Source organism: Palaemon carinicauda, chromosome 4, assembly GCF_036898095.1.
Source record: "Palaemon carinicauda isolate YSFRI2023 chromosome 4, ASM3689809v2, whole genome shotgun sequence".
NCBI classification, from domain to species: Eukaryota; Metazoa; Arthropoda; class Malacostraca; order Decapoda; family Palaemonidae; genus Palaemon; species Palaemon carinicauda.
In genome coordinates, this window is record NC_090728.1 from 168,917,697 (window position 1) to 169,061,875 (window position 144,179).

The following is a 144,179-nucleotide window of genomic DNA, read 5'->3' on the forward strand; positions in this document are numbered from 1 at the left end:
CACTGAGACTACCAAACAATATTAGCACTGCACTGTAATTGGTCAGTGGCCACTTTCCTCTTTATAAGGCTTGAAGAGACTCTATAGCTATGGTCAGCAGCTCTATTAGGAGAGGGACACTCCAAAATCAAATCATTGTTCTATAGTCTTGGCTAGTGCCATAGCCTCTGTACTATGGTCTTCCACTGTCTTTCGTGAGGGTACACTCCGGCACGCTGTTCTATCTCGTTTCTCCTCCATTTGTTTCGTTAAAGTTATTATATTTTATATAGGAAATGTTTATTTGAATGTTACTCTTCTTAAAAATCTATTTTTTTCCCTGTTTCCTTTCCTCACTGGGCTATTTTCCCTGTTGGAGCCACTGGGCTTATATCATCCTCTTTTCCAAAAGGGGTGTAGCTTACCAATAATAATAATAATAATAATAATAATAATAAAAATAATAATAATTATAATAATAATATATACTAACCCGCTCAGTGGCATTTTCAAATGTATAACTACACGGTCTCTACCTGTCCCTCAGTTAGGGAAGGAGTAGTCATACCCTGCTACCCTTGAAAGTGGAGTTGTAATTAAGGAAGGGGACGAGGGGGGGAAGGGTTGAATCTGTGTGCCTGCATATCTATCTATATATTCAGCCATCATTTTGATGGGTTGCGTACACTTGTAATATTATTACAAAAGATAAAGCAGGGCGGAAGTTCTCCAAACCTGGTAATCTTATGTTTAATGAATTTCAACTGGCCTCAATTAGCCCTTTCTGTTTCACACACTTTAGTTTCTTTGCCATTAAATTGAATAAAAAAGCAATAATTCCCGCATTTGCACATTCATCAACTTCTCAAACACTAGAGATCATAACGCCAAGATAATCTACAGCAATATTAACAGCAAAGTTACCATGTGGGAGAATATCGATTGTGTCTGGCCCTGTTAGTTCTGCCTCGCCAAGGTTACGAACACAGAAATGTTCTTACGAGAGAGAGAGAGAGAGAGAGAGAGAGAGAGAGAGAGAGAGAGAGAGAGAGAGAGAGAGAGAAATTCATGGAAGGGCTGATGCAACATTTAGACGATTTTACAAGTGACCAAAGTTGCAAGTTTATTTATCTCGATGAACTTCTCTCTCTCGGAATTTTCCTTCAAACGTAAGGCAGAAATTCTAGTTTTATCATACGTTGTCGTGAGAGATAATCTTGATACGTATCGCGCACCTGCGTCTTATTACACATGAATAAATGTCTGCTACAATAAAGACTGAGGCTGATATTAGAGGGCAATTAAAGAAGAAAATATTTTTATTATAAGAATAAAGAGAAAGTTTCTTACACAGAGGGAACCACAATTCATTTAGGGTAATATAATGTAATATCGTAATGAAAAGTAATGAAATTTTAAATTGAACATTCACATAACGACTGATGATACACACTATATTTCTCGGCTTTCATACAGTAGTTAGAGAACGATTTTGTTTATGAAAATATGATGTTAGCATTTAAAAGATACTATCAGCTGTGACAATGTCAAATATTTCAAAAACATAACCTCAATGTTGAAGTGAAACTGCTTTTACTGTAGCACTATATTTGATTTTACACTTTTTGAAAATAGGATGACGTTCATATTCTAACACTGAGTCAAGTCAGTGATAAAGACCTGGAGATCATAAAGTTGTTTTTCAGTACATTTGAGACTGGTAGAAGTATTCTGATAAACATGGAAACTGTTTCTCTACTTTTACATCTACTTATTATATTGATATACACAATTAACAGTCAGAATGTGGAGGTACGTTGCTCTAGATTATACTATTCTTTTTCTTTCTTAACAGGATATCAATTGACTAGCGGGATCAGTTATAGAACTAACATAGAGCTATACTTGCGTATATACACACCGTTCATGTTGTAATCTTAAAAACTCCTGCACAGGATAAGCGTCAAAGATTTTCAGCGAATATAAAAGTTTTCTTATGAAGAACAAAAAAAAATATTGATATCATAAACTGGTTTTATTTATTGTAAACGTATTATTAACTTATGATCTACTAGCAATAATTTTTAGGGAATGCACACAAAAAGAGTTTCTTTTTACATCTACATACTACTTTAAAAACCATGATCAGCTATCGAAATATAGAGGTTCGTTGCTGCCGTTTGATCCAATCGATCTTTTTAACCTAGCTTAACATGGGAATAAGTTTGTTCAGGAACAGAATCAACGTATCTCGCTAGGTAAAAAAAAAAAAAAAAAAAAAAATGTTAATTTGGATATTACTGAAGACTGATTCATTGAAAGTTTTCATGCGACAACCTGAAATGAAGGCGATGGAATTTTCCAAGAATAAGAAGGGAATTCGAGGTGGGTGTTGGTACGTTCCTGGAAGAGTGGGCTGATGTGCGAACGTAACGTTATGTGCGAACGACTGTTTGATTGCTTCATAGTTTGGGAATTGGTCCACTCATCCGTTGTACTCTACAGTAAGGTCTTTAAGGCTGGACAGCAAGACGGATGAACGCAAGTGGAAACAGAGGTAAAGTACTCCACTAAATAGTGGGTGGACCTACGGTTGGAAAAGTGTACATATACGACTGAATGCTAAAAAAAAAACCATCAACATCAACGAAAATACTAAATGCATATAAGAACCCAGCAAACTTCTAGTTTCTCTCTTCCTAGTAAAAGAGCTGCATCAAATCGATTATCAATGTCAAATAACCTGACAATTTTGAGAAATGGCAAAGCCTGAAATTTCCTGTTTGTGTCTCAGGGAAAAATTTTCAAGTGTTCGGAGTCTGATTGTCCCATGACTTCATTTCATGAAAAAAAATTATCAATTATATAAAATATTGTTTCGTATTCATACTCCTTTTACTTGCCAAGGTAAATTTTCCATTGCATGTTTATTGGTATCGGCTGCATTGAAATAAAAAAAATGTCTAGTACGTATTTCTGCGTACCAGATGTTTTCTTTGTAAGTGGAGGGTGAACACAGAGATAGAGTTTTTCTAATAGGAATTTCATACGTCAAAGACAGGTTCTGCGAGGTAATAAGTTTTTAATGGTTCATTTTTACGTACCAAATATGTTTTCTTATAAGTAAAGGTTGCGCACAGAGATTAGTTTTCTAGATTCAGGAACGAATTTCTTATATATTAACTTGCACTTAAATTAACAATTAGTAATTCGTGAGTGACTTACTCGGACTGCTGATTCATTCAAACCTTGATGGAATTTACTGACGTCATCAATAGGATGTTTCTCATAAGCAATATATTCTCAATAGATCAAATCATAATTCTGACAAGGAAAATTATTAGTAAAATGTTCCCTACAATATAAATTGTACAACTAATCTACTCTTTCAATTGCAAAATTTTCCCTCATCAACAAAACATGAAAACTTTCATTGAAGCTTCAATGAGGATTTTGTACCGATAAACAGCATCATATTGCGTTGATAATGAACTTAGCATATGTGAAAATCTATCTCATCATTAAACAATTGGCGTTTTACAAGCAGAAAAATTTGCAATAAGTAACAAAGCTGAAAACGATAGTTTGATTAAAATACAATGGTTACATCGGATGATCTGATGAATAATCATATTGTAATGATGTTCTCAAGCCAAAAGAAAGTATTGTAACACACGGTCGAAAAAGACTAACATCAGACACGTGCTCTTGCAATCTTGCAGCCCGTAGTAGTATCGTACACCTGGCAGCTTCCATTATATCTACGTAGTGTCACTAAACGTTTCTCTCAATGTGCGTACTATCCAGTATATAAAGGGTCGCGGCCCTGGCGGTGGCGGGCCACGTTTGCTCACTCACTTCTTACTTGACGGCTGCGCTCGTAACAAGATGAAGCTCTCCACAACCTCCGAGAAACTTTCTCATATCAGAGAAATGTTTGTTGAGGATATTTTTGTGCGCAATCCAGAAAACGTGACCTCAAACAGGCTGATAACTTATATCATAATAATTTCTGTTGTTTATTCTTTCATTGTTGGCGGCTTGATTGGATATAACATCCAATCAGTTTGTGAAAACTCCCACAACGACACACGTCATCTAAAGAGTCCGGTGACAACAGTTCCTGGCGATGTCATCACCACTGAAGAAAATGACCACTGGAAGAACTATAGTTATGCTGAAGTACTCAGACGGCAACACTATGACCTGGGAAGAGTTGGCTGCCGCCCAAAGGAACACGTGGAGAATATGGCGGACTTACTGTCTCCGAGAGACGCCCTTCAAGACAAACAGTTCTTTCCGAAGAACGTCGTCCTCAATCGATGTTCGCCATCAGAGAGCTATTGTTCCAGAGGGAAGTGTTCTCCCGTCGAAAAAACGCTCAAGGAAATAATCATTTCGTACAACAACGGAACTAAACAAGAGTTTGTAAAAAGAAATATCTATGAAGACTCTCGGTGTATGTGCTTGCGACCATGAAAAAGTGAATGGTGTTGGTAGGATGTTACTATGGTTCTACTGACGATACTTATTAGTTCAAAATGATAATGTTCAAGTTAGCAGCTGTGACACATGAATGTTTCATGAAAAAAATAAAACTGTAACACTATGTAAGCCATCCTGTAAAGGAAACAATATAACTTTACTGTGCAAGTCCAGTATTATCTGCAACGTAAATTTGATTAACAAGTGAGAATAGTTCTTCTAACTTATATAATCAACAAAATTCTCCTCATCTATTTAGGAATTTTATGATGTGATCATATCTAAAGTTCTGTGTATTTTGCAATTTCTCAAAATTTAATATTTCATGCCTTTTTGGACGTCTGACCGATGTGGCGTTCGAATCCCGCACGAACACGTTGGTTCCTTTGGTTGCTGCATCCACACCATCTTTGTGAGCTAAGATGGGTCTTTTGGAGAGTATATTTCTATCTGCTGAGTCATCAGCAGCCATTGCCTTCCCCCTATCTGGTCCTAGCTTGGGTGGAGAGGGGGCTTGGGCAGTCTCTAGGGCATTGTCCTGCTTGATACAGCAATGTCCCTTGCCTCTGCCATTCATGAGCGCCCTTTAGATTTTTATGCAGAGCTTTATATACATTAGTTTTGAATAGATTTTCAATTCAGTCAATTTATATCCAATGATATTACGATATAAGACCAAAGAAATACCTAATGCCCATTTCGGAAAGATAAAAATGATTCTGGCTTCATTCAGCATGTTCATTTGGTATTACATTCGTTTTTTATATTTACTTAATGTTAAGTGTGTATTTACTTGTATAATAAATATATAAATGCATAATCTAAGATCTGACTTTTATTTACCTAGTATAGTGTAAGTCTTGAGGATTTGATAATCTAATTTCACTTAATATTTTTAAAAATATTTTTGTCATGTAAATGTATGTTGCTATTGCTCTTATAATTTTGTCATAGAATATTTTCACAAACTTACGAATTTTTACTTTGAACATCTGACATTTAAAAGGAAAAAGTTTAAAACTGTCGCCATAATAAAACTGCAAAAGGAGAATAAAGTTTTCAAATAGAGAATAGATTTACACACGAAAGAAAATTGAATTTGCCGATTCCATCCTTGCAGTTGGTCGTTGATTAATCTCACTGGCACAAGTGTCTGACATTTGCCCTAATTTTATCAAACCAATCAAATCCATCCTTTCAGCTACACCTTCCTGAATTGGACATTTTCATTGGGAAGAAAAACAAAGATTTTCATAAGTTAATAAATGTTACGATGTTAAAGTCATTAATTAATGAATAGTGAATGATTTAAAAGCTGTCTGCCGTATGGGTGTAACAGGTGCAGAGCTAGAGATGTCAACTTTATAGTTACGTCTACATAGAACGAAAGATGATGGAAAATTCCAAGAATACAATACAACTGGTCGAGAGGTTGTAGTTGTTTGTTGCCTTTGTCAAAATTAAAGATTCTGTGAAGGGTTTGTATTCACCGCTGTCGTCTGTTTCTTAGTTTATTTATTTGTTTGTGAGCAACTTTACACACAAACTAATATACCGATATTGACCAAACTTGGTACTGAAGTTGGGTATGACCCAAGGATGAAACTGTAACATTTTGGATAAGTATATCAAAGTGCTATTACGCAGAAGTACTTTGAAAATAATCGCATTGTTAAGTAAATGGCAAATGTTTTGTCAAGTTTACTTTTAATTTGTGAACATTACACAAACACTATTTAACAAATTTCAAAGAACCCTGATGGATATGTGGGTTATTCCTCTAAGGACAAATCCAATAGATTTTGAAGTACATCGAATTACAAATACGCATTAGAGTCGAGAGCAAAATATGACTGCTTGGTGTCATCATCATCATCATCCCTTATACACCTATTGACGCAAAGGGCCTCGGTTAGATTTCGCCAGTCGTCTCTATCTTGGGCCTTTAATTCAATACTTCTCCATTCATCATCATCTACTTTGCGCTTCATAGGCCTCAGCCATGTAGGCCTGGGTCTTCCGACTCATCTAGTCACTTGTGGAGCCCAGCTGAACGTTTGGTGAACTAATCTCTCTTGGAGAGTGCGAAGAGCATGCTCAAACATCTCCATCTACCCCTCATCATAATCTCATCCACATATGGCACTCGAGTAATCTCTCTCATAGTTTCATTTCTAATCCTGTCCTGCCATTCAACTCCCAATATCCTTCTGAGGGCTTTGTTCTCAAATCTACTAAATCTATTGGAGATTGTTTCATTGTCATACCATGGCTCCTGTTCATAGAGTAACACCGATCTCACTAAACTGATAGTCTGATTTTATATGTAATTTCAGGCGGTTTGATTTCCATATTTTACTTAAACTAGTCATTATCTGATTAGCTTTTTTCAATCTTTCACTGAACTCCAATTCTAAACACCCTTCATTGGAGATCATAGTTCCTAAATACTTAAATGATTCTACCTAATTAATCCTTTCTATTTCCAATTATATTTCATCTTCCATTGCATCTTCCGTATTCATCATCTCTGTCTTTTTTCTATTTATCTTTACCTCAACATCGTGCTTGGTGTAGCGAAGGCATACAACTACTTTATATAATTTTGGTCTCGAAAACCAGATCACCGAAGGGAAAAAAATCAGTATTTGAAAAAAGATATACAATACTGATCTTATTATTACTTTATAGCTAGTCTCTATGAATGACATATTAGAAGACCTTGATTAAATAGGTAGATATGACATAAATTCTGTTGATCTAATTCAGTAAAATTTTCACAGAGAACCATCACAACACGCTAATACTAAAACAATAATTTACTTAAGTTTTGTAAATAAAGAAGACCCTCATATTATTTAGGTAATGTTTATGTCACAGTATTATCAATCTCTCTCTCTCTCTCTCTCTCTCTCTCTCTCTCTCTCTCTCTCTCTCTCTCTCTCTCTCTCTCTCTCTCAAACGTTTGAACTCTTTAAACCAAACTGTCCCCTCTAGCGAATGTTTGAGGTCTTTACTTAGTATCTGAAGAGTTTTTCAGTGTGTAGACCTATAAATAGCCAAACCCACGATCCTTAACTCACAAGGACAGAAAAGTTATGTCCACTATTAATGATTAATTATCGAGCCGTGAGAGGGTGTCAAACTAGGGACCCAAAATAAACGGGTCTTCAACCTTGATAAGGCTAACATAATCATGTACCATTTCTATCTACATAACAACACCTTATGCCATCCTGTAACAGTATTTCGTAAAACATTTCAATTTTATACATCATCTTGTACATCTTACCCATTTTTAAATTATACATTAACGCAAAGGAACTTCAAGTCTTGACTCTCACTATGCGCTGAGAACGACACCTGGGTTTGTAACCCAGAGACAAATGTTGCATAGAGGCTGTAAGAGGTATAAGCTTCATAAGGGAACTATTAAAAGAAAGCTAATAAGAGTCGTCAAACAATGAAATGTTTACACCGCACATAGGGAAAAAAATTATTATTATTATTATTATTATTATTATTATTATTATTATTATTATTACTATTACTACTTAACCTACAACCCTAGTTGGAAATGCAAGATGCTATAAACCCAAAGGCTCCAACAGAGAAAATTAGCCCAGTGAGGAAAGGAAATACGGAAATGAATAAACGAAATAAGAAGTAATGAACAATTAAAATAAAATATTTCAAAAACATTAACAACATTAAAACAGATATTTCATATATAGAATATAAAAAGACTTATGTCAGCCTGTTCAACATGAAAACAAGATTTTTGTTTACAAATGTATGTTGCTATTGCCACAACATGCCCAGCTGTGTTTAATACTTAAATGAAGAAAAGATATCGTAGATTTTTAATTTGGATTGCAAAGGAAATTCTATATCAAAATAAAGGCCCCTGAATGTAGGAATGCCAAGATGAACTTGAGTCAGGTTAAAATTTAGAGAAAATATGAAAGACCCGGAAATTTCTTATTTGTTTTTATGCAGAACTTCATGTGCATTAGTTTATAGTTGAGTCAATTTATATGTATTGCATAATCTATATTAAGATATGTTACGGTATCGGACAAAAGAAGCACTGGATAAAAATGAATATGGCTCTTTCAGTAATTCAATTGTGTATAACATTAGTTTTAGAAATGTAATTATTGTTAAGTATTTTTATATCAAATAAAAATGGATAATCCCAGATATGACATTTATTTACCCATTATATCGTGTCTTGTGGTTCTGATTCTCCAATGTTACTATATACTTTTTCGCAATGTTTTGGTGTGTAAATGTATGTTGTTATTGCTCTTATGATTTTATTTTTCTTTGGTATTTTCATTGAGTGACATTTCATGATTATCTGACTTATTTAAGCAAAATTTAAAACTGATACTACAATAAAACCATTAAAGGGGAATAGAACATTGAAATGGAAAAGATTTCCACTAAAGGAAAATTGAATCTGAAGCTTCCATCATTGCAATAAGTCGAGTAATGTGATAGGAGGGCAAAGGATGGTCAGGGTTTTAAAACAAATCTTAAGCAACAAGTATAAACAACTGACCGAACAATTGCCAGAGACTAATAATTATATTAGAAATTAAAAATCAATAGACCGAAAACTTTTGTTGAACAAATTAAGATGAAATTCAGTAGCTGAAGAAGACAGGAGAACAATACTCGAAAGAATGTAAGCGCTTCTTCCAATTAGATTGACAACCGAAAATCTTGAAATACTTTCTCAATATGCAAATATTTTGTGATATTGAAGAACTAAGAGACCAAATGTGTTTCTCAAAGGTAAATTTACGACCAAATATCACACCTAAAAATTTCAAATGTCATATAGGATAAAGAAACGCAGTCAATAGTGAGATCCGGATGTTGAGCCACTGACTTCCACCTAATTACAATCATACTTCCCAATAACACTTGTGTACTTTAGTGGGATAAAAATTACTTTTCAGTGTAAAGTATTTGTTAATAATATGATAAGTATACGGTTTATCCACTATTTTTATTTAGTTTACAAACACACGATTACAACGTTTATACTGTATATATATATATATATATATATATATATATATATATATATATATATATATATATATATATATATATATACACATACACAAAAAAACCCTTTTCCATTGATAAAAGGCATCAGAATGTATTGAAAGTAGACTTTGCCATCTTCGGTATAGTGTATGTAAAAATATATCTTCTAAATATATCATATGAGGAGTTTTTTTAAAGCAAGAAAAAAAATTGCAATGATTCACACCTGAAAAAAGACATCTCGATTAAAATAGCGATCTTAACTCGGATGATGTTCCGAAGACAAGAGAATTATGGCCTGTTACGCAACCCATGCTTGAAAAAGGATAACATCGTGCATCTGGCAACTTCCATTAACCATACGTTCGGTACCCTACTTACACTACGCGATCGTGCTCTCTATGTAGGTACCAATCTTGCGCCCCTTTTGTACGTACACTCAAGTATAAAAAAGGGCCAGGGGTCAGGTTGACTCCTACGGGCCAACCAAGGGAAAGGCCCGTGCCAACAACAAGTGTTGGTTTTAATACCCCAACAACAACAGGTTGACTCTCACTTCCTACCTACCACTCGGAACAAGATGACACGCTCCCCAACCTCCAGGATACTTTCTCAAGGGAGAGAAATGTTTGTGGAGAATAGTTCTGTGCGTGTTCCAGAAAACATTGCCTCAAAAAAGGTGATAATTTGGATCATCATTACTGCTGTGATTTCCTTCATTGCTGGCGGCTTAATTGGATATACCATCCAATCATTCAGTAAAAATTCCTGCAACGACACGAGTGATGAAAAGAGCCAGGAGGCCACAGTTCCTGGCGACGTCATTCCCACCATTGAAGAAAATGACAACTGGAAGAACTACAGTGATGCTGATCTATTCAGACGGCAACAATATGACCTGGGAAGAGTTGGCTGCCGCCCTAAGGAACACGTGGTAAATGTTGTAGACATGCTGTCTCCCGAAGACGCCCTTCATGACAAACGGTTCTTTCCGAAGAAGGTCGTACTCAATCAATGTTCGCCATCAGAGAGCTATTGTGCCGGAAGGAAGCGCTGCTCTCCTGACAAAGTTACAACCAAGGAAATAATCATTTCATACAAAGATGGCAATGAACAAAAGTTCGTAAAAAGAAATTTCGAAGAACATTCTCGGTGTATGTGCTTGCCACCCTGAAAGAGGGTGAATGATGTTGGTGAAGCTACTACGTTTCCATTGAGGATCATTATTAGTACAAATACGTAATTTTCATGTTTGCAGCCGTGACAGACGTGGCCACGGGATTTGTGTTATAACTGTAACACTATGCAATCAATCAGGTAAAGGAAACGATATAATTTTCATGTCAAGAACGATATCAGTGATGTGAATATGTTTAACGAGTGAGAATAGCTTTTCAATTTTTATTTATTTAATAATTTCATCCTCAACTATCACGTACAAAATGCTGTGAACATATCTAAAGTTGTGTACTATATTTTTAAAATTTCACCAAGATGTGCCATCAACTGTGATATGAATATGATTAACGAGAGAGAATACCTTTTCTATTTTTATTTATTCAACAATTCTATCCTCATCTATTTTGAAACACAATGATATGAACATAACTAAAGTTGTGTACTATTTTTAAAATTTCACCAAGATGTGCCATCAACTGTGATGTGAATATGATTAACGAGTGAGAACAGCTTTTCAATTTTTATTTATTCAACAATTCTATCCTCATCTATTTTGAAACACAATGATATGAACATAACTAAAGTTGTGTACTATTTTTAAAATTTCACCAAGATGTGCCATCAACTGTGATGTGAATATGATTAACGAGTGAGAACAGCTTTTCAATTTTTATTTATTCAACAATTCTATCCTCATCTATTTTGAAACACAATGATATGAACATATCTAAAGTTGTGTGTATTTTGAAATTTCTCCCAGATGTAATATTTCATGCCTTTTTATAAAATGTCTATGTAAATAGCTTACCAGTATTAATGCAGATATTCATATATATTACTTTTTAGCTGAGTTTTAATTCAGTCAATTTATATCTATCGCATAACTTATATCCAGAGATATTACAATATCAGACCAAAGAAATACTTAACGTGCCATTAGGAAGATAAAAATAAATATGGCTTCTTCCAATATTTTAATTGTGTTTAACATTAGTGTTCGAAATGTAATTATTGTTACGTGTGTATTTATTCTCTATATTGTATATAAATGAATATTCTAAGGCTTTACTTTTATTTAGGATTGTTGTGGCCTGATTGGAAACGTCTCTGTCTGGTGTTTGCCAGACGGGGGTTAGAGTCCCACTCAGACTCGTTAGTGCCATTGGTGTCTGCAACCTTACCATCCTTGTGAGCAAAGGTTGGGGGCTTGGGGGAGCCTATGGGGCTATCTGCTGAGTCATCAGCAGTCCCTGATCCTAGCTTGGGTGGAGAAGAGGCTTGGGCGCTGATCATATAATATATGGTCAGTCTCTAGGGCATTGTCCTGATTGATAGGGCAATATCACTGTCCCTTGCCTCTGCCATTCATGAGCGACCTTTAAACCTTTGAACTTTTAACGGCGTAGGTCTTGGGGATATGATTCTCCAATTTGAATTCATATTTATGTGAAATGATTTCTGTGTACAAATGTATGTTGCCATTCCACAACATGCCCAGCTCAGTTTAAAAAAAGAAAAAAAAAGAAAGAGAATCGTATATTTTTCATTCGGATTGCAAAGCAAATTCTGTGATCATAATAAAGGGCCCTGAATGGAGGGATGTCAAGATGAACTTGAGTCAGGTTAAAATTTAGAGAAAGTATGAGAGCCGGAAATTACCTTTGTTTTTATGGAGATCTGAATGTGGATTAGTTTATAGTTGAGTCAATTTATATGCATTGCATAATCTATATTAAGATATTTTACGGTATCGGACAAAAGAAGCACTGGATAAAAATGAATATGGCTCTTTCAGTAATTCAATTGTGTATAACATTAGTGTTAGAAATATTATTATTGTTAAGTATTTAATTTTTATAACAAATAAAAATGGATAATCCAACATATGACATTTATTTACCCATTATATCGTGTCTTGTGGTTCTGATTCTCCAATTTTACTATATACTTTTTCGCAATGTTTTGGTGTTAAATGTATGTTGTTATTGATCTTATGATTTTATTTTTTCTTTGATATTTTCACTGAGTGACGAATTATTACTTCGAATATCTGACATTTCATGACTCTGACTTATTTGGGCAAATATATTTAAAACTGATAATACAATAAAACTATTAAAGGGGAATACAAAATTGAAATGGAAAAAAATTTCCACAAAAGGAAAATTGAATCTGAAGCTTCCATCATTGCAATAGGTCGATTAATGTGATAGGAAGGCAAAGGATGATCAGAGTTATAAAAAAAAATCTTATACAACATGTTTAAACAACTGACCGAACGAGAGAGCCAGAGACTAATAAATTTATTAGAGATTAAAAATCAATAGACCGGAAGCTCTTGTTGAACAAATTCAGCAGCTGAAGAAGACAGGAGAACAATACTCGAAAGAATGAAAACGCTTCTTCCAAATAGATTGACAACCGAAAATCTTGAAATACTTTCTTAATATATATATATTTATATATATATATATATATATATATATATATATATATATATATATATATATATATATATACATATATATATATATATATATATATATATATATATGTTATATTATTTATACTTATATATATTTATATATATCCATGTATACATATATATACACATATATATACACACACACACACACATATATATATATATATATATATATATATATATATATATATATATATATATATATATATATATATATATATATGCACACATATATAATAGTATTTTCCATGTATGAAAGACAACAGTGTGTCAAAATTAACTTGGCTAAACAAGTTTCTAAATAAATCACATGAGGCGTTTTTTAAAGCAGAAAAAATGGCAATAATTATCAAAGTTGAAAAGGATATCTCGATTAAAAGACCGTTCTTAAATCGGATGAGCAGATGAATGAGTATTTTATAATGATGTTCCGAAGCCAAGGGAATCGGGTGCTGTTACGTAACACATGCTTAAAAAAGGATAACATCGTACATATGGCAGCGTACATTAGGTGTACGTACCATAGGTAGGATATCTATGGTACGTACTCTCAGTGAACTAGAACGTATTCTCAATGTACGTACCAAGCTTGCGCCATCTTTGTACATACCCTCAAGTATATAAAGGGGTCGGGAGTCACGTTAACCCACACTTCCTACCTGCCACTCGTAACAAGATGACACGCTTCACAGCCTCCAAGATACTTACTCATAAGAAAGAAATGTTTTTGGATAATACTTCTATGCGTAATTCAGAAAACATGTCTTTAAAGATGCTAATTATTTATATCATCATCATCATTATCTCTTCTGTGTTTTGCACCATCGTCGGCGGATTGATTGGATAAAACATCAAATCATTTTCTGAAAAGTCCCACAACGAAACAAGTAACGAAAAGAGTCAGGAGGCGACAGTTCCTGGCCGGGAGAACTATAGTGATTTTGAACTCTTCAGACGGCAAAACTATGACCTGGGAAGAGTTGGCTGCCGCCCTAAGGAACACGTGTTGAATGTTGTAGACATGCTGTCTCCCGAAGACGCCCTTCGAGATAAACAGTTGTTTCTGAGGAAGGTCGTACTCAATCGATGTTCGCCATCAGAGAGCTATTGTGCCGGAGGGAAGCACTGCTCTCCTGACAAAGTTACAACCAAGGAAATAATCCTTTCATACAAAGATGACAATGAACAAAAGTTTGCGAAAAGAAATTTCAAAGAACATTCTCGGTGTAAGTGCTTGCCACGCTGAAAGAGGGTGAATGATGTTGGTGAAGCTACTACGCTTCCATTGAGGGTCATTATTAGTACAAATACGTAATTTTCATGTTTGCAGCCGTGACACACGTGTTTCACGAGATTTGTGTTATAACTGTAACACTATGCAATCAATCAGGTAAAGGAAACGATATAATTTTCATGTCAAGACCGATATCAGTGTGATGTGAATATGATTAATCAGTGAGAATAGCTTTTCTATTTTTATTTATTGAACAATTCTATCCTTATCTATTTTGAAACACAATGATATGAACATATCTAAAGTTGTGTGTATTTTGAAATTTCTCCCAGATGTAATATTTCATGCCTTTTTATAAAATGTCTAGGTGAATAGCTTACCAGTATTAATGCAGATTCAGATACATTACTTTTTAGCTGAGTTTTAATTCATATTTATATTTATTGCGTAATTTATATCCAGAGATATTACGATATCAGACCAAAGAAATACTTAATGTGCCATTGGGAAGATAAAAATGAATATGGCTTCTTCCAATATTTTAATTGTATGTAACATTAGTTTTCGAAATGTAATTATTGTTACGTGTGTATTTATTCTCTATATTGTATATAAGTGAATATTCTAAGGCTTTACTTTTATTTAGGATTGTTGTGGCCTGATTGGTAACGTCTCTGTCTGGTGTTGGCCAGACGGGGGTTAAGAGTCCCGTTCAGACTCGTTAGTGCCATTGGTGTCTGCAACCTTACCATCCTTGTGAGCTAAGGTTGGGGGTTTGGGGGAGCCTATGGGGCTATCTGCCGAGTCATCAGCAGTCCCTGGTCCTAGCTTGGGTGGAGAAGAGGCTTGGGCACTGATCATATAATATTTGGTCAGTCTCTAGGGCATTGTCCTGATTGCTAGGGCAATATCACTGTCCCTTGCCTCTGCCATTCATGAGCGACCTTTAAACCTTTGAACTTTTAACGGCGTAGGTCTTGGGGATATGATTCTCCAATTTGAATTCATATTTATGTGAAATGATTTCTGTGTACAAATGTATGTTGCCATTCCACAACATGCCCAGCTCAGTTTAAAAAAAAAAAAAAAAAAAAAAAAAAAAAAAAAAAAAAAAAGAGAGAGAATCGTATATTTTTCATTCGGATTGCAAAGCAAATTCTGTGATCATAATAAAGGCCCCTGAATGGAGGGATAGCAAGATGAACTTGAGTCAGGTTAAAATTCAGAGAAAATGTGAAAGAGCCGGAAATTTCTTATTTGTTTTTATGCAGTTCTTAATGTGGATTAGTTTTTAATTGAGTCAATTTATATGTATTGCATAATCTATATTAAGATATTTTACGGTATCGGACAAAAGAAGCACTGGATAAAAATGAATATGGCTGTCTCAGTAATTCAATTGTGTATAACATCAGTTTTAGAAATGTAATTATTGTTAAGTATTTTTATATAAAATAAAAATGGATAATCCCATATATGACATTTATTTACCCATTATATCGTGTCTTGTGGTTCTGATTCTCCAATTTTACTATATACTTTTTCGCAATGTTTTGGTGTGTAAATGTATGTTGTTATTGATCTTATAATTTAAATTTTCTTTGATATTTCCATTGAGAGATAAATTTTTACTTTGAATATCTGACATTTCATGATTATCTGGCTTATTTAAGCAAATATATTTAAAACTGATAATACAATAAAACAATTAAAGGGGAATAGTAAATTGAAATGAAAAAAAGATTTCAACACTAAAGGAAAACTTAATCTGAAGCTTCCATCATTGCAATAGGTCGAGTAATGTGATAAGAAGGCAAAGGATGGTCAGGGTTTTAAAACAAATCTTAAGCAACAAGTATAAATAACTGACCGAACGAGAGTGCCAGAGGCTAATAAATATATTAGAAATTAAAAATCTATAGACCGGAAGCTCTTGTCGAACAAATTAAGAGGAAATTCAGCAGCTGAAGAAGACAGGAGAACAATACTCGAAAGAATGTAAGCGCTTCTTCCAAATAGATTGACAACCGAAAATCTTGAAATACTTTCTCAATATGCAAATATTTTGTGATATTGAAGAAGAAACAGACTAAATGTGTTTCTCAAAGGTATATTTGCTACCAAATATCACACCTAAATATTTCAAAAGTCAGAGTTAAAGAAACGCAGTCAATAGTGAGATTACAATCATACTTCCCAATAACACTTGTGTACTTTAGCGGGATAAATATTACTATTCAGTGTAAAGTATTTGTTGATAATATGAAAATTATACGGTCTATCCAGTATCTTTTTTTAGTTTACAAAAACACAATTACGTTTATATATATATATATATATATATATATATATATATATATATATATATATATATATATATATATATATATATACATATATATATATATATATATATATATATATATATATATATATATATATATATGTATATATATATATATATATATATATATATATATATATATATATGTATATATATATATATATATATATATATATATATATATATATATACAAAACGATTTTCCATTGATAAAAGGCATCACAATGTGTTGAAAATAGACTTTGCCATCTTCAGTATACTATATGTAAAAATATATCTTCTAAATAAATCATATGGGGCATTTTTTTAAAGCAAAAAAAAAATTGCAATGAGACAGCTGAAAAAGATATCGTGATTTAAATAGCGTTCTTAAATCGGATGAACAGATGAATGAGTATTTCATAATGATGTTCCGAAGATTAGATAATTATGGCTGTTACACAACACTTGCTTGAAAAAGGATAACATCGTGCATCTGGCAACTTCCATTATTCGTACGTACGGTCGTAGGTACCAATTATGTGCCCCCTTTGTACGTACACTCAAGTATAAAAAAGGGCCAGGGGTCAGGTTGACTCTTAGTTCCTACCTGCCACTCGTAACAAGATGACACGCTCCCCAACCTCCAGGATACTTTCTCAGGGGAGAGAAATGTTTGTGGAGAATAGTTCTGTGCGTGTTCCAGAAAACATGTCCTCAAAAAAGCTGATTATTTGGATCACCACTACTGCTGTGATTTCCTCCATTGTTGGTGGCTTAATTGGATATACCATCCAATCATTCAGGGAAAAGTCCTGCAACGACACAAGTGATGACAAGAGCCAGGAGGCCACAGTTTCTGGCGACGTCATCCCCACCATTGAAGAAAATGACAACTGGAAGAACTACAGTGATGCTGATCTATTCAGACAGCAACTCTATGACCTGGGAAGAGTTGGCTGCCGCCCTAAGGAACACGTGGTAAATGTTGTAGACATGCTGTCTCCCGAAGACGCCCTTCGAGACAAACAGTTCTTTACGAAGAAGGTCGTACTCAATCAATGTTCGCCATCAGAGAGCTATTGTGCCGGAGGGAAGCACTGCTCTCCTGACAAAGTTACAACCAAGGAAATAATCATTTCATACAAAGATGGCAATGAACAAAAGTTTGTAAAAAGAAATATCAAAGAACATTCTCGGTGTAAGTGCTTGCGACCTTGAAAGAGGGTGAATGATGTAGGTGATGCTACTACGTTTCCATTGAGGATCATTATTAGTACAAATACGTAATTTTCATGTTTGCAGCCGTGACACACGTGGTCAGTGGATTTGTGTTATAACTGTAACACTATGTAATCAATCAGGTAAAAGAAAAGATATAATTTTCATGTCAAGAACGATATCATTGTGATGTGAGTATGATTAAAGAGTGAAAATAGCATTTCAATTTTTATTTATTTAATAATTTTATCCACATCTATTACGTACACAAAGCTGTGAACATATCTAAAGTTGTGTACTATTTTTAAAATTTCACCAAGATGTGCTATCAACTGTGATATGAATATGATTAACGAGTGAGAATACCTTTTCTATTTTTATTTATTCAACAAATCTATCCTCATCTATTTTGAAACACAACGATATGAACATATCTAAAGTTGTGTATTATTTTTAAAATTTCACCAAGATGTGCTATCAACTGTGATATGAATATGATTAACGAGTGAGAATACCTTTTCTATTTTTATTTATTCAACAAATCTATCCTCATCTATTTTGAAACACAAAGATATGAACATATCTTAAGTTGTGTATTATTTTTAAAATTTCATCAAGATGTGCTATCAACTGTGATATGAATATGATTAACGAGTGAGAATAGCTTTTCTATTTTTATTTATTCAACAAATCTATCCTCATCTATTTTGAAACACAATGATATGAACATATCTAAAGTTGTGTGTATTTTGAAATTTCTCCCAGATGTAATATTTCATGCCTTTTTATAAAATGTCTAGGTGAATAGCTTACCAGTATTAATGCAGAGATTCATATATATTACTTTTTAGCTGAGTTTTAATTCATATTTATATTTATTGCGTAATTTATATCCAGAGATATTACGATATCAGACCAAAGAAATACTTGACGTGCCATTAGGAAGATAAAAAAGAATAGGGCTTCTTCCAATATTTTAATTGTATGTAACATTAATTTTCGAAATGTAATTATTGTTACGTGTGTATTTATTTTCTATATTGTATATAAATGGATATTCTAAGGCTTGACCTTTTTTTTACTTAGTTTAGCGTAGGCCTTAGGGATATGATTCTTCAATTTGAATTCATATTTTTGTGAAATGATTTTTGTTTACAAATGTATGTTGCTATTGCCACAACATGCCCAGCTGTGTTTAATATTTCAATGAAGAAAAGATATCGTAGATTTTTAATTTGGATTGCAAAGGAAATTCTATATCAAAATAAAGGCCCCTGAATGGAGGAATGCCAAGATGAACTTGAGTCAGGTTAAAATTTAGAGAAAATATGAAAGACCCGGAAATTTCTTATTTGTTTTTATGCAGAACTTCATGTGCATTAGTTTATAGTTGAGTCAATTTATATGTATTGCATAATCTATATTAAGATATGTTACGGTATCGGACAAAAGAAGCACTGGATAAAAATTAATATGGCTCTTTCAGTAATTCAATTGTGTATAACATTAGTTTTAGAAATATTATTATTGTTAAGTATTTAATTTTTATATCAAATAAAAATGGATAATCCAACATATGACATTTATTTACCCATTATATCGTGTCTTGTGGTTCTGATTCTCCAATTTTACTATATACTTTTTCGCAATGTTTTGGTGTGTAAGTGTATGTTGTTATTGCTCTTATGATTTTATTTTTCTTTGGTATTTTCATTGAGTGACGAATTTTTACTTTGAATATCTGACATTTCATGATTATCTGACTTATTTAAGCAAAATTTAAAAGCGATACTACAATAAAACCATTAAAGGGGAATAGAAAATTGAAATGGAAAAATAGACTTCCACTAAAGGAAAATTGAATATGAAGCTTCCATCATTGCAATAGGTCGAGTAATGTGATAGGAAGGCAAAGGATGGTCAGGGTTTTAAAACAAATCTTAAGCAACAAGTATAAATAACTGACCGAACGAGAGTGCCAGAGACTAATAAATATATTAGAAATAAAAAATCAATTGAGCGGAAACTTTTGTTGAACAAATTAAGATGAAATTCAGCAGCTGAAGAAGACATGAGAACAATACTCGAAAGAATGAAAGCGCTTCTTCCAAATAGATTGACAACCGAAAATCTTGAAATACTTTCTCAATATGCAAATATTTTGTGATATTGAAGAAGAAACAGACCAAATGTGTTTCTCAAAGGTAAATTTACGACCAAATATCACACCTAAAAATTTCTAAAGTCATATAGAGGTAAAGGAACGCAGTCAATAGTGAGATACGGATGTTGAGCCACTGACTTCACCTAATTACAATCATACTTCCCAATAACACTTGTGTACTTTAGCGGGATAAAAATCAATATTCAGTGTATGGTGTAAAGTATTTGTTGATAATAATGATAATTATACAGTCTATTCAGTATTTTTCTTTAGTTTACAAACACAATTACAACGTTTATATATATATATATATATATATATATATATATATATATATATATATATATATATATATATATATATACACACACAATATATTCACAAATATTTTCCATTGATAAAAGGTATCGCAATGTATTGAAAGTAGACTTTGCCATCTTCAGTTTAGTGTAAGTAAAAATATAACTTCTAAATAAATCATATGAGACATTTTTTGAAAGCAAAAAAATTTGCAATGAGTCAAAGCTAAAAAAGACATCGTGATATAAATAGCGTTCTTAAATCGGATGAAGAGATGAATGAGTATTTTATAATGATGTTCCAAAGACAATATAATTATGGGCTGTTACATAACAACTGCTTGAAAAAGGATAACATCGTGCATCTGGCAACTTCCATTATTCGTACGTACGGTCGTAGGTACCAATTATGTGCCCCCTTTGTACGTACAGTCGAGTATAAAAAAGGGCCAGGGGTCAGGTTGACTCTTAGTTCCTACCGGTCACTCGTAACAAGATGACACGCTCCCCAACCTCCACGAAACTTTTTCAAGGGAGAGAAATGTTTGTGGAAAATAGTTCTGTGCGTGTTCCAGAAAACATGTCCTCAAAAAAGCTGATTATTTGGATCATCATGACTGCTGTGATTTCCTCCATTGTTGGTGGCTTAATTGGATATACCATCCGATCATTCAGTGAAAATTCCGGCAACGACACAAGTGATGAAAAGAGCCAGGAGGCCACAGTTTCTGGCGACGTCATCCCCACCATTGAAGAAAATGACAACTGGAAGAACTACAGTGATGCTGATCTATTCAGACGGCAACACTATGACCTGGGAAGAGTTGGCTGCCAACTTAAGGAACACGTGGAGAATGTGGCAGACTTGCTGTCTCCTGAAGACGCCCTTCGAGACAAACAGTTCTTTCCGAAGAAGGTCGTCCTCAATCGATGTTCCCCATCAGAGAGCTATTGTTTCAGAGGGAAGTGTTCTCCTGTCGAAAAAACGCTCAAGGAAATAATCTTCTTGTACAACAATGGAACTAAACAAGAGTTTGTAAAAAGAAATATCTATGAAGACTCGCGGTGTATGTGCTTGCGACCATGAAAAAGAAAATGGAGTTCGTAAGATGTTACTAAATTTCTATTGATACTTATTAGTTCAAAAGGTAATGTTCAAGTTACCAGCTGTGACACATAACCGTTTCATGAAAAAAATTATAACTAACACTATGTGATCAATCCTGTAAAGGAAACGATATAACTTTAATGTGAGAGTCCAATATCAACTGTAATGTGAAAATGATTAAGAAATGTGAATAGTTTTTAAATTTTATTTAATAAACAAATTTATCCTCGTCTATTTTGGAATATAATATGAACATATATAAAGTTCAGCGTATTTTGAATTTTTCTGAGATTTAATATTTCATGCGTTTTTAGATATCTGGCCGATGTCGTGACGCACCTGATTGGTGATCGCCAGACTGGGTTTCGAGTCCCACTCAAATTCGTTAGTTCCTTTCGTCGCTGCATCCTCCCCATCCTTGTGAGCTAAGAATGGGGGGTTTGGGGAAGCCTATAGGTCTCATGCAAATATTATTGCAGAGCTTTATATGCATTAGTTTTGAGTCGAGTTTTAATTCAGTCAATTTATAGTAAGAGATAATACTATATCACACCAAAGAAATATTGGATGTGCCTTTGGGAAGATAAAAATGAATCTGGCTTCTTTCAGCATGCTCATTGTGTATGACATTAGTTTTCGATATTTACTTATTGTTAAGTGTGTATTTATTTGTATAATAAATATATAAATGCATAATCTAAGATTTTACTTTTATTTACCTATTATAGTATAAGTCTTGAGGATTTGATTATCTAATATCACTTCATATTTTGTGAAAATGTCTTTGGTATGTAAATGTATGTTGCTATTCAATCCATCCTTTCAGCTACACTTTCCTGAACTGGACATTTAGACTGGCAACAGGAACAACTGTTATGATGTTAGTTAAAGTCATTAATCAATGAAGATTGAAAGGTTTAAAAGTTGTCTGCTGTATGGGTGAAACAAGTGCAGATCTAGAGAGGTCTCCTTTAAAGTTATGTTTACTTAGAACGAATGATGATGGAAAATTCCAAGAATACAATACAAATGGTCCCAAGTTGTAGTTGTTTGTTGCCTTTGCCAAAATCAAAGATTCTGTGAAGGATACGTATTTACCGCTGTCTTTTGTTTCTTAGTTTATTTATTTGTTTGTGAGCAACTTTACACACAAACTAATATACCGATTTTGATCGAACTTGGTAGTCAAGTTGGGTATGACCTAAGATTGAAACTGTAACATTTTGGATAAGTACAATAAATGAAAGTACGCAGCAGCACTTTGAAAATAATCGCAATATTAAGTAAATGGAAAATATTTTGCCCAGTTTACTTTTTATTTGTGAACAACATTACACAAACACTACAAAACCAATTTCAAAGAAACTTGGTGGATATGTGAGGTATTCCCCAAGGACGAATCCACTAGATTTTGAAGAAAATACATGGAAGTACAAGTATGCAGTGGAATCAAGCGCAAAATAAGATTGCTTGGTGTAGCGAAGGCTTGCTACTAGTTTGTATCATGTTGGTCTCGAACTCCAGATCACAAAGAGAAAATGAAAACTTTCTTACTATTAGAATCAGACTAAAATAGCTGTCCCTCTTGGTGTGGTTTACAGTGTCGGTCAATATTGAATAAGTGCAAGGATTCGAAGTAAGAGCCGGCAATCAGAAACGAGAACAAATAGGAAGTTACGTGAAAAGTGTGAGTAAATCAAAACAAAATACCGAATAAGTATGATAATTCAAGGCCATCAAAATTACAGTATATTTGAAAGCGTAAAGAAAATCACGAATGAATTATCGACAAAACTATTGTAAAATAAAATTCCATAATGGGAGAAACTTGTCTGTTTCGATTACCCTAGGCAGAGAGGCCTAAATTCAACAGCAATCTGAAAATCAGATTTGAAATAAACTTGTTGGCTGAATGAATAATTTGCAGTCAATTCTCTGAAATTGAAACAAAATATTGGGTCAATCATGGCCCGAATAAATAGAAGAGATAAAATAAATTGCTTACAAAACGTAAAGTATTCGCAAGGAATAGTAAGTTGATCAACAGGTATTTGTTACTTAATATACTAATTGTGAAAAATTTAAGAGTAAATTAGGGTAGAAAATCCCAATAAATCACAATAATTTAATTACAAGACCCAAAAAAGCCTTGTACAAAGCACACTGGAAAAGTGCTCCATGAATGCATATCTTACAAACCAGTATCATCTTCGGAATGTAGGAAATTACGCAATAGCGAGTGGGACGTTCGTTCGTTCTTTCATTTTAGAACGCCTTGCCTAAAGCAAGACACGGGCTCTTGCACTAAAGCAGTCCGTAATAGAAGGTGGGAGGATGTGGTGTAACTAAAAGAGGACGAATGCGTTGTTATGTTAAAAGGATTAATTTGCGCTATTTATTTATGGTTATCCTGTCATAACTTCTTAACATTAAATTTCGCATTTTGAGATCATAACGTCATATAGTTCATAGGTTTATCCGTTCCCATACCATATAAACCGGCAGAGTATATAAACACACGAATTTGTTTAGAAATTACAAGATTTTTAGAGATCAATAAATTTTCTTTTATATTTTTTACATATGTATCATTATATCTGTAATATCAATTTTGATTTTCTTTGGAGGAACTATCAGGTGTACGAAGTGTGGCCTGTATTTGGAAGTTTTCCAAGGGTTAAGAAAGAAGGGAGAATTTCATTCCATCAATTTTCAAAACAACAATAAACAACAAAAAGGTGGACTCTACTCTGAGAGCAATGATATCCTGACGACGGAAATCCCCTGATATGCAGTTAGCAGCTTTTCGGAGAAATTTCACATTGAAAGGAATCCAATATATTGACTCCATACTCGATCAAACAGTTACTGTAGAAAATACTGTCATTCAAAGGAGGCCTTAAAATCATTAAGTCACAAACTGTCATCCAAAGAACCATGCAAGTTATATTTGTTCATAACATCGCTAAAATGATAAATATCAGATACAGCTCAGTACAAATAAAATTTTAAAAGAAAAGAAATGTATAGACATCTGTATATGTGTACATATATCGGTAAATATTATAAAAACATAAATTCGTAAACACTTTTTATATATTTACCATTATTAATGTAATTATGATATTAAACAATGTAGAGAACATCCTCGGCGAGCAATCCGAAAGGGTATTGCGTTGGCTAGCAATCTTTCACAAATTTAATGCCTTTGTGAATGTTAAAAGGATAAAGGAGATAATTGGAGAAGCCTTATATCGTGCTAAATGGAAAAGAAAATAAACACAATTTATTTGATCGATAAAAGAAATGAATAACAAACTACGGATTATAAGAATGTGAATATATCAAATCACAAGAGACTGAAAAAAATTCTATCTCCATTTAAATCACACTGCTTCTTTTCTAGCAGATAAAAAATTATAGAATTTCAGTTTGCAAAGAAATGAAAGCCTTCTTTTCTATCAACTTCTTAAAAAAGGACATTTTCCCCCAATATACGACAAAAAAGCTCACGTGAATTTGAAAAAAACATATCGTCGGGTATCAAACCATAATGACATGTGTTAACGGCAGCAGGAAGACGACGACCAAACCCCGTTAAATGTATATTGGATAGTAAGAATTGTGTGTGTGAGAGAGAGAGAGAGAGAGAGAGAGAGACAGAGAGAGAGAGAGAGAGAGAGAGAGAGAGAGAGAGAGAGAGAGAGAGAGAGAGAGAGAGAGAGAGAGAAAGAATACTAAACCAGATCATGGTTCAACTTATCATGGGTATCCCTTCAATGGTAAACAATGAAGTACAAACTATGAGCTGAACAATTTTCCTCAAGTTCTAACAAAAAACATTTACAAAGAAAGCACAATAATTAAAGCATCAGAAAGGAAATAAAACATTTATTCAAAGGTTAAAAAGTAATAAAAAGTAGAAATTATTTATTACAAAAGCCACGTTTAAAAGAGTTAAATATTTAGATGAACCATTTATAACATCCTTCAGCCGTCAAAGAAAAATAAACACCAGAGATTACAGTCAATTTATACTCCCAAATATGTTCCTGTGTGACCCAGTTCCAGGATGAGGTATTCTAATAATTAGTTTTCAATATCTACTCACCCAAAAATTTCATTAGATGTATTAGACAATTTGGTTCCTCAGTATCTAAAGGTTTAAAGACTTCACAAGAATGGGAGACAAATGCAAGTCATTGTCTTGACACACGAAGAACAAACCAAGGAACATATCTGATAAACATATGATCACCGTCCAAGCATCCATCTTTTCCACCAAAGCTGGGAGCAGAGAAGACTTGGCAAAAGCCACTGACGGTTCAGTGAGTAGACCTGTAAATAGCATTAACTCACAAGGACGGTAATGTTATGTCCACTAATAAAGATTATCAAACCGTGAGAGGGTGTCAACCTTGATAAGGCTACCATAATCCTGTACCATTTCTATCTACATAACAACACCTTAAGCCACCCTCTGACACTATTTCGCAAAACATTTAAATCTTATAAAAAGAATAATCATCTTGTCAATCTTACCCATTTATAAATAGTATAAGCTTCATAAAGGAACTATTAAGACACAGCTAAGAGTCGTCAAACAATGAAATGTCTACACCTTCTCACATAAGAAACAAAGAAAGACAATAAATAGTTTATGCTGTATCCTGTATGATATATTGCAATGCTTGAATTTAATATATCTAAAAAAGAAACTTTTTAGCTGATTTTATCATTTAGTTTGGATACAAACATCACCAAGCTAAACTTCACTATTCATTAGAAGTAATCCTTGATGAGATGATAACAATACGATCTTCCCAGTATGTATGTATGTATGTCTGTATGTATATATAGTTTTATATATACATATATCTATATCTATATATATATATATATATATATATATATATATATATATATATATACATATATATATATATATATATATATATATATATATATATATATATATATACATATATATATAATAAGATTTTCCATGTATGAAAGACACCATAGTGTCAAAATTAACTTTGTCATCTTCAGCATAAGTGAAAATAAGTTTCTAAATAAATCATATGAGGCGTTTTTTAAAGCAGAAAAAAAATTGCAATAATCATCAAAGCTGAAAAAGATGTCTCGATTAAATCAGCGTTCTTAAATCGGCCGATGAATGAGTTATTTATAATGATGTTCCGAAGCCAAGAGAATCGGGTACTGTTACGTAACACATGCTTAAAAAAGAATAACATCGTACATCTGGCAGCTTACATTTGACGTACGTACCATAGGTAGGATATCTATGGTGCGTACACTCAGTGAACTATAACGTATTCTCAATGTACGTACCAATCTTGCGCCATCTTTGTACATCCCTGAAGTATATAAAGGGGTCGGGAATCACGTTGACTCTCATTTCCTAGTTGCCACTCACGTGATAAGATGGCACGCTCCACAATCTACAGGATACTTTCCCATGAGAGAGAAATGTTTGTGGGGTATATTTTTGTGCGTAATCCAGAAAACGGGTCATCAAACAGGCTGATTATTTATATCAGCATCCTCGCCATTTTTTGTGTGTTTTCCTCCATTATTGGCGGCTTGATTGGATATAACATAAAACCAATTTGTGAAAAGGCCCACAACGACACAAGTAAGGAAAAGACTCAGGAGCCCACAGTTCCTGGCGACGTCATCTCCACCACTGAAGATAATGACAACTGGAAGAACTACAGTGATGCTGAACTATTCAGACGGCAACACTATGACCTGGGAAGAGTTGGCTGCCACCCTAAGGAACAAGCGGTGAATATTGTAGACTTGCTGTCTCCCGAAGACGCCCTTCAAGACAAACAGTTCTTTCCAAAGAAGGTTGTACTTAATCGATGTTCGCCATCAGAGAGCTATTGTGCCGGAGGAAAGCACTGCTCTCCTGACAAAGTTACAACCAAGGAAATAATCATTTCATACAAAGATGGCAATGAACAAAAGTTCGTAAAAAGATATTTCGAAGAACATTTTCGGTGTATGTGCTTGGACCCTGAAAGAGGGTGAATGATGTAGGTGATGCTACTACGTTTCCATTGAGGATCATTATTAGTACAAATATGTAATTTTCATGTATGCAGCCGTGACACACGTGGTCACAGGATTTGTGTTATAACTGTAACTATGCAATCAATCAGGTAAAGGAAACGATATAATTTTCGTGTCAAAAACGACATCAGTGTGATGTGAATATGATTAATGAGTGATAATAGCTTTCCAATTTTTATTTATTTATTTAATTTCATCCTCAGCTATCACGTACACAATGCTGTGAACATATCTAAACTTGTGTACTATATTTTTAAAATTTCACCAAGATGTGCTATCAACTGTGATATGAATATGATTAACGAGTGAGAATACCTTTTCTATTTTTATTTATTCAACAATTCTATCCTCATCTATTTTGAAACACAATGATATGAACATATCTAAAGTTGTGTGTATTTTGAAATTTCTCCCAGATGTAATATTTCATGCCTTTTTATAAAATGTCTACGTGAATAGCTTACCAGTATTAATGCAGAGATTTATATACATTACTTTTTAGCAGAGTTTTAATTCACATTTATATTTATTGCGTAATTTATATCCAGAGATATTACGATATCAGACCAAAGAAATACTTAACGTGCCATTGGGAAGATAAAAATGAATATGGCTTCTTCCAATATTTTAATTGTATGTAACATTAGTTTTCAAAATGTAATTATTGTTACTAGTGTATTTATTTTCTATATTGTATATAAATGAATATTCTAAGGCTTAACTTTTACTTAGGATTGTTGTGGCCTGATTGATAACGTCTCTGTCTGATGTTTGCCAGACGGGGGTTAGAGTCCCGCTCAGACTCGTTAGTGCCATTGGTGTCTGCAACCTTACCATCCTTGTGAGCTAAGGTTAGGGGGTTTGGGGGAGTCTATGGGTCTATCTGCTGAGTCATCAGCAGTCCCTGGTCCTGCCTTGGGTGGAGAAGAGGCTTGGGCGCTGATCATATAATATATGGTCAGTCTCTAGGGCATTGTCCTGATTGCTAGGGCAATATCACTGTCCCTTGCCTCTGCCATTCATGAGCGACCTTTAAACCTTTAAACTTTTAACGGCGTAGGTCTTGGGGATATGATTCTCCAATTTTTATTCATATTTATGTGAAATGATTTCTGTGTACAAATGTATGTTGCCATTCCACAACATGCCAAGCTCAGTTAAAAAAAAGAAAAAAAAAAACGTATATTTTTCATTCGGATTGCAAAGCAAATTCTGTGATCATGATAAAGGGCCCTGAATGGAGGGATGTCAAGATGAACCTGAGTCAGGTTAAAATTTAGAGAAAATGTGAAAGAGCCGGAAATTACCTTTGTTTTTAATCAGAGCTTCATGTGCATTAGTTTTTAGTTGAGTCAATTTATATGTATTGCATTATCTATATTAAGATATGTTACGGTATCGGACAAAAGAAGCACTGGATGAAAAAGAATATGGCTCTTTCAGTAATTCTATTGTGTATAACATTAGTGTTAGAAATATTATTATTGTTATTTAATTTTTATATCAAATAAAAATGGATAATCCGAGATATGACATTTATTTACCCATTATATCGTGTCTTGTGGTTCTGATTCTCCAATTTTACTATATACTTTTTCGCAATGTTTTATTGTGTAAATGTATGTTGTTATTGCTCTCATGATTTTATTTTTCTTTGGTATTTTCATGGAGTGGCGAATTTTTACTTTGAATATCTGACATTTCATGATTATCTGACTTATTTGGGCAAATTTATTTAAAACTGATACTATAATAAAACCATTAAAGGGGAATAGAAAATTGAAATGGAAAAAAGATACAAACTAAAGGAAAATTGAATCTGAAGCTTCCATCATTGCAATAGGTCGATTAATGTGATAGGAAGGCAAAGGATGGTCAGAGTTATAAAAAAAAACCTTATGCAACATGTTTAAACAACTGACCGAACAATTGCCAGAGACTAATAAATATATTAGAAATAAAAAATCAATTGACCGGAAGCTTTTGTTGAACAAATTAAGATGAAATTCAGCAGCTGAAGAAGACAGGAGAACAATACTCGAAAGAATGAAAGCGCTTCTTCCAAATAGATTGACAACCGGAAATCTTGAAATACTTTCTTAATATGCAAATATTTTGTGATATTGAAGAAGAAACTGACCAAATGTGTTTCTCAAAGGTAAATTTACGACCAAATATCACACCTAAAAATTTCTAAAGTCATATAGAGGTAAAGAAACGCAGTCAGTAGTGAGATCCGGATGTTGAGCCACTGACTTCCACCTAATTACAATCATACTTCCCAATAACACTTATGTATTAGCGAGACACAAATTACTATTCAGTATAAAGTATTTTATGATATGATAATTATACGGTCTATACAGTATTTTTATCTTTATTTTACTGACACACAATCACAACGTTTATATGTATATATATATATATATATATATATATATATATATATATATATATATATATATATATATATATATATATATATACACATATATACATATATATATACACACACAAAACGAATTTCCATTGATAAAAGGCATCACAATGAGTTGAAAATAGACTTTGCCATCTTCAGTATAGTTCATGTAAATATATATCTTCTAAATAAATCAAATGGGGCGTTTTTTCTAAAGCTAAAAAATTTGCAATGAGTCAAAGATGAAAAACATATCGCGATATAAATAGCGTTCTTAAATCGGATGAGCAGATGAATGAGTATTTTATAATGATGTTCCAAAGACAAAGAATTATGGGTTGTTACGCAACACATGCTTGAAAAAGGATAACATCGTGCATCTGGCAACTTCCATTAACCGTACGTATGGTACCATACGTCCACTCCGCGACCGTTTTCTCAATGTAGGTACTATCATGAATAAAAGTTCGCTCCTTTAGACCTCCAGAGAGTGAACACGAATCGCCTGATTATGAATCACCGAAGCTTTTGAACAAATAAGTCATGGAAAACCCAATAGATGGCGCACCGCAAGGACGTTGGGCACAGAGAGGAATAGGAAGTATTTATTTTTCTAAAGCATTGAGTGAAGTCTTCATAATCTGATATCATTGGAAAGTGATAGATCATTTTGTTGTTTTTGACGTTACTAAGTTTGCGTGTTAAATGTGCAGTTAACGAAATATGCTAGATAAATATGAGAATAAAATTATGCTTACGATATTTACATTCTTGAATTGGTATTCTCATATATTATCGTATCTATCAACAGACATGACCAACCAAGGGTCATTACAAAACATTTTAGCTTAAATGTGTACGGAGGTGTTTTATACTGCAAAACATTAAACCTTTGTAGAAGCAAGTCGGCAATTTGTTTTTTTTATTTAACTTGCGTTATTAATGTAGTAACCGCAAACTGCATTTACATATGCAGATATTCATAGATCTGTCATATTGCATAACTGGGCCAACATTCTTGGCCGGAATCTAAGAAAAGAAAAAAAAATTGACCTAAGATGTCAAGAATTTGCAAAGAAGAGGGAATTCAGCATCAAGAGGGATTTGTTGATTAATATACAAATCGTAATAAAGTCAAGAGTAAATTAGCGAGAAAAGTCATTCCCACAAATCGTCACATTTCAATTACTAGACTCGTGAAAGGCACAAAGCACCACGTTCAATAACTACATCTCTTACTGGCCAGGAACTCCCGAACGTAGAAAATGACGCAATAGTGGGTGGGGCGATGTGACGTGACTATAAAATATACGTAGGAAGAGAGAGACTATGCGGAGAATGAATATGTTACTCTAGTGACAGAATTCGTATATCATATATATATATACTGTATATATATATATATATATATATATATATATATATATATATATATATATATATATATATATATATATATACATACATACATATATATATATATATATATATATATATATATATATATATATATATATATATATATACACACATATATATATATATATATATATACACAGTATATATATATATATATATATATATATATATATATATATATATATATATATATATATATATATATATCCTAGCTTGGGATGAAGGAAAAATGCAGAATATTACAATAAAAAATATATGAAAATGGCAGTGACTTCCAACTTTCTATTACCTGACACCATCCCAAATGAGGGTAAACGTTTTAACGTATAAAAACACTCCCTTTACGGGAGAACTAAATAATAATATAACTACTCCCTTGAGGAAGAACATTTTATTGTTATTTGAAAACACTTGTTATGGGAGGATTGTTTCAAGTAGAGCAAAAGAAAAGAGAGAACTTTAGATACAAACGACTGATAATTAAAAACAAATTACATTTCAGATCTATTTAATAACTACACAAGCCAAAAGTGTATACAATAAACTAACATAAACAATGAATGGGACAGCGTTACTCAAAATACCACATTGAAGGTTACTTATGAGTAGCCCAGGCAAGGGACAGACCAATGCCCTAGAAACCAACCACAGACATGTCATCAGTGCCCAAGCCACCTCTACACTCAAAGTAGGACCTGGATGGGCCAGGCTATTGATGATGAGATGAGGACTTGGTTGCTAGAACTATAAGCTTCCCAAACCTTGTTCATGAGGACAGCGAGGTTGCAAGAAACTACCAGAAACCATCGTTATTGAGCGGGGGTCAAACTCCCATCCAACAGATTGCGAAACGAGGACATTACCAATAAGATGCCACCATAATTATTCATGTTTTGGGGTATCAAGGTGAAGCGACGGGTTGTGGTAGTCTAATGGAAACGTCCCTGCTTGGCATTCTACCAGACTCCGGTTCGAGACCCGCTCAAGCTCGATATTTTCGTTAGTGTCTTTAACCTAACCATCCTTATGGGCATAGGATGAGGGGTTTGGAGAGCCTATAGGTCTACCTGCGGAGTCATCACCAGCCATTACCTGGCCTTCCCTGCTTCTAGCTTGGATGGAGAAGGGATTTGGGGGCTGATCATATGTATATTTGGCCAGTCTCTGTGGCGTTGTCCTGCTAACATGGGCAACGTCATTACCCCTTGCCCCTGCCATTCATGAGCGGCCTTTAAAACTTTAAAGTGTCCTCCTCACCACAACCATATTCAAACTCATAAGTTCACGAGACTCGCCCACATTGAAATGCCAGATTTCGTTATTAATTTCTTAAAGAAATTAAATAATCGCCATAATTTCTGCTCCCTTTTATTAGCATTTAATCGTGTTGTGTAATAAAGCTGTTTAAAGTCATCACCAATGAGTCGTGTTCCGGGTGGAAGAATGGTAATCTCCCATATACAATAGGAAACAGCAAGTGTCCGGATATATATATATATATATATATATATATATATATATATATATATATATATATATATATATATATATATACATACATATATACATATACATTGAGATGCTACCGCTACAGAATTATGGGGTCTTTTGACTGGCTAGACAGTACTATATTGGATCCTTCTCTCTGGTTACGGTTCATTTTCCCTTTGCTTACACACACACACACACACACACACCGAATAGTCTGGCATATTTTTTACTTATTCTCCTCTGTCCTCATACACCTGAAAACACTGAGACTACCAAACAATATTAGCACTGCACTGTAATTGGTCAGTGCCCACTTTCCTCTTTATAAGGCTTGAAGAGACTCTTTAGCTATGGTCAGCAGCTCTTCTAGGAGAGGGACACTCCAAAATCAAATCATTGTTCTATAGTCTTGGCTTGTGCCATAGCCTCTGTACTCTGGTCTTCCACTGTCTTGGGTGAGGGTACACTCCGACAGCTGTTCTGTCTCGTTTCTCTTCCTTTTGTTTTGTTAAAGTCATTATATTTTATATAGGAAATATTTATTTTAATGCTACTCTTAATAAAAATCAATTTTTTTCCCTGTTTCCTTTCCTCACTGGGCTATTTTCCCTGTTGGAGCCACTGGGCTTATATCATCCTACTTTTCCACCAAGGGTTGTAGCTTACCAATAATAATAATAATAATAATAATAATAATAATAATAATAATAATAATATACACTGACACGCTCAGTGGAATTTTCAAATGTATAACTACACGGTCTCTACCTGTCCCTCAGTTAGGGAAGGAGTAGTCATACCCTGGTACCCTTGTAAGTGGAGTTGTAATTAAGGAAGGGTTGAATCTCTGTGCTTGTATATCTATCTATATATTCAGCCATCATTTTGATGGGTTGCGTACACTGGTAATGTTATTACAAAAGATAAAGCAGATCAGAGGTTCTCCAAACCTGGTAATCTTACGTTTAATGAGTTTCAACTGGCCTCAATTAGCCCTTTCTGTTTCACACACTTTAGTTTCTTTGCAATTAAATTGAATAAAAAAATGCACTAATTCCCGCATTTGCACATTCATCAAGTTCTGAAACACTAGAGAGCACAACGCCAAGATAATCTACAGCAATATTAACAGCAAAGTTAACATGTGGGAGAATATCGATTGTGTCTGGCCCTGTTAGTTCTGCCTCGCCAAGGTTACAAACACAGAAATGGTCTTACGAGAGAGAGAGAGAGAGAGAGAGAGAGAGAGAGAGAGAGAGAGAGAGAGAGAGAATTCACGGAAAGGCTGATGCAACATTTATACGATTTTACAAGTGACCAAAGTTTCAAGAGTTTATTTATTTCAATGAAATTCTCTCTCTCGGAATTTTCCTTCAAACGTAAGGCAGAAATTCTAGTTTTATCATACGTTGTCGTGAGAGATAATCTTGATACGTATCGCGCACCTGCGTCTTATTACACATGAATAAATGTCTGTTAAAATAAAGACTGAGGCTGATATTAGAGGGCAATTAAAGAAGGAAATATTTTCAATATGAGAATAAAGAGAAAGTTTCTTACACAGAGGGAACCACAATTCATTTAGGGTAATATAATCTAAAACCGTAATGAAAAGTAATGAAATTTTAAATTGAACATTCACATAACGACTGATGATATACACTATATTTCTCGGCTTTCATACAGCAGTTAGAGAACGATTTTGTTTATGAAAATATGATGTTTGCATTTAAAACATACTAAAAGCTGTGGCAATATTAAGTATTTCAAAAACATAAACTCAATGTTGAAGTGAAACTTCTTTTACTGTAGCACTATATTTGATTTTACACTTTTTGAAAATAGGATGACGTTCATATTCTAACACTGAGTCAAGTCAGTGATAAAGACCTGGAGATCATAAAGTGGTTTTTCAGTACTTTTGAGACTGGTAGAAGTATTCTGATAAACATGGAAAGTGTTTCTCTACTTTTTGTATCTACTTATTATATTGCTATACACAATTAACTGCGTCAGAATGTGGAGGTACGTTGCCCTAGATTATACTATTCTTTTTCTTTCTTAACAGGATAACAATGGCATAATAATCCCTCAAAAACAAAACTAACATAGGGCTATACTTGCGTTATATACATACCGTTCATGCTGTATTCTTAAAAACTCCGGCACAGGATAAACGTCAAAGATTTTCAGCGAATATAAAAGTTTTCTTTATGAAGAGCAAAAAAATTATTGATGATATCATACACTGGTTTTATGTATTGTACAAGTATTATTAACTTGTGATCTACTTGCAATAATATTCAGATAATGCACACAAAAAGAGTTTCTTTTTACAACTACATACTACTTTAAAAACCATGATCAGCTATCGAAATAAAGAGGTTCGTTGCTGTGGTTTGATCCAATCGATCTTTTTAACCTCGCCTAATAAAAGAATAAAGTTTGTTCAGGAACAGAATCAACGTATCTCACTAGGTAAAAAAAGAACGAAAATTATGTTAATTTGGTCATTACTGAAGACTGATTCATTGAAAGTTTTCATGCTACAAGTGTCAACCCGAAAGGAGGTGGGTGTTGGTACGTTCCAGGACGAGTGGGCTGATGTGCGAACGTAACGTTATGTGCGAAAGACTGTTTGATTTCTTCATATAGTTTAGAAATGCACCGCCCTCCCCCCCCCACCCTGGTTGTACTCTAAAGTAAAGTCTTTAAGGCTGGACAGCAAGACGGAAGAACGCAAGTGGAAACAGGTAAAGTACTCCACTAAATAGTGGGTGGACCTACGGTGGGAAAGTGTATATGTACGACTGAATGTTAAAAAAACATATCAACTTCAATGAAAATACTACACTCATATAGGAAACCAGCAAACTTTTATTGACACTCCTCCTAATAAAAGAGCGGCATCAAATCGATTATCAATGTCAAATAACCTGACAATTTTGAGAAATGGCTAAGCCTGAAATTTCCTGTTTGTGTCTCAGGGAAAAATTTTTAATATGTTCGGAGTCTGATTGTCCCATGGCTTAGTTTCATAAAAAAAACATAAAATATCAATTATATAAACTATTGTTTAGTATTCATACTCCTTCTTATCATTACCAATGTAAATTTTCCATTTCATGTTTGTTTGTTAGTATTGGTTGTATAGGAATAAAAGTTTTCTAGCAAGTATTTCTACGTACCAGAAGTTTTCTTAGTAAGTGGAGGGTGAACACAGAGATAGAGTTTTTCTAATAGGAATTTCATACGTCAAAGACAGGTTCTGCGAGGTAATAAGTTTTTAATGGTTCATTTTTACTTACCAAATATGTTTTCTTATAAGTAAAGGTTGTGCGCAGAGATAAGTTTTTGTAGATTTTGGAACTAATTCCTTATATATTAACTTGCACTTAAATTAACAATTAGTAATTAGTGAGTGACTTACTCGGACTGCTGCTTCATTCAAACCTTGATGGAATTTACAGACGTCATCAATAGGATGTTTTTCATGGGCAATATATTCTCAATAGATCAAATCATAATTTTGGCAAGAAAAATTATTAGTAAAATGTTCCCTACAATATAAATTGTACAACTAATCTATTCTTTCAATTGCAAAATCTTCCCTCATTAACAACACACGAAAACTCTCATTGAAGCTTCAATGATGATTTTGCACAGATAAACAGCATTATATTGCGTTGATAATGAACTTAGTATATGTGGAAATATATTTCATCATTAAAAACGTGGCGTTTTATAAGCAGTAAAATTTGCAATAAGTAACAAAAGTGAAAACGATAGTTTGTTTTAAATACGATTGTTACATCGGATGATACTGATGAATAATTATATTGTAATGATGTTCCCAGGCAAAAAAAAAAAAAAAAAAAAAAAAAAAAAAAAAAAAAAAATAATGTAACACATGATCGAAAAAAAGGTAACATCGTACACCTGGCAGCTTCCATTATATGTACGTACTGTCGATAAACGTTTCTCTCAACGTACGTACTATCGAGTATATAAAGAGTCGCGGCATCGGCGGGCCACGTTCCCCCACTCACTTCTTACTTGACGGCTGCGCTCGTAATAAGATGAAGCTCTCCACAACCTCCGGAAAACTTTCTCATATCAGAGAAATGTTTGTCGAGGATAATTTTGTGCGCAATCCAGAAAACATGACCTCAAATAGGCTGATAACTTATATCATAATAATTTCTGTTGTTTATTCTTTCATTGTTGGCGGCTTGATTGGATATAACATCCAATCATTTTGTGAAAACTCCCACAACGACACACGTCATCTAAAGAGTCCGGTGACAACAGTTCCTGGCGATGTCATCTCCACCACTGAAGAAATTGATCACTGGAAGAACTACAGTGATGCTGAAGTACTCAGACGGCAACACTATGACCTGGGAAGAGTTGGCTGCCGCCCTAAGGAACACGTGGAGAATATGGCGGACTTGCTGTCTCCCGAAGACGCCCTTCGAGACAAACAGTTCTTTCCGAAGAAGGTCGTACTCAATCGATGCTCCCCATCAGAGAGCTATTGTTTCAGAGGGAAGTGTTCTCCTGTCGAAAAAACGCTCAAGGAAATAATCATTTCGTTCAACAATGGAACTAAACAAGAGTTTGTAAAAAGAAATATCTATGAAGACTCTCGGTGTATGTGCTTGCGACCATGAAAAAGAGAATGGAGTTCGTAAGATGTTACTAAATTTCTATTGAGGATACTTATTAGTTCAAAAGGTAATGTTCAAGTTACCAGCTGTGACACATAACCGTTTCATGAAAAAAATTATAACTAACACTACGTAAAGGAAACGATATAACTTTAATGTGAGAGTCCAATATAACAAATTTATCCTCGTCTATTTTGGGATATAATATGAACATATATAAGGTTCAGCGTATTTTGAATTTTTCTGAGATTTAATATTTCATGCGTTTTTAGATGTCTGGTCGATGTGGTGACGCACCTGACTGGTGATCGCCAGACTGGGTTTCGAGTCCCACTCAAATTCGTTAGTTCCTTTCGTCGCTGCATCCTCACCATCCTTGTGAGCTAAGAATGTGGGGTTTGGGGAAGCCTATAGGTCTCATGCAAATATTATTGCAGAGCTTTATATGCATTAGTTTTGAGTCGAGTTTTAATTCAGTCAATTTATAGTAAGAGATAATACGATATCACACCAAAGAATCATTGGATGTGCCTTTGGGAAGATAAAAATGAATCTGGCTTCTTTCAGCATGATCATTGTGTATGACATTAGTTTTTGATATTTACTTATTGTTAAGTGTGTATTTATTTGTATAATAAATATAGAAATGCATAATCTAAGATTTGACTTTTATTTACCTAGTATAGTGTAAGTCTTGAGGATTTGATTATTTAATATCACTTCATATTTTGTGAAAATGTCTTTGGTATGTAAATGTATGTTGCTATTCAATCCATCGTTTCAGCTACACCTTCCTGAAATGGACATTTCGACTGACAACAGAAACATATTTTCATAAGGAAAGTTAACAACAAATGTTATGATGTTAGTTAAAGTCATTAATCAATGAATAGTGAATGATTTAAAAGTTGTCTGCTGTATGGGTGAAACAAGTGAAGATCTCGAGATGTCAACTTTAAAGTTATGTCTACATAGAACGAGAGATGATGGAAAATTCCAAGAATAGAATACAACTGGTCCCAAGTTGTAGTTGTTTGTTGCCTTTGTCAAAATCAAAGATTCTGTGAAGGATACGTATTCACCGCTGTCTTCTGTTTCTTAGTTTATTTGTTTGTGAGCAACTTTACACACAAACTAATATACCGATTTTGATCGAACTTGGTAGTCAAGTTGGGTATGACCTAAGATTGAAACTAACATTTTGGATATGTGCAATAAAGTACAAGTACGCAGCAGTACTTTGAAAATAACGCAATGTTAAGTAAATGGCAAATATTTTGCCAAGTTTACTTTTTATTTGTGAACAACATTACACAAACACTACAAAACCAATTTCAAAGAAACTTGGTGGATATGTGAGGCATTCCCCAAGGACGAATCCACTAGATTTTGAAGAAAATACATCGAAGTACAAGTATGCAGTGGAATCAAGCGCAAAATAAGATTGCTTGGTGTAGCGAAGGCTTGCTACTAGTTTGTGTCATGTTGGTCTCGAACTCCAGATCACAAAGAGAAAATGAAAACTTTCTTACTATTAGAATCAGACTAAAATAGCTGTCCCTCTTGGTGCGGTTTACAATGTCGGTCAATATTGAATAAGTGCCCGGATTCGAAGTAAGAGCAAGCAATCAGAAATGAAAACAAATAAAAGGTTACGTGAAAAGTGTGAGTAAATCAAACAAGTATGATAATTCAAGGCCATCAAAATTACAGTATATTTGAAAGCGTAAAGAAAATCACGAATGAATTATCGACAAAACTATTGTAAAATAAAATTCCACCATGGGAGAAACTAGACTGTTTCGATTACCCTAGGCAGAGAGGCATAAATTCAACAGAAATCTGAAAATCAGATTTGAAATAAACTTGTTGGCTGAATGAATAAGTTGCAGTCAATTCTCTGAAATTGAAACAAAATATTGGGTCAATTATGGCCCGAATAAATGGAAGAGATAAAATAAATTGCTTATAAAACGTAAAGTATTAGCAACGAATAGTAAGTTCAATATCAACAGGTATTTGTTACTTAATATACTAATTGTGAAAAATTTAGGAGTAAATTAGAGTAGAAAATCCCAATAAATCGCAATAATTTAATTACAAGACCCAAAAAAGCCTTGTACAAAGCACACTGGAAAAGTGCTCAATGAATGCATATCTTACAAACCAGTATCATCTTCGGAATATAGGAAATTACGCAATAGCAAGTTCGTTCGTTCGTTCTTTCATTTTAGAATGCCTTGCCGAGAGCAAGACACGGGCTCTTGCACTGAGGCAGCCGTAATAGAAGGTGGGAGGATGTGGTGTGACTATAACATACTACACAGAAGAGAGAAAGACTCACTAAAAGAGGATGAATACGTTGTAATGTTAAAAGGATTAATTTTCGCTATTTATTTACGGTTATCCTTCCATAACTTCTTAACATTCAATTTCGCATTTTGAGATCATAACGTCATTTAGTTCATAGGTTTATCCGTTCTCATATCATATGAACCAGAAGAGTATATAAACACATGAATTTGTTTAAAAATTACAAGAATTTTAAAGATCAATAAATTTTTCTTATATTTCTTACATATCTATCACTATATTTTTAATGTCAATTTTGATTTTCTTGGGAGGAACTATATAGTGTACGGAGTGTGGGCTGTATTTGGAAGTTTTCCAAGTGTTAAGAAAGAAGGAAGAATTTTAGTCCATCAAATTTCAAAACAACAATAAACAATAAAAAGATGGACTCGGCTCAGAGAGCAATACTATCCTGATGACGGAAATCCCCTGACATGCAGTTTGCAGCTTTTGGAAGAAATTGCACATCGAAAGAAATCCACTATATTGACTCCATACTCGATCAAACAGTTACTGTAGAAAATACTGTAATTCAGAGGAGGCTTTAAAATCATTAAGTCACAAACTGTCATCCAAAGAACCATGCAAGTTATACTTGTCCTCCTTGGGTCATACACAACATGATTTCCAAGTTTGGTAAAAATTTGTACAGTAGTTTTTGTGTACAGTTGCACACAAACAAACAAACGCATAAGTAAACTAACAAACAAACGCAACAGAAAGGGGCGAGTACATACCATTCGCAAAATTGGATATAGTAGATATTAAAAACGAACATTTTGCGTGACTAGAATGATAAGAAACCACATTGATAGAAAGGAAATTCTTCGATCATAATAAAGGCCACTGAATGGAAGGATTTCAAGATAAACTACAGTCGTAAAAAATATTGAAAAATATGACAAAGCCTGAAATTTCTTATTTCGTTTTAAGAAAACTTCTTCATCTTCTGGCCGGAATGTGTGCCCATGCAAGTTCCAATTGTCCAATTGCCTTATTTCGAACATAAAATATTAACCTCAAGATCAAAATATTGTTTCGCATCCGTACGCATTTTTTCTTTTATTTACCAAGATCAGTTTTCCTTTTCAATACTGTTTATAAGTAACTGTTGATATGGGAAAGTTTCCCTAGCACGTATTTCTGGCGTACCATATGTTTTCTTAGTAAGTATAGGGTGCACACAGACAAGGTTTTATAGTACGTATTTCATACGTACCAGTCAAGCTCCGATTTTAAGAAGGCTGTAGGTAGTGCGCAGATATAAGTTCTACTAGCAAAAATCTTTTTACGTATCAGAATAGTCACGCTTACAAGTATAGGTTACGTAGAGATCAAACAGTTAGAAAATACTGTAATTCAGAGGAGGTCTTAAAATGGTGAAATCACAGTGGCACCTAAAGAGAATTGCAAGTTATAATTGTTAAAAAAACTCACCGTTTTTACAAATAAAGTATAAAAGAAAAAAATATAGAAGACACCTATATATGTGTGTACATATATCGGTATATATTATAAAAGCATAAATTCATAAACCCTTTATATATATTTACCATTATCAATATAATCATGATATTACACAATGTTGAGAACATCCTCGGCGAGCAATCCAAAAGGATATTGCGTTGGCTAGCAATCTTTCACAAACGTAATGACCTTGTGAAATGTTAAGGGAGATAGAAGATAATTGGAGCAGCATTATATCGTGCTAGACGGAAAAGAAAATAAACATCATTTACTTGGTCGGTAAAAGAAATGAATAACAAACTACAGATTACGAGTATATGTATATATCAAATCACAAGACTGAAAAAATCAATGTTCATGTAAAACGTATGGCTTCTTTTCTAGCAGATTACGAAATATAATTTTATTTCAGTTTGCAAGGAAATGAAACCATTTTTTCTATCTAATTGTTAAAAAAAAAGACATTTTCTCCAATATACTACAGAAAAGCTCACGAGAATTTGAAAAACATATCTTCGGGTATCGAACCATAATGACATGTGTAAACAATATCACGACAACATTAAGACAACGAGTAAACCTCATTAAATGAATCTTGGATAGTGTAAGAATTGAGAGAGAGAGAGAGAGAGAGAGAGAGAGAGAGAGAGAGAGAGAGAGAGAGAGAGAGAGAGAGAGAGAGAGAGAGAATACTAAACGAGATCAAGGTTCAATTCATTATGGGTATCCCTTCAGTGGCAAACAATGAGGTACAAACTATGAGCTGAACCATTTTCTTCAAGTTCTAACAAACAACATTTACAAAGAAAGCACACATGATAACAGCATCAGAAAGGAAATAAAACATTTAATCAAAAGTTAAAAAGTAATAAAAAGTAGAAATTATTTATTACAAAAGCCGTTTAAAAGAGTTGAATATCTAGATGAAGCATTTATACCATCGTTCACCCCTCAAAGAAAAATAAACACGAGAGATGATAGTCAAATTATACTCCCAAATATCATTTTCCTCTGTGACCCAGTTCCACGATGCGTTAGTCTTCAAAAATAGTTTTTAATATATACTCACACAAAAATTTCATTAGATGTATTAGACAATTTGGTTCCTCAGTATCTAAAGATTTAAAGACTTCACAAGAGTAGGAGACAAATGCAAGTCATTGTCTCGACACACACAAGGAACAAACCAATGACCATATCTGCTAAACATATGATCACCGTCCAAGCATCTTCCCCACCCAAGCTGGGAGCAGAGAAGACTTGCCAATAGCCACTGACGGTTCAGTGAGTAGACCTATAAATAGCCAAATCGATGATCTTTAACTCACAAGGACGGTAATGTTATGTCCTCTAATAAGGATTATGGAGGGTGTCAACCTTGATAAGGCTACCATAATCATGTACCATTTCTATCTACATATCTATCTACATTTCTATCTACCTTATGCCACCCTCTGACACTATTTCGCAAAACATTTATATCTTATACAAAGGATAATCATCTTGTCAATCTTACCCATTTATAAATAGTATAAGCTTCATAAAGGAACTATTAAGACACAGCTAAGAGTCGTCAAACAATGAAATGTCTACACCTTCTCACACACGGAACAAAGAAAGATAATAAATAGTTTATGCTGTATCCTGTATGTTATATTGCAATACTTGAATTCAATATATCTGTAAAGAAACTTTTTAGCTGATTTTATCATTTAGTTTGGACACAAACATCACCAAGCTAAACTTCACTATTCAATAAGAAGTAATCCTTGATGAGATGATAACAATACGGTCTTCCCAGTATGTATGTACAGTATGTATGTATGTATGTCTGTATGTATATATAGTTTTATATATATATATATATACATATATATATATATATATATATATATATATATATATATATATATATATATATATATATATATGTATGTCTGTATGTATATATAGTTTTATATATATACATATATTTATATATATATATATATATATATATATATATAGTTTTATATATACATATATATATATATATATATATATATATATATATATATATATATATATAATAAGATTTTCCATATATGAAAGACACCATAGTGTCTAAATTAACTTTGCCATCTTTAGCATATGTGAAAATAAGTTTCTAAATAAATCATATGAGGCGTTTTTTAAAGCAGAAAAAAAATTGCAATAATCACCAAAGCTGAAAAAGATATCTCGTTTAAAAGACCGTTCTTAAATCGGATGAGCAGATGAATGAGTATTTCTTAATGATGTTCCGAAGCCAAGAGAATCGGGTACTGTTACGTAACACATGCTTAAAAAAGGATAACATCGTACATCTGGAAGCTTACATTTGACGTACGTACCATAGGTAGGATATCTATGGTGCGTACCCTCAGTGAACTAGAACGTATTCTCAATGTACGTACCAATCTTGCACCATCTTTGTACATCCCTAAAGTATATAAAGGGGTCGGGAATCACGTTGACTCTCACTTCCTACCTGCCACTCTCGTGATAAGATGGCACGCTCCACAATCTACAGGATACTTTCCCATGAGAGAGAAATGTTTGAAGGGTATATTACTGTGCGTAATCCAGAAAACGGGTCATCAAACAGGCTGATTATTTATATCAGCATCCTCGCCATCTTGTGTGTGTTTTTTTCCATTGTTGGCAGCTTGATTGGATATAACATAAAATCAATTTGTGAAAAGTCCCAAAACGACACACGTCATCTAAAGAGTCAGGAGCCCACAGTTCCTGGCGACGTCATCCCCGCCACTGAACAAAATGACAACAGGAAGGACTACAGTGATGCTGAACTATTCACCCGGCAACACTATGACCTGGGAAGAGTTGGCTGCCGCCCTAAGGAACACGTGGAGAATGTGGCGGACTTGCTGTCTCCGGAAGACGCCCTTCGAGACAAACAGTTCTTTCCGAAGAAGGTCGTACTCAATCAATGTTCGCCATCAGAGAGCTATTGTGCCGGAAGGAAGCACTGCTCTCCTGACATAGTTACAACCAAGGAAATAATAATTTCATACAAAGATGGCAATGAACAAAAGTTCGTAAAAAGATATTTCGAAGAACATTTTCGGTGTATGTGCTTGGACCCTGAAAGAGGGTGAATGATGTAGGTGATGCTACTACGTTTCCATTGAGGATCATTATTAGTACAAATACGTAATTTTCATGTTTGCAGCCGTGACACACGTGGTCACGGGATTTGTGTTATAACTGTAACACTGTGCAATCAATCAGGTAAAGGAAACGATATGATTTTCCTGTCAAAAACGATATCAGTGTGATGTGAGTATGATTAAAGAGTGAAAATAGTTTTTCAATTTTTATTTATTCAATAATTTTATCCACATCTATTACGTACACAATGCTGTGAACATATCTAAAGTTGTGTACTATTTTTAAAATTTCACCAAGATGTGCTATCAACTGTGATGTGAATATGATTAACGAGTGAGAATAGCTTTTCTATTTTTATTTGTTCAACAAATCTATCCTCATCTATTTTGAAACACAATGATATGAACATATCTAACGTTGTGTGTATTATGAAATTTCTCCCAGATGTAATATTTCATGCCTTTTTATAAAATGTCTAGGTGAATAGCTTACCAGTATTAATGCAGATTCAGATACATTACTTTTTAGCTGAGTTTTAATTCATATTTATATTTATTGCGTAATTTATATCCAGAGATATTACGATATCAGACCAAAGAAATACTCAACGTGCCATTAGGAAGATAAAAATAAATATGGCTTCTTCCAATATTTTAATTGTATGTAACATTAGTTTTCGAAATGTAATTATTGTTACGTGTGTATTTATTTTCTATATTGTATATAAATGGATATTCTAAGGCTTGACCTTTTTTTACTTAGTTTAGCGTAGGCCTTAGGGATATGATTCTTCAATTTGAATTCATATTTTTGTGAAATGATTTTTGTTTACAAATGTATGTTGCTTTTGCCACAACATGCCCAGCTGTGTTTAATACTTCAATGAAGAAAAGATATCGTAGATTTTTAATTTGGATTGCAAAGGAAATTCTATATCAAAATAAAGGCCCCTAAATGGAGGGATAGCAAGATGAACTTGAGTCAGGTTAAAATTTAGAGAAAATATGAAAGAGCCGGAAATTTCTTATTTGTTTTTATGCAGAACTTCATGTGCATTAGTTTATAGTTGAGTCAATTTATATGTATTGCATAATCTATATTAAGATATGTTAAGGTATTGGACAAAAGCACTGGATAAAAATGAATATGGCTCTTTCAGTAATTCAATTGTGTATAACATTAGTTTTAGAAATATTATTATTGTTAAGTATTTAATTTTTATATCAAATAAAAATGGATAATCCCAGATATGACATTTATTTACCCATTATATCGTGTCTTATGGTTCTGATTCTCCAATTTTACTATATACTTTTTCGCAATGTTTTGGTGTATAAATGTATGTTGTTATTGCTCTTATGATTTTATTTTTCTTTGGTATTTTCATTGAGTGACGAATTTTTACTTTGAATATCTGACAGTTCATGATTAGGCTATCTGACTTATTCAAGAAAAATTTAAAACTGAGACTACAATAAAACCATTAAAGGTCAATAAAAAATTGAAATGGAAAAATAGATTTCCACTAAAGGAAAATTGAATCTGAAGCTTCCATCATTGCAATAGGTCGAGTAATGTGATAGAAAGGCAAAGGATGGTCAGGGTTTTAAAACAAATCTTAACAAACAAGTATAAATAACTGACCGAACGAGAGTGCCAGAGACTAATAATTATATTAGAAATAAAAAATCAATAAATCGGAAGCTCTTGTCGAACAAATGAAGATGAAATTCAGCAGCTGAAGAAGACAGGAAAACAATACTCGAAAGAATGTAAGCGCTTCTTCCAAATAGATTGACAACCGAAAATCTTGAAATACTTTCGTAATATGCAAATATTTTGTGATATTGAAGAACAAAAAGACCAAATGTGTTTCTCAAAGGTAAATTTACGACCAAATATCATACCTAAAAATTTCAAATGTCATATAGGATAAAGAAACGCAGTCAGTAGTGAGATCCGGATGTTGAGCCACTGACTTCCACCTAATTACAATCATACTTCCAAATAACACTTGTGTACTTTAGCGGGATAAAAATTATTATTCAGTGTAAAGTGTAAAGTATTTGTTGATAATATGATAATTATACGGTCTATCCAGTATTTTTCTTTAGTTTACAAACACACAATTACAATGTTTATATATATATATATATATATATATATATATATATATATATATATATATATATATATATATATATATATATAAATACACATACACAATATATACAAAACTATTTTCCATTGATAAAAGGCATCGCAATGTATTGAAAGTAGACTTTGCCATCTTCAGTATAGTGTAAGTAAAAATATCTCTTCTAAATAAATCATATGAGGCGTTTTTTGAAAGCACAAAAATTTGCAATGAGTCAAAGCTGAAAAAGACATCGTGGTTTAAATAGCGTTCTTCAATCGGATGAACAGATGAATGAGTATTTCATAATGATGTTCCGAAGACAATATAATTATGGCTGTTACACAATACCTGCTTGAAAAAGGATAACATCGTGCATCTGGCAACTTCCATTATTCGTACGTACGGTCGTAGGTACCAATTATGTGCCCCCTTTGTACGTACACTCAAGTATAAAAAAGGGCCAGGGGTCAGGTTGACTCTTAGTTCCTACCGGCCACTCGTAACAAGATGACACGCTCCCCAACCTCCAGGATACTTTCTCAGGGGAGAGAAATGTTTGTGGAGAATAGTTCTGTGCGTGTTCTAGAAAACATGTCCTCAAAAAAGCTGATTATTTGGATCACCACAACTGCTGTGATTTCCTCCATTGTTGGTGGCTTAATTGGATATACCATCCAATCATTCAGTGAAAATTCCTGCAACGACACAAGTGATAAAAAGAGCCAGGAGGCCACAGTTCCTGGCGACGTCATCCCCACCATTGAAGAAAAGGACAACTGGAAGAACTACAGTGATGCTGATCTATTCAGACGGCAACACTATGACCTGGAAAGACTTGGCTGCCACCCTAAGGAACACGCAGTGAATGTTGTAGACATGCTGTCTCCCGAAGACGCCCTTCGAGACAAACAGTTCTTTCCGAAGAAGGTCGTACTCAATCAATGTTCGCCATCAGAGAGCTATTGTGCCGGAGGGAAGCGCTGCTCTCCTGACAAAGTTACAACCAAGGAAATAATCCTTTCATACATAGATGGCAATGAACAAAAGTTTGTAAAAAGAAATATCAAAGAACATTCTCGGTGTAAGTGCTTGCGACCTTGAAAGAGGGTGAATGATGTTGGTGAAGCTACTACGTTTCCATTGAGGATCATTATTAGTACAAATACGTAATTTTCATGTTTGCAGCCGTGACACACGTGGTCACGGGATTTGTGTTATAACTGTAACACTATGCAATCAATCAGGTAAAGGAAACGATATATTTTTCATGTCAAGAACGATGTCATTGTGATGTGAGTATGATTAAAGAGTGAAAATAGCATTTCAATTTTTATTTATTTAATAATTTTATCCACATCTATTACGTACACAAAGCTGTGAACATATCTAAAGTTGTGTATTATTTTTAAAATTTCACCAAGATGTGCTATCAACTGTGATGTGAATATGATTAACGAGTGAGAATACCTTTTCTATTTCTATTTATTCAACAATTCTATCCTCATCTATTTTGAAACACAACGATATGAACATATCTAAAGTTGTGTATTATTTTTTAAATTTCACCAAGATGTGCTATCAACTGTGATGTGAAAATGATTAACGAGTGAGAATAGCTTTTCTATTTTTATTTATTCAACAAATCTATCCTCATCTATTTTGAAACACAACGATATGAACATATCTAAAGTTGTGTATTATTTTTAAAATTTCACCAAGATGTGCTATCAACTGTGATATGAATATGATTAACGAGAGAGAATACCTTTTCTATTTTTATTTATTCAACAAATATATCCTCATCTACTTTGAAACACAATGATATAAACATATCTAAAGTTGTGTATATTTTGAAATTTCTCCCAGATGTAATATTTCATGCTTTTTTATAAAATGTCTACGTGAATAGCTTACCAGTATTAATGCAGATTCAGATACATTACTTTTTAGCTGAGTTTTAATTCAGTCAATATATATCTATCGCATAACTTATATCCAGAGATATTACGATATCAGACCAAAGAAATACTTAACGTGCCATTGGGAAGATAAAAATGAATATGGCTTCTTCCAATATTTTAATTGTATGTAACATTAGTTTTCGAAATGTAATTATTGTTACGTGTGTATTTATTTTCTATATTGTATATAAATGGATATTCTAAGGCTTGACCTTTTTTACTTAGTTTAGCGTAGGCCTTAGGGATATGATTCTTCAATTTGAATTCATATTTTTGTGAAATGATTTTTGTTTACAAATGTATGTTGCTATTGCCACAACATGCCCAGCTGTGTTTAATACTTCAATGAAGAAAAGATATCGTAGATTTTTAATTTGGATTGCAAAGGAAATTCTATATTAAAATAAAGGCCCCTGAATGGAGGGATGCCAAGATGAACTTGAGTCAGGTTAAAATTTAGAGAAAATATGAAAGAGCCGGAAATTTCTTATTTGTTTTTAGGCAGAACTTCATGTGCATTAGTTTATAGTTGAGTCAATTTATATGTATTGCATAATCTATATTAAGATATTTTACGGTATCGGACAAAAGAAGCACTGGATAAAAATGAATATGGCTCTTTCAGTAATTCAATTGTGTATAACATTAGTTTTAGAAATGTAAAGTATTGTTAAGTATTTTTATATCAAATAAAAATGGATAATCCAACATATGACATTTATTTACCCATTGTATCGTGTCTTGTGGTTCTGATTGTCCAATTTTACTGCATACTTTTTCGCAATGTTTTGGTGTGTAAGTGTATATTGTTATTGCTCTTATGATTTTATTTTTCTTTGGTATTTTCACTGAGTGACGAATTTTTATTTCGAATATCTGACAGTTCATGATTAGGCTATCTGACTTATTCAAGCAAATATATTTAAAACTGATACTACAATAAAGCCATTAAATGGGAATAGAAAATTGAAATGGAAAAGATTTCCACTAAAGGAAAATTGAATCTGAAGCTTCCATTATTGCAATAGGTCGATTAATGTGATAGGAAGGCAAAGGATGGTCAGGGTTTTAAAACAAATCTTAAGCAACAAGTATAAACAACTGACCGAAAAATTGCCAGAGACTAATAATTATATTAGAAATAAAAAATCAATTGACCGGAAGCTTTTGTCGAACAAATTAAGATGAAATTCAGCAGCTGAAGAAGACAGGAGAACAAGACTCGAAAGAATGTAAGCGCTTCTTCAAAATAGATTGACAATATGCAAATATTTTGTGATATTGAAGAACAAAAAGACCAAATGTGTTTCTCAAAGGTTAATTTGCTACCAAATATCTCACCTAAAAATTTCTAAAGTCTTATAGAGTTAAAGAAACGCAGTCAGTAGTGAGATCCGGATGTTGAGCCACTGACTTCCACCTAATTACAATCATACTTTCCAATAACACTTGTGTACTTTAGCGGAATAAAAATTATTATTCAGTGTAAAGTGTAAAGTATTTGTTGATAATAAGATAATTATACGGTCTATCCAGTATTTTTCTTTAGTTTACAAAAACACAATTACAAAGTTTATATATATATATACATATATATATATATATATATATATATATATATATATATATATATATATATATATATATATATATATATACATATATATATATACACACAATATATTCAAAACTATTTTCCATTGATATAAGATATCGCAATGTATTGAAAGTAGACTTTGCCATCAGCAGTATAGTGTAAGTAAAAATATAACTTCTAAATAAATCATATGAGGCATTTTATGAAAGCAAAAAAATTTGCAATGAGTCAAAGCTGAAAAAGACATAGTGATTTAAATGGCGTTCTTAAATCGGATGAACAGATGAATGAGTATTTTATAATGATGTTCCGAAGACAAGATAATTATGGCTGTTACATAACACCTGCTTGAAAAAGGATAACATCGTGCATCTGGCAACTTCCATTATTCGTACGTACGGTCGTAGGTACCAATTATGTGCCCCCTTTGTACGTACACTCAAGTATAAAAAAGGGCCAGGGGTCAGGTTGACTCTTAGTTCCTACCTGCCACTCGTGACAAGATGACACGCTCCCCAACCTCCAGGATACTTTCTCAGGGGAGAGAAATGTTTGTGGAGAATATTTCTGTGTGTGTTCCAGAAAACATGTCCTCAAAAAAGTTGATTATTTGGATCATCATTGCTGCTGTGATTTCCTCCATTGCTGGCGGCTTAATTGGATATACCATCCAATCATTCAGTGAAAATTCCTGCAACGACACGAGTGATGAAAAGAGCCAGGAGGCCACAGTTTCTGGCGACGTCATCCCCACCATTGAAGAAAATGACAACTGGAAGAACTACAGTGATGCTGATCTATTCAGACGGCAACACTATGACCTGGGAAGAGTTGGCTGCCGCCCTAAGGAACACGTGTTGAATGTTGTAGACATGCTGTCTCCCGAAGACGCCCTTCGAGACAAACAGTTCTTTCCGAAGAAGGTCGTACTCAATCGATGTTCGCCATCAGAGAGCTATTGTGCCGGAAGGAAGCACTGCTCTCCTGACAAAGTTACAACCAAGGAAATAATCATTTCATACAAAGATGGCAATGAACAAAAGTTCGTAAAAAGAAATTTCGAAGAACATTCTCGGTGTAAGTGCTTGCCACCCTGAAAGAGGGTGAATGATGTTGGTGAAGCTACTACGTTTCCATTGAGGATCATTATTAGTACAAATACGTAATTTTCATGTTTGCAGCCGTGACACACGTGTTCACGGGATTTGTGTTATAACTGTAACACTATGCAATCAATCAGGTAAAGGAAACGATATAATTTTCCTGTCAAGACCGATATCAGTGATGTGAATATGTTTAACGAGTGAGAATAGCTTTTCAATTTTTATTTATTTAATAATTTCATCCTCAGCTATCACGTACAAAATGCTGTGAACATATCTAAAGTTGTGTACTATATTTTTAAAATGTCACCAAGATGTGCCATCAACTGTGATATGAATATGATTAACGAGAGAGAATACCTTTTCTATTTTTATTTATTCAACAAATCTATCCTCATCTACTTTGAAACACAATGATATGAACATATCTAAAGTTGTGTATATTTTGAAATTTCTCCCAGATGTAATATTTCATGCTTTTTTATAAAATGTCTACGTGAATAGCTTACCAGTATTAATGCAGATTCAGATACATTACTTTTTAGCTGAGTTTTAATTCAGTCAATATATATCTATCGCATAACTTATATCCAGAGATATTACGATATCAGATCAAAGAAATACTTAATGTGACATTGGGAAGATAAAAATGAATATGGCTTCTTCCAATATTTTAATTGTATGTAACATTAGTTTTCGAAATGTAATTATTGTTACGTGTGTATTTATTTTCTATATTGTATATAAATGGATATTCTAAGGCTTGACCTTTTTTTACTTAGTTTAGCGTAGGCCTTAGGGATATGATTCTTCAATTTGAATTCATATTTTTGTGAAATGATTTTTGTTTACAAATGTATGTTGCTATTGCCACAACATGCCCAGCTGTGTTTAATACTTCAATGAAGAAAAGATATCGTAGATTTTTAATTTGGATTGTAAAGGAAATTCTATATCAAAATAAAGGCCCCTGAATGGAGGGATGCCAAGATGAACTTGAGTCAGGTTAAAATTTAGAGAAAATATGAAAGAGCCGGAAATTTCTTATTTGTTTTTATGCAGAACTTCATGTGCATTAGTTTATAGTTGAGTCAATTTATATGTATTGCATAATCTATATTAAGATATTTTACTGTATAGGACAAAAGAAGCACTGGATAAAAATGAATATGGCTGTCTCAGTAATTCAATCGTGTATAACATCAGTTTTAGAAATGTAATTATTGTTAATTATTTAATTCTTATATCAAATATAAATGGATAATCCGAGATATGACATTCATTTACCCATTATATCATGTCTTGTGGTTCTGATTCTACAATTTTACTATATACTTTTTCGCAATGTTTTGGTGTGTAAATGTATGTTGTTATTGATCTTATGATTTAAATTTTCTTTGATATTTCCATTGAGAGATAAATTTTTACTTTGAATATCTGACATTTCATGATTATCTGGCTTATTTAAGCAAATATATTTAAAACTGATTATACAATAAAACAATTAAAGGGGAATAGTAAATTGAAATGAAAAATAGATTTCAACACTAAAGGAAAACTGAATCTAAAGCTTCCATCATTGCAATAGGTCAATTGATGTGATAGGACTGCAAAGGATGGTTAGAGTTATAAAAAAAATCTTATGCAACAAGTATATACAACTGACCGAACGAGAGTGCCAGAGACTAATAAATATATTAGAAATTAAAAATCAATAGACCGGAAGCTCTTGCCGAACAATTCAGCAGCTGAAGAAGTCAGGAGAACAATACTCGAAAGAATAAAAGCGCTTCTTTCAATTAGATTGGCAAAAGAAAATCTTGAAATACTTTCTTAATACATATATATATATATATATGTTATATTATTTATATATATACACATATATATGTTATATTATTTATATATATCCATGTATATATACATATAAATACATATATATATACAAACACACACACACACTATATATATATATATATATATATATATATATATATATATATATATATATATATATATATATATATATATATAAATATATGCACACATATATAACAGTATTTTCCATGTATGAAAGACAACATAATGTGTCAAAATTAACTTGGCTAAACAAGTTTCTAAATAAAACATATGATGCGTTTTTTAAATCAGAAAAAAATTGCAATAATCATCAAAGCTGAAAAAGATATCTCGGTTGAAATAGCGTTCTTAAATCGGATGAGCAGATGAATGAGTATTTTATAATGATGTTCCGAAGCCAAGAGAATCGGGTGCTGTTACGTAACACATGCTTAAAAAAGGATAACATCGTACATATGGCAGCGTATATTAGGCGTACGTACCATAGGTAGGATATCTATGGTACGTACTCTGAGTGAACTAGAACGTATTCTCAATGTACGTACCATGATTGCGCCATCTTTGTACATACCCTCAAGTATATAAAGGGTTCGGGAGTCACGTTTACCCACACTTCCTAACTGCCACTCGTAACAAGATGACACGCACCACAGCCTCCAAGATACTTTCTCATAAGAAAGAAAGGTTTTTGGATAATACTTCTATGCATAATCCAGAAAACATGTCTTCAAAGATGCTAATTATTTACATCATCATCATTTCTTCAGTATTTTGCTCCATTGTTAGAGGCTTGATTGGATACAACATCAAATCATTTTGTGAAAAGTCCCACAACGACACAAGTGAGGAAAAGAGTCAGGAGGCCACAGTTCCTCGTCGGAAGAACTATAGTGATTTTGAACCCTTCAGACGGCAAAACTATGACCTGGGAAGAGTTGGCTGCCGCCCAAAGGAACACGCGGTGAATGTTGTAGATTTGCTGTCTCCAGAAGACGCCCTTCAAGACAAACAGCTGTTTCTGAAGAAGGTCGTACTCAATCGATGTTCGCCATCAGAGAGCTATTGTGCCGGAGGGAAGCGCTGCTCTCCTGACAAAGTTACAACCAAGGAAATAATCATTTCATACAAAGATGGCAATGAACAAAAGTTTGCGAAAAGATATTTCAAAGAACATTCTCGGTGTAAGTGCTTGCGACCTTGAAAGAGGGCGAATGATGTTGATGATGCTACTACGTTTCCATTGAGGATCATTATTAGTACAAATACGTAATTTTCATGTTTGCAGCCGTGACACACGTGGTCACGGGATTTGTGTTATAACTGTAACACTATGCAATCAATCAGGTAAAGGAAACGATATAATTTTCATGTCAAAAACGATATCAGTGTGATGTGAGTATGATTAAAGAGTGAAAATAGCTTTTCAATTTTTATTTATTTAATAATTTTATCCACATCTATTACGTACACAAAGCTGTGAACATATCTAAAGTTGTGTACTATATTTTTAAAATTTCACCAAGATGTGCTATCAACTGTGATATGAATATGATTAACGAGTGAGAATACCTTTTCTATTTTTATTTATTCAACAAATCTATCCTCATCTACTTTGAAACACAACGTTATGAACATATCTTAAGTTGTGTATTATTTTTAAAATTTCACCAAGATGTGCTATCAACTGTGATGTGAATATGATTAACGAGTGAGAATAGCTTTTCTATTTTTATTTATTCAACAAATCTATCCTCATCTACTTTGAAACATAATGATATGAACATATCTAAAGTTGTGTATATTTTGAAATTTCTCCCAGATGTAATATTTCATGCCTTTTTATAAAATGTCTAGGTGAATAGCTTACCAGTATTAATGCAGATTCAGATACATTACTTTTTAGCTGAGTTTTAATTCATATTTATATTTATTGCGTAATTTATATCCAGAGATATTACGATATCAGACCAAAGAAATACTTAACGTGCCATTAGGAAGATAAAAATGAATATGGCTTCTTCCAATATTTTAATTGTATGTAACATTAGTTTTCGAAATGTAATTATTGTTACGTGTATATTTATTTTCTATATTGTATATAAATGGATATTCTAAAGCTTGACCTTTTTTACTTAGTTTAGCATAGGCCTTAGGGATATGATTCTTCAATTTGAATTCATATTTTTGTGAAATGATTTTTGTTTACAAATGTATGTTGCTATTGCCACAACATGCCCAGCTGTGTTTGATACTTCAATGAAGAAAAGATATCGTAGATTTTTAATTTAATTTGGATTGCAAAGGAAATTCTATATCAAAATAAAGGGCCCTGAATGGAGAGATGCCAAGATGAACTTGAGTCAGGTTAAAATTTAAAGAAAATATGAAAAAGCCGGAAATTTCTTATTTGTTTTTATGCAGAACTTCATGTGCCTTAGTTTATAGTTGAGTCAATTTATATGTATTGCATAATCTATATTATGATACGTTACGGTATCGGACAAAAGAAGCACTGGATAAAAATAAATATGGCTCTTTCAGTAATTCAATTGTGTATAACATTAGTTTTAGAAATATTATTGTTAAGTATTTAATTTCTATATCAAATATAAATGGATAATCCAAGATATGACATTTATTTACCCATTATATCGTGTCTTGTGGTTCTGATTCTCCAATTTTACTATATACCTTTTCGCAATGTTTTGTTGTGTAAGTGTATGTTGTTATTGATCTTATGATTTGATTTTTCTTTGGTATTTTTACTGAGTGACGAATTTTTACTTTAAATATCTGACATTTCATGATTATCTGACTTATTTAAGCAAAATTTAAAACTGATACTACAATAAAACAATTAAAGGGGAATAGAAAATTGAAATGGAAAAATAGATTTCCACTGAAGGAAAATTGAATATGAAGCTTCCAGCATTGCAAAGGATGGTCAGGGTTTTAAAACAAATCTTATGGAACAAGTATAAATAACTGACCGAACGAGAGTGCCAGAGACTAATAATTATATTAGAAATTAAAAATCAATAAACTGGAAGCTCTTGTCGAACAAATTAAGATGAAATTCAGCAGCTGAAGAAGACAGGAGAACAATACTCGAAAGAATGAAAGCGCTTCTTCCAAATAGATTGACAACTGAAAATCTTGAAACACTTTCTCAATATGCAAATATTTTGTGATATTGAAGAACAAAAAGACCAAATGTGTTTCTCAAAGGTAAATTTACGACCAAATATCATACCTAAAAATTTCAAATGTCATATTGGATAAAGAAACGCAGTCAATAGTAAAATCCGGATGTTGAGCCACTGACTTCCACCTAATTACAATCATACTTCCCAATAACACTTGTGTACTTTAGCGGGATAAAAATTAATATTCAGTGTAAAGTGTAAAGTATTTGTTAATAATATGATAATTATACGGTCTATCCAGTATTTTTCTTTTGTTTACAAACACACAACTACAATTTATATATATATATATATATATATATATATATATATATATATATATATATATATATATATATATATATATATATACACAAACAATATATTCAAAACTATTTTCCATTGATAAAAGGCATCAGAATGTATTGAAAGTAGACTTTGCCATCTTCAGTATAGTGTAAGTAAAATATATATCTTCTAAATAAATCATATGAGGCATTTTTTGAAAGCACAAAAATTTGCAATGAGTCAAAGCTGAAAAAGACATCGTGATTTAAATAGCATTCTTAAATCGGATGAACAGATGAATGAGTATTTTATAATGATGTTCCGAAGACAAGATAATTATGTGCTGTTACAATAACACCTGCTTGAAAAAGGATAACATCGTGCATCTGGCAACTTCCATTATTCGTACGTACGGTCGTAAGTACCAATTATGTGCCCCCTTTGTACGTACACTCAAGTATAAAAAAGGGCCAGGGGTCAGGTTGACTCTTAGTTCCTACCTGCCACTCGTAACAAGATGACACACTCCCCAACCTCCACGATACTTTCTCAGGGGAGAGAAATGTTTGTGGAGAATATTTCTGTGCGTGTTCCAGAAAACATGTCCTAAAAAAGTTGATTATTTGGATCATCATTGCTGCTGTGATTTCCTCCATTGCTGGCGGCTTAATTGGATATACCATCCAATCATTCAGTGAAAATTCCTGCAACGACACGAGTGATGAAAAGAGCCAGGAGGCCACAGTTTCTGGCGACGTCATCCCCACCATTGAAGAAAATGACAACTGGAAGAACTACAGTGATGCTGATCTATTCAGACGGCAACACTATGACCTGGGAAGAGTTGGCTGCCGCCCTAAGGAACACGTGTTCAATGTTGTAGACATGCTGTCTCCCGAAGACGCCCTTCGAGACAAACAGTTCTTTCCGAAGAAGGTCGTGTTCAATTGATGTTCGCCATCAGAGAGCTATTGTGCCGGAAGGAAGCACTGCTCTCCTGACAAAGTTACAACCAAGGAAATAATCATTTCATACAAAGATGGCAATGAACAAAAGTTCGTAAAAAGAAATTTCGAAGAACATTCTCGGTGTAAGTGCTTGCCACCCTGAAAGAGGGTGAATGATGTTGGTGAAGCTACTACGTTTCCATTGAGGATCATTATTAGTACAAATACGTAATTTTCATGTTTGCAGCCGTGAGAGACGTGTTCACGGGATTTGTGTTATAACTGTAACACTATGCAATCAATCAGGTAAAGGAAACGATATAATTTTCCTGTCAAGACCGATATCAGTGATGTGAATATGTTTAACGAGTGAGAATAGCTTTTCTATTTTTATTTATTTAATAATTTCATCCTCAGCTATCACGTACAAAATGCTGTGAACATATCTAAAGTTGTGTACTATATTTTTTAAATTTCACCAAGATGTGCCATCAACTGTGATATGAATATGATTAACGAGAGAGAATACCTTTTCTATTTTTATTTATTCAACAAATCTATCCTCATCTACTTTGAAACACAATGATATGAACATATCTAAAGTTGTGTATATTTTGAAATTTCTCCCAGATGTAATATTTCATGCTTTTTTATAAAATGTCTACGTGAATAGCTTACCAGTATTAATGCAGATTCAGATACATTACTTTTTAGCTGAGTTTTAATTCAGTCAATATATATCTATCGCATAACTTATATCCAGAGATATTACGATATCAGACCAAAGAAATACTTAATGTGCCATTGGGAAGATAAAAATGAATATGGCTTCTTCCAATATCTTAATTGTATGTAACATTAGTTTTCGAAATGTGATTATTGTTACGTGTGTATTTATTTTCTATATTGTATATAAATGGATATTCTAAGGCTTGACCTTTTTTTACTTAGTTTAGCGTAGGCCTTAGGGATATGATTCTTCAATTTGAATTCATATTTTTGTGAAATGATTTTTGTTTACAAATGTATGTTGCTATTGCCACAACATGCCCAGCTGTGTTTAATACTTCAATGAAGAAAAGATATCGTAGATTTTTAATTTGGATTGTAAAGGAAATTCTATATTAAAATAAAGGCCCCTGAATGGAGGGATGCCAAGATGAACTTGAGTCAGGTTAAAATTCAGAGAAAATATGAAAGAGCCGGAAATTTCTTATTTGTTTTTAGGCAGAACTTCATGTGCATTAGTTTATAGTTGAGTCAATTTATATGTATTGCATAATCTATATTAAGATATTTTACGGTATCGGACAAAAGAAGCACTGGATAAAAATGAATAAGGCTCTTTCAGTAATTCAATTGTGTATAACATTAGTTTTAGAAATGTAAGTATTGTTAAGTATTTTTATATCAAATAAAAATGGATAATCCAACATATGACATTTATTTACCCATTATATCGTGTCTTGTGGTTCTGATTGTCCAATTTTACTGTATACTTTTTCGCAATGTTTTGGTGTGTAAGTGTATATTGTTATTGCTCTTATGATTTTATTTTTCTTTGGTATTTTCACTGAGTGACGAATTTTTATTTCGAATATCTGACAGTTCATGATTAGGCTATCTGACTTATTCAAGCAAATATATTTAAAACTGATTATACAATAAAACCATTAAATGGGAATAGGAAATTGAAATGGAAAAGATTTCCACTAAAGGAAAATTGAATCTGAAGCTTCCATCATTGCAATAAGTCGATTAATGTGATAGGAAGGCAAAGGATGGTCAGGGTTTTAAAACAAATCTTAAGCAACAAGTATAAACAACTGACCGAACAATTGCCAGAGACTAATAATTATATTAGAAATAAAAAATCAATTGACCGGAAGCTTTTGTCGAACAAATTAAGATGAAATTCTGCAGCTGAAGAAGACAGGAGAACAATACTCGAAAGAATGTAAGCGCTTCTTCCAAATAGATTGACAACCGAAAATCTTGAAATACTTTCTCAATATGCAAATATTTTGTGATATTGAAGAACAAAAAGACCAAATGTGTTTCTCAAAGGTAAATTTGCTACCAAATATCTCACCTAAAAATTTCTAAAGTCTTATAGAGTTAAAGAAACGCAGTCAGTAGTGAGATCCGGATGTTGAGCCACTGACTTCCACCTAATTACAATCATACTTTCCATTACCACTTGTGTACTTTAGCGGAATAAAAATTATCATTCAGTGTAAAGTGTAAAGTATTTGTTGATAATAAGATAATTATACGGTCTATCCAGTATTTTTCTTTAGTTTACAAACACACAATTACAAAGTTTATATATATATATATACATATATATATATATATATATATATATATATATATATATATATATATATATGTATATATATATATATACATATATATATATATACACACACAATATATTCAAAACTATTTTCCATTGATAAAAGGTATCGCAATGTATTGAAAGTAGACTTTGCCATCTTCAGTATAGTGTAAGTAAAAATATAACTTCTAAATAAATCATATGAGGCATTTTTTGAAAGCAAAAAAATTTGCAATGAGTCAAAGCTGAAAAAGACATCGTGATTTAAATGGCGTTCTTAAATCGGATGAACAGATGAATGAGTATTTTATAATGATGTTCCGAAGACAAGATAATTATGGCTGTTACACAACACCTGCTTGAAAAAGGATAACATCGTGCATCTGGCAACTTCCATTATTCGTACGTACGGTCGTAGGTACCAATTATGTGCCCCCTTTGTACGTACACTCAAGTATAAAAAAGGACCAGGGGTCAGGTTGACTCTTAGTTCCTACCTGCCACTCGTAACAAGATGACACGCTCCCCAACCTCCAGGATACTTTCTCAGGGGAGAAAAATGTTTGTGGAGAATATTTCTGTGCGTGTTCCAGAAAACATGTCCTCAAAAAAGTTGATTATTTGGATCATCATTGCTGCTGTGATTTCCTCCATTGCTGGCGGCTTAATTGGATATACCATCCAATCATTCAGTGAAAATTCCTGCAACGACACGAGTGATGAAAAGAGCCAGGAGGCCACAGTTTCTGGCGACGTCATCCCCACCATTGAAGAAAATGACAACTGGAAGAACTACAGTGATGCTGATCTATTCAGACAGCAACACTATGACCTGGGGAGAGTTGGCTGCCGCCCTAAGGAACACGTGTTCAATGTTGTAGACATGCTGTCTCCCGAAGACGCCCTTCGAGACAAACAGTTCTTTCCGAAGAAGGTCGTGTTCAATTGATGTTCGCCATCAGAGAGCTATTGTGCCGGAAGGAAGCACTGCTCTCCTGACAAAGTTACAACCAAGGAAATAATCATTTCATACAAAGATGGCAATGAACAAAAGTTCGTAAAAAGAAATTTCGAAGAACATTCTCGGTGTAAGTGCTTGCCACCCTGAAAGAGGGTGAATGATGTTGGTGAAGCTACTACGTTTCCATTGAGGATCATTATTAGTACAAATACGTAATTTTCATGTTTGCATCCGTGAGAGACGTGTTCACGGGATTTGTGTTATAACTGTAACACTATGCAATCAATCAGGTAAAGGAAACGATATAATTTTCCTCTCAAGACCGATATCAGTGATGTGAATATGTTTAACGAGTGAGAATAGCTTTTCAATTTTTATTTATTTAATAATTTCATCCTCAGCTATCACGTACAAAATGCTGTGAACATATCTAAAGTTGTGTACTATATTTTTAAAATTTCACCAAGATGTGCCATCAACTGTGATATGAATATGATTAACGAGAGAGAATACCTTTTCTATTTTTATTTGTTAAACAATTCTATCCTCATCTATTTTGAAACACTTTGATATGAACATATCTAAAGTTATGTATTTTGAAATTTCTCCCAAATGTAATATTTCATGCCTTTTTATAAAATGTCTACGTGAATATTCTACCATTATTAATGCAGAGATTCATATGCATTACTTTTGCGCTGAGTTTTTATTCAGTCAACTTATATTTATTGTGTAATTTATATCCAGAGATATTACGATATCAGACCAAAGAAATTCTTAACGTGCCATTGGGAAGATAAAAATGAATATGACTTCTTCCAATATTTTAATTGTATGTAACATTAGTTTTCAAAATGTAATTATTGTTACTTGTGTATTTATTTTTTATATTGTATATAAATGGATATTCTAAGGCTTTACTTTTATTTAGGATTGTTGTGGCCTGATTGATAACGTCTCTGTCTGGCGTTTGCTAGACAGGGGCTAGAGTCCCGCTCAGACTCGTTAGTGCTATTGGTATCTGCAACCTTACCATCCTTGTGAGCTAAGGTTGGCGGGTTTGGGGGAGCCTATGAGTCTGTCTGCTGAGTCATCAGCAGTCCGTGGTCCTAGCTTGGGTGGAGAAGAGGCTTTGGCGCTGATCATATAATATATGGTCAGTCTCTAGGGCATTGTCCTGATTGCTAGGGCAATATCACTGTCCCTTGCCTCTGCCATTCATGAGCGACCTTTAAACCTTTGAACTTTTAACGGCGTAGGTCTTGGGGATATGATTCTCCAATTTGAATTCATATTTATGTGAAATGATTTCTGTGTACAAATGTATGTTGCCATTCCACAACATGCCCAGCTCAGTTTAAAATAAAAAAGAAAAAGAAAGAAAATCGTATATTTTTCATTCGGATTGCAAAGCAAATTCTGTGATCATAATAAAGGGCCCTGAATGGAGGGATGCCAAGATGAACTTGAGTCAGGTTAAAATTCAGAGAAAATGTGAAAGAGCCGGAAATTACCTTTGCTTTTATGCAGAGCTTCATGTGCATTAGTTTATAGTTGAGTCAATTTATATGTATTGCATAATCTATATTAAGATATGTTACGGTATCGGACAAAAAAAGCACTGGATGAAAAAGAATAGGGCTGTTTCAGTAATTCAATTGTGTATAACATTAGTTTTAGAAATGTAATTATTGTTAAGTATTTTCATATCAAATAAAAATGGATAATCCCAGATATGACATTTATTTACCCAGTTCTGATTCTCCATTTTTACTATATACTTTTTCGCAATGTTTTGGTGTGTAAATGTATGTTGTTATTGCTCTTATGATTAATTTTTCTTTGGTATTTTTACTGAGTGACGAATTTTTACTTTACATATCTGACATTTCATGATTATCTGACTTATTTCAGCAAAAATTCATCATGATTATCTGACTTATTTCAGCAAAAATTCATCATGATTATCTGCCTTATTTCAGCAAAAATTCATCATGATTATCTGCCTTATTTCAGCAAAAATTCATCATGATTATCTGCCTTATTTCAGCAAAAATTCATCATGATTATCTGCCTTATTTCAGCAAAAATTCATCATGCTTATCTGCCTTATTTCAGCAAAAATTCATCATGATTATCTGACTTATTTCAGCAAAAATTCAAACTGATACTATAATAAAACCATTAAAGGAGAATAGAAAATTGAAATGGATAAAAGATACAAACTAAAGGAAAATTGAATATGAAGCTTCCATCATTGCAATAGGTCGATTAATGTGATAGGAAGGCAAAGGATGGTCAGAGTTATAAACAAATCTTATGCAACATGTTCAAACAACTGTTCGAACGAGAGTGCCAGAGACTAATAAATATATAAGAAATTAAAAATCAATTGACCGGAAACTCTTGTCGAACAGGAGAACAATACTCGAAAGAATGAAAGCGCTTCTTCCAATTAGATTGACAACCGAAAATCTTGAAATACTTTCTTAATATGTAAATATTTTGTGATATTGAAGAAGAAACAGACCAAATGTGTTTCTCAAAGGTAAATTTGCTACCAAATATCACACCTAAATATTTCTAAAGTCATATAGAGGTAAAGGAAAGCAGTCAATAGTGAGATCCGGATGTTGAGCCACTGACTTCCACCTAATTACAATCATACTTCCCAATAACACTTGTGTATTAGCGAAACACAAATTACTATTCAGTATAAAGTATTTTATATGATAATTATACGGTCTATACAGTATTTTTATCTTTATTTTACAGACACAATCACAACGTTTATATATATACATATATATATATATATATATATATATATATATATATATATATATATATATATATATATACACACACACACAAAACGAATTTCCATTGATAAAAGGCATCACAATGAGTTGAAAATAGACTTTGCCATCTCCAGTATAGTGTATGTAAATATATATCTTCTAAATAAATCATATGGGGCGTTTTTTTTTTTAAAGCTAAAAAATTTACAATGAGTCAAAGCTGAAAAAGATATCACGATATAAATAGTGTTCTTAAATCCGATGAGCAGATGAATGAGTATTTTATAATGATGTTCCAAAGACAAGAGAATTATGGGTTGTTACGCAACACATGCTTGAAAAAGGATAACATCGTGCACCTGGCAACTTTCATTAACCGTACGTACGGTACCGTGCGTCCACTCCGCGACCGTTTTCTCAATGTAGGTACTATCATGAATAAAAGTTCGCTCCCTTAGACCTCCAGAGAGTGAACACGAATCGCCTGATTATGAATCACCGAAACTTTTGAACAAATAAGTCATGGAAAACCCAATAGATGGCGCACCGCAAGGACGTTGGGCACAGAGAGGAAGAGGAAGTATTTATTTTTCTAAAGCATTGAGTGAAGTCTTCATAATCTGATATCATATCTTATCTTATCAACAGACATGACCAACCAAGGGTCATTACAAAACATTTTAGCTTAAATGTGTACGGAGGTGTTTTATACTGCAAAACCATACACATTTGTAGAAGCAATTCGGCAATTTTTTTTTCTATTTCACTTGCGTCATTAATGTAGTAACCACAAACTGCAGTTACATATGCAAATATTCATAGATCTGTCATATTGCGTAACTGGGCCAACATTCTTGGCCGGAATCTAAATAAAGAAAAAATATAATGTTTTGGGGTATCAATGTGAAGCGACGGGTTGTGGTAGTCTAATGGAAACGTCCATGCATGGCATTCCGCCGGACTCGGGTTCGAGACCCGCTCAAGCTCGATATTTTCGTTAGTGTCTGCAACCTAACCATCCTTGTGAGTATAGGATGAGGTGTTTGCAGAGCCTATAGTTCTACCTGCAGAGTCATCACCAGCCATTACCTGGCCCTCCCTGCTTCTAGCTTGAATGGAGAGGGGGTTTGGGGGCTGATCATATGTATATTTGGCCAGTCTCTGTGGCGTTGTCCTGCTAACATGGGCAATGTCATTACCCCTTGCCCCTGCCATTCATGAGCGGCCTTTAAAACTTTAAAGTGTCTTCCTCACCACTACCATATTCATACTCATAAGGTCACGGGACTCGCCCACATTGAAATGCCAGATTTCATATTTAATTTCTTAATTAAATTTGCATTTGATCGAGTTTTGTAATAAAGCTGTTTAAAGACTTTACCATGGTAATCTCCCCTATACAATAAAAAACAGGAAGTGTCCGAACACACACACACATTATATATATATATATATATATATATATATATATATATATATATATATATATATATATATATATATATATATTGTAAGTAGTAGGTTGGCCAGGGCACCAACCACCCGTTGAGATGCTACCGCTACAGAATCTTTTGACTGTCTAGACAGTACTAAATTTGATCCTTTTTCTCTGGTTACGGTTCATTTTCCCTTTGCTTAAACACACACACCGAATAGCCTGGCATATTTTTCACTTATTCTACTCCCTCCTCATACACCTGACAACACTGAGATTACCAAAGAATATTAGCACGGCACTGAAATTGGTCAGTGGCCACTTTCCTCTTTATATGGGTTGAAGAGACTTTTTACCAATGGTCAGCAGCTCTTCTAGGAGAAAGACACTCCAAAATCAAACCATTGTTCTCTAGTCTTGGCTAGTGCCATAGCCTCTGTACTATGGTCTTCCACTGTCTTTCGTGAGGGTACACTCAAGAACGCTGTTCTGTCTCGTTTCTCTTCCTTTTCTTTTGTTAAAGTTATTATAGTTTATATAATATGGAAATGTTTATTTTAATGTTATTTCATAAAAATCTAATTTTTCCGTGTTTCCTTTCCTCACAGGGCTATTTTCCCTGTTGGAGCCACTGGGCTTATATCATCCTGCTTTTCCAAAAGGGGTGTGGCTTACCAATAATAATAATAATAATAATAATAATAATAATAACAATAATAATAATAATATATACTGACACGCTCAGTGGCATTTTCAAATGTATAACTACACGGTCTCTACCTGTCCCTCAGTTAGGGAAGGAGTAGTCATACCCTGCTACCCTTGTAAGTGGAGTTGTAATTAAGGGAGGGGAAGAGGCTGGGAAGGGTTGAATCTGTGTGCGTGCATATCTATCTATATATTCAGCCATCATTTTGATGGGTTGCGTACACTGGAAATACTATTACAGAAGATAAAGCAGGTTGAAAGTTCTCCAAACCTGGTAATCCTACGTTTAATGAGTTTCAACTGGCCTCAATTAGCCCTTTCTGTTTCACACACTTTAGTTTCTTTGCAATTAAATTGAATAAAAAAAAAAAAAACAATAATTCCCGCATGTGAACATTCATCAAGTTCTGAAACACGAGAGAGGATAACACCAAAATAATCTACTTCAATATTAACAGCAAAGTTACCATGTGGGAGAATATCGATTGTGTCTGGTCCCGTTAGTTCTGCCTCGCCAAGGTTACGAACACAGAAATGTTCTTACGAGAGAGAGAGAGAGAGAGAGAGAGAGAGAGAGAGAGAGAGAGAGAGAGAGAGAGAGAGAGAGAGAGAGAGAGAGAGAGAGAATTTATGAAAAAATTGAGGCAACGTTTAGACGATTTTACAAGTGACCAAAGTTGCAAATATGTTTATCTCAATGAAATTCTCTCTCTCGGAATTTTCCTTCAAACGTAAGGCAGAAATTCTAGTTTTATCATACGTTGTCGTGAGAGATAATCTTGATACGTATCGCGCACCTGAGTCTTATTACACATGAATAAATGTCTGCTACAATAAAGACTGAGGCTGAGATTAGTGAGCAACTAAATAAGGGAATATTCTTATTATAAGATTAAACAAAAAGTTTCTTACACTATATCTAAGGAGGGAATCACAATTTATATAGGGTAATATAATCTAAAACCGTAATGACTGATGATACACGCTACATTTCTCAGATTTCATACAGCATTTAGAGGACGATTTTGTTTATGAAAATATGATGTTTGCATTTAAAAGATATTACTAGCTATGACAATATTAAATATTTCAAAATCATAAACTCAATGTTCAAGTGAAACTGCTTTTACTGTAGCACTATATTTGATTTTACAGTTTTTGAAAATAGGAGAACGTTCATATTCTAACACTGAGTCAAGTTAGCGATAAAGAACTGAAGATTATAAAGTTGTTTTTCAGTACTTTTGAGACTGGTAGAAGTATTCTGATAAACATGGAAAGTGTTTCTCTACTTTTACATCTACTTATTATATTGATATACACAATTAACAGAGCCAGAATGTGGAGGTACGTTGCCCTAGATTATACTATTCTTTTTCTTTCTTAACAGGATAACAATGGCATAATAATGCGAACGACTGTTTGATTGCTTCATAGAGTTTGAGAATTGGTCCACTCCTCCGTTGTACTCTACAATAAAGTCTTTAAGGCTGGAAAGCAAGACGGAAGAACGAGAGTGGAAACGGAGGTAAAGTACTCCACTAAATACTGGGTGGACCTACGGTTGGAAAAGTGTAATGAACGACTGAATGCTAAATAAAAACTTATCAACTTCAACGAAAATACTAAATGCATATAAGAACCCAGAAAACTTCTATTTTCTCTCTCCCTAGTATAAGAGCTGCATCAAATCGATTATCAATGTCAAATAACCAGACAGTTTTGAGAAATGGCAAAGCCTGAAATTTCCTGTTTGTGTCTCAGGGAAAACTTTTAATGTGTTCGGAGTGGTGTCAATGTAGGCCACTGATTGTCTCATGGATTTATTTCATACAAAAACATAAAATATCAATTATGTAAAATATTGTTTAGTATTCATACTACTCCTTATCCTTACCAATGTAAATTTTCCATTTCATGTTTGTTTGTTAGTATCGGTTGGATAGGAATAAAAGTTTTTCTATTAGAAGCACGTATTTCTGCGTACCATATGTTTTCTTAGTAAGTGGAGGGTGAATACAGAGATAGAGTTTTTCTAATAGGAATTTCATACGTCAAAGACAGGTTCTGCGAGGTAATAAGTTTTCTTATTAGTAAAGGTTGCGCACAGATATTAGTTTTTGTAGATTCTAGAACGAATTTCTTATATATCAACTTGTATTTAAATTAATAATTGGTAATTAGTGAGTGAATTACTCGGACTGCTGATTCATTCAAACCTTGATGGAATTTACTGACGTCATCAATAGGATGTTTCTCATAAGCAATATATTCTCAATAGATCAAATCATAATTCTGACAAGGAAAATTATTAGTAAAATGTTCCCTGCAATATAAATTGTACAACTAATCTACTCTTTCAATTGCATAAATTTCCCTCATTAACAAAACATGAAAACTTTCATTGAAGCTTCAATGAGGATTTTGCACCGATTAACAGCATCATATTGCGTTGATAATGAACTTAGCATATATGAAAATATATTTCATCATTAAACAAGTGGCGTTTTGTAAGCAAAAAATATTGCAATAAGTAACAAAGCTGAAAATGATAGTTTGATTTAAATACACTTGTTACATCGGATGATCTGAAGAATAATTATATTGTAATGATATTCCCAAGGAAAAAGAAAGTAGTGTTGTCGAATATTGCCTGGCCCTATGGCCAGACACGGGATCTTGCAATCTTGCAGCCCGTAGTAGTATCGTACACCTGGCAGCTTCCATTATATCTACGTAGTGTCACTAAACGTTTCTCTCAATGTACGTACTATCGAGTATATAAAGAGTCACGGCACTGCCGGGCCACGTTCGCTCACTCACTTCTTACTTGACGGCTGCGCTCGTAACAAGATGAAGCTCTCCACAACCTCCGAGAAACTTTCTCATATCAGAGAAATGTTTGTTGAGGATAATTTTGTGCGCAATCCAGAAAACGTGACCTCAAACAGGCTGATAACTTATATCATAATAATTTCTGTTGTTTATTCTTTCATTGTTGGCGGCTTGATTGGATATAACATCCAATCATTTTGTGAAAACTCCCACAATGACACACGTCATCTAAAGAGTCCGGTGACAACAGTTCCTGGCGATGTCATCTCCACCACTGAAGAAATTGACCACTGGAAGAACTACAGTGATGCTGAAGTACTCAGACGGCAGAACTATGACCTGGGAAGAGTTGGCTGCCGCCCTAAGGAACACGTGGAGAATGTGGCGGACTTACTGTCTCCGAGAGACGCCCTTCAAGACAAACAGTTCTTTCCGAAGAACGTCGTCCTCAATCGATGTTCGCCATCAGAGAGCTATTGTTTCAGAGGGAAGTGTTCTCCCGTCGAAAAAACGCTCAAGGAAATAATCATTTCGTACAACAACGGAACTAAACAAGAGTTTGTAAAAAGAAATATCTATGAAGACTCTCGGTGTATGTGCTTGCGACCATGAAAAAGTGAATGGTGTTGGTAGGATGTTACTATGGTTCTACTGACGATACTTATTAGTTCAAAATGATAATGTTCAAGTTAGCAGCTGTGACACATGAATGTTTCATGAAAAAAATAACACTGTAACACTATGTAAGCAATCCTGTAAAGGAAACGATGTAACTTTACTGTGCAAGTCCAATGTTATCTGTAACGTAAATTTGATTAACAAGTGAGAATAGTTCTTCTAACTTATATAATCAACAAATTTCTCCTCATCTATTTTGGAATTTTATGATGTGATCATATCCAAAGTTCTGTGTATTTTGCAATTTCTCAGAGATTTAATATTTCATGCCTTTTTGGACGTCTGGCCGATGTGGTAACGTCCCTGACTGGTAATCACCAGACTGGGGTTCGAGTCCCGCGCAAACAGGTAACTTCCTTTGGTTGCTGCATCCACACCATCTTTGTAAGCTAAGATGGGGGTTTTGGAGAGTCTATAGGTCTATCTGCTGAGTCATCAGCAGCCATTGCCTTCCCCCTCTCTGGTCCTAGCTTGGGTGGAGAGGGGGCTTGGGCAGTCTCTAGGGCATTGTCCTGCTTGATACAACAACGTCACTGTCCCTTGCCTCTGCCATTCATGAGTGCCCTTTAAATTTTTATGCAGAGCTTTATATGCATTAGTTTTGAGTAGAGTTTTAATTCAGTCAATTTATATCCAGTGATATTACCATATCAGACCAAAGAAATACCTAATGCGCATTTGGGAAGATAAAAATGAATCTGGCTTCTTTCAGCATGTTCATTTGCTATTACATTAGTTTTTTATATTTACTTATTGTTAAGTGTGTATTTATTTGTATAATAAATATATAAATGCATAATCTAAGATCTGACTTTTATTTACCTAGTATAGGATTTGATTATTAATTTCACTTAATATTTTGTTAAATATCTTTGATTTTATGATTCCACCATGGATAACGACAAATTGATCAGCCTTGTGTACGAGAACAGGTGTTTGTGTGATATGCGAGAATAATTGGTTGACATGTCTCTCTCTCTCTCTCTCTCTCTCTCTCTCTCTCTCTCTCTCTCTCTCTCTCTCTCTCTCTCTCTCTCTCTCTCCACGGTTTCTTAGAAATTTCTGACCACGTAATCGTAATAAATGACACGTTTTGTATTGAATCAAAATTGACAGGTAAATCATTAATTATATACGTATAAGGTGAAACCCAGAGTGGTAACGGGGAGTCAGAAATTAACCCCACCCCCTTTTCCGGCCTTGACGGTAAGGGATAAGTAAGCCAGGATTTATTGATTATTAATCTTGAAGTAAGCGGGCGGCCCAACCCATAGGTAAAGTTGTGCGTGTCAGGTAGGTTTTATCATAATAATTTTCCTCCCAAACAAGTCACCGTTTCATATAACATACAAGAACTATATTTTTCCAACTTGTTTTGACTTCCATTGTTATTATTATTATTATTATTATTATTATTATTATTATTATTATTATTATTATTATTATTATTAGCGAAACCTCATTTGCGCTTCTTCCGTAGTGATTATATCTCCGTGAAACTGGGACATTGTGTAGAGGCTCAATGTCCATCTCAGGAATATCAGGGAAGTAAGAATACCAGAAAACGCGTACTGTGTAACCACCTTGTTCTGAAGAGGATTTCCAACGCATTCGTCAGAAGACATTTTCGTCAGAATTCGCATCCATAGTATCCCTAACGTTAGTCATCAGCAGCCGTTGCCTGGCCCTCCCTGGTCTTAGCTTGGATGGAGAGGGATCATGGGCACTGATACTATATACGGTCAGTCTCGAGGGGCCTGCTTGTTGAGGCAATATCACTATTCCTTTCTGCTATTCATGAGCGGCATTTAAACCTGTAAGCCTATAACGTGGAAGGTCATGATTAACAGGATGATGCAGATCATATTTTGTGACACAGAACCTCAGAGAGGGTCTGAATTGGATTCAACAAACACCTTTATCTGAGAAGACTTTCTAAGAAGCCACCGGGCTATCCATATACTTCAGCCAAGTGTTCGTCGTCAGTAGCAAATCAATACGAGTGCAGAAACGTTCGCGCTCGCCGGTACGAGTGAAGATACGTTTTGATCGTATTTCTGAAGTTCCTTGAGACACGTCAGTATACCTTTCCGTCAACAATACGTTAGTTTATAATTATCTAAGGCGAAAAAGTCCCTTTACCAAGTCTATAAAATTGTGTGGGAAATTTCTACGACGTAATCTCTACTCACTGTGGTGATTGGTATATTAACTTACTTCTGAAGGTTCACATCGTGCATCAGGCACCATTCATTAAAGACGTATGAAATGTTTCCTCTCTATACGTTCTCTATACGTAAGTTCTGGTATATAAAGGATCGCGAGCTTCGGTGGTTCAGACTTCCTACCTGCCACTCTCGTGATAAGATGGCACGCTCCACAATCTACAGGATACTTTCCCATGAGAGAGAAATGTTTGTGGAGTATATTTCTGTGCGTAATCCAGAAAACGGGTCATCAAACAGGCTGATTATTTATATCAGCATCCTCGCCATTTTGTGTGTGTTTTCCTCCATTGTTGGCGGCTTGATTGGATATAACATAAAACCAATTTGTGAAAAGGCCCACAATGACACAAGTAAGGAAAAGACTCAGGAGCCCACAGTTCCTGGCGACGTCATCTCCACCACTGAAGAAAATGACAACTGGAAGAACTACAGTGATGCTGAACTATTCAGACGGCATTACTATGACCTGGGAAGAGTTGGCTGCCGCCCTAAGGAACACGCAGTGAATGTTGTAGACTTGCTGTCTCCCGAAGACGCCCTTCAAGACAAACAGTTCATTCCGAAGAAGGTCGTACTCACTCAATGTTCGCCATCAGAGAGCTATTGTGCCGGAAGGAAGCACTGCTCTCCTGACAAAGTTACAACCAAGGAAATAATCATTTCATACAAAGATGGCAATGAACAAAAGTTCGTAAAAAGAAATTTCGAAGAACATTCTCGGTGTAAGTGCTTGCCACCCTGAAAGAGGGTGAATGATGTTGGTGAAGCTACTACGATTCCATTGAGGATCATTATTAGTACAAATACCTAATTTTCATGTTTGCAGCCGTGACACATGTCGTCACGGGATTTGTGTTATAACTGTAACACTATGTAATCAATCAGGTAAAAGAAACGATATAATTTTCCTGTCAAAAACGATATCAGTGTGATGTATGATTAAAGAGTGAAAATAGCTTTTCAATTTTTATTTATTTAATAATTTTATCCACATCTATTACGTACACAATGCTGTGAATAATCAAAAGTTGTGTACCATTTTTAAAATTTCACCAAGATGTGCTATCAACTGTGATGTGAATATGATTAACGAGTGAGAATACCTTTTCTATTTTTATTTATTCAACAATTCTATCCTCATCTATTTTGAAACACAATGATATGAACATATCTAAAGTTGTGTGTATTTTGAAATTTCTCCTAGATGTAATATTTCATGCCTTTTTATAAAATGTCTACGTGAATAGCTTACCATTAATGCAGAGATTCATAAACATTACTTTTTAGCTGAGTTTTAATTCATATCTATATTTATTGCGTAATTTATATCCAGAGATATTACGATATCAGACCAAAGAAATACTTAACGTGCCATTGGGAAGATAAAAATGAATAGGGCTTCTTCCAATATTTCAATTGTGTTTAACATTAGTTCTCGAAATGTAATTATTGTTACGTGTATATTTATTTTCTATATTGTATATAAATGGATTGACCATTTTTTAATTAGTTTAGCGTAGGCCTTAGGGATATGATTCTTTAATTTGAATTCATATTTTTGTGAAATTATTTTTGTTTACAAATGTATGTTGTTATTGCCACAACATGCCCAGCTGTGTTTAATACTTCAATGAAGAAAAGATATCGTAGATTTTTAATTTGGATTGCAAAGGAAATTCTATATCAAAATAAAGGCCCCTAAATGGAGGGATAGCAAGATGAACTTGAGTCAGGTTAAAATTTAGAGAAAATATGAAAGAGCCGGAAATTTCTTATTTGTTTTTATGCAGAACATCATGTGCATTAGTTTTTAGTGGAGTCAATTTATATGTATTGCATAATCTATATTAAGATATTTTACGGTATCGGACAAAAGAAGCACTGGATAAAAATGAATATGGCTCTTTCAGTAATTCAATGGTGTATAATATTAGTTTTAGAAATATTATTATTGTTAAGTATTTAATTTTTATATCAAATAAAAATGGATAATCCCAGATATGACTTTTATTTACCCATTATATCGTGTCTTGTGGTTCTGATTCTCCAATTTTACTGTATACTTTTTAGCAATGTTTTGGTGTGTAAGTGTATGTTGTTATTGCTCTTATGATTTTATTTTTCTTTGGTATTTTCACTGAGTGACGAATTTTTATTTCGAATATCTGACAGTTCATGATTAGGCTATCTGACTTATTCAAGCAAATATATTTAAAACTGATACTACAATAAAACCATTAAATGGGAATAGAATTTGAAATGGAAAAGATTTCCACTAAAGGAAAACTGAATATGAAGCTTCCAACATTGCAATAGGTCGATTAATGTGATAAGAAGGCAAAGGATGGTCAGGGTTTTAAAACAAATCTTAAGCAACAAGTATAAACAACTGACGGAACAATTGCCAGAGACTAATAATTATATTAGAAATAAAAAATCAATTGACCGGAAGCTCTTGTCGAACAAATTAAGATGAAATTCAGCAGCTGAAGAAGACAGGAGAACAATACTCGAAAGAATGAAAGCGCTTCTTCCAAATAGATTGACAACCGAAAATCTTGAAATACTTTCTCAATATGCAAATATTTTGTGATATTGAAGAAGAAACAGACCAATTGTGTTTCTCAAAGGTAAATTTGCTACCAAATATCACACCTAAAAATTTCTAAAGTCTTATAAAGTTAAAGAAACGCAGTCAGTATTGAGATCCAGATGTTGAACCACTGACTTCCACCTAATTACAATCATACTTCCCAATAACACTTGTGTACTTTAGCGGGATAAAAATTATTATTCAGTGTAAAGTGTAAAGTATTTGTTGATAATATGATAATTATACGGTCTATCCAGTATTTTTCTTTAGTTTACAAACACACAATTATAACGTTTATATATATATATATATATATATATATATATATATATATATATATATATATATATATATATATATATATATATACACACACAAAATATTCAAAACTATTTTCCATTGATAAAAGGCATCAGAATGTATTGAAAGTAGACTTTGCCATCTTCAGTATAGTGTAAGTAAAAATATAACTTCTAAATAAATCATATGAGGCATTTTTTGAAAGCAAAAAAATTTGCAATGAGTCAAAGCTGAAAAAGACATCGTGATTTAAATGGCGTTCTTAAATCGGATGAACAGATGAATGAGTATTTTATAATGATGTTCCGAAGACAAGATAATTATGGCTGTTACACAACACCTGCTTGAAAAAGGATAACATCGTGCATCTGGCAACTTCCATTATTCGTACGTACGGTCGTAGGTACCAATTATGTGCCCCCTTTGTACGTACACTCAAGTATAAAAAAGGGCCAGGGGTCAGATTGACTCTCAGTTCCTACCGGTCACTTGTAACAAGATGACACGCTCCCCAACCTCCAGGATACTTTCTCAGGGGAGAGAAATTTTTGTGGAGAATATTTCTGTGCGTGTTCCAGAAAACATGTCCTCAAAAAAGTTGATTATTTGGATCATCATTGCTGCTGTGATTTCCTCCATTGCTGGCGGCTTAATTGGATATACCATCCAATCATTCAGTGAAAATTCCTGCAACGACACGAGTGATGAAAAGAGCCAGGAGGCCACAGTTTCTGGCGACGTCATCCCCACCATTGAAGAAAATGACAACTGGAAGAACTACAGTGATGCTGATCTATTCAGACGGCAACACTATGACCTGGGAAGAGTTGGCTGCCGCCCTAAGGAACACGTGTTGAATGTTGTAGACATGCTGTCTCCCGAAGACGCCCTTCGAGACAAACAGTTCTTTCCGAAGAAGGTCGTACTCAATCGATGTTCGCCATCAGAGAGCTATTGTGCCGGAAGGAAGCACTGCTCTCCTGACAAAGTTACAACCAAGGAAATAATCCTTTCATACAAAGATGGCAATGAACAAAAGTTCGTAAAAAGAAATTTCGAAGAACATTCTCGGTGTAAGTGCTTGCCACCCTGAAAGAGGGTGAATGATGTTGGTGAAGCTACTACGTTTCCATTGAGGATCATTATTAGTACAAATACGTAATTTTCATGTTTGCAGCCGTGAGAGACGTGTTCACGGGATTTGTGTTATAACTGTAACACTATGCAATCAATCAGGTAAAGGAAACGATATAATTTTCCTGTCAATACCGATATCAGTGATGTGAATATGTTTAACGAGTGAGAATAGCTTTTCAATTTTTATTTATTTAATAATTTCATCCTCAGCTATCACGTACAAAATGCTGTGAACATATCTAAAGTTGTGTACTATATTTCTAAAATTTCACCAAGATGTGCCATCAACTGTGATATGAATATGATTAACGAGAGAGAATACCTTTTCTATTTTTATTTATTCAACAAATCTATCCTCATCTACTTTGAAACACAATGATATGAACATATCTAAAGTTGTGTATATTTTGAAATTTCTCCCAGATGTAATATTTCATGATTTTTTATAAAATGTCTACGTGAATAGCTTACCAGTATTAATGCAGATTCAGATACATTACTTTTTAGCTGAGTTTTAATTCAGTCAATATATATCTATCGCATAACTTATATCCAGAGATATTACGATATCAGACCAAAGAAATACTTAATGTGCCATTGGGAAGATAAAAATGAATATGGCTTCTTCCAATATTTTCATTGTATGTAACATTAGTTTTCGAAATGTAATTATTGTTACGTGTGTATTTATTTTCTATATTGTATATAAATGGATATTCTAAGGCTTGACCTTTTTTTACTTAGTTTAGCGTAGGCCTTAGGGATATGATTCTTCAATTTGAATTCATATTTTTGTGAAATGATTTTTGTTTACAAATGTATGTTGCTATTGCCACAACATGCCCAGCTGTGTTTAATGCTTCAATGAAGAAAAGATATCGTAGATTTTTAATTTGGATTGTAAAGGAAATTCTATATTAAAATAAAGGCCCCTGAATGGAGGGATGCCAAGATGAACTTGAGTCAGGTTAAAATTTAGAGAAAATATGAAAGAGCCGGAAATTTCTTATTTGCTTTTAGGCAGAACTTCATGTGCATTAGTTTATAGTTGAGTCAATTTATATGTATTGCATAATCTATATTAAGATATTTTACGGTATCGGACAAAAGAAGCACTGGATAAAAATGAATATGGCTCTTTCAGTAATTCAATTGTGTATAACATTAGTTTTAGAAATGTAAGTATTGTTAAGTATTTTTATATCAAATAAAAATGGATAATCCAACATATGACATTTATTTACCCATTATATCGTGTCTTGTGGTTCTGATTGTCCAATTTTACTGTATACTTTTTCGCAATGTTTTGGTGTGTAAGTGTATATTGTTATTGCTCTTATGATTTTATTTTTCTTTGGTATTTTCACTGAGTGACGAATTTTTATTTCGAATATCTGACAGTTCATGATTAGGCTATCTGACTTATTCAAGCAAATATATTTAAAACTGATACTACAATAAAACCATTAAATGGGAATAGAAAATTGAAATGGAAAAGATTTCCACTAAAGGAAAATTGAATCTGAAGCTTCCATCATTGCAATAGGTCGATTAATGTGATAGGAAGGCCAAGGATGGTCAGGGTTTTAAAACAAATCTTAAGCAACAAGTATAAACAACTGACCGAACAATTGCCAGAGACTAATAATTATATTAGAAATAAAAAATCAATTGACCGGAAGCTTTTGTCGAACAAATAAGATGAAATTCAGCAGCTGAAGAAGACAGGAGAACAATACTCGAAAGAATGTAAGCGCTTCTTCCAAATAGATTGACAACAGAAAATCTTGAAATACTTTCTCAATATGCAAATATTTTGTGATATTGAAGAACAAAAAGACCAAATGTGTTTCTCAAAGGTAAATTTGCTACCAAATATCTCACCTAAAAATTTCTAAAATCTTATAGAGTTAAAGAAACGCAGTCAGTAGTGAGATCCGGATGTTGAGCCACTGACTTCCACCTAATTACAATCATACTTTCCAATACCACTTGTGTACTTTAGCGGAATAAAAATTATTATTCAGTGTAAAGTGTAAAGTATTTGTTGATAATAAGATAATTATACGGTCTATCCAGTATTTTTCTTTAGTTTACAAACACACAATTACAAAGTTATATATATATATATATATATATATATATATATATATATATATATATATATATATATATATATATATATATATATATATATATATATATATATATATATATATATATATATATATATATATATATATATATATATATATATATATATATATATATATATATATATATATATATATATATATATATATATATACATATATATATATACACACAATATATTCAAAACTATTTTCCATTGATAAAAGGTATCGCAATGTATTGAAAGTAGACTTTGCCATCTTCAGTATAGTGTAAGTAAAAATATAACTTCTAAATAAATCATATGAGGCATTTTTTGAAAGCAAAAAAATTTGCAATGAGTCAAAGCTGAAAAAGACATCGTGATTTAAATGGCGTTCTTAAATCGGATGAACAGATGAATGAGTATTTTATAATGATGTTCCGAAGACAAGATAATTATGGCTGTTACACAACACCTGCTTGAAAAAGGATAACATCGTGCATCTGGCAACTTCCATTATTCGTACGTACGGTCGTAGGTACCAATTATGTGCCCCCTTTGTACGTACACTCAAGTATAAAAAAGGGCCAGGGGTCAGGTTGACTCCTAGTTCCTACCTGCCACTCGTAACAAGATGACACGCTCCCCAACCTCCAGGATACTTTCTCAGGGGAGAGAAATGTTTGTGGAGAATATTTCTGTGCGTGTTCCAGAAAACATGTCCTCAAAAAAGTTGATTATTTGGATCATCATTGCTGCTGTGATTTCCTCCATTGCTGGCGGCTTAATTGGATATACCATCCAATCATTCAGTGAAAATTCCTGCAACGACACGAGTGATGAAAAGAGCCAGGAGGCCACAGTTTCTGGCGACGTCATCCCCACCATTGAAGAAAATGACAACTGGAAGAACTACAGTGATGCTGATCTATTCAGACGGCAACACTATGACCTGGGAAGAGTTGGCTGCCGCCCTAAGGAACACGTGTTGAATGTTGTAGACATGCTGTCTCCCGAAGACGCCCTTCGAGACAAACAGTTCTTTCCGAAGAAGGTCGTACTCAATCGATGTTCGCCATCAGAGAGCTATTGTGCCGGAAGGAAGCACTGCTCTCCTGACAAAGTTACAACCAAGGAAATAATCATTTCATACAAAGATGGCAATGAACAAAAGTTCGTAAAAAGAAATTTCGAAGAACATTCTCGGTGTAAGTGCTTGCCACCCTGAAAGAGGGTGAATGATGTTGGTGAAGCTACTACGTTTCCATTGAGGATCATTATTAGTACAAATACGTAATTTTCATGTTTGCAGCCGTGAGAGACGTGTTCACGGGAATTGTGTTATAACTGTAACACTATGCAATCAATCAGGTAAAGGAAACGATATAATTTTCCTGTCAAGACCGATATCAGTGATGTGAATATGTTTAACAAGTGAGAATAGCTTTTCAATTTTTATTTATTTAATAATTTCATCCTCAGCTATCACGTACAAAATGCTGTGAACATATCTAAAGTTGTGTACTATATTTTTAAAATTTCACCAAGATGTGCCATCAACTGTGATATGAATATGATTAACGAGAGAGAATACCTTTTCTATTTTTATTTATTCAACAAATCTATCCTCATCTACTTTGAAACACAATGATATGAACATATCTAAAGTTGTGTATATTTTGAAATTTCTCCCAGATGTAATATTTCATGCTTTTTTATAAAATGTCTACGTGAATAGCTTACCAGTATTAATGCAGATTCAGATACATTACTTTTTAGCTGAGTTTTAATTCAGTCAATATATATCTATCGCATAACTTATATCCAGAGATATTACGATATCAGACCAAAGAAATACTTAATGTGCCATTGGGAAGATAAAAATGAATATGGCTTCTTCCAATATTTTAATTGTATGTAACATTAGTTTTCGAAATGTAATTATTGTTACGTGTGTATTTATTTTCTATATTGTATATAAATGGATATTCTAAGGCTTGACCTTTTTTTACTTAGTTTAGCGTAGGCCTTAGGGATATGATTCTTCAATTTGAATTCATATTTTTGTGAAATGATTTTTGTTTACAAATGTATGTTGCTATTGCCACAACATGCTCAGCTGTGTCTAATACTTCAATGAAGAAAAGATATCGTAGATTTTTAATTTGGATTGTAAAGGAAATTCTATATCAAAATAAAGGCCCCTGAATGGAGGGATGCCAAGATGAACTTGAGTCAGGTTAAAATTTAGAGAAAATATGAAAGAGCCGGAAATTTCTTATTTGCTTTTAGGCAGAACTCCATGTGCATTAGTTTATAGTTGAGTCAATTTATATGTATTGCATAATCTATATTAAGATATTTTACGGTATCGGACAAAAGAAGCACTGGATAAAAATGAATATGGCTCTTTCAGTAATTCAATTGTGTATAACATTAGTTTTAGAAATGTAAGTATTGTTAAGTATTTTTATATCAAATAAAAATGGATAATCCAACATATGACATTTATTTACCCATTATATCGTGTCTTGTGGTTCTGATTGTCCAATTTTACTGTATACTTTTTCGCAATGTTTTGGTGTGTAAGTGTATATTGTTATTGCTCTTATGATTTTATTTTTCTTTGGTATTTTCACTAAGTGACGAATTTTTATTTCGAATATCTGACAGTTCATGATTAGGCTATCTGACTTATTCAAGCAAATATATTTAAAACTGATACTACAATAAAACCATTAAATGGGAATAGAAAATTGAAATGGCAAAGATTTCCACTAAAGGAAAATTGAATCTGAAGCTTCCATCATTGCAATAGGTCGATTAATGTGATAGGAAGGCCAAGGATGGTCAAGGTTTTAAAACAAATCTTAAGCAACAAGTATAAACAACTGACCGAACAATTGCCAGAGACTAATAATTATATTAGAAATAAAAAATCAATTGACCGGAAGCTTTTGTCGAACAAATAAGATGAAATTCAGCAGCTGAAGAAGACAGGAGAACAATACTCGAAAGAATGTAAGCGCTTCTTCCAAATAGATTGACAACAGAAAATATTGAAATACTTTCTCAATATGCAAATATTTTGTGATATTGAAGAACAAAAAGACCAAATGTGTTTCTCAAAGGTAAATTTGCTACCAAATATCTCACCTAAAAATTTCTAAAATCTTATAGAGTTAAAGAAACGCAGTCAGTAGTGAGATCCGGATGTTGAGCCACTGACTTCCACCTAATTACAATCATACTTTCCAATACCACTTGTGTACTTTAGCGGAATAAAAATTATTATTCAGTGTAAAGTGTAAAGTATTTGTTGATAATAAGATAATTATACGGTCTATCCAGTATTTTTCTTTAGTTTACAAACACACAATTAAAAAGTTTATATATATATATATATATATATATATATATATATATATATATATACATATATATATATATATATATATATATATATATATATATATATATATATATATACATACATACATATATATATATATATATATATATATATATATATATATATATATATATATATATATATATATATATATATATATATATATATATACATATACATATATATATATATATATATATATACACACAATATATTCAAAACTATTTTCCATTGATAAAAGGTATCGCAATGTATTGAAAGTAGACTTTGCCATCTTCAGTATAGTGTAAGTAAAAATATAACTTCTAAATAAATCATATGAGGCATTTTTTGAAAGCAAAAAAATTTGCAATGAGTCAAAGCTGAAAAAGACATCGTGATTTAAATGGCGTTCTTAAATCAGATGAACAGATGAATGAGTATTTTATAATGATGTTCCGAACACAAGATAATTATGGCTGTTACACAACACCTGCTTGAAAAAGGATAACATCGTGCATCTGGCAACTTCCATTATTCGTACGTACGGTCGTAGGTACCAATTATGTGCCCCTTTGTACGTACACTCAAGTATAAAAAAGGGCCAGGGGTCAGGTTGACTCTTAGTTCCTACCTGCCACTCGTAACAAGATGACACGCTCCCCAACCTCCAGGATACTTTCTCAGGGGAGAGAAATGTTTGTGGAGAATATTTCTGTGCGTGTTCCAGAAAACATGTCCTCAAAAAAGTTGATTATTTGGATCATCATTGCTGCTGTGATTTCCTCCATTGCTGGCGGCTTAATTGGATATACCATCCAATCATTCAGTGAAAATTCCTGCAACGACACGAGTGATGAAAAGAGCCAGGAGGCCACAGTTTCTGGCGACGTCATCCCCACCATTGAAGAAAATGACAACTGGAAGAACTACAGTGATGCTGATCTATTCAGACGGCAACACTATGACCTCGGAAGAGTTGGCTGCCGCCCTAAGGAACACGTGTTGAATGTTGTAGACATGCTGTCTCCCGAAGATGCCCTTCGAGACAAACAGTTCTTTCCGAAGAAGGTCGTACTCAATCGATGTTCGACATCAGAGAGCTATTGTGCCGGAAGGAAGCACTGCTCTCCTGACAAAGTTACAACCAAGGAAATAATCATTTCATACAAAGATGGCAATGAACAAAAGTTCGTAAAAAGAAATTTCGAAGAACATTCTCGGTGTAAGTGCTTGCCACCCTGAAAGAGGGTGAAAGATGTTGGTGAAGCTACTACGTTTCCATTGAGGATCATTATTAGTACAAATACGTAATTTTCATGTTTGCAGCCGTGAGAGACGTGTTCACGGGAATTGTGTTATAACTGTAACACTATGCAATCAATCAGGTAAAGGAAACGATATAATTTTCCTGTCAAGACCGATATCAGTGATGTGAATATGTTTAACAAGTGAGAATAACTTTTCAATTTTTATTTATTTAATAATTTCATCCTCAGCTATCACGTACAAAATGCTGTGAACATATCTAAAGTTGTGTACTATATTTTTAAAATTTCACCAAGATGTGCCATCAACTGTGATATGAATATGATTAACGAGAGAGAATACCTTTTCTATTTTTATTTATTCAACAAATCTATCCTCATCTACTTTGAAACACAATGATATGAACATATCTAAAGTTGTGTATATTTTGAAATTTCTCCCAGATGTAATATTTCATGCTTTTTTATAAAATGTCTACGTGAATAGCTTACCAGTATTAATGCAGATTCAGATACATTACTTTTTAGCTGAGTTTTAATTCAGTCAATATATATCTATCGCATAACTTATATCCAGAGATATTACGATATCAGACCAAAGAAATACTTAATGTGCCATTGGGAAGATAAAAATGAATATGGCTTCTTCCAATATTTTAATTGTATGTAACATTAGTTTTCGAAATGTAATTATTGTTACGTGTGTATTTATTTTCTATATTGTATATAAATGGATATTCTAAGGCTTGACCTTTTTTTACTTAGTTTAGCGTAGGCCTTAGGGATATGATTCTTCAATTTGAATTCATATTTTTGTGAAATGATTTTTGTTTACAAATGTATGTTGCTATTGCCACAACATGCCCAGCTGTGTTTAATACTTCAATGAAGAAAAGATATCGTAGATTTTTAATTTGGATTGCAAAGGAAATTCTATATCAAAATAAAGGCCCCTGAATGGAGGGATGCCAAGATGAACTTGAGTCAGGTTAAAATTTAGAGAAAATATGAAAGAGCCGGAAATTTCTTATTTGCTTTTAGGCAGAACTTCATGTGCATTAGTTTATAGTTGAGTCAATTTATATGTATTGCATAATCTATATTAAGATATTTTACGGTATCGGACAAAAGAAGCACTGGATAAAAATGAATATGGCTCTTTCAGTAATTCAATTGTGTATAACATTAGTTTTAGAAATGTAAGTATTGTTAAGTATTTTTATATCAAATAAAAATGGATAATCCAACATATGACATTTATTTACCCATTATATCGTGTCTTGTGGTTCTGATTGTCCAATTTTACTGTATACTTTTTCGCAATGTTTTGGTGTGTAAGTGTATATTGTTATTGCTCTTATGATTTTATTTTTCTTTGGTATTTTCACTAAGTGACGAATTTTTATTTCGAATATCTGACAGTTCATGATTAGGCTATCTGACTTATTCAAGCAAATATATTTAAAACTGATACTACAATAAAACCATTAAATGGGAATAGAAAATTGAAATGGCATAGATTTCCACTAAAGGAAAATTGAATCTGAAGCTTCCATCATTGCAATAGGTCGATTATTTGATAGGAAGGCCAAGGATGGTCAGGGTTTTAAAACAAATCTTAAGCAACAAGTATAAACAACTGACCGAACAATTGCCAGACTAATAATTATATTAGAAATAAAAAATCAATTGACCGGAAGCTTTTGTCGAACAAATAAGATGAAATTCAGCAGCTGAAGAAGACAGGAGAACAATACTCGAAAGAATGTAAGCGCTTCTTCCAAATAGATTGACAACAGAAAATCTTGAAACACTTTCTCAATATGCAAATATTTTGTGATATTGAAGAACAAAAAGACCAAATGTGTTTCTCAAAGGTAAATTTGCTACCAAATATCTCACCTAAAAATTTCTAAAATCTTATAGAGTTAAAGAAACGCAGTCAGTAGTGAGATCCGGATGTTGAGCCACTGACTTCCACCTAATTACAATCATACTTTCCAATACCACTTGTGTACTTTAGCGGAATAAAAATTATTATTCAGTGTAAAGTGTAAAGTATTTGTTGATAATAAGATAATTATACGGTCTATCCAGTATTTTTCTTTAGTTTACAAACACACAATTAAAAAGTATATATATATATATATATATATATATATATATATATATATATATATATATATATATATATATATATATATATATATATATATATATATATATATATATATATATATATATATATATATATATATATATATATACATATATATATATACACACATTATATTCAAAACTATTTTCCATTGATAAAAGGTATCGCAATGTATTGAAAGTAGACTTTGCCATCTTCAGTATAGTGTAAGTAAAAATATAACTTCTAAATAAATCATATGAGGCATTTTTTGAAAGCAAAAAAATTTGCAATGAGTCAAAGCTGAAAAAGACATCGTGATTTAAATGGCGTTCTTAAATCAGATGAACAGATAAATGAGTATTTTATAATGATGTTCCGAACACAAGATAATTATGGCTGTTACACAACACCTGCTTGAAAAAGGATAACATCGTGCATCTGGCAACTTCCATTATTCGTACGTACGGTCGTAGGTACCAATTATGAGCCCCCTTTGTACGTACACTCAAGTATAAAAAAGGGCCAGGGGTCAGGTTGACTCTTAGTTCCTACCTGCCACTCGTAACAAGATGACACGCTCCCCAACCTCCAGGATACTTTCTCAGGGGAGAGAAATGTTTGTGGAGAATATTTCTGTGCGTGTTCCAGAAAACATGTCCTCAAAAAAGTTGATTATTTGGATCATCATTGCTGCTGTGATTTCCTCCACTGCTGGCGGCTTAATTGGATATACCATCCAATCATTCAGTGAAAATTCCTGCAACGACACGAGTGATGAAAAGAGCCAGGAGGCCACAGTTTCTGGCGACGTCATCCCCACCATTGAAGAAAATGACAACTGGAAGAACTACAGTGATGCTGATCTATTCAGACGGCAACACTATGACCTCGGAAGAGTTGGCTGCCGCCCTAAGGAACACGTGTTGAATGTTGTAGACATGCTGTCTCCCGAAGATGCCCTTCGAGACAAACAGTTCTTTCCGAAGAAGGTCGTACTCAATCGATGTTCGACATCAGAGAGCTATTGTGCCGGAAGGAAGCACTGCTCTCCTGACAAAGTTACAACCAAGGAAATAATCATTTCATACAAAGATGGCAATGAACAAAAGTTCGTAAAAAGAAATTTCGAAGAACATTCTCGGTGTAAGTGCTTGCCACCCTGAAAGAGGGTGAATGATGTTGGTGAAGCTACTACGTTTCCATTGAGGATCATTATTAGTACAAATACGTAATTTTCATGTTTGCAGCCGTGAGAGACGTGTTCACGGGATTTGTGTTATAACTGTAACACTATGCAATCAATCAGGTAAAGGAAACGATATAATTTTCATGTCAAGACCGATATCAGTGATGTGAATATGTTTAACGAGTGAGAATAGCTTTTCAATTTTTATTTATTTAATAATTTCATCCTCAGCTATCACGTACAAAATGCTGTGAACATATCTAAAGTTGTGTACTATATTTTTAAAATTTCACCAAGATGTGCTATCAACTGTGATATGAATATGATTAACGAGAGAGAATACCTTTTCTATTTTTATTTATTCAACAAATCTATCCTCATCTACTTTGAAACACAATGATATGAACATATCTAAAGTTGTGTATATTTTGAAATTTCTCCCAGATGTAATATTTCATGCTTTTTTATAAAATGTCTACGTGAATAGCTTACCAGTATTAATGCAGATTCAGATACATTACTTTTTAGCTGAGTTTTAATTCAGTCAATATATATCTATCGCATAACTTATATCCAGAGATATTACGATATCAGACCAAAGAAATACTTAATGTGCCATTGGGAAGATAAAAATGAATATGGCTTCTTCCAATATTTTAATTGTATGTAACATTAGTTTTCGAAATGTAATTATTGTTACGTGTGTATTTATTTTCTATATTGTATATAAATGGATATTCTAAGGCTTGACCTTTTTTTACTTAGTTTAGCGTAGGCCTTAGGAATATGATTCTTCAATTTGAATTCATATTTTTGTGAAATGATTTTTGTTTACAAATGTATGTTGCTATTGCCACAACATGCCCAGCTGTGTCTAATACTTCAATGAAGAAAAGATATCGTAGATTTTTAATTTGGATTGCAAAGGAAATTCTATATCAAAATAAAGGCCCCTGAATGGAGGGATGCCAAGATGAACTTGAGTCAGGTTAAAATTTAGAGAAAATATGAAAGAGCCGGAAATTTCTTATTTGCTTTTAGGCAGAACTTCATGTGCATTAGTTTATAGTTGAGTCAATTTATATGTATTGCATAATCTATATTAAGATATTTTACGGTATCGGACAAAAGAAGCACTGGATAAAAATGAATATGGCTCTTTCAGTAATTCAATTGTGTATAACATTAGTTTTAGAAATGTAAGTATTGTTAAGTATTTTTATATCAAATAAAAATGGATAATCCAACATATGACATTTATTTACCCATTATATCGTGTCTTGTGGTTCTGATTGTCCAATTTTACTGTATACTTTTTCGCAATGTTTTGGTGTGTAAGTGTATATTGTTATTGCTCTTATGATTTTCTTTTTCTTTGGTATTTTCACTGAGTGACGAATTTTTATTTCGAATATCTGACAGTTCATGATTAGGCTATCTGATTTATTCAAGCAAATATATTTAAAACTGATACTACAATAAAACCATTAAATGGGAATAGAAAATTGAAATGGAAAAATAGATTTCCACTTAAGGAAAATTGAATCTGAAGCTTCCATCATTGCAATAGGTCGAGTAATGTGATAGGAAGGCAAAGAATGGTCAAAGTTTTAAAACAAATCTTAAGCAACAAGTATAAATAACTGACCGAACTAGAATGCCAGAGACTAATAATTATATTAGAAATAAAAAATCAATTGACCGGAAACTCTTGTCGAACAAATTAAGATGAAATTCAGCAGCTGAAGAAGACAGGAGAACAATACTCGAAAGAATGAAAACGCTTCTTCAAAATAGATTGACAACCGAAAATCTTGAAACACTTTCTCAATATGCAAATATTTTGTGATATTGAAGAACAAAAAGACCAAATGTGTTTCTCAAAGGTAAATTTACGACCAAATATCATACTTAAAAATTTCAAATGTCATATAGGATAAAGAAACGCAGTCAATAGTGAAATCCGGATGTTGAGCCACTGACTTCCACCTAATTACAATCATACTTCCCAATAACACTTGTGTACGTTAGCGGAATAAAAATTAATATTCAGTGTAAAGTATTTGTTGATAATAAGATAATTATACAGTCTATCCAGTATTTTTCTTTAGTTTAAAAACACACAATTACAATGTTTATATATATATATATATATATATATATATATATATATATATATATATATATATATTTACATATATATATATATACATATATATATATATATATATATATATATATATATATATATATATATATACACACAATATATTCAAAACTATTTTCCATTGATAATAGGCATCGCAATGTATTGAAAGTAGACTTTGCCATCTTCAGTATAGTGTAAGTAAAAATATATCTTCTAAATAAATCATATGAGGCATTTTTTGAAAGCAAAAAAATTTGCAATGAGTCAAAGCTGAAAAAGACATCGTGATTTAAATAGCATTCTTAAATCGGATGAACAGATGAATGAGTATTTTAAAATGATGTTCCGAAGACAAGATAATTATGGCTGTTACACAACACCTGCTTGAAAAAGGATAACATCGTGCATCTGGCAACTTCCATTATTCGTACGTACGGTCGTAGGTACCAATTATGTGCCCCTTTTGTACGTACACTCAAGTAAAAAAAAGGGCCAGGGGTCAGGTTGACTCTTAGTTCCTACCTGCCACTCGTAACAAGATGACACGCTCCCCAACCTCCAGGATACTTTCTCAGGGGAGAGAAATGTTTGTGGAGAATATTTCTGTGCGTGTTCTAGAAAACATGTCCTCAAAAAAGGTGATTATTTGGATCACCACTACTGCTATGATTTCCTCCATTGTTGGTGGCTTAATTGGATATACCATCCAATCATTCAGTGAAAATTCCTGCAACGACACGAGTGATGAAAAGAGCCAGGAGGCCACAGTTTCTGGCGACGTCATCCCCACCATTGAAGAAAATGACAACTGGAAGAAGTACAGTGATGCTGATCTATTCAGACGGCAACACTATATCCTGGGAAGAGTTGGCTGCCGCCCTAAGGAACACGTGGTGAATGTTGTAGACTTGCTGTCTCCGGAAGACGCCCTTCAAGACAAACAGTTCTTTCCGAAGAAGGTCGTACTCAATCGATGTTCGCCATCAGAGAGCTATTGTGCCGGAAGGAAGCGCTGCTCTCCTGACAAAGTTACAACCAAGGAAATAATCATTTCATACAAAGATGACAATGAACAAAAGTTTGCAAAAAGAAATATCAAAGAACATTCTCGGTGTAAGTGCTTTCGACCTTGAAAGAGGGTGAATGATGTTGGTGAAGCTACTATGCTTCCATTGAGGATCATTATTAGTACAAAAAGGTAATTTTCATGTTTGCAGCTGTGACAGACGTGTTCACGGGATTTGTGTTATAACTACAACACTATGTAATCAATCAGGTAGAGGAAACGATATAATTTTCATGTCAAAAACACTATCAGTGTGATGTGAATATGATTGAGTGAAAATAGCTTTTCAATTTTTATTTATTTAATAATTTCATCCTCACCTATCACGTACACAATGCTGTGAACATATCTAAAGTTGTGTACTATAATTTTAAAATTTCACCAAGATGTGCTATCAACTGTGATATGAATATGATTAACGAGTGAGAATAGCTTTTCTATTTTTATTTATTCAACAAATCTATCCTCATCTATTTTGAAACACAATGACATGATCATATCTAAAGTTGTGTGTATTTTGAAATTTCTTCCAGATGTAATATTTCATGCCTTTTTATAAAATGTCTACGTGAATATCCTACCATTATTAATGAAGAGATTCATATGCATTACTTCTGCGCTGAGTTTTAATTCAGTTAATTTATATTTATTGCGTAATTTATATCCAAAGATATTAAGATATCAGACCAAAGAAATACTTAACGTGCCATTAGGAAGATAAAAATAAATATGGCTTCTTCCAATATTTTAATTGTATGTAACATTAGTTTTCAAAATGTAATTATTGTTACTTGTGTATTTATTTTCTATATTGTGTATAAATGGATATTCTAAGGCTTAACTTTTATTTAGGATTGTTGTGACCTGATTGATAACTCTGTCAGACTCGTTAGTGCCATTGGTGTCTGCAACCTTACCATCCTTGTGAGCTAAGGTTAGGGGGTTTGGGGAAGCCTATGGGTCTATCTGCTAAGTCATCAGCAGTCCCTGGTCCTGGCTTGGGTGGAGAAGATGCTTGGGCGCTGATCATATAATATATGGTCAGTCTCTTGGGCATTGTCCTGATTGCTAGAGCAATATCTCTGTCCCTTGCCTCTGGCATTCATGCGCGACCTTTAAACCCTTGAACTTTTAACGGCGTAGGTCTTGGGGATATGATTCTCCAATTTGAATTCATATTTATGTGAAATAATTTCTGTGTACAAATATATGTTGCCATTCCACAACATGCCAAGCTCAGTTAAAAAAAAAAGAAGAAAAAAAAAAAAACGTATATTTTTCATTCGGATTGCAGAGCAAATTCTGTGAACATAATAAAGGGCCCTGAATAGAGGGATGTCAAGATGAACTTGAGTCAGGTTAAAATTTAGGGAAAATGTGAAAGAGCCGGAAATTACCTTTGTTTTTATGCAGAACTTCATGTGCATTAGTTTATAGTTGAGTCAATTTATATGTATTGCATAATCTATATTAAGATATTTTACGGTATCGGACAAAAGAAGCACTGGATAAAAATGAATATGGCTCTTTCAGTAATTCAATTGTGTATAACATTAGTTTTAGAAATGTCATTATTGTTAAGTATTTAATTTTTATATCATATATAAATGGATAGTCCGAGATATGACATTTATTTAACCATTACATCGTGTCTTGTGGTCCTGATTCTCCAATTTTACTATATACTTTTACGCAATATTTTAGTGTGTAAATGTATGTTGTTATTGATCTTATGATATTATTTTTCTCTGGTATTTTCATTGAGTGACGAATTTTTACTTTGAATATCTGACATTTCATGATCATCTGACTTACTTGGCCAAATGTATTTAAAACTGATAATACAATAAAACCATTAAAGGGTAATACAAAATTGAAATGGAAAAGATTTCCACTAAAGGAAAATTGAATCTGAAGCTACCATCATTGCAATAGCCCGATTAATGTGATAGGAAGGCGAAGGATGGTCAGAGTTATAAAAAAAATCTTATACAACATGTTTAAACAACTGACCGAACAAAAGAGCCAGACACTAATAAATTTATTAGAAATTAAAAATCAATAGACCGGAAGCTCTTGTTGAACAAATTCAGCAGCTGAAGAAGACAGGAGAACAATACTCGAAAGAATGTAAGCGCTTCTTCCAAATAGATTGACAACCGAAAATCTTGAAATACTTTCTTAATATGCAAATATTTTGTGATATTGAAGAACAAAAAGACCAAAAGTGTTTCTCAAAGGTAAATTTGCGACCAAATATCACACCTAAAAATTTCTAAAGTCTTATAGAGTTAAAGAAACGCAGTCAGTAGTGAGATCCGGATGTTGAGCTACTGACTTCCACCTAATTACAATCATACTTCCCAATAACACTTGTGTACTTTAGCGGGATAAAAATTATTATTCAGTGTAAGGTGTAAAGCATTTGTTGACAATAAGATAATTATACGGTCTATCCAGTATCTTTCTTTAGTTTACAAACACACAATTACAACGTTATATATATATATATATATATATATATATATATATATATATATATATATATATATATATATATATATATATTTATATATATTCAAAACTATTTTTCATTGATAAAAGGCATCAGAATGTATTGAAAGTAGACTTTGCCATCTTCAGTATAGTGTAAGTAAAAATATATCTTCTAAATAAATCATATGAGGCATTTTTTTAAAGCAAAAAAATTTGCAATGAGTCAAAGCTGAAAAAGACATCGTGATTTAAATGGCATTCTTAAATCGGATGAACAGATGAATGAGTATTTTATAATGATGTTCCGAAGACAAGGTAATTATGGGCTGTTACATAACACCTGCTTGAAAAAGGATAACATCGTGCATCTGGCAACTTCCATTATTCGTACGTACGGTCGTAGGTACCAATTATGTGCCCCCTTTGTACGTACACTCAAGTATAAAAAAGGGCTAGGGGTCAGGTTGACTCTCACTTCCTACCGGCCACTCGTAACAAGATGACACGCTCCCCAACCTCCAGGATGCTTTCTCAGGGGAGAGAAATGTTTGTGGAGAATAGTTCTGTGCGTGTTCCAGAAAACATATCCTCAAAAAAGGTGATAATTTGTATCATCATTACTGCTTTGATTTCCTCTATTGTTGGCGGCTTAATTGTATATACCATCCAATCATTCAGGGAAAAGTCCTGCAACGACACAAGTGATGAAAAGAGTCAGGTCACAGTTCCTGGAGACGTCATCACAACCATTGAAGAAAATGACAACTGGGAGAACTACAGTGATACTGAGCTATTTAGACGGCAACTTGATGACTTAAAAAGAGTTGGCTGCCGTCTTAAGGAACACGCGGTGAATGTTGAAGACTTGCTGTCTCCCGAAGACGCCCTTCGAGACAAACAGTTCTTTCCGAAGAAGGTCGTACTCAATCAATGTTCGCCATCAGAGAGCTATTGTGCCGGAAGGAAGCGCTGCTCTCCTGACAAAGTTACAACCAAGGAAATAATCCTTTCCTACAAAGATGACAATGAACAAAAGTTTGCAAAAAGAAATATCAAAGAACATTCTCGGTTTAAGTGCTTGCCACCCTGAAAGAGGGTGAATGATGTTGGTGAAGCTACTATGCTTCCATTGAGGATCATTATTAGTACAAATAAGTAATTTTCATGTTTGCAGCCGTGACAGACGTGTTCACGGGATTTGTGTTATAACTGTAACACTATGCAATCAATCAGGTAAAGGAAACGATATAATTTTCCTGTCAAAAACAATATCAGTGTGATGTGAGTATGATTAAAGAGTGAAAATAGCTTTTCAATTTTTATTTATTTAATAATTTTATTCACATCTATTACGTACACAAAGCTGTGAACATATCTAAAGTTGTGTACTATCTTTAAAATTTCACCAAGATGTGCTATCAACTGTGATGTGAATATGATTAACGAGTGAGAATAGCTTTTCTATTTTTATTTATTCAACAAATCTATCCTCATCTATTTTGAAACACAAAGATATGAACATATCTTAAGTTGTGTATTATTTAAAAATTTCACCAAGATGTGCTATCAACTGTGATGTGAATATGATTAACGAGAGAGAATAGCTTTTCTATTTTTATTTATTCAACAAATCTATCCTCATCTATTTTGAAACACAATGATATGAACATATCTAAAGTTGTGTGTATTTTGAAATTTCTCCCAGATGTAATATTTCATGCCTTTTTATAAAATGTCTAGGTGAATAGCTTACCAGTATTAATGCAGAGATTCATATACATTACTTTTTAGCTGAGTTTTAATTCATATTTATATTTATTGCGTAGTTTATATCCAGAGATATTACGATATCAGACCAAAGAAATACTTAACGTGCCATTAGGAAGATAAATTTCAATTGTGTTTAACATTAGTTTTCGAAATATAATTATTGTTACATGTATATTTATTTTCTATATTGTATGTAAATGGATTGACCTTTTTTTACTTAGTTTAGCGTAGGCCTTAGGGATATGATTCTTCAATTTGAATTCATATTTTTGTGAAATGATTTTTGTTTACAAATGTATGTTGCTATTGCCACAACATGCCCAGCTGTGTTTAATACTTCAATGAAGAAAAGATATCGTAGATTTTTAATTTGGATTGCAAAGGAAATTCTATATTAAAATAAAGGCCCCTAAATGGAGGGATGCCAAGATGAACTTGAGTCAGGTTAAAATTCAGAGAAAATATGAAAGAGCCAGAAATTTCTTATTTGTTTTTGTGCAGAACTTCATGTGCATTAGTTTATAGTTGAGTCAATTTATATGTATTGCATAATCTATATTAAGAAATTTTACGGTATCGGACAAAAGCACTGGATAAAAATGAAAATGGCTGTTTCAGTAATTCAATTGTGTATAACATTAGTTTTAGAAATGTAATTATTGTTAAGTATTTTTATATCAAATAAAAATGGATAATCCCAGATATGACATTTATTTACCCATTATATCGTGTCTTGTGGTTCTGATTCTCCAATTTTACTATATACTTTTTCGCAATGTTTTGGTGTGTAAGTGTATGTTGTTATTGATCTTATGATTTTATTTTTTCTTTGATATTTTCACTGAGTGACGAATTTTTACTCTGAATATCTGATATTTCATGATTATCTGCCTTATTTCAGCAAAAATTCAAACTGATACTATAATAAAACCATTAAAGAGGAATAGAAAATTGAAATGGAAAAAAGATACAAACTAAAGGAAAATTGAATCTGAAGCTTCCATAATTGCAATAGGTCGATTAATGTGATAGGAAGGCAAAGAAGGGTCAGAGTTATAAACAAATCTTATGCAACATGTTTAAACAACTGACGGAACAATTGCCAGAGACTAATAAATATATTAGAAATAAAAAATCAATTGACCGGAAACTCTTGTCAAACAAATTAAGATGAAATTCAGCAGCTGAAGAAGACAGGAGAACAATACTCGAAAGAATGAAAGCGCTTCTTCCAAATAGATTGACAACCGAAAATCTTGAAATACTTTTTCAATATGCAAATATTCTGTGATATTGAAGAAGAAACAGACTAAATGTGTTTCTCAAAGGTAAATTTACGACCAAACATCACACCTAAAAATTTCTAAAGTCATATAGAGGTAAAGGAACGCAGTCAATAGTGAGATCCGGATGTTGAGCCACTGACTCCCACCTAATTACATTCATACTTCCCAATAACACTTATGTATTAGCGAGACACAAATTACTATTCAGTATAAAGTATTTTATGATATGATAATTATACGGTCTATACAGTTTTTTTATCTTTATCTTACAGACACACAATCACAACGTTTATATATATATATATATATATATATATATATATATATATATATATATATATATATATATATATATATATATCAATCACAAGCACCCGTGATTTCAATCAATGTAAATATCACCCACGAATGGCATTTAATACCGAATTCTATCTTGGGAATATACATCCACTTGGAATTCATTTTATGGTAACAGCCTCTGGCCGGGTGGAGATTCGAACCCCCACCTGTTCAGCTGGAAACCATGCCTGCAGGGACCATACCGACTGAGCTATCAAGAGAGATAAAAGTTTATGACAAATCTCCGTACATATTCCTGTCGAATTCAGGAATCTGTTCATACACTTGAAATAAACCCATCTCCACCATGATAGCTGAATCGTAAGTTTGCAACATGTGGTTATTATAAATGAATATATATCACAAATACACGTGATTTCAATCAATGTAAATATCACCCACGAATGGCATTTAATATCGAATTCTATCTTGGGAATATACATCCACTTGGAATTCCAAGTGGATGTATTTTCAAATGAATAAATACTTGGTTTCTCTCTGTCCCTCAGTTAGGGAAGGAGTAGTCATACCCTGGTAGGCTACCCTTGTAAGTAGAGTTGTAATTAAGGAAGGGGACGAGGGTGGGAAGGGTTGAATCTGTGAGCGTGCATATCTATCTATATATTCAGCCATCATTTTGATGGGTTGCGTACACTGGTAATATTAATACAAAAGATAAAGCAGGTCGAAAGTTCTCCAAACCTACCGGTAATCTTACGTTTAATGAGTTACAACTGGCCTCAATTAGCCCTTTCTGTTTCACACACTTTAGTTTCTTTGCAATTAAATAGAATAGTAAATGCAATAATTCACTTATTTGCACATTAATCAAGTTCTGAAACACTAGAGAGCATAACGCCAAGATAATCTACAGCAATATTAACAGCAAAGTTACCATGCGGGAGAATATCGATTGTGTCTGGTCCTGTTAGTTCTGCCTCGCCAAGGTTACGAACACAGACACGTACTTGAGAGAGAGAGAGAGAGAGAGAGAGAGAGAGAGAGAGAGAGAGAGAGAGAGAGAGAGAGAGAGAGATAAATTCATGGAAGGGCTGATGCAACATTTAGAAGATTTTACGCAAGTTTATTTATCTCGATGAACTTCTCTCTCTCGGAATTTTCTTTCAAGCGTAAGGCAGAAATTCTGGTTGTAACATACGTGTTGTGAGAGATAATCTTGATACGTATCGCGCACCTGCGTCTTATTATATATGAATAAATGTCTGCTACAATAAAGACTGAGACTGATATTAGAGGGCAATTAAAGAAGGAAATATTTTTATTATAAGAATAAAGAGAAACTTTCTTACACAGAGGGAACCACAATTCATTTAGGGTAATATAATCTAAAATCGTAATGAAAAGTAATGAAATTTTAAATTGAACATTCACATAATGACTGATGATACACACTATATTTCTCGGCTCTCATACAGCATTTAGGGGACGATTTTGTTTATAAAAACCTGATGTTTGCATTTAAAAGATACTAGCAGCTGTAACAATATTAAATATTTCAAAAACATAAACTCAATGTTGAAGTGAAACTGCTTTTACTGTAGCACTATATTTGATTTTACACTTTTTGAAAATAGGATGACGTTCATATTCTAACACTGAGTCAAGTCAGTCATAAAGAACTGAAGATTATAAAGTTGTTTTTCAGTACTTTTGAGACTGTTAGAAGTACTCTGATAAACATGGAAAGTGTTTCTCTACTTTTTGTATCTACTTATTATATTGATATACACAATTAACAGAGCCAGAATGTGGAGGTACGTTGCTCTAGATTATACTATGCTTTTTCTTTCTGAACAGGATAACAATTGACTAGCAGGATCAGTTATAAACGGCTTAATAATTACTCAAAAACAAAACTATCATAGGACTGTAATTACGTATATACATACCGTTCATGCTATAATCTTAAAAACTCCTGCACAGAATAAACGTCAAAGATTTTCAGCGAATATAAAAGTTTTCTTTATGAAGAGCAAAAAAATTATTGATGATATCATACACTGGTTTTATGTATTGTACAAGTATTATTAACTTGTGATCTACTTGCAATAATATTTAGATAATGCACACAAAAAGAGTTTCTTTTTACATCTACATACTACTTTAAAAACCCTGATCAGCTATCGAAATATAGAAGTTCGTTGCTGTGGTTTGATCCAATCGATCTTTTTAACCTCGCCTAACATGGGAATAAAGTTTGTTCAGAAACAGAATCAACGTATCTCACTAGGTAAAAAAAGAACGAAAATTATGTTAATTTGGTAGTTACTGAGGACTGATTCATTGAAAGTTTTCATGCTACAAGTGTCAACCTGAAAGGAAGGCGTTGGAATTTTCCAAGAATAAGAAGGGAATTCGAGGTGGGTGTTGGTACGTTCCTGGACGAGTGGGCTGATGTGCGAACGTAACGTTATGTGCGTACGTCTGTTTGATTGCTTCATAGAGTTAAGGAATGCACCCCCCCCCCCCCTTGTACTCTACAGTAAAGTCTTTAAGGCTGGACAGCAAGACGGAAGAACGCAAGTGGAAACAGGTAAAGTACTCCACTAAATAGTGGTTGGACCTACGGTTGGAAAAGTGTATAAGTACGACTGAATGATAAAAAACCGTATCAACTTCAATGAAAATACTACACTCATATAGGAACCCAGCAATTTTTTATTTTCACTCTTCCTAGTAAAAGAGCTGCATCAAATCGATTATCAATGTCAAATAACCTGACAATTTTGAGAAATGGCTAAGTCTGAAATTTCCTGTTTGTGTCTCAGAGAAAAATTTTAATGTGTTCTGAGTCTTATTGTCACATGGCTTAATTTCATAAAAAAAAAACACACATAAAATATTAAATATATAAACTATTGTTTAGTATTCATACTCCTTATCCTTACCAATGTAAATTTTCCTTTTCATGTTTGTTTGTTAGTGTAGGTTGTATAGGAATAAAAGTTTTCTAGCACGTATTTCTGCCTACCAGATGTTTTCTTAGTAAGTGGAGGGTGAACACGGAGATAGAGTTTTTCTAATAGGAATTTCATACGTCAAAGACAGGTTCAGCGAGGTAATAAGTTTTTAATAGTTAATTTTTTACTTACCAAATAAGCTTTATTATAAGTAAAGGTTGTGCGCAGAGATTAGTTTTCTAGATTCTAGAACGAATTTCTTATATATCAACTTGTATTTAAATTAACAATTAGTAATTAGTGAGTGACTTACTCGGACTGCTGCTTCATTCAAACCTTGATGGAATTTACAGACGTCATCAATAGAATGTTTTTCATAAGCAATATAATTTTCAATAGATCAAATCATAATTTTGGCAAGAAAAATTATTAGTAAAATGTTCCCTACAATATAAATTGTACAACTAATCTATTCTTTCAATTGCAAAATCTTCCCTCATTAACAACACACGAAAACTCTCATTGAAGCTTCAATGATGATTTTGCACCGATAAACAGCATTATATTGCGTTGATAACGAACTTGGCATATGTGGAAATATATTTCATCATTAAAAACGTGGCGTTTTATAAGCAGAAAAAATTTGCAATAAGTAACAAAAGTGAAAACGATAGATTGTTTTAAATACAATTGTTACATCGGATGATACTGATGAATAATTATATTGTGATGATGTTCCCAGGCCAAAAAAAAAAAAAATAGTAATGTTGTAACACACGATCGAAAAAAAAGGCAGTATCGTACACCTGGCAGCTTCCATTAAGTATACGTTCCGTCACTAAACGTTTCTCTCTATGTACGTACTGAGCAGTATATAAAGGATTGCGGCACTGGCGGCCAACGGTCGCTCACTCACTTCTTACTTGACGGCTGCGCTCGTAACAAAATGAAGCTCTCCACAACCCCCGAGAAACTTTCTCATATCAGAGAAATGTTTGTTGAGGATATTTTTGTGCGCAATCCAGAAAACATAACCTCAAACAGGCTGATAACTTATATCATAATAATTTCTGTTGTTTATTCTTTCATTGTTGGCGGCTTGATTGGATATAACATCCAATCAGTTTGTGAAAACTCCCACAACGACACACGTCATCTAAAGAGTCCGGTGACAAAAGTTCCTGGCGATGTCATCACCACTGAAGAAAATGACCACTGGAAGAACTATGGTGATGCTGAAGTACTCAGACGGCAACACTATGACCTGGGAAGAGTTGGCTGCCGCCCAAAGGAACACGTGGAGAATATGGCAGACTTGCTGTCTCCCGAAGACGCCCTTCGAGACAAACAGTTCTTTCCGGATCACGTCGTCCTCAATCGATGTTCGCCATCAGAGAGCTATTGTTTCAGAGGGAAGTGTTCTCCTGTCGAAAAAACGCTCAAGGAAATAATCATTTCGTTCAACAATGGAACTAAACAAGAGTTTGTAAAAAGAAATATCTATGAAGACTCTCGGTGTATGTGCTTGCGACCATGAAAAAGAGAATGGGGTTCGTACGATGTTACTAAATTTCTATTGAGGATACTTATTAGTTCAAAAGGTAATGTTCAAGTTAGCAGCTGTGACACATAACCGTTTCATGAACAAAATTATAACTAACACTACGTAATCAATCCTGTAAAGGAAACGATATAACTTTATTGTGAGAGTCCAATATCAACTGTAATGTGAACATGATTAAGAAATGTGAATAGTTTTTATATTTTATTTAATAAACAAATTTATCCTCGTCTATTTTGGGATATAATATGAACATATCTAAAGTTCAGCGTATTTTTAATTTTTCTGAGATTTAATATTTCATGTGTTTTTAGATGTCTGGCCGATGTGGTGACGCACCTGACTGGTGATCGCCAGACTGGGTTTCGAGTCCCACTCAAATTCGTTAGTTCCTTTCGTCCCTCCATCCTCACCATCCTCTTGAGCTAAAGAATGGGGGCTTTGGGGAAGCCTATAGGTCTCATGCAAATATTATTGCAGAGCTTTAAATGCATTAGTTTTGAGTCGAGTTTTAATTCAGTCAATATATATTAAGAGATAATACGATATCACACCAAAGAATCATTGGATGTGCCTTTGGGAAGATAAAAATGAATCTGGCTTCTTTCAGCATGCTCATTGTATATGACATTAGTTTTCGATATTTACTTATTGATAAGTGTGTATTTATTTGTGTAATAAATATATAAATGCATAATCTAAGATTTGACTTTTATTTACCTAGTATAGTGTAAGTCTTGAGGATTTGATTATCTAATTTCACCTTATATTTTGTGAAAATGTCTTTGGTAAGTAAATGTATGTTGCTATTGATCTTATTATTTCGTTTTCTTTAATATTTTCACAAACTTACGAATTTTTACTTTGAACTTCTGATATATAAAAGTAAAAAACTTTAAAACAGTCATTAAAATAAAACTACAAAAGGAGAATTAAAATTTCAAAGAGAGAAAAGATTTACACTAAAGAAAATTAAATTTGCCGATTTCATCCTGTTGGTTGATGATTAATCTCACAGGCACCAGTGTCTGACATTTGCCCTGATTTTATCAAACCAATTCAATCCATCCTTTCAGCTACACCTTCCTGATATGGACATTTTGATTGGCAACAGAAACAAAGATTTTCATAATTTAATAAATGTTACGATGTTAAAGTCATTAATTAAAGAAGACTGACTGATTAAAAGTTGTCTGCCGTATGGGTGAAACAAGTGAAGATCTAGAGATGTCAACTTTAAAGTTATGTTTACTTAGAACGAATGATGATGGAAAAGTCCAAGAATACAATACAACTGGTCGAGAGGTTGTAGTTGTTTGTTGCCTTTGCCAAAATCAAAGATTTTGCGAAGGGTATGTATTCACCGCTGTCATCCGTTTCTTAGTTTATTTATTTGTTTGTGAACAATTTTACACACAAACTAATATACCGATTTTGATCAAACTTGGTAGTCAAGTTGGGTATGACCCAAGATGGAAACTGTAACATTTTGGATAAGTATATTAAAGTACTATTACGCAGCAGTATTTGAAAATAATAGCAATGTTTAAGTAAATGGTAAATGTTTTGTCAAGTTTACTTTTTATTTGTGAACAACATTTCACAACAATACTGAACCAATTTCAAAGAACCCTGGTGAATATGTGAGGTAACTCCAAACACGAATCCTCTAGATTTTGAAGAATATACATGGAAGTACAAGTATGTAGTGGAATCAAGCGCAAAATAAGATTGCTTGGTGTAGCAAAGGCTTGCTACTAGTTTGTATCATGTTGGTCTCGAACTCCAGATCACAAAAGAGATGATGTCAGTCAATATTGAATAAGTGCCCGGATTGGAAGTAAGAGCCGGCAATCAGAAACGAAAACAAATAGGAGGTTACGTGAAAAGTGAGAGTAAATCAAAACAAAATATGATAATTCAAGGCCATCAAAATTAGAGCAAATTTGTAAGTGTCAAGAAAACCACGACTGAATTATCGACAAAACTATTGTAAAATAAAATTCCATCATGGGAAAAACTAGTCTGTTTCGATTACCCTAAGCAGAGACCTAAATTCAACAGCAATCTGAAAATCAGATTTGAAATAAACTTGTTGGCTGAATGAATAATTTGCAGTCAATTCTCTGAAATTGAAACAAAATATTGGGTCAATCATGGCCCGAATAAATGGAAGAGATAAAATAAATTGCTTATAAAACGTAAAGTATTCGCAAGGAATATTAAGTTGACCAACAGGTATTTGTTACTTAATATACTAATTGTGAAAAATTTAAGAGTAAATTAGGGTAGAAAATCCCAATAAATCACAATAATTTAATTACAAGACCCAAAAAAGGCTTGTACAAAGCACACTGGAAAAGTGCTCAATAAATGCATATCTTACAAACCTATCATCTTCGGAATGTAGGAAATTACGCAATAGCGAGTGGGACGTTCGTTCGTTCGTTCTTTCATTTTAGAACGCCTTGCCTAAAGCAAGACACGGGCTCTTGCACTAAAGCAGTCCGTAATAGAAGGTGGGAGGATGTGGTGTAACTAAAAGAGGACGAATGCGTTGTTTTGTTAAAAGGATTAATTTGCGCTATTTATTTATGGTTATCCTGTCATAACTTCTTAACATTAAATTTCGCATTTTGAGATCATAACGTCTTATAGTTCATAGGTTTATCCGTTCCCATACCATATAAACCGGCAGAGTATATAAACACACGAATTTGTTTAAAAATTACAAGATTTTTAGAGATCAATAAATTTTCTTTTATATTTTTTACATATGTATCATTATATTTGTAATATCAATTTTGATTTTTTTTGGAGGAACTATCAGGTGTACGAAGTGTGGCCTGTATTTGGAAGTTTTCCAAGGGTTAAGAAAGAAGGGAGAATTTCATTCCATCAATTTTCAAAACAACAATAAACAACAAAAAGGTGGACTCTACTCTGAGAGCAATGATATCCTGACGACGGAAATCCCCTGATATGCAGTTAGCAGCTTTTCGGAGAAATTGCACATTGAAAGGAATCCAATATATTGACTCCATACTCGATCAAACAGTTACTGTAGAAAATACTGTAATTCAGAGGAGGCCTTAAAATCATTAAGTCACAAACTGTCATCCAAAGAACCATGCAAGTTATATTTGTTCATAACATCGCTAAAATGATAAATATCAGATACAGCTCAGTACAAATAAAATTTTAAAAGAAAAGAAATGTATAGACATCTGTATATGTGTACATATATCGGTAAATATTATAAAAACATAAATTCGTAAACACTTTTTATATATCTACCATTATTAATGTAATTATGATATTAAACAATGTAGAGAACATCCTCGGCGAGCAATCCGAAAGGGTATTGCGTTGGCTAGCAATCTTTCACAAATTTAATGCCCTTGTGAATGTTAAGGGGATAAAGGAGATAATTGGAGAAGCCTTATATCGTGCTAAATGGAAAAGAAAATAAACACCATTTATTTGGTCAATATAAGAAAAGAATAACAAACTACGGATTATAAGAATGTGAATATATCAAATCACAAGAGACTGAAAAAATTCTATCTCCATTTAAATCACACTGCTTCTTTTCTAGCAGATAAAAAATTATAGAATTTCAGTTTGCAAAGAAATGAAAGCCTTCTTCTCTATCAACTTCTTAAAAAAGGACATTTTTCCCCAATATACGACAAAAAAGCTCACGTGAATTTGAAAAAAACATATCGTCGGGTATCAAACCATAATGACATGTGTTAACGGCAGCAGGAAGACGACGACCAAACCCCGTTAAATGTATATTGGATAGTAAAAATTGTGTGTGAGAGAGAGAGAGAGAGAGAGAGAGAGAGAGAGAGAGAGAGAGAGAGAGAGAGAGAGAGAGAGAGAGAGAGAGAATACTAAACCAGATCATGGTTCAACTTATCATGGGTATCCCTTCAATGGTAAACAATGAAGTACAAACTATGAGCTGAACAATTTTCCTCAAGTTCTAACAAAAAACATTTACAAAGAAAGCACAATAATTACAGCATCAGAAAGGAAATAAAACATTTATTCAAAGGTTAAAAAGTAATAAAAAGTAGAAATTATTTATTACAAAAGCCACGTTTAAAAGAGTTAAATATTTAGATGAACCATTTATAACATCCTTCAGCCGTCAAAGAAAAATAAAGACCAGAGATTACAGTCAAATTATACTCCCAAACATTATGTTCCTCTGTGACCCAGTTCTAGGATGAGCTATTCTAATAATTAGTTTTCAATATCTACTCACCCAAAAATTTCATTATATGTATTAGACAATTTGGTTCCTCAGTATCTAAAGGTTTAAAGACTTCACGAGTGTGGGAGACAAATGCAAGTCATTGTCTCGTCACACACAAGGAACAAACCAATGACCATATCTGCTAAACATATGATCACTGTCCAAGCATCTTCCCCACCCAAGCTGGGAGCAGAGAAGACTTGGCAATAGCCACTGACGGTTCAGTGAGTAGACTTATAACTAGCCTAACCCACGATCCTTAACTCACAAGGACGAGAATGTTATGTCCTCTAATAAAGATTATGGAGGGTGTCAACCTTGATAAGGCTACCATAATCATGTACCATTTCTATCTACATATCTATCTACATTTCTATCTACCTTATGCCACTCTCTGACACTATTTCGCAAAACATTTAAATCTTATACAAAGAATAATCATCTTGTCAATCTTACCCATTTATAAATAGTATAAGCTTCATAAAGGAACTATTAAGACACAGCTAAGAGTCGTCAAACAATGAAATGTCTACACCTTCTCACATACGGAACAAAGAAAGATAATAAATGGTTTATGCTGCATCCTGTATGATATATTGCAATGCTTGAATTCAATATATCTATAAAGAAACTTTTTAGCTGATTTTATCAGATGATAATAATACGGTCTTCCCAGTATGTATGTATGTATGTATGCAAGTATATGTATGTATGTATGTCTGTATGTATATATAGTTTTATATATATACATTTATATATATATATATATATATATATATATATATATATATATATATATATATATATATATATATATATATATATTTATATGAATATATATATATATATATATATATATATATATATATATATATATATATAATAAGATTTTCCATGTATGAAAGACACCATAGTGTCTAAATTAACTTTGCCATCTTTAGCATATGTGAAAATAAGTTTCTAAATAAATCATATGAGGCGTTTTTTAAAGCAGAAAAAGATTTGCAATAATCATCAAAGCTGAAAAAGATATCTCGATTAAAATAGCGTTCTTCAATCGGCAGATGAATGAGTAGTTTATAATGATGTTCCGAAGCCAACAGAATCGGGTACTGTTAAGTAACACATGCTTAAAAGAGAATAACATCGTACATCTGGAAGCTTACATTTGACGTACGTACCATGGGTAGGATATCTATGGTACGTACTCTCAGTGAACTAGAACGTATTCTCAATGTACGTACCAATCTTGCGCCATCTTTGTACATCCCTAAAGTATAAAAAGGGGTCGGGAATCACGTTGACTCTCACTTCCTACCTGCCACTCTCCTGATAAGATGGCACGCTCCACAATCTACAGGATACTTTCTCATGAGAGAGAAATGTTTGCGGGGTATATTTTTGTGCGTAATCCAGAAAACGGGTCATCAAACGGGCTGATTATTTATATCAGCATCCTCGCCATTTTGTGTGTGTTTTCCTCCATTGTTGGCGGCTTGATTGGATATAACATAAAACCAATTTGTGAAAAGGCCCACAACGACACACGTCATCTAAAGAGTCAGGAGCCCACAGTTCCTGGCGACGTCATCCTCACCACTGAAGAAAATGACAACTGGAAGAACTACAGTGATGCTGAACTATTCAGACGGCAATACTATGACCTGGGAAGAGTTGGCTGCCGCCCTAAGGAACACACGGTGAATGTTGTAGACTTGCTGTCTCCCGAAGACGCCCTTCAAGACAAACTTCTTTCCGAAGAAGGTCGTACTCAATCGATGTTCGCCATCAGAGAGCTATTGTGCCGGAAGGAAGCACTGCTCTCCTGACAAAGTTACAACCAAGGAAATAATCATTTCATACAAAGATGGCAATGAACAAAAGTTCGTAAAAAGAAATTTCGAAGAACATTCTCGGTGTATGTGCTTGGACCCTGAAAGAGGGTGAATGATGTTGGTGAAGCTACTACGATTTCATTGAGGATCATTATTAGTACAAATACGTAATTTTCATGTTAGCAGCTGTGACAGACGTGTTCACGAGATTTGTGTTATAACTGTAACACTATGCAATATATCAGGTAAAGGAAACGATATAATTTTCCTGTCAAAAACGATATCAGTGTGATGTGAGTATGATTAAAGAGTGAAAATAGCTTTTCTATTTTTATTTATTCAATAATTTTATCCACATCTACTTTGAAACACAATGTTATGAACATATCTAAAGTTGTGTGTATTTTGAAATTTCTCCCAGATGTAATATTTCATGCCTTTTTATAAAACGTCTATGTGAATAGCTTACCAGTATTAATGCAGGGATTCATATACATTACTTTTTAGCTGAGTTTTAATTCAGTCAATATATATCTATCACATAACTTATATCCAGAGATATTACGATATCAGACCAAAGAAATACTTAATGTGCCATTGGGAAGATAAAAATGAATATGGCTTATTCCAATATTTTAATTGTATGTAATATTAGTTTTCGAAATGTAATTATTGTTACGTGTGTATTTATTTTCTATATTGTATATAAATGGATATTCTAAGGCTTGACCTTTTTTTACTTAGTTTAGCGTAGGCCTTAGGGATATGATTCTTCAATTTGAATTCATATTTTTGTGAAATGATTTTTGTTTACAAATGTATGTTGCTATTGCCACAACATGCCCAGCTGTGTTTAATACTTCAATGAAGAAAAGATATCGTAGATTTTTAATTTGGATTGCAAAGGAAATTCTATATCAAAATAAAGGCCCCTGAATGGAGGGATGCCAAGATGAACTTGAGTCAGGTTAAAATTTAGAGAAAATGTGAAAGAGCCGGAAATTTCTTATTTGTTTTTATGTAGTTCTTAATGTGGATTAGTTTTTAGTTGAGTCGATTTATATGTATTGCATAATCTATATTAAGATATTTTACGGTATCGGACAAAAGAAGCACTGGATAAAAATGAATATGGCTCTTTCAGTAATTCAATTGTGTATAACATTAGTTTTAGAAATCTAAGTATTGTTAAGTATTTTTATATCAAATAAAAATGGATAATCCAACATATGACATTTATTTACCCATCATATCGTGTCTTGTGGATCTGATTGTCCAATTTTACTGTAACCTTTTTCGCAATGTTTTGATGTGTAAGTGTATATTGTTATTGCTCTTATGATTTTATTTTTCTTTGGTATTTTCACTGAGTGACGAATTTTTATTTCGAATATCTGACAGTTCATGATTAGGCTATCTGACTTATTCAAGCAAATATATTTAAAACTGATACTACAATAAAACCATTAAATGGGAATAGAAAATTGAAATGGAAAAGATTTCCACTAAAGGAAAATTGAATCTGAAGCTTCCATCATTGCAATAGGTCGATTAATGTGATAGGAAGGCAAAGGATAGTCAGGGTTTTAAAACAAATCTTAAGCAACAAGTATAAACAACTGACCGAACAATTGCCAGAGACTAATAATTATATTAGAAATAAAAAATCAATTGACCGGAAGCTTTTGTCGAACATATTAAGATGAAATTCAGCAGCTGAAGAAGACAGGAGAACAATACTCGAAAGAATGTAAGCACTTCTTCCAAATAGATTGACAACCGAAAATCTTGAAATACTTTCTCAATATGCAAATATTTTGTGATATTGAAGACAAAAAGACCAAATGTGTTTCTCAAAGGTAAATTTGCTACCAAATATCTCACCTAAAAATTTCTAAAGTCTTATAGAGTTAAAGAAACGCAGTCAGTAGTGAGATCCGGATGTTGAGCCACTGACTTCCACCTAATTACAATCATACTTTCCAATACCACTTGTGTACTTTAGCGGAATAAAAATTATTATTCAGTGTAAAGTGTAAAGTATTTGTTGATAATAAGATAATTATACGGTCTATCCAGTATTTTTCTTTAGTTTACAAACACACAATTACAAAGTTTATATATATACACACACACACACACACACATATATATATATATATATATATATATATATATATATATATATATATATATATATATATATATATACACACAATATATTCAAAACTATTTTCCATTGATAAAAGGTATCGCAATGTATTGAAAGTAGACTTTGCCATCTTCAGTATAGTGTAAGTAAAAATATAACTTCTAAATAAATCATATGAGGCATTTTTTGAAAGCAAAAAAATTTGCAATGAGTCAAAGCTGAAAAAGACATCGTGATTTAAATGGCGTTCTTAAATCGGATGAACAGATGAATGAGTATTTTATAATGATGTTCCGAAGACAAGATAATTATGGCTGTTACACAACACCTGCTTGAAAAAGGATAAAATCGTGCATCTGGCAACTTCCATTATTCGTACGTACGGTCGTAGGTACCAATTATGTGCCCCCTTTGTACGTACACTCAAGTATAAAAAAGGGCCAGGGGTCAGGTTGACTCTTAGTTCCTACCTGCCACTCGTAACAAGATGACACGCTCCCCAACCTCCAGGATACTTTCTCAGGGGAGAGAAATGTTTGTGGAGAATATTTCTGTGAGTGTTCCAGAAAACATGTCCTCAAAAAAGTTGATTATTTGGATCATCATGGCTGCTGTGATTTCCTCCATTGCTGGCGGCTTAATTGGATATACCATCCAATCATTCAGTGAAAATTCCTGCAACGACACGAGTGATGAAAAGAGCCAGGAGGCCACAGTTTCTGGCGATGTCATCCCCACCATTGAAGAAAATGACAACTGGAAGAACTACAGTGATGCTGATCTATTCAGACGGCAACACTATGACCTGGGGAGAGTTGGCTGCCGCCCTAAGGAACACGTGTTGAATGTTGTAGACATGCTGTCTCCCGAAAACGCCCTTCAAGACAAACAGTTCTTTCCGAAGAAGGTCGTACTCAATCGATGTTCGCCATCAGAGAGCTATTGTGCCGGAAGGAAGCACTGCTCTCCTGACAAAGTTACAACCGAGGAAATAATCATTTCATACAAAGATGGCAATGAACAAAAGTTCGTAAAAAGAAATTTCGAAGAACATTCTCGGTGTAAGTGCTTGCCACCCTGAAAGAGGGTGAATGATGTTGGTGAAGCTACTACGTTTCCATTGAGGATCATTATTAGTACAAATACGTAATTTTCATGTTTGCAGCCGTGAGAGACGTGTTCACGGGATTTGTGTTATAACTGTAACACTATGCAATCAATCAGGTAAAGGAAACGATATAATTTTCCTGTCAAGACCGATATCAGTGATGTGAATATGTTTAACGAGTGAGAATAGCTTTTCAATTTTTATTTATTTAATAATTTCATCCTCAGCTATCACGTACAAAATGCTGTGAACATATCTAAAGTTGTGTACTATATTTTTTAAAATTTCACCAAGATGTGCCATCAACTGTGATATGAATATGATTAACGAGAGAGAATACCTTTTCTATTTTTATTTATTCAACAAATCTATCCTCATCTACTTTGAAACACAATGATATGAACATATCTAAAGTTGTGTATATTTTGAAATTTCTCCCAGATGTAATATTTCATGCTTTTTTATAAAATGTCTACGTGAATAGCTTACCAGTATTAATGCAGATTCAGATACATTACTTTTTAGCTGAGTTTTAATTCAGTCAATATATATCTATCGCATAACTTATATCCAGAGATATTACGATATCAGACCAAAGAAATACTTAATGTGCCATTGGGAAGATGAAAATGAATATGGCTTCTTCCAATATTTTAATTGTATGTAACATTAGTTTTCGAAATGTAATTATTGTTACGTGTGTATTTATTTTCTATATTGTATATAAATGGATATTCTAAGGCTTGACCTTTTTTTACTTAGTTTAGCGTAGGCCTTAGGGATATGATTCTTCAATTTGAATTCATATATTTGTGAAATGATTTTTGTTTACAAATGTATGTTGCTATTGCCACAACATGCCCAGCTGTGTTTAATACTTCAATGAAGAAAAGATATCGTAGATTTTTAATTTGGATTGTAAAGGAAATTCTATATTAAAATAAAGGCCCCTGAATGGAGGGATGCCAAGATGAACTTGAGTCAGGTTAAAATTTAGAGAAAATATGAAAGAGCCGGAAATTTCTTATTTGTTTTTAGGCAGAACTTCATGTGCATTAGTTTATAGTTGAGTCAATTTATATGTATTGCATAATCTATATTAAGATATTTTACGTTATCGGACAAAAGAAGCACTGGATAAAAATGAATATGGCTCTTTCAGTAATTCAATTGTGTATAACATTAGTTTTAGAAATCTAAGTATTGTTAAGTATTTTTATATCAAATAAAAATGGATAATCCAACATATGACATTTATTTACCCATTATATCGTGTCTTGTGGTTCTGATTGTCCAATTTTACTGTATACTTTTTCGCAATGTTTTGGTGTGTAAGTGTATATTGTTATTGCTCTTATGATTTTATTTTTCTTTGGTATTTTCACTGAGTGACGAATTTTTATTTCGAATATCTGACAGTTCATGATTAGGCTATCTGACTTATTTAAGCAAATATATTTAAAACTGATACTACAATAAAACCATTAAATGGGAATAGAAAATTGAAATGGAAAAGATTTCCATTAAAGGAAACTTGAATCTGAAGCTTCCATCATTGCAATAGGTCGATTAATGTGATAGGAAGGCAAAGGATGGTCAGGGTTTTAAAACAAATCTTAAGCAACAAGTATAAACAACTGACCGAACAATTGCCAGAGACTAATAATTATATTAGAAATAAAAAATCAATTGACCGGAAGCTTTTGTCGAACAAATTAAGATGAAATTCAGCAGCTGAAGAACACAGGAGAACAATACTCGAAAGAATGTAAGCGCTTCTTCCAAATAGATTGACAACCGAAAATCTTGAAATACTTTCTCAATATGCAAATATTTTGTGATATTGAAGAATAAAAAGACCAAAAGTGTTTCTCAAAGGTAAATTTGCTACCAAATATCTCACCTAAAAATTTCTAAAGTCTTATAGAGTTAAAGAAACGCAGTCAGTAGTGAGATCCGGATGTTAAGCCACTGACTTCCACCTAATTACAATCATACTTTCCAATACCACTTGTGTACTTTAGCGGAATAAAAATTATCATTAAGTGTAAAGTGTAAAGTATTTGTTGATAATAAGATAATTATACGGTCTATCCAGTATTTTTCTTTAGTTTACAAACACACAATTACAAAGTTTATATATATACACACACACACACACACACACACATATATATATATATATATATATATATATATATATATATATATATATATATATATATATATATATATATACACAAACAATATATTCAAAACTATTTTCCATTGATAAAAGGTATCGCAATGTATTGAAAGTAGACTTTGCCATCTTCAGTATAGTGTAAGTAAAAATATAACTTCTAAATAAATCATATGAGGCATTTTTTGAAAGCAAAAAAATTTGCAATGAGTCAAAGCTGAAAAAGACATCATGATTTAAATGGCGTTCTTAAATCGGATGAACAGATGAATGAGTATTTTATAATGATGTTCCGAAGACAAGATAATTATGGCTGTTACACAACACCTGCTTGAAAAAGGATAACATCGTGCATCTGGCAACTTCCATTATTCGTACGTACGGTCGTAGGTACCAATTATGTGCCCCCTTTGTACGTACACTCAAGTATAAAAAAGGGCCAGGGGTCAGGTTCACTCTTAGTTCCTACCTGCCACTCGTAACAAGATGACACGCTCCCCAACCTCCAGGATACTTTCTCAGGGGAGAGAAATGTTTGTGGAGAATATTTCTGTGCGTGTTCCAGAAAACATGTCCTCAAAAAAGTTGATTATTTGGATCATCATTGCTGCTGTGATTTCCTCCATTGCTGGCGGCTTAATTGGATATACCATCCAATCATTCAGTGAAAATTCCTGCAACGACACGAGTGATGAAAAGAGCCAGGAGGCCACAGTTTCTGGCGACGTCATCCCCACCATTGAAGAAAATGACAACTGAAAGAACTACAGTGATGCTGATCTATTCAGACGGCAACACTATGACCTGGGAAGAGTTGGCTGCCGCCCTAAGGAACACGTGTTGAATGTTGTAGACATGCTGTCTCCCGAAGACGCCCTTCGAGACAAACAGTTCTTTCCGAAGAAGGTCGTACTCAATCGATGTTCGCCATCAGAGAGCTATTGTGCCGGAAGGAAGCACTGCTCTCCTGACAAAGTTACAACCAAGGAAATAATCATTTCATACAAAGATGGCAATGAACAAAAGTTCGTAAAAAGAAATTTCGAAGAACATTCTCGGTGTAAGTGCTTGCCACCTTGAAAGAGGGTGAATGATGTTGGTGAAGCTACTACGTTTCCATTGAGGATCATTATTAGTACAAATACGTAATTTTCATGTTTGCAGCCGTGAGAGACGTGTTCACGGGATTTGTGTTATAACTGTAACACTATGCAATCAATCAGGTAAAGGAAACGATATAATTTTCCTGTCAAGACCGATATCAGTGATGTGAATATGTTTAACGAGTGAGAATAGCTTTTCAATTTTTATTTATTTAATAATTTCATCCTCAGCTATCACGTACAAAATGCTGTGAACATATCTAAAGTTGTGTACTATATTTTTAAAATTTCACCAAGATGTGCCATCAACTGTGATATGAATATGATTAACGAGAGAGAATACCTTTTCTATTTTTATTTATTCAACAAATTTATCCTCATCTACTTTGAAACACAATGATATGAACATATCTAAAGTTGTGTATATTTTGAAATTTCTCCCAGATGTAATATTTCATGCTTTTTTATAAAATGTCTACGTGAATAGCTTACCAGTATTAATGCAGATTCAGATACATTACTTTTTAGCTGAGTTTTAATTCAGTCAATATATATCTATCGCATAACTTATATCCAGAGATATTACGATATCAGACCAAAGGAATACTTAATGTGCCATTGGGAAGATAAAAATGAATATGGCTTCTTCCAATATTTTAATTGTATGTAACATTAGTTTTCGAAATGTAATTATTGTTACGTGTGTATTTATTTTCTATATTGTATATAAATGGATATTCTAAGGCTTGACCTTTTTTTTACTTAGTTTAGCGTAGGCCTTAGGGATATGATTCTTCAATTTGAATTCATATTTTTGTGAAATGATTTTTGTTTACAAATGTATGTTGCTATTGCCACAACATGCCCAGCTGTGTTTAATACTTCAATGAAGAAAAGATATCGTAGATTTTTAATTTGGATTGTAAAGGAAATTCTATATTAAAATAAAGGCCCCTGAATGGAGGGATGCCAAGATGAACTTGAGTCAGGTTAAAATTTAGAGAAAATATGAAAGAGCCGGAAATTTCTTATTTGTTTTTAGGCAGAACTTCATGTGCATTAGTTTATAGTTGAGTCAATTTATATGTATTGCATAATCTATATTAAGATATTTTACGGTATCGGACAAAAGAAGCACTGGATAAAAATGAATATGGCTCTTTCAGTAATTCAATTGTGTATAACATTAGTTTTAGAAATGTAAGTATTGTTAAGTATTTTTATATCAAATAAAAATGGATAATCTAACATATGACATTTATTTACCCATTATATCGTGTCTTGTGGTTCTGATTGTCCAATTTTACTGTATACTTTTTCGCAATGTTTTGGTGTGTAAGTGTATATTGTTATTGCTCTTATGATTTTATTTTTCTTTGGTATTTTCACTGAGTGACGAATTTTTATTTCGAATATCTGACAGTTCATGATTAGGCTATCTGACTTATTCAAGCAAATATATTTAAAACTGATACTACAATAAAACCATTAAATGGGAATAGAAAATTGAAATGGAAAAGATTTCCACTAAAGGAAACTTGAATCTGAAGCTTCCATCATTGCAATAGGTCGATTAATGTGATAGGAAGGCAAAGGATGGTCAGGGTTTTAAAACAAATCTTAAGCAACAAGTATAAACAACTGACCGAACAATTGCCAGAGACTAATAATTATATTAGAAATAAAAAATCAATTGACCGGAAGCTTTTGTCGAACAAATTAAGAAGAAATTCAGCATCTGAAGAAGACAGGAGAACAATACTCGAAAGAATGTAAGAGCTTCTTCCAAATAGATTGACAACCGAAAATCTTGAAATACTTTCTCAATATGCAAATATTTTGTGATATTGAAGAACAAAAAGACCAAATGTGTTTCTCAAAGGTAAATTTGCTACCAAATATCTCACCTAAAAATTTCTAAAGTCTTATAGAGTTAAAGAAACGCAGTCAGTAGTGAGATCCGGATGTTGAGCCACTGACTTCCACCTAATTACAATCATACTTTCCAATACCACTTGTGTACTTTAGCGGAATAAAAATTATTATTCAGTGTAAAGTGTAAAGTATTTGTTGATAATAAGATAATTATACGGTCTATCCAGTATTTTTCTTTAGTTTACAAACACAAAATTACAAAGTTTATATATATATATATATATATATATATATATATATATATATATATATATATATATATATATAATATATATATATATATATATATATATATATATTATATATATATATATATATATATATATATATATATATATATATATATATATATATACATATATATATACACACAATATATTCAAAACTATTTTCCATTGATAAAAGGTATCGCAATGTATTGAAAGTAGACTTTGCCATCTTCAGTATAGTGTAAGTAAAAATATAACTTCTAAATAAATCATATGAGGCATTTTTTGAAAGCAAAAAAATTGCAATGAGTCAAAGCTGAAAAAGACATCGTGATTTAAATGGCGTTCTTAAATCGGATGAACAGATGAATGAGTATTTTATAATGATGTTCCGAAGACAAGATAATTATGGCTGTTACACAACACCTGCTTGAAAAAGGATAACATCGTGCATTTGGCAACTTCCATTATTCGTACGTACGGTCGTAGGTACCAATTATGTGCCCCCTTTGTACGTACACTCAAGTATAAAAAAGGGCCAGGGGTCAGGTTGACTCTTAGTTCCTACCTGCCACTCGTAACAAGATGACACGCTCCCCAACCTCCAGGATACTTTCTCAGGGGAGAGAAATGTTTGTGGAGAATATTTCTGTGCGTGTTCCAGAAAACATGTCCTCAAAAAAGTTGATTATTTGGATCATCATTGCTGCTGTGATTTCCTCCATTGCTGGCGGCTTAATTGGATATACCATCCAATCATTCAGTGAAAATTCCTGCAACGACACGAGTGATGAAAAGAGCCAGGAGGCCACAGTTTCTGGCGACGTCATCCCCACCATTGAAGAAAATGACAACTGGAAGAACTACAGTGATGCTGATCTATTCAGACGGCAACACTATGACCTGGGAAGAGTTGGCTGCCGCCCTAAGGAACACGTGTTGAATGTTGTAGACATGCTGTCTCCCGAAGACGCCCTTCGAGACGAACAGTTCTTTCCAAGAAGGTCGTACTCAATCGATGTTCGCCATCAGAGAGCTATTGTGCCGGAAGGAAGCACTGCTCTCCTGACAAAGTTACAACCAAGGAAATAATCATTTCATACAAAGATGGCAATGAACAAAAGTTCGTAAAAAGAAATTTCGAAGAACATTCTCGGTGTAAGTGCTTGCCACCCTGAAAGAGGGTGAATGATGTTGGTGAAGCTACTACGTTTCCATTGAGGATCATTATTAGTACAAATACGTAATTTTCATGTTTGCAGCCGTGAGAGACGTGTTCACGGGATTTGTGTTATAACTGTAACACTATGCAATCAATCAGGTAAAGGAAACGATATAATTTTCCTGTCAAGACCGATATCAGTGATGTGAATATGTTTAACGAGTGAGAATAGCTTTTCAATTTTTATTTATTTAATAATTTCATCCTCAGCTATCACGTACAAAATGCTGTGAACATATCTAAAGTTGTGTACTATATTTTTAAAATTTCACCAAGATGTGCCATCAACTGTGATATGAATATGATTAACGAGAGAGAATACCTTTTCTATTTTTATTTATTCAACAAATCTATCCTCATCTACTTTGAAACACAATGATATGAACATATCTAAAGTTGTGTATATTTTGAAATTTCTCCCAGATGTAATATTTCATGCTTTTTTATAAAATGTCTACGTGAATAGCTTACCAGTATTAATGCAGATTCAGATACATTACTTTTTAGCTGAGTTTTAATTCAGTCAATATATATCTATCGCATAACTTATATCCAGAGATATTACGATATCAGACCAATGAAATACTTAATGTGCCATTGGGAAGATAAAAATGAATATGGCTTCTTCCAATATTTTAATTGTATGTAACATTAGTTTTCGAAATGTAATTATTGTTACGTGTGTATTTATTTTCTATATTGTATATAAATGGATATTCTAAGGCTTGACCTTTTTTTACTTAGTTTAGCGTAGGCCTTAGGGATATGATTCTTCAATTTGAATTCATATATTTGTGAAATGATTTTTGTTTACAAATGTATGTTGCTATTGCCACAACATGCCCAGCTGTGTTTAATACTTCAATGAAGAAAAGATATCGTAGATTTTTAATTTGGATTGTAAAGGAAATTCTATATTAAAATAAAGGCCCCTGAATGGAGGGATGCCAAGATGAACTTGAGTCAGGTTAAAATTTAGAGAAAATATGAAAGAGCCGGAAATTTCTTATTTGTTTTTAGGCAGAACTTCATGTGCATTAGTTTATAGTTGAGTCAATTTATATGTATTGCATAATCTATATTAAGATATTTTATGGTATCGGACAAAAGAAGCACTGGATAAAAATGAATATGGCTCTTTCAGTAATTCAATTGTGTATAACATTAGTTTTAGAAATGTAAGTATTGTTAAGTATTTTTATATCAAATAAAAATGGATAATCCAACATATGACATTTATTTACCCATTATATCGTGTCTTGTGGTTCTCATTGTCCAATTTTACTGTATACTTTTTCGTAATGTTTTGGTGTGTAAGTGTATATTGTTATTGCTCTTATGATTTTATTTTTCTTTGGTATTTTCACTGAGTGACGAATTTTTATTTCGAATATCTGACAGTTCATGATTAGGCTATCTGACTTATTCAAGCAAATATATTTAAAACTGATACTACAATAAAACCATTAAATGGGAATAGAAAATTGAAATGGAAAAGATTTCCACTAAAGGAAACTTGAATCTGAAGCTTCCATCATTGCAATAGGTCGATTAATGTGATAGGAAGGCAAAGGATGGTCAGGGTTTTAAAACAAATCTTGAGCAACAAGTATAAACAACTGACCGAACAATTGCCAGAGACTAATAATTATATTAGAAATAAAAAATCAATTGACCGGAAGCTTTTGTCGAACAAATTAAGATGAAATTCAGCATCTGAAGAAGACAGGAGAACAATACTCGAAAGAATGTAGGCGCTTCTTCCAAATAGATTGACAACCGAAAATCTTGAAATACTTTCTCAATATGCAAATATTTTGTGATATTGAAGAACAAAAAGACCAAATGTGTTTCTCAAAGGTAAATTTGCTACCAAATATCTCACCTAAAAATTTCTAAAGTCTTATAGAGTTAAAGAAACGCAGTCAGTAGTGAGATCCGGATGTTGAGCCACTGACTTCCACCTAATTACAATCATACTTTCCAATACCACTTGTGTACTTTAGCGGAATAAAAATTATTATTCAGTGTAAAGTGTAAAGTATTTGTTGATAATATAATTATACGGTCTATCCAGTATTTTTCTTTAGTTTACAAACACACAATTACAAATATATATATATATATATATATATATATATATACATATATATATATATATATATATATATATATATATATATATATATATATATATACATATATATATACACACAATATATTCAAAACTATTTTCCATTGATAAAAGGTATCGCAATGTATTGAAAGTAGACTTTGCAATCTTCAGTATAGTGTAAGTAAAAATATAACTTCTAAATAAATCATATGAGGCATTTTTTGAAAGAAAAAAAATTTGCAATGAGTCAAAGCTGAAAAAGACATCGTGATTTAAATGGCGTTCTTAAATCGGATGAACAGATGAATGAGTATTTTATAATGATGTTCCGAAGACAAGATAATTATGGCTGTTACACAACACCTGCTTGAAAAAGGATAACATCGTGCATCTGGCAACTTCCATTATTCGTACGTACGGTCGTAGGTACCAATTATGTGCCCCCTTTGTACGTACACTCAAGTATAAAAAAGGGCCAGGGGTCAGGTTCACTCTTAGTTCCTACCTGCCACTCGTAACAAGATGACACGCTCCCCAACCTCCAGGATACTTTCTCAGGGGAGAGATATGTTTGTGGAGAATATTTCTGTGCGTGTTCCAGAAAACATGTCCTCAAAAAAGTTGATTATTTGGATCATCATTGCTGCTGTGATTTCCTCCATTGCTGGCGGCTTAATTGGATATACCATCCAATCATTCAGTGAAAATTCCTGCAACGACACGAGTGATGAAAAGAGCCAGGAGGCCACAGTTTCTGGCGACGTCATCCCCACCATTGAAGAAAATGACAACTGGAAAAACTACAGTGATGCTGATCTATTCAGACGGCAACACTATGACCTGGGGAGAGTTGGCTGCCGCCCTAAGGAACACGTGTTGAATGTTGTAGACATGCTGTCTCCCGAAGACGCCCTTCGAGACAAACAGTTCTTTCCGAAGAAGGTCGTACTCAATCGATGTTCGCCATCAGAGAGCTATTGTGCCGGAAGGAAGCACTGCTCTCCTGACAAAGTTACAACCAAGGAAATAATCATTTCATACAAAGATGGCAATGAACAAAAGTTCGTAAAAAGAAATTTCGAAGAACATTCTCGGTGTAAGTGCTTGCCACCCTGAAAGAGGGTGAATGATGTTGGTGAAGCTACTACGTTTCCATTGAGGATCATTATTAGTACAAATACGTAATTTTCATGTTTGCAGCCGTGAGAGACGTGTTCACGGGATTTGTGTTATAACCGTAACACTATGCAATCAATCAGGTAAAGGAAACGATATAATTTTCCTGTCAAGATCGATATCAGTGATGTGAATATGTTTAACGAGTGAGAATAGCTTTTCAATTTTTATTTATTTAATAATTTCATCCTCAGCTATCACGTACAAAATGCTGTGAACATATCTAAAGTTGTGTACTATATTTTTAAAATTTCACCAAGATGTGCCATCAACTGTGATATGAATATGATTAACGAGAGAGAATACCTTTTCTATTTTTATTTATTCAACAAATCTATCCTCATCTACTTTGAAACACAATGATATGAACATATCTAAAGTTGTGTATATTTTGAAATTTCTCCCAGATGTAATATTTCATGCTTTTTTATAAAATGTCTACGTGAATAGCTTACCAGTATTAATGCAGATTCAGATACATTACTTTTTAGCTGAGTTTTAATTCAGTCAATATATATCTATCGCATAACTTATATCCAGAGATATTACGATATCAGACCAAAGAAATACTTAATGTGCCATTGGGAAGATAAAAATGAATATGGCTTCTTCCAATATTTTAATTGTATGTAACATTAGTTTTCGAAATGTAATTATTGTTACGTGTGTATTTATTTTCTATATTGTATATAAATGGATATTCTAAGGCTTGACCTTTTTTTACTTAGTTTAGCGTAGGCCTTAGGGATATGATTCTTCAATTTGAATTCATATTTTTGTGAAATGATTTTTGTTTACAAATGAATGTTGCTATTGCCACAACATGCCCAGCTGTGTTTAATACTTCAATGAAGAAAAGATATCGTAGATTTTTAATTTGGATTGTAAAGGAAATTCTATATTAAAATAAAGGCCCCTGAATGGAGGGATGCCAAGATGAACTTGAGTCAGGTTAAAATTTAGAGAAAATATGAAAGAGCCGGAAATTTCTTATTTGTTTTTAGGCAGAACTTCATGTGCATTAGTTTATAGTTGAGTCAATTTATATGTATTGCATAATCTATATTAAGATATTTTACGGTATCGGACAAAAGAAGCACTGGATAAAAATGAATATGGCTCTTTCAGTAATTCAATTGTGTATAACATTAGTTTTAGAAATGTAAGTATTGTTAAGTATTTTTATATCAAATAAAAATGGATAATCCAACATATGACATTTATTTACCCATTATATCGTGTCTTGTGGTTCTGATTGTCCAATTTTACTGTATACTTTTTCGCAATGTTTTGGTGTGTAAGTGTATATTGATATTGCTCTTATGATTTTATTTTTCTTTGGTATTTTCACTGAGTGACGAATTTTTATTTCGAATATCTGACAGTTCATGATTAGGCTATCTGACTTATTCAAACAAATATATTTAAAACTGATACTACAATAAAACCATTAAATGGGAATAGAAAATTGAAATGGAAAAGATTTCCACTAAAGGAAACTTGAATCTGAAGCTTCCATCATTGCAATAGGTCGATTAATGTGATAGGAAGGCAAAGGATGGTCAGGGTTTTTAAACAAATCTTAAGCAACAAGTATAAACAACTGACCGAACAATTGCCAGAGACTAATAATTATATTAGAAATAAAAAATCAATTGACCGGAAGCTTTTGTCGAACAAATTAAGATGAAATTCAGCAGCTGAAGAAGACAGGAGAACAATACTCGAAAGAATGTAAGCGCTTCTTCCAAATAGATTGACAACCGAAAATCTTGAAATACTTTCTCAATATGCAAACATTTTGTGATATTGAAGAATAAAAAGACCAAATGTGTTTCTCAAAGGTAAATTTGCTACCAAATATCTCACCTAAAAATTTCTAAAGTCTTATAGAGTTAAAGAAACGCAGTTAGTAGTGAGATCCGGATGTTGAGCCACTGACTTCCACCTAATTACAATCATACTTTCCAATACCACTTGTGTACTTTAGCGGAATAAAAATTATTATTCAGTGTAAAGTGTAAAGTATTTGTTGATAATAAGATAATTATACGGTCTATCCAGTATTTTTCTTTAGTTTACAAACACACAATTACAAAGTTCATATATATACATATATATATATATATATATATATATATATATATATATATATATATATATATATATATATATATATATATATATACACACACAATATATTCAAAACTATTTTCCATTGATAAAAGTTATCGCAATGTATTGAAAGTAGACTTTGCCATCTTCAGTATAGTGTAAGTAAAAATATAACTTCTAAATAAATCATATGAGGCATTTTTTGAAAGCAAAAAAATTTGCAATGAGTCAAAGCTGAAAAAGACATCGTGATTTAAATGGCGTTCTTAAATCGGATGAACAGATGAATGAGTATTTTATAATGATGTTCCGAAGACAAGATAATTATGGCTGTTACACAACACCTGCTTGAAAAAGGATAACATCGTGCATCTGGCAACTTCCATTATTCGTACGTACGGTCGTAGGTACCAATTATGTGCCCCCTTTGTACGTACACTCAAGTATAAAAAAGGGCCAGGGGTCAGGTTGACTCTTAGTTCCTACCTGCCACTCGTAACAAGATGACACGCTCCCCAACCTCCACGATACTTTCTCAGGGGAGAGAAATGTTTGTGGTGAATATTTCTGTGAGTGTTCCAGAAAACATGTCCTCAAAAAAGTTGATTATTTGGATCATCATTGCTGCTGTGATTTCCTCCATTGCTGGCGGCTTAATTGGATATACCATCCAATCATTCAGTGAAAATTCCTGCAACGACACGAGTGATGAAAAGAGCCAGGAGGCCACAGTTTCAGGCGACGTCCTCCCCACCATTGAAGAAAATGACAACTGGAAGAACTACAGTGATGCTGATCTATTCAGACGGCAACACTATGACCTGGGAAGAGTTGGCTGCCGCCCTAAGGAACACGTGTTGAATGTTGTAGACATGCTGTCTCCCGAAGACGCCCTTCGAGACAAACAGTTCTTTCCGAAGAAGGTCGTACTCAATCGATGTTCGCCATCAGAGAGCTATTGTGCCGGAAGGAAGCACTGCTCTCCTGACAAAGTTACAACCAAGGAAATAATCATTTCATACAAAGATGGCAATGAACAAAAGTTCGTAAAAAGAAATTTCGAAGAACATTCTCGGTGTAAGTGCTTGCCACCCTGAAAGAGGGTGAATGATGTTGGTGAAGCTACTACGTTTCCATTGAGGATCATTATTAGTACAAATACGTAATTTTCATGTTTGCAGCCGTGAGAGACGTGTTCACGGGATTTGTGTTATAACTGTAACACTATGCAATCAATCAGGTAAAGGAAACGATATAATTTCCTGTCAAGACCGATATCAGTGATGTGAATATGTTTAACGAGTGAGAATAGCTTTTCAATTTTTATTTATTTAATAATTTCATCCTCAGCTATCACGTACAAAATGCTGTGAACATATCTAAAGTTGTGTACTATATTTTTAAAATTTCACCAAGATGTGCCATCAACTGTGATATGAATATGATTAACGAGAGAGAATACCTTTTCTATTTTTATTTATTCAACAAATCTATCCTCATCTACTTTGAAACACAATGATATGAACATATCTAAAGTTGTGTATATTTTGAAATTTCTCCCAGATGTAATATTTCATGCTTTTTTATAAAATGTCTACGTGAATAGCTTACCAGTATTAATGCAGATTCAGATACATTACTTTTTAGCTGAGTTTTAATTCAGTCAATATATATCTATCGCATAACTTATATCCAGAGATATTACGATATCAGACCAAAGAAATACTTAATGTGCCATTGGGAAGATAAAAATGAATATGGCTTCTTCCAATATTTTAATTGTATGTAACATTAGTTTTCGAAATGTAATTATTGTTACGCGTGTATTTATTTTCTATATTGTATACAAATGGATTTTCTAAGGCTTGACCTTTTTTTACTTAGTTTAGCGTAGGCCTTAGGGATATGATTCTTCAATTTGAATTCATATATTTGTGAAATGATTTTTGTTTACAAATGTATGTTGCTATTGCCACAACATGCCCAGCTGTGTTTAATACTTCAATGAAGAAAAGATATCGTAGATTTTTAATTTGGATTGTAAAGGAAATTCTATATTAAAATAAAGGCCCCTGAATGGAGGGATGACAAGATGAACTTGAGTCAGGTTAAAATTTAGAGAAAATATGAAAGAGCCGGAAATTTCTTATTTGTTTTTAGGCAGAACTTCATGTGCATTAGTTTATAGTTGAGTCAATTTATATGTATTGCATAATCTATATTAAGATATTTTACGGTATCGGACAAAAGAAGCACTGGATAAAAATGAATATGGCTCTTTCAGTAATTCAATTGTGTATAACATTAGTTTTAGAAATGTAAGTATTGTTAAGTATTTTTATATCAAATAAAAATGGATAATCCAACATATGACATTTATTTACCCATTATATCGTGTCTTGTGGTTCTGATTGTCCAATTTTACTGTATACTTTTTCGCAATGTTTTGGTGTGTAAGTGTATATTGTTATTGCTCTTATGATTTTATTTTTCTTTGGTATTTTCACTGAGTGACGAATTTTTATTTCGAATATCTGACAGTTCATGATTAGGCTATCTGACTTATTCAAGCAAATATATTTAAAACTGATACTACAATAAAACCATTAAATGGTTATAGAAAATTGAAATGGAAAAGATTTCCACTAAAGGAAACTTGAATCTGAAGCTTCCATCATTGCAATAGGTCGATTAATGTGATAGGAAGGCAAAGGATGGTCAGGGTTTTAAAACAAATCTTAAGCAACAAGTATAAACAACTGACCGAACAATTGCCAGAGACTAATAATTATATTAGAAATAAAAAATCAATTGACCGGAAGCTTTTGTCGAACAAATTAAGATGAAATTCAGCAGCTGAAGAAGACAGGAGAACAATACTCAAAAGAATGTAAGCGCTTCTTCCAAATAGATTGACAACAGAAAATCTTGAAATACTTTCTCAATATGCAAATATTTTGTGATATTGAAGAACAAAAAGACCAAAAGTGTTTCTCAAAGGTAAATTTGCTACCAAATATCTCACCTAAAAATTTCTAAAGTCTTATAGAGTTAAAGAAACTCAGTCAGTAGTGAGATCCGGATGTTGAGCCACTGACTTCCACCTAATTACAATCATACTTTCCAATACCACTTGTGTACTTTAGAAGAATAAAAATTATTATTCAGTGTAAAGTATGAAGTATTTGTTGATAATAAGATAATTATACGGTCTATCCAGTATTTTTCTTTAGTTTACAAACACACAATTACAAAGTTTATATATATATACATATATATATATATATATATATATATATATATATATATATATATATATATATATATTGTATATACACACAATATATTCAAAACTATTTTCCATTGATAAAAGGTATCGCAATGTATTGAAAGTAGACTTTGCCATCTTCAGTATAGTGTAAGTAAAAATATAACTTCTAAATAAATCATATGAGGGATTTTTTGAAAGCAAAAAAATTTGCAATGAGTCAAAGCTGAAAAAGACATCGTGATTTGAATGGCGTTCTTTAATCGGATGAACAGATGAATGAGTATTTTATAATGATGTTCCGAAGACAAGATAATTATGGCTGTTACACAACACCTGCTTGAAAAAGGATAACATCGTGCATCTGGCAACTTCCATTATTCGTACGTACGGTCGTAGGTACCAATTATGTGCCCCCTTTGTACGTACACTCAAGTATAAAAAAGGGCCAGGGGTCAGGTTGACTCTTAGTTCCTACCTGCCACTCGTAACAAGATGACACGCTCCCCAACCTCCAGGATACTTTCTCAGGGGAGAGAAATGTTTGTGGAGAATATTTCTGTGCGTGTTCCAGAAAACATGTCCTCAAAAAAGTTGATTATTTGGATCATCATTGCTGCTGTGATTTCCTCCATTGCTGGCGGCTTAATTGTATATACCATCCAATCATTCAGTGAAAATTCCTGCAACGACACGAGTGATGAAAAGAGCCAGGAGGCCACAGTTTCTGGCGACGTCATCCCCACCATTGAAGAAAATGACAACTGGAAGAACTACAGTGATGCTGATCTATTCAGACGGCAACACTATGACCTGGGAAGAGTTGGCTGCCGCCCTAAGGAACACGTGTTGAATGTTGTAGACATGCTGTCTCCCGAAGACGCCCTTCGAGACAAACAGTTCTTTCCGAAGAAGGTCGTACTCAATCGATGTTCGCCATCAGAGAGCTATTGTGCCGGAAGGAAGCACTGCTCTCCTGACAAAGTTACAACCAAGGAAATAATCATTTCATACAAAGATGGCAATGAACAAAAGTTCGTAAAAAGAAATTTCGAAGAACATTCTCGGTGTAAGTGCTTGCCACCCTGAAAGAGGGTGAATGATGTTGGTGAAGCTACTACGTTTCCATTGAGGATCATTATTAGTACAAATACGTAATTTTCATGTTTGCAGCCGTGAGAGACGTGTTCACGGGATTTGGGTTTTAACTGTAACACTATGCAATCAATCAGGTAAAGGAAACGATATAATTTTCCTGTCAAGACCGATATCAGTGATGTGAATATGTTTAACGAGTGAGAATAGCTTTTCAATTTTTATTTATTTAATAATTTCATCCTCAGCTATCACGTACAAAATGCTGTGAACATATCTAAAGTTGTGTACTATATTTTTAAAATTTCACCAAGATGTGCCATCAACTGTGATATGAATATGATTAACGAGAGAGAATACCTTTTCTATTTCTATTTATTCAACAAATCTATCCTCATCTACTTTGAAACACAATGATATGAACATATCTAAAGTTGTGTATATTTTGAAATTTCTCCCAGATGTAATATTTCATGCTTTTTTATAAAATGTCTACGTGAATAGCTTACCAGTATTAATGCAGATTCAGATACATTACTTTTTAGCTGAGTTTTAATTCAGTCAATATATATCTATCGCATAACTTATATCCAGAGATATTACGATATCAGACCAAAGAAATACTTAATGTGCCATTGGGAAGATAAAAATGAATATGGCTTCTTCCAATATTTTAATTGTATGTAACATTAGTTTTCGAAATGTAATTATTGTTACGTGTGTATTTATTTTCTATATTGTATATAAATGGATATTCTAAGGCTTGACCTTTTTTTACTTAGTTTAGCGTATGCCTTAGGGATATGATTCTTCAATTTGAATTCATATATTTGTGAAATGATTTTTGTTTACAAATGTATGTTGCTATTGCCACAACATGCCCAGCTGTGTTTAATACTTCAATGAAGAAAAGATATCGTAGATTTTTAATTTGGATTGTAAAGGAAATTCTATATTAAAATAAAGGCCCCTGAATGGAGGGATGCCAAGATGAACTTGAGTCAGGTTAAAATTTAGAGAAAATATGAAAGAGCCGGAAATTTCTTATTTGTTTTTAGGCAGAACTTCATGTGCATTAGTTTATAGTTGAGTCAATTTATATGTATTGCATAATCTATATTAAGATATTTTACGGTATCGGACAAAAGAAGCACTGGATAAAAATGAATATGGCTCTTTCAGTAATTCAATTGTGTATAACATTAGTTTTAGAAATGTAAGTATTGTTAAGTATTTTTATATCAAATAAAAATGGATAATCCAACATATGACATTTATTTACCCATTATATCGTGTCTTGTGGTTCTGATTGTCCAATTTTACTGTATACTTTTTCGCAATGTTTTGGTGTGTAAGTGTATATTGTTATTGCTCTTATGATTTTATTTTTCTTTGGTATTTTCACTGAGTGACGAATTTTTATTTCGAATATCTGACAGTTCATGATTAGGCTATCTGACTTATTCAAGCAAATATATTTAAAACTGATACTACAATAAAACCATTAAATGGGAATAGAAAATTGAAATGGAAAAATAGATTTCCACTAAAGGAAAATTGAATCTGAAGCTTCCATCATTGCAATAGGTCGATTAATGTGATAGGAAGGCAAAGGATGGTCAGGGTTTTAAAACAAATTTTAAGCAACAAGTATAAACAACTGACCGAACAATTGCCAGAGACTAATAATTATATTAGAAATAAAAAATCAATTGACCGGAAGCTTTTGTCGAACAAATTAAGATGAAATTCAGCAGCTGAAGAAGACAGGAGAACAATACTCGAAAGAATGTAAGCGCTTCTTCCAAATAGATTGACAACCGAAAATCTTGAAATACTTTCTCAATATGCAAATATTTTGTGATATTGAAGAACAAAAAGACCAAAAGTGTTTCTCAAAGGTAAATTTGCTACCAAATATCTCACCTAAAAATTTCTAAAGTCTTATAGAGTTAAAGAAACGCAGTCAGTAGTGAGATCCGGATGTTGAGCCACTGACTTCCACCTAATTACAATCATACTTTCCAATACCACTTGTGTACTTTAGCGGAATAAAAATTATTATTCAGTGTAAAGTGTAAAGTATTTGTTAATAATAAGATAATTATACGGTCTATCCAGTATTTTTCTTTAGTTTACAAACACACAATTACAAAGTTTATATATATACATATATATATATATATATATATATATATATATATATATATATATATATATATATATATATATATATATATATATATATATATACACACAATATATTCAAAACTATTTTCCTTTGATAAAAGGTATCGCAATGTATTGAAAGTAGACTTTGCCATCTTCAGTATAGTGTAAGTAAAAATATAACTTCTAAATAAATCATATGAGGGATTTTTTGAAAGCAAAAAAATTTGCAATGAGTCAAAGCTGAAAAAGACATCGTGATTTAAATGGCATTCTTAAATCGGATGAACAGATGAATGAGTATTTTATAATGATGTTCCGAAGGCAAGATAATTATGGCTGTTACACAACACCTGCTTGAAAAAGGATAACATCGTGCATCTGGCAACTTCCATTATTCGTACGTACGGTCGTAGGTACCAATTATGTGCCCCCTTTGTACGTACACTCAAGTATAAAAAAGGGCCAGGGGTCAGGTTGACTCTTAGTTCCTACCTGCCACTCGTAACAAGATGACACGCTCCCCAACCTCCACGATACTTTCTCAGGGGAGAGAAATGTTTGTGGAGAATATTTCTGTGCGTGTTCCAGAAAACATGTCCTCAAAAAAGTTGATTATTTGGATCATCATTGCTGCTGTGATTTCCTCCATTGCTGGCGGCTTAATTGGATATACCATCCAATCATTCAGTGAAAATTCCTGCAACGACACGAGTGATGAAAAGAGCCAGGAGGCCACAGTTTCTGGCGACGTCATCCCCACCATTGAAGAAAATGACAACTGGAAGAACTACAGTGATGCTGATCTATTCAGACGGCAACACTATGACCTGGGGAGAGTTGGCTGCCGCCCTAAGGAACACGTGTTGAATGTTGTAGACATGCTGTCTCCCGAAGACGCCCTTCGAGACAAACAGTTCTTTCCGAAGAAGGTCGTACTCAATCGATGTTCGCCATCAGAGAGCTATTGTGCCGGAAGGAAGCACTGCTCTCCTGACAAAGTTACAACCAAGGAATTAATCATTTCATACAAAGATGGCAATGAACAAAAGTTCGTAAAAAGAAATTTCGAAGAACATTCTCGGTGTAAGTGCTTGCCACCCTGAAAGAGGGTGAATGATGTTGGTGAAGCTACTACGTTTCCATTGAGGATCATTATTAGTACAAATACGTAATTTTCATGTTTGCAGCCGTGAGAGACGTGTTCACGGGATTTGTGTTTTAACTGTAACACTATGCAATCAATCAGGTAAAGGAAACGATATAATTTTCCTGTCAAGACCGATATCAGTGATGTGAATATGTTTAACGAGTGAGAATAGCTTTTCAATTTTTATTTATTTAATAATTTCATCCTCAGCTATCACGTACAAAATGCTGTGAACATATCTAAAGTTGTGTACTATATTTTTAAAATTTCACCAAGATGTGCCATCAACTGTGATATGAATATGATTAACGAGAGAGAATACCTTTTCTATTTTTATTTATTCAACAAATCTATCCTCATCTACTTTGAAACACAATGATATGAACATATCTAAAGTTGTGTATATTTTGAAATTTCTCCCAGATGTAATATTTCATGCTTTTTTATAAAATGTCTACGTGAATAGCTTACCAGTATTAATGCAGATTCAGATACATTACTTTTTAGCTGAGTTTTAATTCAGTCAATATATATCTATCGCATAACTTATATCCAGAGATATTACGATATCAGACCAAAGAAATACTTAATGTGCCATTGGGAAGATAAAAATGAATATGGCTTCTTCCAATATTTTAATTGTATGTAACATTAGTTTTCGAAATGTAATTATTGTTACGTGTGTATTTATTTTCTATATTGTATATAAATGGATATTCTAAGGCTTGACCTTTTTTTACTTAGTTTAGCGTATGCCTTAGGGATATGATTCTTCAATTTGAATTCATATATTTGTGAAATGATTTTTGTTTACAAATGTATGTTGCTATTGCCACAACATGCCCAGCTGTGTTTAATACTTCAATGAAGAAAAGATATCGTAGATTTTTAATTTGGATTGTAAAGGAAATTCTATATTAAAATAAAGGCCCCTGAATGGAGGGATGCCAAGATGAACTTGAGTCAGGTTAAAATTTAGAGAAAATATGAAAGAGCCGGAAATTTCTTATTTGTTTTTAGGCAGAACTTCATGTGCATTAGTTTATAGTTGAGTCAATTTATATGTATTGCATAATCTATATTAAGATATTTTACGGTATCGGACAAAAGAAGCACTGGATAAAAATGAATATGGCTCTTTCAGTAATTCAATTGTGTATAATATTAGTTTTAGAAATGTAAGTATTGTTAAGTATTTTTATATCAAATAAAAATGGATAATCCAACATATGACATTTATTTACCCATTATATCGTGTCTTGTGGTTCTGATTGTCCAATTTTACTGTATACTTTTTCGCAATGTTTTGGTGTGTAAGTGTATATTGTTATTGCTCTTATGATTTTATTTTTCTTTGGTATTTTCACTGAGTGACGAATTTTTATTTCGAATATCTGACAGTTCATGATTAGGCTATCTGACTTATTCAAGCAAATATATTTAAAACTGATACTACAATAAAACCATTAAATGGGAATAGAAAATTGAAATGGAAAAATAGATTTCCACTAAAGGAAAATTGAATCTGAAGCTTCCATCATTGCAATAGATCGATTAATGTGATAGGAAGGCAAAGGATGGTCAGGGTTTTAAAACAAATTTTAAGCAACAAGTATAAACAACTGACCGAACAATTGCCAGAGACTAATAATTATATTAGAAATAAAAAATCAATTGACCGGAAGCTTTTGTCGAACAAATTAAGATGAAATTCAGCAGCTGAAGAAGACAGGAGAACAATACTCGAAAGAATGTAAGCGCTTCTTCCAAATAGATTGACAACCGAAAATCTTGAAATACTTTCTCAATATGCAAATATTTTGTGATATTGAAGAACAAAAAGACCAAAAGTGTTTCTCAAAGGTAAATTTGCTACCAAATATCTCACCTAAAAATTTCTAAAGTCTTATAGAGTTAAAGAAACGCAGTCAGTAGTGAGATCCGGATGTTGAGCCACTGACTTCCACCTAATTACAATCATACTTTCCAATACCACTTGTGTACTTTAGCGGAATAAAAATTATTATTCAGTGTAAAGTGTAAAGTATTTGTTAATAATAAGATAATTATACGGTCTATCCAGTATTTTTCTTTAGTTTACAAACACACAATTACAAAGTTTATATATATACATATATATATATATATATATATATATATATATATATATATATATATATATATATATATATATATATACACAATATATTCAAAACTATTTTCCTTTGATAAAAGGTATCGCAATGTATTGAAAGTAGACTTTGCCATCTTCAGTATAGTGTAAGTAAAAATATAACTTCTAAATAAATCATATGAGGGATTTTTTGAAAGCAAAAAAATTTGCAATGAGTCAAAGCTGAAAAAGACATCGTGATTTAAATGGCATTCTTAAATCGGATGAACAGATGAATGAGTATTTTATAATGATGTTCCGAAGACAAGATAATTATGGCTGTTACACAACACCTGCTTGAAAAAGGATAACATCGTGCATCTGGCAACTTCCATTATTCGTACGTACGGTCGTAGGTACCAATTATGTGCCCCCTTTGTACGTACACTCAAGTATAAAAAAGGGCCAGGGGTCAGGTTGACTCTTAGTTCCTACCTGCCACTCGTAACAAGATGACACGCTCCCCAACCTCCACGATACTTTCTCAGGGGAGAGAAATGTTTGTGGAGAATATTTCTGTGCGTGTTCCAGAAAACATGTCCTCAAAAAAGTTGATTATTTGGATCATCATTGCTGCTGTGATTTCCTCCATTGCTGGCGGCTTAATTGGATATACCATCCAATCATTCAGTGAAAATTCCTGCAACGACACGAGTGATGAAAAGAGCCAGGAGGCCACAGTTTCTGGCGACGTCATCCCCACCATTGAAGAAAATGACAACTGGAAGAACTACAGTGATGCTGATCTATTCAGACGGCAACACTATGACCTGGGAAGAGTTGGCTGCCGCCCTAAGGAACACGTGTTGAATGTTGTAGACATGCTGTCTCCCGAAGACGCCCTTCGAGACAAACAGTTCTTTCCGAAGAAGGTCGTACTCAATCGATGTTCGCCATCAGAGAGCTATTGTGCCGGAAGGAAGCACTGCTCTCCTGACAAAGTTACAACCAAGGAAATAATCATTTCATACAAAGATGGCAATGAACAAAAGTTCGTAAAAAGAAATTTCGAAGAACATTCTCGGTGTAAGTGCTTGCCACCCTGAAAGAGGGTGAATGATGTTGGTGAAGCTACTACGTTTCCATTGAGGATCATTATTAGTACAAATACGTAATTTTCATGTTTGCAGCCGTGAGAGACGTGTTCACGGGATTTGTGTTATAACTGTAACACTATGCAATCAATCAGGTAAAGGAAACGATATAATTTTCCTGTCAAGATCGATATCAGTGATGTGAATATGTTTAACGAGTGAGAATAACTTTTCAATTTTTATTTATTTAATAATTTCATCCTCAGCTATCACGTACAAAATGCTGTGAACATATCTAAAGTTGTGTACTATATTTTTAAAATTTCACCAAGATGTGCCATCAACTGTGATATGAATATGATTAACGAGAGAGAATACCTTTTCTATTTTTATTTATTCAACAAATCTATACTCATCTACTTTGAAACACAATGATATGAACATATCTAAAGTGTATATTTTGAAATTTCTCCCAGATGTAAGATTTCATACTTTTTTATAAAATGTCTACATGAATAGCTTACTAGTATTAATGCAGATTCAGATACATTACTTTTTAGCTGAGTTTTAATTCAGTCAATATATATCTATCGCATAACTTATAGCCAGAGATATTACGATATCAGACCAAAGAAATACTTAATGTGCCATTGGGAAGATAAAAATGAATATGGCTTCTTCCAATATTTTAATTGTATGTAACATTAGTTTTCAAAATGTAATTATTGTTACGTATGTATTTATTTTCTATATTGTATATAAATGGATATTCTAAGGCTTGACCTTTTTTTACTTAGTTTAGCGTAGGCCTTAGGGATATGATTCTTCAATTTGAATTCATATATTTGTGAAATGATTTTTGTTTACAAATGTATGTTGCTATTGCCACAACATGCCCAGCTGTGTTTAATACTTCAATGAAGAAAAGATATCGTAGATTTTTAATTTGGATTGTAAAGGAAATTCTATATTAAAATAAAGGCCCCTGAATGGAGGGATGAACTTGAGTCAGGTTAAAATTTAGAGAAAATATGAAAGAGCCGGAAATTTCTTATTTGTTTTTAGGCAGAACTTCATGTGCATTAGTTTATAGTTGAGTCAATTTATATGTATTGCATAATCTATATTAAGATATTTTACGGTATCGGACAAAAGAAGCACTGGATAAAAATGAATATGGCTCTTTCAGTAATTCAATTGTGTATAACATTAGTTTTAGAAATCTAAGTATTGTTAAGTATTTTTATATCAAATAAAAATGGATAATCCAACATATGACATTTATTTACCCATTATATCGTGTCTTGTGGTTCTGATTGTCCAATTTTACTGTATACTTTTTCGCAATGTTTTGGTGTGTAAGTGTAAATTGTTATTGCTCTTATGATTTTATTTTTCTTTGGTATTTTCACTGAGTGACGAATTTTTATTTCGAATATCTGACAGTTCATGATTAGGCTATCTAACTTATTCAAGCAAATATATTTAAAACTGATACTACAATAAAACCATTAAATGGGAATAGAAAATTGAAATGGAAAAGATTTCCACTAAAGGAAAATTGAATCTGAAGCTTCCATCATTGCAATAGGTCGATTAATGTGATAGGAAGGCAAAGGATGGTCAGGGTTTTAAAACAAATCTTAAGCAACAAGTATAAACAACTGACCGAACAATTGCCAGAGACTAATAATTATATTAGAAATAAAAAATCAATTGACCGGAAGCTTTTGTCGAGCAAATTAAGATGAAATTCAGCAGCTGAAGAAGACAGAAGAACAATACTCGAAAGAATGTAAGCGCTTCTTCCAAATAGATTGACAACAGAAAATCTTGAAATACTTTCTCAATATGCAAATATTTTGTGATATTGAAGAACAAAAAGACCAAATGTGTTTCTCAAAGGTAAATTTGCTACCAAATATCTCACCTAAAAATTTCTAAAGTCTTATAGAGTTAAAGGAACGCAGTCAGTAGTGAGATCCGGATGTTGAGCCACTGACTTCCACCTAATTACAATCATACTTTCCAATACCACTTGTGTACTTTAGCGGAATAAAAATTATTATTCAGTGTAAAGTGTAAAGTATTTGTTGATAATAAGATAATTATACGGTCTATCCAGTATTTTTCTTTAGTTTACAAACACACAATTACAAAGTTATATATATATATATATATATATATATATATATATATATATATATATATATATATATATATATATATATATATACATATATATATATATATATATATATATATATATATATATACATACATATATATATATATATATATATATATATATATATATATATATATATATATATATATATATATATATATATATATACACATAATATATTCAAAACTATTTTCCATTGATAAAAGGTATCGCAATGTATTGAAAGTAGAATTTGCCATCTTCAGTATAGTATAAGTAAAAATATAACTTCTAAATAAATCATATGAGGCATTTTTTGAAAGCAAAAAAATTTGTAATGAGTCAAAGCTGAAAAAGACATCGTGATTTGAATGGCGTTCTTTAATCGGATGAACAGATGAATGAGTATTTTATAATGATGTTCCGAAGACAAGATAATTATGGCTGTTACACAACACCTGCTTGAAAAAGGATAACATCGTGCATCTGGCAACTTCCATTATTCGTACGTACGGTCGTAGGTACCAATTATGTGCCCCCTTTGTACGTACACTCAAGTAAAAAAAAGGGCCAGGGGTCAGGTTGACTCTTAGTTCCTACCTGCCACTCGTAACAAGATGACACGCTCCCCAACCTCCAGGATACTTTTTCAGGGGGGAGAAATGTTTGTGGAGAATATTTCTGTGCGTGTTCCAGAAAACATGTCCTCAAAAAAGTTGATTATTTGGATCATCATTGCTGCTGTGATTTCCTCCATTGCTGGCGGCTTAATTGGATATACCATCCAATCATTCAGTGAAAATTCCTGCAACGACACGAGTGATGAAAAGAGCCAGGAGGCCACAGTTTCTGGCGACGTCATCCCCACCATTGAAGAAAATGACAACTGGAAGAACTACAGTGATGCTGATCTATTCAGACGGCAACACTATGACCTGGGAAGAGTTGGCTGCCGCCCTAAGGAACACGTGTTGAATGTTGTAGACATGCTGTCTCCCGAAGACGCCCTTCGAGACAAACAGTTCTTTCCGAAGAAGGTCGTACTCAATCGATGTTTGCCATCAGAGAGCTATTGTGCCGGAAGGAAGCACTGCTCTCCTGACAAAGTTACAACCGAGGAAATAATCATTTCATACAAAGATGGCAATGAACAAAAGTTCGTAAAAAGAAATTTCGAAGAACATTCTCGGTGTAAGTGCTTGCCACCCTGAAAGAGGGTGAATGATGTTGGTGAAGCTACTACGTTTCCATTGAGGATCATTATTAGTACAAATACGTAATTTTCATGTTTGCAGCCGTGAGAGACGTGTTCACGGGATTTGTGTTATAACTGTAACACTATGCAATCAATCAGGTAAAGGAAACGATATAATTTTCCTGTCAAGACCGATATCAGTGATGTGAATATGTTTAACGAGTGAGAATAGCTTTTCAATTTTTATTTATTTAATAATTTCATCCTCAGCTATCACGTACAAAATGCTGTGAACATATCTAAAGTTGTGTACTATATTTTTAAAATTTCACCAAGATGTGCCATCAACTGTGATATGAATATGATTAACGAGAGAGAATACCTTTTCTATTTTTATTTATTCAACAAATCTATCCTCATCTACTTTGAAAAACAATGATATGAACATATCTAAAGTTGTGTATATTTTGAAATTTCTCCCAGATGTAATATTTCATGCTTTTTTATAAAATGTCTACGTGAATAGCTTACCAGTATTAATGCAGATTCAGATACATTACTTTTTAGCTGAGTTTTAATTCAGTCAATATATATCTATCGCATAACTTATATCCAGAGATATTACGATATCAGACCAAAGAAATACTTAATGTGCCATTGGGAAGATAAAAATGAATATGGCTTCTTCCAATATTTTAATTGTATGTAACATTAGTTTTCGAAATGTAATTATTGTTACGTGTGTATTTATTTTCTATATTGTATATAAATGGATATTCTAAGGCTTGACCTTTTTTTACTTAGTTTAGCGTATGCCTTAGGGATATGATTCTTCAATTTGAATTCATATTTTTGTGAAATGATTTTTGTTTACAAATGTATGTTGCTATTGCCACAACATGCCCAGCTGTGTTTAATACTTCAATGAAGAAAAGATATCGTAGATTTTTAATTTGGATTGCAAAGGAAATTCTATATTAAAATAAAGGCCCCTGAATGGAGGGATGCCAAGATGAACTTGAGTCAGGTTAAAATTTAGAGAAAATATGAAAGAGCCGGAAATTTCTTATTTGTTTTTAGGCAGAACTTCATGTGCATTAGTTTATAGTTGAGTCAATTTATATGTATTGCATAATCTATATTAAGATATTTTACGGTATCGGACAAAAGAAGCACTGGATAAAAATGAATATGGCTCTTTCAGTAATTCAATTGTGTATAACATTAGTTTTAGAAATGTAAAGTATTGTTAAATATTTTTATATCAAATAAAAATGGATAATCCAACATATGACATTTATTTACCCATTATATCGTGTCTTGTGGTTCTGATTGTCCAATTTTACTGTATACTTTTTCGCAATGTTTTGGTGTGTAAGTGCATATTGTTATTGCTCTTATGATTTTATTTTTCTTTGGTATTTTCACTGAGTGACGAATTTTTATTTCGAATATCTGACAGTTCATGATTAGGCTATCTGACTTATTCAAGCAAATATATTTAAAACTGATACTACAATAAAACCATTAAATGGGAATAGAAAATTGAAATGGAAAAGATTTCCTCTAAAGGAAAATTGAATCTGAAGCTTCCATCATTGCAATAGGTCGATTAATGTGATAGGAAGGCAAAGGATGGTCAGGGTTTTAAAAAAAATCTTAAGCAACAAGTATAAACAACTGACCGAACAATTGCCAGAGACTAATAATTATATTAGAAATAAAAAATCAATTGACCGGAAGCTTTTGTCGAACAAATTAAGATGAAATTCAGCAGCTGAAGAAGACAGGAGAACAATACTCGAAAGAATGTAAGCGCTTCTTCCAAATAGATTGACAACCGAAAATCTTGAAATACTTTCTCAATATGCAAATATTTTGTGATATTGAAGAACAAAAAGACCAAATGTGTTTCTCAAAGGTAAATTTGCTACCAAATATCTCACCTAAAAATTTCTAAAGTCTTATAGAGTTAAAGAAACGCAGTCAGTAGTGAGATCCAGATGTTGAGCCACTGACTTCCACCTAATTACAATCATACTTTCCAATACCACTTGAGTACTTTAGCGGAATAAAAATTATTATTCAGTGTAAAGTGTAAAGTATTTGTTGATAATAAGATAATTATACGGTCTATCCAGTATTTTTCTTTAGTTTACAAACACACAATTACAAAGTTTATATATATATATATATATATATATATATATATATATATATATATATATATATATATATATATATATATATATATATATATATATATATATATATATATATATTGTGATATCCCCATGTTGTACATATGCTAACATATCTGATTTGTCTAAAGTTATTTTTCCATTTTCTTTGTAAATACATCACCTTATTTCAGCGCCATCTTCATTCCATTTTTCTCATTATCTTTTGTTTACACTCACCTTCCTGCTGTAAATCATCCCTGTTTTCTTACCTTACATGTTATAAGGTAACCCCAAATTTATTGTTTTGTTAGAATACATTGTTCTCACCACGAGATTCATCTACCTTACTCACCCATTCACTTTGCATTGCTTATTATTGTTGTTTTGAAGTGCTTTTTCATTATTTTGTTTAACGTAAGATTAAAGTTTTGTTTATAACATAGTTTATTGTTCCTGTCCTCCAATTATCCTGCTATTGGTGCTTCGATTGTCTGCAACCAGCTTTAAGAAGATACATTTGATCATAATCAACAATCTTATACACTCGTAATAAGAAACAAGTGAATTTGGAAGTCTACCCATATGACTTCTATTTTGTTGTGTGAAGAGAACTACCGCCCATTTTAAAGGGGTAATTGTTTGCACAGTGGTTCGTCACATAATAGTTGGGGGCCTGTCCGGGATATGATGTGATGTGGGATATGAACAGTATCGAGTGTTGTGTTGTGGCGTACCAAGGATAAAGGACGACAGTAATAATTCCAAGGTAAGGTAGATGTCTCGTCTCCCTCTCATTAGACATTTATGTATAATATATGTCTGGGTAGTCATTTGGTTGTAAGAGGAACAAGTCACGCTTAATATAGTTAAGACTTAGGTATGCTGATTGTCCAGCTTCTAAACCACCCTTATTAATTGAAGATACCCCCAGTAGGTAGCTTTTAAAGTTTCGCCTACTCAAATCTCGTATCCCAGAGATTTCTCATAAAAAAAATCTGAAGCCCTAAGATTTTGCCATTTCTTAAAATCGCCATTCAAAAGTGATATTTAGGAAATCAAGTCAAACTTCATTATATGTGATTTACTAAATTAAGTTTCATTACAAGTGAAATTTCCTCCATCTCTATTTCATTATAAAGTGATTTATTTTGTTATATAAATTTCTTAAGTGAAATTAGCTAATTTCCAATTTCGGAGATTTTCGTAATTCTAATCGTTATCTCTAGTCAGGAAATTAACTTATATATTGTTTGGTGTTAAAAGTATTTTTTTGGTGTACAAATAACATTTACGTGTCGGTAAATGAATATTTAAATACTTGTGTTAAATTACTCCTGTTATATCTATAAAGCGCATACTACGTATTTTGTTCAGTTTGCGCATTATTCTGATAATCAATTACTTTAAACTAGGTGTTGACTATTAACTAGATACTTTATCATAACGAGAATAATATAGTATTTATATAAATTAGAAGGTAACATTGTAAAGTTATCGAATTAAGCTGGTATAAATTAAAAGGAAATGTAAACTAGAACGTGCTAATTAGGTATGTTTAAAGTAAAAAATACCTTTGCGTTTTAAAGCCTTGTTTACTGATTCGGTAAAATTGTTGTAAAAGTTTGTGATGTTAAGCGTGTCGTTTGAGTAATTATGAAGTAGTTAGCCACGTGCTCAAGATCTCGAGCATTAAAAAAAAAAAAAATTGTTCGGTCGTTAACTGTGAATAAAAGTTTTATAGTATTATCGTAAGTTTCGCGAGACTTAATTTTGTATTTAAGCTATTTTTGTGTAAGGTGATCTAATCATATAATTTTGTAATTTTGTGATCTCTCGATCTTGTAATTTTGTGATCGCTATTTTGTATTTCTGTGATCGAAAGATTGTTATTTTGCGATCGTATGATCTTATACTTATTCTAATAAAGTTTGGATATTTATTTTAGTTTGTACTTATCTTGCGCGACGGGCGACATTCAAAATGCCTTTCAATTTGCAACAATTTATTGTATCACCACGGGTGTGGAATCTCTCGCAGTTGCCACAAAAACTGACCTAAAGAATCTAGCTCGCCATTATGATGTACAGGTTCCCGCAACTGCCGTAAAATGTGTAATTCTCAGTCATATTTTGAACTTCCTTGTAGATGAAGATATTGTTCCAGAAGAAGAATTGACTAACGTTCGAGCTCTAACCGTTACCAATCCAAATGGTGACTTGGATAAACTAAGTCTACAGCTGGAGTTGGAAAAGATGAAGATGCAAGCCGCAGCGGCAACTGCCGCAACTGCCGCCGCTGAGGTAGAAGAAAGGAAAGCCGCTGCTGCTGAACGACCCGCAACTGCCGCCGCTGAGGTAGAAGAAAGGAAAGCCGCTGCTGCTGAAAGAGCCGCAACTGCCGCAACTCTGGTAGAACGAGAGAAAGCTGCCACAGAACGAGAAAGAGCCGCTGCTGCTGAACGAGCCGCAACTGCCGCCGCTGAGTTAGAAGAGAGGAAAGCCGCTGCTGCTGAGCGCACGGCTGCTGCCGCTGCTTCCCTAGAACGTATCAAGGTGGAAACTGCTTTGGAGCAACAAGAAAAAGAAAGTGATCAGAAAAACAAAGCTCTCAGTGTTAGGCTGCAGATTGAGAGAGAAGCGGCCACAGTAACAGAACGGGATCTGGGATTTATAAGACTGAAAGAAAAGGAAGAAGGTAAGCTAATTCCCGAACCCTTTGATGTGGGCAAGGTGCAGAAATTGCTGCCCACATTTGAAGAACGGGAACCTGATAACTACTTTTCTGTGTTCGAAGACACAGCCAAGAATCTCAATTGGCCTCAGGACAAATGGTATTTGATCATCCGGAACTCATTTAAAGGTAAAGCATTATCTGTATGTGCCACTATGTTAGAGGAACATGATTATTTCATAATTAAACAGGCAATCCTTGATGCTTATTCTATTACTGCGGAAGGTTATAGGCAAATATTTCGTAATAGTCAGAAGCAAGTTCAGCAGACCTTTTTAGAATTTATGAATGGAAAGATTAAACAGTTTCAGAAGTGGGTAGACAAAGTAGATGTCAAAACTTTTGAGCAGTTGAAAGATTTAATAGTAATGGAGGAGTTCTTAAGGAAAATACCAGGTAGCATTAATGTGTATCTAAGAGAGCAGAATGAATCTGACCCTAAGAAAGCCGCTTTAAAGGCAGATGACTATGCTCTTATTCATAAAGTAGGTAAAACCCCATACAGAGAAATTAGACCTAAGGAAACTTGTACATACTGCAAACAAGGACATCATATTTCAGAATGTCCTGATCCACATTGTGCAGCTTCATACTTAAAGAGAAAACCTAATCCCCCTCAATTCTCTCCTAAGCAAATGAATCTGCCCAAACAGGAACCAAAACCTAAGGTGGAGAAGACAGACCTTCCATTGTGCATCACACGAGTCCCAAGCGTTTGCACCCTTCACTTGCTCTGGCAAAATAAATGGTAAACCTGTAACCATACTCAGAGACACTGGATCCTCTCAAACGATCGTCTCTCGTAAAGTAATACGACCTAAAGGTGAAACTCACAGGTATGTTGCAGTTAATGACCTAACCAGTAAGTCTATGTTGCCTCTCATCAATGTAAACCTTCATTGTCCTTATTTCTCTGGAACTACTGATGTAGCTGTAAATTCAGAACTGTTACCATGCAAGAATGTAGATGTAATCCTGGGTAATGACATAGCTAACTCTGTTGTCTTAACAAACTTAATAGCAGTATCTCCAAGAGATGTTGTACAGGAGGAATGCTTAGCAGTGACACGAAGCAGTAAAAAGGACACCCCTACTGAATCATCATCAAACCCGTTGCCAGTCTCTGAACCTATGGATTTCAACGAGTTGATGAGTACATATAAGATCCAGCCTGATTCCTTTAGCTATCAACAAAGGAAAGATGTCACTCTACAGCAGTGTTTCAACCAAGTGAAACCAAAGGATACCAACAAGTGTTCTTATTTTTATATTAATAATGATGTAGTAATGAGAAAATTCAGGTCCAGCAAGAACAGTCATCTAGAAACCTGGAAGGATCTATTCCAGGTAGTTGTTCCTAAGGATATAAGACCTCTGATCCTAGAATTGTCTCACTCTGCTGACTCTCATCTTGGTATCACTAAAACATATGAACGCATCAGTCAAGACTTTTATTGGCCAAACATGAAGAATGACATTAAAGAGTACGTAAAAACATGTACAACATGTCAAAAAGTAAGTAGTCCTAATGTGAAAGTACCAGTTGCACCATTAAAACCTATACTTGTGCCTAAAGAACCTTTCAGTAAGATCATAGTAGATTGTGTAGGCCCTTTGCCTAAGACAAAAAGGGGACATGAATACTTGCTTACGGCCTTATGCCCAACTACCCATTATCCATTTGCAGTACCTTTAAGAAACATTTCAGCCAAGAACATCCTAAAGTCACTAGTGTCCATATTTACTGTTGTAGGATTTCCAACTGAACTACAATGTGATCAAGGAACCAATTTCATGAGTCATGCTTTTAAAACTGCTATGAAAGATTACCATATAACCCAAGTCTCATCCTCAGCTTACCATCCACAGACCAATGGAGCATTAGAACGCACTCGCCAGACCATTAAAAATCTTCTCCGGAAATACATCCATAGTTCAGGTAACGAGTGGGATTGCGATTTGGAACTGATCATGTACATCATACGAGGAGTTCGAAACCAGTCTACTGGTATGTCACCTTTTGAACTACTCTTCGGTCGACGGCCACGAACTATCCTCAGTTCAGTCAAAGAACGCATCCTGAAGTTGGGAGATAATGAGGTACCTCTTTCCCAATATATTTCAGAACTCAACAAGAAACTTTCAGATCTTCACTCCATTGCCAAAACTAACTTGATAACAGCTCAAGAGAAGATGAAGATTAACTATGATAAAAAGGCTAAAACCAGAAGTTTCAAAGTAGGAGATGCAGTGCTGCTATACCATCCGATTGCAGGCTCTCCCCTACGAGAGAAATACCAGGGACCTTATACCATCACTCAACGTATCTCGCCAACCAACTATATAATCGCCACTCCAGATAAGCGTAAGTCTACTCAATTAGTCCTCATAAACCTCTTAAAGGCCTATTTGTCTCCCTCAACAGCTGAAAATAAAACGGTAATGATTACTAGTGCCATACCATACATAGATTGTCCTATGGATCAATTTACAGATGATCCAATAACTGCATCTTGGCAGGATTCTCAAAACTCAAAGATCTTGGAAAACTTATCAGACTATCTACAACCCTTATCTGCATCAAAATGTAAATCTTTAGTAGCTTTATTCCATAAATTTCCTAGTATAACTTCAGATAAACCAGGCCGATGCACCATGCTAGATCATGACATCAAACTACAACCAGGTGCTGCACCCATTAAACAAGCTTTCTATAGAACATCACAGAAGAAATTGGGTATCTTGAAAGAAGAAGTGAACTACTTGGTAAGAGAAGGATTGGCAGAACCCAGTGCGTCACCATGGGCTTCCCCATGTCTCCTAGTAGGAAAGAAAAATGGTAAATTTCGTCTTTGTACCGATTACAGGAAGATTAATAATTTAACAATTAAAGATTCGTATCCTCTACCAAGAATACAAGATATCATTGACCAAGTAAGTAATTCGACCTACTTAACCCAAATAGATTTGTTGAAGGGTTATTACCAAATTAAACTAACAGAAACGGCAAAGGAAATTTCTTCATTTATCACTCCATTTGGCTTATTTAGTTATAACGTAATGCCATTCGGATTAGCCAACGCACCTGCCACCTTCCAAAGAGTAATGTCTTTAATTTTACAGGACTTGCAAAAAGTATTTGTATATTTAGATGACATCATTATTGCCTCTGACACATGGATAAACCATATTCAAAAGATAAAAGAAGTTTTCTCAAGGTTGAAACAACATGGATTAACGATCAACTTAGCAAAAAGTAATTTTTGCAAAGGTCAGGTATCTTACCTTGGTCATCGAGTTGGCAGTGGTAAAGTATTACCCCATGATGCAAATATTAGCGCCATAACTTCTTATCCTGTTCCAACTACCAAACAGGAATTAAAAAGATTTCTAGGTATGGTATGATATTACTCTAAGTTCAGTCCAAATTTCTCTCCATTCACAGGACCACTATTTGCTTTAACTTCTTCAAAAGTAAATTTTTCTTGGAGCCAGCAACATGATCAAATATTTAACCAGCTAAAAACTTACTTGTCATCTCCTCCTATATTAATGGCACCTAACCTCACCAAACCATTCTATCTCCAAACAGACGCTAGTTATCTTGGATATGGGGGCATTTTGTTACAGCATCCTGCTCCAATAACAACCATAACAGGAAACCTGCCCCCACTAGCTGATTTGTTACCAGTCTCTTATTCCAGTGGACGATTTATGGGTTCCCAACTAAATTGGCCCACTGTGGAGAAAGAACTATTCGCCATCGTAGCTACCATCCAGAGATACGAGATTTATGTTGATTGACAAGACACGATCTACGTCTACAGCGACCACTCTCCTCTGTCGCATCTCCATAGGTCCACTACTCTCAACCCTAAACTTTTAAGATGGTCATACATACTATCTGCACATAATATCCAAGTAATCGCCATATCAGGACGAGAAAACATTGTGGCAGACTCATTATCAAGGATAACCTCGGTTGATCCTCGGGAAATGGAAAAAAACAAAAACAAGGGGAGACTGTGATATCCCCATATGTTGTACATATGCTAACATATCTGATTTGTCTAAAGTTATTTTTCCATTTTCTTTGTAAATACATCACCTTATTTCAGCGCCATCTTCATTCCATTTTTCTCATTATCTTTTGTTTACACTCACCTTCCTGCTGTAAATCATCCCTGTTTTCTT